Source organism: Diplotaxodon limnothrissa, linkage group LG18 (genome assembly GCF_057381915.1).
Source record: "Diplotaxodon limnothrissa isolate DT_005_m linkage group LG18, D_limnothrissa_male_GT1.1, whole genome shotgun sequence".
Taxonomy (NCBI): Eukaryota; Metazoa; Chordata; class Actinopteri; order Cichliformes; family Cichlidae; genus Diplotaxodon; species Diplotaxodon limnothrissa.
This window is the reverse complement of record NC_140613.1, coordinates 25126341-25266474: the sequence shown is the minus strand read 5'-3', so window position 1 is coordinate 25266474 and position 140134 is coordinate 25126341. Positions and strand designations below refer to the sequence as shown.

The window sequence follows — 140134 nt, the reverse complement described above, 5'->3', positions numbered from 1 at the left end:
TGGGAAATTTGAGTATTAAAAAAATAACAAGACGGAACAGTCGACCAACGTAAAGTATTATTATGCACATTGTGCAAGAAGGAATTTTCTTTTCACTAAAGCACCTCCAGCTTAAAATATCACATTGACGCAAAGCATACGTTAGCCGGGGATGCTGCTAGGACTTTGGTTAACGCGTCACTCAGCTTGCTACAAACCACTCACAGAGCATCGGGGACTCAGTAAGTCTACCTCGGAAATATTGACTGACACAATTGCCAAGTGGATTGCAAGAAACTGCATGAATGATGCATTGAATGATATTTAATCGTGATTAATCAAAATGAATCCACAGTAACCCTGTGATGAATCTGATTAAACATTTGTTTGACAGCACTAATACATATTATATATTAGTGTAAACTAACCTATTAGTATATAGTTTTTTTGTTTTTGTTTTTAAAAGTTGTATTCCACAGGCGAGAACCTGTGCTACAGTTTTCTTTTATTGGTTTGGCGCAGTTTTCACAAGCAAATGGTACATTTTCAAAACTCTTAGTACTTATATCACAACAGATCATCAAAAGTGCTCCTTTTTCAAACATTTCAGCATATTTTCAATTGTGTCAGTACAATACACATAATGACAAAATATCCTTTTCACTACACAAAATAAGTGTTTCATCTAAATAAATGTTTCGTTCACAGTTACTGCCTTTCAAAATGTTATCACTATAAAATTTTTGATTTGCATCTCTTATTATTCAGTTTAATACATTTGTCTGTCATTTAATTCAACTGATCTTAATGTTTAATCAATGAATCATTCATTATGTCCATGGATTTTCAACTTGACTGATTGTTGTCTGGTCATTTGTAAGTTACACATAAGTTACACATTGCTGCAAGAGCTTTCAATCTAGAAACACTATAATTGCTAATTGTTTCCCCTTGATGATCACAATTAGTTACCATATAAGTAGAACTGTGTTTGAGACTTTGCACTGTTCAAATATGGAGCAGGATAGACTCGTAGGGAGAGGAAACCTTCATCGAAGAGGTGGTGATGCTCCTCGACAGAGAGGTGGTCTTCAGAGAAATGTAGGCAGAAGACAACGCACCATCATCTCTAATGAAGTCCGGGCCATCATTGTTGACCATGTGGTTAACAGAGGCTTTACCATGGCTGAGGCTGCCAGGTTGGTACAGCCTAATTTACAAAGGTCAACTGTCAGCTCTATCATCAGAACTTTTCACCAAGAAAACCGATATGTCTGCTATAGCAACTTCACTTCTAAAATATAGTACTCTATTGTATAGATGAACAACATGTAATTGTCAGTTTACAGTAATGTAATTTGTAATACTTCAATATTCACAGTATATGATTGTCCTCAGAATTAACAGGAGACAACCTGGTGGTGGTCGCCCACGTGTTTTGACTGACCAACAGGAGTTGGCTGTGGTGGAAATGGTCAGGGCAAGGAATGACATGCGGCTAAAAAAACTAACTAAATTATCATTTTAGAGGGTGATGGAGCTGGACGCTGCTGTGAATCATCACAAGTATATTTTTGTTGATGCGGCCGGTTTCAATCTGGCAAAAACTAGACGCAGAGGACGTAACCTTATTGGACAAAGGGCTACCATCCAAGTCCCTGGACAACGTGGGGGAAACATCTCTATGTGTGCAGCTATATCTGAAGATGGTGTGGTAGGCTGTAGACCAGTTCTAGGGTCATACAACACTGAACACCTGATAGTTTTTTTTTTTAAATGAACTGGAGCAGGCCTGTCAGGGAGAAGACATCGTCTATGTTGTTGTGTGGGGTGGGACAATGTCAGCTTCCACCATGCACAGCTGGTTCAGGAATGGTTTCAAACACATCCTCGCTTCATGACCCTCTATCTTCCACCTTAATCCCCTTTCCTCAACCCAATTGAGGAATTCTTCTCTACATGGAGGTGGAAGGTGTATGATCGCCATCCCCATGAGCATGTCTCCCTTCTTCAAGCCATGTGTGAAGCTTGTGGTGATATAACTGCTGAGCAATGTCAAGCCTGGATTCGTCATGCCAGGAGATTTTTCCCACAGTGCCTGAACAACGAAGACATCCACTGTGATGTTGATGAAACTTTATGGCCCAATGTTAATGACCGGCTTGATTAATTGTGTAAAAGTGATTAAAAATAAATAAAAATATATTTTGCTTATGTAAATTACTTGGTTTTTTTCTCCCTTTTTCGTGTGTGTATAATTTTTTTTTTATGTCTGAACATAAGTGTAAAATTTTCTGTGTGAAGTTTTACAGTTCAGTTACACTCATTCATCACCAAGGACAATTTGAAACGCTTACCTTGTATTATTTGCTCCTGAATGAAATGATTGGTAAAAGTACTAAGTTGAAAAAAGATCTTACTGTTTTGTTTGGGTGATTAAAGCAAATGTTCTCAAAATATATCACAATGATCATATGTTCTGAAACAATGATTAAGTGGAATGAAAATATGTGCAAATACAATGAAATCATGACATCAGATTTGAAAGAATGACTAGTGGTGTTACAAATGTGATCAAATGTGAGTTTTGTACTGAGAGATTTGAAAATGCACACTTTAGTTATGAAAATAGTACCAACCAATTAAAAAAAACTGTAAAAGATTGAAGAAAACTATACAAATTCTCTTTGAATTTAAGCATACATTCTTTGTGTTTATTCTCCATTTACTTCATTAGTGCATGAATTTTAGTTACAAGTTTAAATATAAAGTTGAAGAAAATGTAATTGTGGCCAGGCTATTGATCAAGTAATTGCGATTAATTACAGAAAATTGTGGGATTAGTTTTTTTTAATTGGTTTGGTCTGTGAGAGCCAGAGATTTTCCTTGTTTGAGGTGACCAAATACTTATTTTCCACCCTAATTTACGAATAAATTCTTTACAAATCCTACCATGTGAATTCATGGATTTTTTTTTCCACATTCTGTCTCTCACAGTTGAAGTGTACCTCTGGTGCAAATTACTGACCTCTGTCAACATTTTAAGTGGGGGAACTTGCACAATCGGTGGCTGACTAAATACTTTTTTGCCCCACTGTATATATATATATATATATATATATATGTTTATATATATATATATATGTATGTATGTATGTATGTATGTATGTATGTATGTATATGTGTATGTATATATACACATATACACACACACACACACGAAAAAGGGAGAAAAAAAACAAGTCATTTACATAAGCACAATATATTTATTTTATTTTTATCACTTTTATACAATTAATCAAGCCGGTCATTAACATTGGGCCATAAGTTTTCATCAACATCCCAGTGGATGTCTTCATTGTTCAGGCACTGTGGGAAAAATCTCCTGGCAAGACGAATCCAGGCTTGACATTGCTCAGCAGTTATATCACCACAAGCTTCACACATGGCTTGAAGAAGTGTGTGTAGTGAAAAGGATATTTTGTCATTATGTGTATTGTACTAACACAATTGAAAATATGCTGAAATGTTTGAAAAAGGAGCACTTTTGATGATCTGTTGTGATATAAGTACTAAGAGTTTTGAAAATGTACCAATTGCTTGTGAAAACTGCGCCAAACCAATAAAAAAAACTCTAGTTACATTTTTTTAATCTATTCACAGCAATAGTTTATTTATACAACATGTCTGAGAAATATGGACCAGAGCCAGAGTTACTCAGCGCAATGTTTACTGTGTCCTGACTTCTTAGTTCTTTGGGGGAAATTCCCAACAATTATTAACTCGTCCAGCAGAACACGGCTCTTTACTCTGCCTTCACATCGTGCTTTCATTGCTGCAAAATGTGTCTCAGGACTCTTGGATTTGTCCTCGTTTTGTTTCCTGGATTACTTCAAGGTAAGAAGATTCAATTCTGTTATAGTTTGTAAATGTGAGACTTATGTGGGATTTTTAAAAACATTTTTTATTGTTTCAGCACAGGGTTGTGATTCTCCCAGACTGGTTCATGGTAACTTTCTCCCCAGACAAGAGACTTACTCTGACAGAACCACGATCACTTATTCCTGTGATAACGGATATAAACCTGTAGTGGAGGGTTGGTGGGCAACCAGTACCTGTGAACGTGGGAAATGGTCTCATGAACCACAATGTATAGGTAGGTCAGTCCTGGGAATGGTGAATGTGCTTTAAAGCTTCAATATAAATTCTGTTCTTAAAAAATGTAATTAGTTTAGATTTGCTAATAAATAGACTCATCTGAGAAAAAGAACAATGAAATCTGATTGTTTCAGTAAATAAATATAAAAAGCAATAAAATCCAATAGCAGGATGGTGAAGTTTAATTTAATGTTTTTGTGCCAAGTGCAAAAAAATTTATTTATAGTAGTTTTAAAGAATTACAAATCAGGAATTTCAGTCTCCCACAAGGAAAAATAAAAAAATATCTTACAGTAATTCCTTGAAATAACTATTCACAAAGTGTTGATGGTGACTCTGGTCTGTTTTTCCTCAGATGAAAGCAGCTGCCTTCCACCAACTATTCCCAATGGAAAGTACCGGCTGGTATACGGCTGGTATGTGGATGGAAGTATACTAATGATAACATGCGATGGAGGATTTGAGCACCAAAACCAGTTCACCACCATTACCTGTGGAAATGGAAAATGGTCCTCTGCACCAGTCTGTGAGAGTAAGTCTGCTACATGTTTGACTCCAGTTAGCTGTTCAACACTTTTTTTTCTGCTTCTATTCATGACTTTTTATTTTTACAGGAAGTATGAGTGCATGCAGTGCACCTCCTAAAATCCCCCATGCAGTCATCATTAATCAGAGGTACCAGGAAGTGTTTGCAGCAGGTTCAGAAGTGCAGTATGAGTGTGAAGACGGATACACTGCACACACCAAGAAATCTGTTTGTATACAGAGAAACTGGACACCAGTGCCAACATGCAGTAAGCTGACTGTTTAATGAGATCTGCATTTATGTATTTACTTTTTCTTATTTGGCAATAATCCACAGTAAGTTTAAAAACAACTAATCACATGACACTTGAAGGAATATAGAACATAATCCAGGAAGTAAATGCACCAGTGCATGAATATGATTGGTGGAAATCATCAAGTGTTCAGAAAAATAATAAACATTTGAACTCTGTAGTCTGCAGATGCAGAATGTGTCATGTTTACATCCTGTTCTGCTGCTAATAATCAAAGTTTTAAAAAGTAAATATATAAATATAATCCTAAAACATTAAAAAAACAATAATTTCATTGAAAATTATCATAATTTTTTGAAAGACTGAAAGAGAAAACGTTGACATATTCTGAGTTTTTTAAATTAATGAAAACTTCTCAAAGCTATGACCTGGTTAGGGGCTCTGGTGGCTCTTAGATGGTGTTTTCCTTGTGGCTGCGTACAGAGGAGATGGGGGATGGTCTGTGCTGGCGGACGTTGGTTACTGGCCTGGTAGCCTGGCTGCCCCTGGGTGGGTTCGGGACAGGCGTGGAGGCTTGGGGGTCTGGGTGTGCTCCACCCCCGGGACTGGGGCTCTAGCTGGGCCTTGGGGGCTCGGGTCCTGGTAGTTGTGTTGCTGGGGTTGTGGGTGGGTGGGTGCATGGGGGTTATGCCCCGGTGAGGGGTCTGGGATGCGGGGCCTCCCTGCTACTGCAGATAAGGAGGTGGTCTGCTTGCCTCCACCCCAGAGAGAAGGGTTACATCTCCTGGGTATGGTTTGCCCCTCTGGGGGCAGGGGTACCCGGACCTGGGATATATAGAGTATGTTTGGGGAGTGTGAATGTGTGTACAGTGTCTATTTGTGTCTGTCTCCACGTCGGGTGAGTGCCGAGTATTTGTTTGTGTATATGGGGGTGGGAATGCACGTTTGTGTCTGCGTGCGCCTGTTCATCTGTGTCTATATGTCAGCTTGGGTCTTAGACTCCACCTCTCTGGGAACATCTCAGGCTCTCCGAGGTATGGAGGCCTATCTCCCCTCACCACACTCCCTACCAGTGGCTGATGCCCTCAGACGTTGGTGTGTTGGTGGTTCTTGGTGTCTGGCGCTGGGAGCACATGTATGTACCAACTCACTCCTGGTGGCCGATTGGCGGGGCCTGGCACCTGTGACCCAGCTGGGCCTGAGGCTCGGTCCTCTCTGGCACAGCTGGCTGCCAGCAGAGCCCGCGTGCACATCACTGCAAGCCCCTCTGGCCTCTGCTCCGTGGCTGCTGGGTGACCTGTCGTTTGGGGCTCTCCTCAGCTCTTCCCAGGAGGGTGGCGCGGTTGCCCCCGTGGTGGTCCTCCTTGGGTCCTCGTACTCTGGGGCCTGGATCTCCTCCATACCTGCTTCATGCCCTGGGGGACGGGGCTGTGGCTCCCCACACTCTCTAGCAGATCATTACATGGAGAAACCTTTTGAATACAAATTCAAATTCAAATTTTATTTGTCACACACACACACAACCATACACAGTATGACATGGGGGTGAAATGCTTGTAGCTGTACAATGCCCGACCATTAAATGACAGAAGAAAGTTTTACAATATTTACAATTTACAGTTTACTACAAAATTTACAAATTAACTTAGGAATTTACAGTAAAGAATGTGCAAATAGCAGAAGAGATTATAAAGATTATAAATTATAGGAATTATAGGATTATAGGAAATGTGTGGTGGTGCGTGTGGTGACGTGTGTGAGAGTCCAGTCTTATAGTGACGTGTGTGGGAGAGTCCAGTCCTACACCTGGTTCAGGGCCCGAATAGCCTGGGGGAAGAAGCTCCTCCTCATTCTCTCTGTTTTGGCCTTAAGGGAGCGGAAGCGCTTCCCAGACCTCAACAGTGAGAAGAGTCCATTGTTGGGATGGGAGAGGTCCATCATAATCTTCCTAGCTTTGGACTTGCACCGCTTGGTGTAGATGGACAGCAGGTCAGGGAGCTCTGATTGAATGATGCGTTCTGCCGAGCGCACCACCCTTTGCAGATCTCGTCTGTCCTGCTTGGTGCTGTTCCCAAACCAGGTGCAGATGTTTGCCGTCAGGACGCTCTCGATGGTGCAGGAGTAGAAGTTCTTGAGCACCTTCAGTGGCAGATGGAAGTCTCTAAGTCTTCTGAGGAAGAAGAGACGCTGACGGGCTTTCTTAACCAGGGTGTTGATGTGGCAGGACCATGACAGGTCCTGAGTGATGTGGACACCCAGGTATCGGAAACTGTCCACTCTCTCCACTGGCGTGCCACTGATGATGAGGGGTTTGTAATTCCTCGCCTGCTTTGTAGTGAAGTCCACGATCAGCTCCTAAGTCTTGCTGATGTTTAGGAGGAGGTTATTCTCCTGGCACCAGGTCTCCAGGTTCCTAATCTCCTCCAGGTAGGCCGTCTCGATGTTGTCGGAGACCAGGCCCACAACAGCAGTGTCGTCAGCAAACTTGACAATGGAGGTGGTGTCGGATGTGGCTACACAGTCATAAGTGTACAGTGAGTACAGCAGGGGGCTTAAAACACAGCCCTGAGGCACTCCAGTGCTGAGTGAGATGGAGGGGGAGACTTGTTTTCCCACCCTCACTGATTGGGGTCTGTCTGTGAGGAAGTTGAGGATCCACTGACACAGTGATGAGCTGAGTCCTAGATCCGTCAACTTGGTGAAAAGTTTAGAGGGAATTATTGTGTTGAATGCTGAACTGTAGTCCACGAACAGCATCCTAACATAATTCCCTCTGCCAGTGTCCAGGTGACTCAGGGATGTGTGGAGCAGGTGAGATATGGCATCGTCTGTGGAACGATTAGTCCGGTAAGCAAACTGAAGTGAGTCGATGGTGGCAGGAAGTGAAGAAGTGATGTGATCTCTCTACAAGCGTGCTGATCCACACAGGTGTGCACACAGGTGTACACACGGGTGTTCACAAACACAAACTACACCTTTCTTGGCTGCTACCTCAAAGCACATTGTGCACTGTCGATCTTGCGTACTGCACAATAACATGTAATATTTAGTATCTACTGTTAGCTAGTTTATTGTGATGGTGTTGTATTTATTATGTTGCTCTGTTTTGTTTGTTGTCTCTTCTGTTTTTTGTTTTTTATCTCCATACAGGTGATCCAGGTGTTTTGTTTGGTTTTTCTTTTTTTCTTCTTCCCCCCTTTCTCACCATCTCTTCTCTCCTCTATTTTTCTTTCTCTCTCTCTCTCTTTCTTTCATTCTCTCTCCCTGTCCTATCCCCCAGTCATGTCTGTCCCGTCTGTAACAACCGAAAATCAAATCAAATAAATACATAATTATAATAAAGGTCAGTCAAATGGACCAATATGGCAAAGCCATGACGATCCACTTGGTAAAGTAAATCCGCTTGGCATCTTTCTTGGCCTTCAGACAACAATTCTGATAGTTAATGATCCAAATGGGACAGGCAAAAAAAAAGAAAGAAAGCAAAATAACTGTTTTGTATCTTTCAGGATCTTCAAATGAGGGAGACACACGTCTTCGTTATACAACAAGTAAATAAGTACATTATTTTCTCCTTGAATTTATTGATGCTGACAAATCAGAATGTTAAGTGCATTACCTCAGCGACAGTTTGGTATGTTTTCAGAAATATTCCTGCGTTTTCATTTCAGTTCAAAATTGCGGAAACTTCCCTGTTATTGAAAATGCTGTTGCTCAGCAAACTTCACAATACCATTTGACATACTGTTGGGGGAAAACTCTGTAAAAGACCCAGGAGAAATAAAGACACAATGAGACAAGATCACTTTTTATGCTTTAACGTGCACACGGGTAAGCTGTTCAGAACAACTCACCCCGTGTACAGAGGCTGGGCACTTTTTATAGGAAAGACAGTGAGAACAGGATAAGAAAATACAAAACAGATAAAATAAACAACTCCATATGTGGCGCTAGTCTCGTCAGCAGAGAGCTGGGAGAAAGCTGTGAGAGATAAAACAATCTAAAACAATATGTCCCAAAACAGTATGTCTTTGCTGAGAAAGTCTAAAAAGATCATTCTAAACTAATCTAACCATAGACAAAAGGGCATGCTTGCACATTTAAAAGAAGGTAAAGAAACATAGAATCATTTTTCCTGTAACATTCCCTCCTGTTTTAACTTATTTTAAATGTATATAACAATTGTCTGTGAAGGTTATTTATTAAGTATCTTAAGCAATTTTTTAATTTTCAAAATGTCAGCATAGCAGAAATGGAAATCATTTGGTTTAAAGAATAAAACAAAATAAAATAATAAAAAGAACAAAGAAAATCATAGTAATAAACAAGAGAAAATAAGAAAACTAAACTACAAAAATAAAGGATAAAAACCTTGTATTTTAAAACGAAAACTACAAAAAATAAAAGGATGAAAACTAAAATGAAAACTTTGTATTTAAAAATGATGAAAACCTAATATTTAAAATGAAAACTTTATATGTAAAATGATGAAAACTTCATATTTAAGATGAAAACTTCAAAAAAAATAAAAGGATGAAAACTTCATATTTAAAATGAAAACTTCAAAAAAAATAAAAGGATGAAAACCTTATATTTTAAAACCTGCATAACCTACTAATGTGTTAATCATATCATGATCACTTGACAAGTCATTTTTAAACACCACGTCATTCATTAGCAGTTATTACAAGTTCTCCTCTAACAGAATTGCAACGGGATGCTGGTCTTCTTGAGGTACGGCAACATAAGCAGTCATTGTAGTTGTTATCATCTTTGAAATCATTGCTCTTAGACATGGCGGTGTAGCTGCTCCAGATGTGTGGTCAGTGACATATTTCTGCAGAATGGTCAAATTCTGCAAAGCTTCATAAATGTCTCCGCTTACAAACTCCTCCTTGTGATGCTGTTAGCAGGTCTAGTGTCAGTCTGTTCTGCAACACCATCGTTCTGATGGCCTTCTGTTCTCCTGCTAAAGCCGGTCCCAGGGTCTTTGTCAAAGTTGATGCGTCGTAGCAGAGCATATCGGTTGATCTCCACATGATCCCGCACCTCGGCAGCTCCAATGCCGGGGATCAAGCTCTGTAAGAATTTCACTCCTCCTCAGATGCGAAACTCTGGTTCCTTTACTGCTTGGTGCCGTCCGTGCACATCCTGTCTGGTACTGAGTCTTTGTTTGTAGCGGCATCCGGTAGATAGGTGAGTAGGCAGCTCCCCCACTGCCCGCGATCGATTGTTCATCACACATACTGGCAGTTGCGCTGCGTTCAGTCTGTTTAGTAGAATTACATCAGGCAGTGGGTCTGAGACTTGGGGCCAGGTCAGTAGGTAGGTCTGTCCGGAACAGTTCACATTTGTGGGTGATGATGACCTCCAGGTTGCTTTTGCTGGGATGCTGTAGTTGGCCTTGGACCAAAGAGTACCGTAGCCTGGATGTGTTGCCAGGCCCAACAGACACCAACTGTGATCTTCAGGTATGCTGTAGTGTTCATAAACTGCCACCAAAAGTTAGTGGCGTAGCCATGGGGAAACTCGGTGTACTGTCCTTTGTCATACAGTGTCTGCCTTTTCTTCATATTGCGTGACTTGTTGTCCCTCACGGAAGCAAAGATGAGGAGCCCGGCCATGGTCAGGGCCGCTGCAGTTATTAAGAGCCACCACCTCATGACGACGGGACACACCCTCCTGTCGCGAATAGACCCCCCGGCCAGGAAAGCTGACCCCTCCACCGGGCGAGATCACAACAAGTGGGCAAGCCTGCTGTCAGCTGTGTTTAGATGGCTTCACTTACTCGCCTGCAGTGACTCTGATGGATCCAGGATGGTCGTTCCGCAATTTTGCAAGCGGTCGGTGTAGTGAGGAGGACTTGGTATGGCCCCTCCCACCTGGGTGTGCTCCAGTTTTTCCTTTGGAGCACCTTGATCAGAACCCAGTCACCGGGCTTTAGTCTGCAAGACACTGGAGAAACATCATCAGGTTGTTGATTATGTACAATGATCTCTTTGTTTTCCAATAGCTTAGACATCCATTCTCCTAATGTGTTTTCTCTGATTGCTTTGTCTATTGGTTGACTGGTGATTGGCAGTGGGAACGGCCTGCCATGAATGATTTCAAATGGAGTTAGTTTATGGGAGCCTTGTGTTAAGCGCATCCACATTTTCACTAAACCCAAACATTCAGGCCACGGCCTTCCTGTTTCTGCCATGCATTTCCTGAGCCTTTGTTTTATAGTGCCGTTAGTTCTCTCTACAAGGCCTGCGCTCTGAGGGTGATAAGCACAGTGGTGTTTTATGCTGAAACCGAGTGCTTCAGAGACCTTAGTGATGACATCATTTACAAAATGAGTGCCGTTGTCTGATCTTATCAAAGCTGGGATGCCATATGTGGGTATGAAGTGATTGCACAGGCACTTTGCTATTGAAATTGCATCTGCCTTTTTCACTGGATAGATTTCCGGCCATTTTGAGAACACGTCTATTACCACTAGGGCGTATTTTTACCCTTGGCATTCGCTTAGCTCAATAAAATCCATATGAATTGTGTGAAAAGGATAAGGTGGAGTGGGAAAACGGCCTCTTTTTGGTCGCAGATTACCTTGAGCATTATATTTTTGACACGTCATGCACGTTCTGACAAATTGTTTTGCTGAAGATTCAAAATTTATAGTGTAGAAATGAGAGTTGACAATACAGGTCATTCCCCCCCGATGACAAATGCGTACAGCCATGAGTCACTAATGCCGCCATTTTGTGGAGGAATTTTTGGCAACACTGGCTTGCCATAACACATCATTAAGTCGTTTGTCAGAACTGCACCGTGTTTTAGCCATTTTGCCTGCTCTGCTGTGCTTGCTGCTTTTTGTTCATTTTGCAACACATCCAGTGGAATCTGATGTGTGTTTACTGCCATCAATGCGATGTTTGCCGTTTGTGCCGCCTGTTTTGCTGCTCTGTCAGCAAAATTGTTGCCTGTAGTAATGAAAGAGTCAGTAGGCGTTGTAAGAGGTTGGCATGGTGAACCGGTTTTCCAGTTGGTGTAATCATTCCTCTGTTATGCCAAATTTTTTGCAAAATGATGCACAGCAGAGAAAACATACTGGCTGTCTGTATGTATGTTTATTAGTTTGTCTTTGTGTATTTAGCTTTCGCGTATCACAGCTATCAGCTCAGCGCTCTGTGCAGAACATGAAGAAGAAAATGGTTTTGCTTCTATTATTTTACTATCTGTGGTTACTGCGTAACCTACACAATTTCGGCCTGTGCTGTAAGGTCAAATGCTAATACCAGAAAAGAATGGCATGACTGCTATCTTAAGTTTTGTCAGAGCGTCTCTACCTAGCAAAGTTACTGGACACGACGGGTCATATGCATTTAATAAAGCACCTGCGGCCACTTGCTGTATGTACTAGTTCTAAAGGGGCAGTTAATTGTTGTACAGTTGTGTGGCCTGAAGCTGACTTTACAACTAATTTGTCCTTTGAAAACTGTCAGTTTAAGTGGCTGCCTCAAAACTGTTTTGCATTATTTCTCTGTGGCCTACTCCTACAATCTCGTGGGAAGTGACCTTCCTCTCCACGGTTCTAGCAGGCGTTGTCTCTATGTTATCTGCTGTTGCTGCGTGGCTGTCTGCAGCCTTGGTGTTTGTGACTTTGCTCGCCTCTCTGTTCCTGATAGCCACCTGCGAATTAGTGTTTTAGTCTGTTGTCAACACGTCAGCCTTATTTCTAAGTTACAGAATGCTTCTTCTCCTTTTTTTTTTTTTTTTTTTTTGGTTTGGGAGAATAGATGCAACTCTACATTTTCACTTAAGGCATTTTTAGATAATTTCTAGTTCTTCAAACAATTCATGGATCTCACACATTTCAAACTTTCAAGTTAGGGTTGTTTCCCATTTATACAAATATATATATATTTAACTTTGCATTCCTCACAGCTCATAGCTCACAGCTCTAAACCTAGGCATTTTTCAATCATATGCCTAATCACTATGTGTCATTGTGACTCTCAAGTATTGTCACAAGTTTGTTTAAATTCGTTTCCAAAACCAACAAAATAATCAAACAAAAACAAAAAACATAAACGTGTCAGGACACAAAAGAAAAAGAAAAAAAAAATGCTGCCATCCGAACAAGGCAGAAGTCTGCATATGTTGGCTTTTAATAGCATGCAGCTTGTAATATGGTAGACTAATGTGCCTGTGTTAATTCAGCTCCATATTATTGTGTGAAGTTGCACTGGGTTGGGAGTGGTTTTGTGTGTGTCACATTTTTGGTGAGCCAATGGCTGGAATGAGGTTGGACTAATTAGAGGCAGGTGTACTTGATTGCACTGATACACTGGTCTACTTATAGCCCACACTACAACCACTGCTGTTTTGTTTTGTCTCTCTGTGCAGGTATGTAATGTGATGAAATCAGATATGTTTGGGATGGATGGGTTTTGCGCTATGAATTTTATATTAAGTGTGTCGTTTTGTAGTGATGGGCAGATGAAGCCCCATGAAGCACTGAAGCTTTTCATCCAATTGGTTCACCCCAACGCGAAGCTTCATGAAGCTTCATTTGCTCTAGCAGGACACCTACTGGACGTAAAAATAATAGCTGGCATGAATTTGAAGAGTGTGGCATTTTGCACACAGCCTGTAAATGTCAACAACAAAAGGAGTGTGTAAAACATGTATATTGTAGTGATGGCAGTATACTGTGTATATTTATAGTGGCAGTATGGGAAATGATTATTTGGAAATGCTTGAAATGGAAATGATCATTTACTGTGAGGTGAGGTGTGGTTGGGGTGTGGACAGTAGTTGTGCTTTTGTAACGTTGAGGTATGGACAGCTACACACTGAGGCTTTGAGCCTCAGTCCTGCCTGTTCACATTTTATTCTGTAAAAACTAAATTTTCACTGCTTTTATGACCTTTTTAGTGGGGAGAACATAGCTAGGATTTAATGATTTAACAAATCTTTTGAATCCTTTGTCCTCCACAATGCTAAATAGCTGGGAGTCCTCAATCACCATGCTGACCAGGTCTTCATCTATTTGAGATTGTTCTCCTGAGGAAAGACAATAAAGATAAAGCACAAATATAAATATCACACACGTAACTTATAACAGTTGTATAATATTGTTATATCATTTAGTAACATTACTGCATCCTATATTATCATTGCATTTGATGGCTCACCTGGTCTTGCTCCACAATCGGTGTCCCCCTTATTCTCATGCAAAGCTCTGTAGTGCCTAAGCATGGATGAGGTGTTGTTGTTGTCATATCCCAGCTCCCTGGCACATAGCAAACACTTCACCTTGTACAAAAGTCAAGACAGCTCAACATAAATTGTATTGCACCATCAGTATCATGAAAATACATCTTCTGTAGAAATTTACATACCTTGTTGGGAGGAATAAGATCAAAATGTTCCCACACAGGGGAGGACATCCTCCTCTTCTTAGCTGGCTCCATTCTCTCCTGACTTTCCTCACTCTCATAAACCTCCAAACGGTCTCCAAACTCTCACTAACCGCAACTCTCCATCAAACACCCACATTTTTGAATGAAGTCTGAGGGGTTTATATCGCTGTCATATCTCGCGGCAAAGTTCGAACCACTTCATGAACCAGTCACGTGGTACAGCCGGGCAGCGAGGCTTCGGACGTCATCATTTTCAGCTCCTCCCATAAATGAAGCAAGCCTCGATACGCGCTTCGCGGAAACGCCCCCTCCATTACTCGACACACGCTCCGAAGCCTCGATACAGAACGTCCCATCACTATCGTTTTGTCTCTCTGTGCAGTCCAGGGCCTATTATATGCCACAGCCTAAAGGCAGCTGGGTTGCAGAGGCTTGAGTGACCACTGACTATATGCTTGCAGGGTGGTGGGTCTCCAAGGACAACTTCTAACCCTGTTAAAGGCAACATGTGGAGTGCAACTTGGCCGTGTGTCATAGCTGTCTCTGGCCTTGGGACCAGTGTTGGTCAAGTTACTTGAAAAAAGTAATCAGTAATTAATTACTGATTACTCCCCCCAAAAAGTAATCCCGTTACTTTACTGATTACTTATTTTCAAAAGTAATTAATTACTTAGTTACTTAGTTACTTAGTTACTTTTTAAAAACACGATTTACAACCTGAAGAGGTGATAAAGTGATAGATCTTTCAGCCCAATTCTACTTTTTCTACATAATCCATCATACAAAATGTAATCAAATGGAAAAGTCTCTTTTTTTTAACTTGTTTTATCAGTTTTAATCTTTTAACTTTATGCATCAAGCAAAACATTTAATTATATGCAACATTCTCTGACTTGAATAAATTAGTTTAACATTTAAACCTATTTTCTACACATTCCAGCACATAAAATAAAATATTTTTTGTGTTTTCACTCACTCTTTCAAACAGATGCAAGTAAAACACAGCAGAAAATAAATAAAGTCAAAGACTCAGCGGTCCTTTTGCTCTATTTTCACCTGTAAAGCAGGAGCAGGGTAGGCGGAGGGTTACCCTGGTGTAGGTGTGCTGCGGTCAGTTGAAGAATCCGCGCGAGTGTCTCTGTGAGTTTCCCATCACGTCGTAGCTACTCGGTGCTTGCTCGGAAGTTTAGGGGTTTTTTTCGCTGTAAAAAGTTTTCTTCCCACGCACGATGGACGCTAATGTTTTTGTCACTTTTTATGGAATCAAACTCAAAGTAAGGTCAGTACTTCCACGCTTTAAACGCTGCACGCTCATACTCTCTCCCGCACTCGATATATTATCCATTGTTGATCTGCACACAGCTGCTGTCACCAACGTCGCACTTGCTTACGTCACTGTCATGAGACATTCTCGCAAAAAAAATCACGGTTTTAGTAACGCAGTAACGCAGCGTTCCTACGGGAAAGTAACGGTAATCTAATTACCGATTTTGCAATAGTAATCCCTTACTTTACTCGTTACTTGAAAAAAGTAATCAGATTACAGTAACGCGTTACAAGTAACGCGTTACTGCCCATCTCTGCTTGGGACTGTGTGTTTTTATACAATTCTTAAGTGGGACACTGGACTGTTTTATCTTTTATCTCTTGATATATTTTTCGTCAATAAATTATCTTTTAGAATTTTATTGACTGACATCTTTTTGCCCACGACTGAGACGGTTGGTCAGACCTAGAGTCTTTCTTTGGGTGTGTTACAGCAGCTTCTGCTCTAAAAGAAACAAATAAATAAAAAGAAAAGAAAATGTGTAACATGCTCATCAGCTTAGCAGTGTCTACATATTTAATTCAGCTTCTCAATCCTGTAGTTTTAGCTGTTGTCTACAGGGTTTTGCTTATTGGTTGTTATTATAGGTGTGCTCTATATCTCAGCAATGTGTCATTCTAGAATGATAAGTTTCAAGCTGGTCAAGTGCCTCTATGCACTTCATTAGTTTAGTTATTCTCCGTATTGTCTTCATCTCACATGTCATTACACTGAGTTTCAGCAAACCTTAAGCTTGATGCAGACTACTGCTTAACAATTATCCACCTCACATCATAACCGATTAAGGTGCCTCTTCATATTAATATTACGTCATTGTTAATATTATCCTCTTTGTCTTATATAACAGCAATAGCATATTATAATATTTTATTAGTGTGTACCATTATACTACTCCTGAGCCAATTTGTTAGTTAGGATCATCTTATTCAGCAAACAGATAATTTAGAATTCATCCAATCTGCGGTCACATTTGTTCTCTCTGTTGCATGGCGGACCAGGCAGTTCTATTATAATATATTATTTATATTTCATTTTGTATCCATCAAGGGCTTCAGATGACCTGCAGAATCATCCTTTTCCCAAGGTGGAGACAGTTACTTTTTCACACACTGTCCTTGGCTGAACAGTGACACAGCCTTAATATACTTTATTTATTTTATTAAAATATTTTCGTGTGAATTATTTGCTTTATATTCATTTTATACATGCTAGGCATGGTCATCATGCCAACTGTGTTTCATTGTTAATATCACTTTACAGGTTGTTATCCTTGCTATTATTAATTTCAAATACTCTAAAGATAATTTCTACTGTAACTTTCCCTTTGTTCATCTTTATTTCGTACTTTTTATATTTATATCTACTCAGTGGGGTCTGTTTTCAACCCTTTTAAACTACTTCAAACTACTTTGATCTCTAGTTTTCACTTAATAAGGGATTATTATGTTCTTCCTGATATGGGTGTTGCTGCAGATGCGGCTGCAGGAATGAGTGATGGTTTACTAAAAGGATTGTGGGCACTGCACAGTGTCTCGTCTTCTGGTTTTACTAAACTGGCAGTTGGATTCTGTTCTTCTGACTGTTTATATTTTGTTTTCTTAAATCTCTCAGTTTACAGACACTGTTTTTGTCCGGCGTCTGGACTTTTCTTTTCTCACCACTGCTCGTCAGCAGGAGTGAGTTTTAATTTCACTTGCTTGATTACCCATCTTATTTATGTATTTACTTATTTTTGTTTAAGTAATATATACACAATACAGCTGCTATCACCTTCGCTGGTATTAGAGACGAGAGTGGTTGCTCACACGCCCTTCGACTTTCGGACTAGTTCCGAAAGCGGTGTGAACTTTACGAGACGGAACTCGACCGTTCTCTCAACTCACCAGCACGTCAGTGAACAGCAGTAAAAGAAAAACACAGGAGCAGCTCAGTCTCTTATTGGACCGTGAAAATTCAGCTTGCTCCATTAATTAAAACAATACACACACACACATTCACATTCACAGCTTCGACGCGCGCGCGACCGGAACCCTTAAAATAAGGGGAGCTCCCAGAGCTACTTACTCCCTAGACCCAGTCTAGACCCAGCTGGGGGAGCTACCCAGAGCTCCAAAGCTACGAGTCGACGAGCTCCCAGAGCTACCAGCCGACGAGCTACGCTACGAGTCGACGAGCTCCCAGAGCTCCCAGTCGACGAGCCACTTCCGCTATTTTAAATTCCCTGAATTCAAAACGCGCTTTTACGCAAGATTGTGTCAGTGTGTCTGTATCTACCTGGTCAGTGTCGCCGGGTCTGGTCCACCTCGATCGGGTCCCACCACCGTGGGTCACTTTCTAAGACGTTGGCCAAGACCTGAATTTAAACGCTCTTGGACTTTTATCACACACCTGGTGTGTGGGCTGTCGACAGGCGAACAACGTGGACTGGTCACGGAGATGGGACACGATGGAGGTGCTCCGGCTCCGAAGGACCAAGAAATGTTGGGGGAAAACTCTGTAAAAGACCCAGGAGAAATAAAGACACAATGAGACAAGATCACTTTTTATGCTTTAACGTGCACACGGGTAAGCTGTTCAGAACAACTCACCCCGTGTACAGAGGCTGGGCACTTTTTATAGGAAAGACAGTGAGAACAGGATAAGAAAATACAAAACCGATAAAATAAACAACTCCATATGTGGCGCTAGTCTCGTCAGCAGAGAGCTGGGAGAAAGCTGTGAGAGATAAAACAATCTAAAACAATATGTCCCAAAACAGTATGTCTTTGCTGAGAAAGTCTAAAAAGATCATTCTAAACTAATCTAACCATAGACAAAAGGGCATGCTTGCACATTTAAAAGAAGGTAAAGAAACATAGAATCATTTTTCCTGTAACACATACCGATGCCAACGTTTGTACAGATTAGTGGGTCCAGAAAGAGTGAAGTGTATCAGCAGTGGCATGTGGTCAGACTTACCTGAGTGCAGAGGTATAAACACATCAATGATAATCATTTTTAAGGATCTCTTAAAGCGTTGGGGAGAAATTTTAATTTAATGGTTGTTTCTTGTGTCCAGCTAACTTCTGTGCTGTCAACACCGATGACAATCCTGCATACATATCTGTGGGAACTGTGCACATAGAAAATGGTAAGGAAGAGAGAGTGGAGTGTGTGAAACCACACAGCTGGTCGTTTGAACATTATTCTAAGGTTCGATGCATCAATGGAAGAGTGGAGGCAACTGAATGTAAGTATTACTGTAAACTCTCTATGTTTGAACGTGTCAGTCAGAAAAGTTTTCAGTGCTGTGTTGCCTACATGTTAACACGTTTTTATTACCTATAAGAAAGAAAACTTTTTAATAAATAAAACAACTGAACATGAATCGTTTTAATAACAACTACATTTTAAAAGATCTGAGCACTTAATGTCTCTGTGTGTCGTCATATCCAACCAAGCTTTTACAACTTTAAACTCCTTTAAACACACAGAAAAAAACTGCAGCAACTCTGCTGATTCACTGATTCGTTGTTTCTACCTTAATTTGTTGTCACCAGAAGTACTGCACAGGCACCTGTCACACCTTGTAGTGTATGCTGCTGCCCTGACAGCTTCCCTAATGCCTGTGATGTGGAAATTATTAAAATGACTAACACATATTTTTTCCTATCTGCTTTTAAACCTGAAATTATCCCTGGCATTTCCACTTGGCAATTTCTAGTGGAATCACAATAGATCTTATAGACTCTATTAATATGTATCTCTTTAATCAGAATCAGAAATACTTTATTAATCCTGAAGGAAATTATGGGTTACAGCAGGCAGCGTGCTGGTTGGCATGCGCACTCACAAAGGAACCCTCCGACCAAACATACTTACACAACATCACATTGGGGAGATAGGTCAGAGCGGTAGGCTGATAAGAAAAATAACGAAAATACACAACATGAAGTAAGAGGAGGACATAAAAGCTCCACCCAGACTGAGCTCCTGAGGGGAGAACAGTTTGAGAACAGAAAAAAACACCTCAGCACAAAAGCACATGAATTGTAATACACCATAGAAGCACATGGCAAGCAACAGGGGTGGGTAAGGGGTGAGAGTAAGCCAGTGTAGACAGCGCATCAGGTCCTGCAGCATGCGCTGGGCCCAGACCCGCCGTCTGACCTCGGCCTTGGAGATAAGCATCCGAAGTCGTTTGGAATACAAGATGCGGGACACGGGATGGGGACGAAGAGTCTAAACAGAGTCTGTTATCAGAGAGAGTGTTTTTGATGTTCAGCTCCAGCTGTGAGGCCACAGCTGGCACCGATATGGTAGACGCATGAAATGATGGTGGTTTCCTTTAGTGCAAACAACTGCATGTCCGTCACTGGTCTCTCAATCTCCCGTTGGAGAGCCGTGAGCTTCTCAGAGATGTTATCAATTTTGCGCTCAAAGAGCATACTCTAAGTGCCCACAACAGCATCAAGCTTCTCTTGATCTTATCCATGCTGCGTTTGATGAGCACATTTTGAGAAGTCACAACTTGTGCCACGGTTTCAATCACAGCGGGCAGCCTTGTGGGGTTTTGATCAGCCATTTCCGCTTTCTTCAATTTCCGATAAGCTAGGGCCAAGCCAGCTCCGATCAGCAAGAACCCCGTTATCATGCTTCCGAAAAGGTAGATGTCTTCAATGTCCTCAATCGACAGTCCCGCCAGGCACACGACCCTCTAGTTCCTCCACCCATCCATCGTGTATCCGGCGGGGAACGTCCCTCCAGGACACTCGGGCCCACCCGAGCCCAGGCTTCTCATTGAAAGGAGAGTGTGAATTGCATTTATGGACCAGTTGATCAAATCTATAATTCCTCTTTAAGGTTTTAACATATGCAGAAAGGCTTTAAACAGAGTTTACTGTGTGATCACCTTTAATGAGGCTGATAAATATGTTGTTTACTTTGTGCCTCATGTAAACACAGGGGACTATTTAGTAAACAACCATATCCACTTCTATAGAAACTTCTGCCTCATGCAGTGATTTAAACAGTATCCCAGTAAAGTCGATTAAACAAAATATTAAACCTGATAAAAACTGTCAGCAGCTTGTAGACATGTAGAAAACTGAACACACCTCATCTGCAAATGTTAAGTAACTGAAGTGTTCACACTGAGCTTCTGCATCACTGTTTACAGGTTGTAACAGGGCACAGCATGCAGTGGTGAGTGTTCCTCTTTAAAAGAAATGCTGTTATTGCTCTGATCTGTCATTTAAAGATGCTTAAATGCAGAATCACAACTTGATTTTTTTACACTCGTAATTTATTCATAAAACATATTTTCTTCTAACCAGAGGTGCAAAGCACAGCTGTAGCTGAGGATTTCCTCACCACCCTGGAGCTTTTAGAGGAGACGCCTGACATATGATCACATCATCATTTTCATCTTTGAGAGTGTGAGAGAAAATGGTTTGTGTGCTCATATATGAAACAAAAACACAGCTGAACTGAATAAAGTCTCCTCCTCATAAAGACTCCTGCTGCTCTTTACTGTTCTTGTTTTTAGTGTTTATATCTGAAGAGCATCAATTTAAAATCAATCAGTTCTCGTTATAGGAAGCTATAGGAAACAGTAAAGAAATGAGAAGAAGTAATCCTTCTTCTTCTTTTCTTTACTGTTTAAAAACACAATTATTTCCCAAATATCAAAACAAGTGTATTATTAAGATTATTGCACATTTCATTACACTCATATGCAGTGAATCTTTTTCAACATTCACCTACGGTAATGTTATAAAAACCACGCTGTTGCCTTCCTGTTAACACACACCTGAATGCTCTAGACCTGCAAAAAGCCAAAACCTCTGCTTTGATAGATGTACTTCACAGAACCACATAGTGCTCTGAAGACTCTTTTTTTCACATGACTGTACAGCATTGAAAACACAAAAACATTGCATATGTACAGGTTTTAGTGCGGTTTATGCTCCCACCCAGAATAGGTCTTTTTCTGGGAAGGTAAATGGTAAATGGCCTGTATTTGTATAGCGCTTTTTAAATATGCAAGGAAGGCCTTGCATATTTCAACAGGACAACACTAAACTGCATCCTGCACCATCTTTACAGCATCACTTTGTAGTGCAGGAGTCTGGGTGCTGAATTTGCCTGCAGTTTAACTGAAGGGAAATATTTGAGACAAAACCAAAGACAAAGACGCAACACAGCTAGAATCTTATATCAGACAAATCTCCCAGAGGTTCCAGCTGCTGGTCTCCTCGGGTTCCCAGATGTTTACGGACATCCGAGGAACTGAAGGAGGTCAGGGGTATATTTGCACCAACCAGGTGATTTCCAAAGAGATATTAACTGAAAACTTATCTTTAAAAAGACTTGTCTGTTGGTGAGTCTTCATCTGTAAAAGAAATGCAGTGTATGCCTAATTATTGCCCTCAAATAAAGAGTCATTATATGTTATTCATTGTACACTTGTTTTACTTTATTTAACAAGCTTGAAATTTGTTCATGAAACATCTCAACTTAAAACCAGATGTGTAACTAAAGCTAAACAACAAAGGTTATTCACACCTACAGCTGTTCAAGCTCACAAGTGGCTGAAAGCTCTCCCTTTCACCTACATTACTCTAAATCATAAAACTACATCAAGTTTTTAAAAAGAAATCATTGTGCTTGTTTTTGACAAATTGCACACATGTATACTGCAGTCACAGTTTAGAATTCCTCTAACCACCAGCGATTATTATTTTTATTAGAAGTTTATTGTGTATTTGGTGAACCAGCATTAATTATTAGAAGTTAGAACCGGCAAACTGTTTGTACTAAAAATAATTACATGATTTGTCTATCAAAAATCTCATCATTCATTTTAAAATGAATCCGTTAAAAATGACAGTGACCGTGCTAATAAAAACTCTGATATGAAACGGTAAACACTTCAGTAACAGCAAAAAATCCTGCCTAGACTTGGACTTGCTAAAGTAATGTTTAAAAATGTTTCATTATTACCAGAATGTCTTTTTTTAAGTTTAAATTAAATTTACAGGTTTTTAATCTTAAACATGTCACACAAATCCATCAAAATCTGGTTGGATTTATTTTTTTTGTCCTAAGTTTAGATGGCACGTGAGTCTGACTGCGAGTCACCGCCATGTTAAAATACAAACACACTGCAGAGGTGACTACGTCTTTGGTTCTCCCTACATGATTTCTGTGCCAAGTTTGTTGCGCTTTGCCTTTAAGCTCCAGTTTTTTGCCAAGGAGCGTCAGTGGGCATGATCAGAGGTGGCCAAGTTCTGCACAGAGGAAGATGAATCGAGTCCAAGCAGCGTTCCCAGGTAGGACTGCTCTCGGTGGTCCAGCATCTGATCCGACCTCACGGGGTGGACGATGTTGCCCGGTTGAGGTGTGAGGGTGTACTTCTCTAAGAAGGCCATGTCCGTAGCCTGGTAGCCAGAGTTTTGCTGCTGTCCTTGAGTCTGCAAGCTAATGACTGTGTGAGTCTGTGAGGAGTGAGGTGGAGGCCTGTGAATGGTCAAGTCGCCCTGCGCTCCTCCAGCCATCTGGATGGGAACTAAAGTGACGGGAACGCACACGTTTGTAGGAGCGGGGCTGGTTTGGTGGCTCGACTTGGGCTCGGCATGGTACGTCTTTGAGCTTTCCTCAAAAGTAACCGACACTATTTTTTCTTCACCGATCGAGCTGAGGGGCTGCTCGGCAAAGCGCGTGCTGTGCACGTGGTCGACGTGGTACTTGAGCTTGTCTTTTCTTTTAAAAGTGGCGCTGCAGTGGGGACAGTTAAAGGGACGGACGTCTGAGTGAATCACCATGTGCTTCGTCAAAGTCTTCTTGATCCGAAATGTCTGATGGCACTCGGGACATCTGTGCGGTTTCTCACCTGTTACACATAACACAGAAAGACAGACATTCACGTCTACGGCACCTTTAATTTAATAATAATCATCTTCTGTCCTGATGGACCCTGCATCAGAACACTGACTGTCAGGCTTTCAAGACCCCCCGACTGTTTGTAGAGGCGTCTTTTGTTATCACTTCTCCAAACCCAAAAAGTCTTTATTTCATGGTTCTTCTAAATGTTGTCTACTCGACACAGCTCATACAAATGAAACTGTTAAACAACAAATGCACAGCTGTCAGCAACAGTTAGTGGTCTTGTTATAGTTTCTGCATCCAGGAGTCTGCTCAGATCTGTTTGTGTCAAAGTGACTTAAGTTTTATCATGAGACGGTGAGCGCGGAGCTTACAGACACATCCACGGGGCTTAAAGTGAGATTCAAAGAAGTATAACAAGAATGACTACTCATCCAGATATCTGTGTCTGCATCCAAAACAGAATATAATCTCCAGTTGAAGCTGCTCATGTTTAAAGGATTCAGTTTATAAAAAAAAAAAAGAATAAAACAAGCCTAAAAACACTCATTAAAGATCCACTTCTTTTCTGTTCTCATACAGGAAGTATTTTCATGCAAATGTAGACTTTCCACTAACTCATTTGCTTCCTTACCTGAGTGAGTCCTAAAGTGCATTTCTAGACTTGACTTTCCTTTAAATTCTTTCTTGCAGACCTCACACTGATGCACAGCAGTTTTATACCTGAGAGGAAAAAAAATCTGTCATTAACACATAAAGGGAACGTTTACCAAACCTCCAGGCTACTCTGTAAAGGAGATGCAGAGAGAAGCAAGTGACAACAACAACACCACTGCACTAGAGAACCAGCCCGTGGTTTGTATAACATACTTCTGCCAGACTTTCTCTCCCAGATGAACACTTCTGTAGTGGACTGTCAGGTGATCATGGCGTCTGAAGCACTTGCCACACTCCTCACACTGGTGTGCTTTCTCACCTGTAATAGAAATGGGTACAGTTAAAATACTGTTTTAAGTGTTTTACGCTGTACCATGTGACTCTGTGCGGAGAAAAAGCCACAAAAGTAACAAGTAAAACTAGAGAATAGCACTGCCGTCCCTTCCATGCTCACCAGAGTGTATTTTCTGATGTTTGGTCAGGTGATCGTGGCGTATGAAGGTTTTCCCACAAACATCACACTCATATCGCTTGTCATCATGGTGGACTCTGAGATGAAGCCTGTCCAAGGAACAGTTTTCTCATTAAAGACAAGTCTACTATGAAGTTATGTTCATAAGGTCATAAGATACCTTTATTAGTCCCACAAGTGGGAAATTTCATAGTAGAAAGTTTGAAACTTTTGTGATCACCAACACCAAACGGCGTCTCCAAATCTCACAGGACCCACCTGTAGGAGCTGCCGTGACGGAAACTTTGGCCACAAATACTACAGAGGTGAGGTTTCTCTCCACTGTGGATCCTCAAATGCTCCTTTAGGGTTGTCCTGTGATGTGGAAACTCAAATATGATCATCTATGACTATTTTTTTAAATAAATAATCATTGCCGTATAACATAGTGCACTCCCACATAAAAACGGGCCATGTGGGAAATGTAACAGGCACAGACAGGTGTACCTTTCTCTTACTGATTTCCCACAAACCAAGCAGGTCCACTTTCTTTTGCCTCCATGTGTGCACTCGATGTGCCTCTTCCTGTTGCCGGTGTCATTAAACTGACGACCACAGATCTCACAGGGGAAAGGACCTGAAAATGAGGCAGGACGAAATCGAGTAGATCAATTGCTACTTCAATATGGGTTACAAAAGTACACCCTGGCACATTCAGATAACCATTCACTCTCACATGAACAAATACAGTCAATTTAGAATCACTAACTTAACCTAAACTAACCCGTCTGCATGTCTTTGGACTATGAGACGAAGTTGAAGCACCTGGAGAAAAACGTTAAAGGTTTGGATTTAATATAGTCTGAAAACATGAAAAACAAAAACTTTATCTCCTGAATATTCTCTATTTAAATACTTATCTGAGATTCAAAAATACGTTTAAATATATAAGTGAAAAAAATAGTTCTCACCTAAGTGGAACTTCTCTTGGTGTTTCAGCCTGGCAAACCTGGATTTAAAGTATTCATCACAGAAGGAGCATTTAAAAGGCCGGTCTTGGCTGTGCAGGATCATGTGCTCCTCCAGATGAGGTTTGCGAGTGAAGGTCTTGAAACAGATCTGATACAGAGAGTTCAAAGGTTACAGGTAGGATTAATTCATCATTACAGCCCATATAAAAGTCATGGGTGTAAACACTGGTTATTTCACAGATATACTAATATAAAGAGTTTCTTTAAATATTGACACAGGAAAACATTGATCAATGAGCTTAATCCATTATTATAACTTTACCACAAGACCACAAACTATCCAGTTTAGCCTACAGCTGCCATCCTGTATAAACTCTGAGCAATAAATTATTATCATTTAGTCTCTTATAAAAGACATTTCACAATAAGTTGTGTAACATGTAAATTTCCATTTTAACAAATGTTACTTGCTGAACAGTCCTTGTCTTTGAAAATAATCTGTCACCTTCCTCTCCTCTCCTTCTTACATCTTTCTCCATTTCTCAGATTAAAACGATCACACACTAACTTTTTTCTCTTCAAACACAACAACTGTTGGAGCAGCAAACAAGAGAGACTGTGTGGCAAACGGCACAGACACTTTGTGTTTGGTGACACCTGTTGAGCTGTCTGAAAAGCTGCATTTGAAATGACATGCCACATAAAAAAATGTATGAATTAAAAAACAAATCATCTTTGTTGATCCTCACTCCTCCTCCGTAGGCCTAGCAGAAGGCTTGAAAATAAGTACTGTAACTTTATTGACATTTGCATGCATGAATGCATGACAGAGACGAGAAAGGAAAACGTGTTCAAAGAGTTTGCAAGTGGGTTGTGCGTTCTGGTCTGATCAGTATCTTACCACATCAGCTGCAGACTGCAGAATGAAAAATTAACTCATTTGATAAAGGGAGGGAGAACCTTCAGTTTTCAGGCCCCTCTTCTGTGGAACCAGCTTCCAGTTTGGACTCGGGAGACAGACACGATCTCTACTTTTAAGATTAGGCTTAAAACTTTCCTTTCTGCTAAAGCATATAGTTAGGGCTGGACCAGGTGACCCTGAATCCTCCCTTAGTTATTCTGCAATAGGTGTAGGCTGCCGGGGATTCCCATGATGCAGCTGCTTCTTCAGCCACCTTTCTCACTTACTATGCGTTAACAGACCTCTCTCCACTGAATCATACTTGTTATTAACCTCTGTCTCTCTTCCACAGCATGTCTTTATCTTGTCTTCCTTCTCTCACCCCAACCAGTCGCAGCAGATGGCCCCGCCCCTCTCTGAGCCTGGTTCTGCCGGAGGTTTCTTCCTGTTAAAAGGGAGTTTTTCCTCCCCGCTGTCGCCAAAGTGCTTGCTCATAGGGGGTCATATGATTGTTGGGTTTTTCTCAGTATGTATTATTGTAGGTTCTTGCACCTTGAGGCGACTGTTGTTGTGATTTGGTGCTGTATCAAATAAATTGAATTGAACTAATATTATTGTTGATTCCACAGACTATCAGTTAAAAAGATAAAGTTCTTAAAAAGTATTTAATTTGATAATAACTGATTGTTTGATTGACTGAGTCTTGGAAATATATTATAAAAAATGGATGTGGGCTCATCAGGAGAAATACATTTGCTAACATCACTGTCAATAACATAAATATTTCTTCAAAACTGAAACCAGTCCTCACAGCACATTTCCAGCTTTCACTCTTCCTCTTCCTTTTGGTAAGAAACTCTTGGATGTGGTCTGGATGAAACCTGACAGGAAAGAGAAGATACTTCATTACACAGCGCAACAGCACAGCAGCAGCTCAGCTGATGTTGGTGTTGTGTGATGTTTGTGCTGCACAAATGACTTAACTATAATATCCGACCTGCACTGGCTCCCTATTAAATTTCGTATTGATTTTAAAATCTTATTGCTCACTTTTAAAATCATAAGTAACACCGCGCCCAGCTATCTTACGGATCTCCTCAGCTTTTATATCCCTGGGAGAGCGCTTAGATCAGCAGGCCAAATGCTCCTGGTGCGACCTAGATCTCGGCTCAAGACCAGAGGTGACCGCGCATTCGCCACTGTCGCACTCTACCTCTGGAATAACCTCCCCCTAGCTATTCGGGCGTCTGATTCAATTCAATCTTTTAAATCTCGATTAAAAACTTATTTGTTTAGTCTTGCTTTCCCCGCCTCCTAGAGCCCACATTTTTAGTGTACTGGAACTTATCTTTATCACTTTGTTAATGTTTATAATGTTTTAACCTTCAGCATTGTGTGCAGACTTCACTGGTGCCTACTATGCCTGGTGTATTATTGGTTAGTTATGTCACCCGCCTGTTAGTATATTTTATTTGTATTTTGTATTTTCATATTTGTATTTATTATTGCTCTTAACTCATTCTGTGAAGCACTTTGGCATACCTGTGGTTTTTTAAATGTGCTATATAAATCAAATTGTATTGTATTGTATAATATCTTAACTAGAATTTAAGTAGAGCCAGAGTTTTACAAATATGAGCGCTATAGTGCTGGTGACACTGCTTCAATCATTTTAATTATATATTAAATCCAATAACACGGAAACTGAACATGTAAAATGATAGACTGCCAATCTCAGACTCTTCACCACGAGGCTGATCTTTCTGGATTTATTTTTAACTATTAGTGTATATGAATTATCATTCACTGCACTGCACACACCATATACACTGTATGTACATGGATGCAGTGTTATAGCTTCTCTTTTTTGTAAAAAGCAAAGCCTAAATACCTCACACACATGTATGCTGATATCTTGAGCTGGTAATGATTTGCAACCAGAGCGACAGGGAGTGGTCCAAACATACTATACTTGCACATTTACATCCATTTTCTTACCCTGGCATCAATCATCCCATGAACATTATGTGAATTTATTACAATACCAAAGTAAAATGGCCATCTCTCACCTCCTGACGTGCTTGGCCAGGGTTTTCTTGCTGGCATGGAGTTTGTTGCAGAAGGGACATTTGTGCTCCTTTTTCTGGAACGGGACGTCGCTGGCGTGCTTCTTCTTGTGTACAGTCAGGTTAGACTTGGTGGAGTAACGCTGCAGACAGATGTCACACTGGAAAGGTTTCTCGCCTGTGTGCACTCGAGTGTGGCTCTCATATTTCCCTGGAAATATGATTTATACTGTATTAGGAACACATCTGGGTCATAAGATAAACACACACTACAGACGTACCTCTACAAGAAAAAAACCCTTTACACTTACAATACAAACACAGCAATGCCTTTTAGAGGCACTCTCTAAAGACACTTTAGAGGCCACAAAAAAATCTATTTATAAACAATGGCCATGTAAGTTTGGATTTTTTTTCCTTTAATAATAAGCACCTTCATTTAGAAACTCTTGTATTTACTTGTGTTATCTTTGTCTAATATTTACATTTGTTTAATGATCTGAAACATTTAAGTGTGACAAACATACCAAAAAACAGGAAATCAGTAAGGGGTTAAATCAGTTGAATAGTCTTCCACACTAGTTGTGTTATCACAAATCCTGCTTTCCTTGGTTAAACAGAATCTAATATTAAACACTTGCTGAACATTACAAACTTACTGTATTCTAAATATTATGAAACAGAAGGAACCATGGCCAGGAGATGAGACTCGTATGAAAATGTAGACAAAAAAAGAAGACCCTTCGTATGACATAACTTGTTTTACTGTCTAACAGGTTAACCGTGTTAATGGTGTATATATATATTTTTTTACCCATGAAATTATGGGGGGTGAAATGCTGCAATAAAATTTAAAAAGTGCAAACTACAACTCAACTCTATTAACTTTTAGGGTTACAAAGCGCTGATAAATAAACAAAGTTTTACAAAATCAATTTTGACTGATCTTCTATGGAATGACCCTCAAATCTTAGGCTGTGGTAATTCATGATGAGCATTTATAGCTATTATATGTGTGTGCCGACCAAACACTGAATGACATTACAAAAAATAATTATCTCTGGTCTTATCTGTTAACCATGTAAGATAAGAATAACACTAATAATCTAGATCTTATTCCGTGGTTCCCACCTGCACGGTCAAACGTCTTTTCACATTTGGGGCACTTGAGGATCTTCTTGCTGGAGTTCTGTATGATGACTGGAGCCAGACCTTCAGGATACACTGGACTCTGGTTAGAGCTTCCTGCTGCTGCTCCAACATGCATCTCCACCCTGTCAGCAGCCTGCTGCTCTGTCCTCTGTAGATCTGAATTCTGCAGATCTGCACGGCTCTCTGCCTCATCAGCTGTCTCAGCAATAATAGCGGCATTTGCGTCTCCTCTCTCTTCCTCCTCCTCTTCCATATCCATTACATCGTCACCCTGAACTGGTTTAGATGCCTTATTCACATCCAGCTTGGCTGTCACATTCACTTCCCCTTTTCCTTCCAGTCTGTTTTTGTTGTGCTGCCTTGATGATGCAGTGCTTTGTTTTTCCTTGGGAGCACTGCTACTGTACTCACCATCATTTCTTTTATACTTAGTAGGTGTTCTCCTCCTACGAGCTGATCTCCGTGTGGTAGCACTTCCCTGACCTGTCGTCTTTTCTTCCTCATTTGAGGCCTCCTGATGTACATCAGTGTGTACACTCTCAGCCAATTGACCCTGATTGGAGTTATCATGACCGAACAGGTTTCCTTGAACATCAGCTGGACTGTTGATCTCTGTATCAGCTCCTGGCGAGTTATTGGAGGTAGTTTCCACTTTATGAGAAGCTATTGTCTCAACCTGGGTTTGTATTACACTTACAGGTTGTACTTCACCGTCTTTACATAACAGCTTTAATATATCCATCATGTCCAGGAATCGGGCCGCTTCAGTTAGAGCTGGGAGTGCTGTCTCTGCAACAACACACTCAGCGGTGTACAAGAAGCTGAGCAGGTGCTGGAAAACAGAGTCCTCCACGTGCTCCAGAGTCACATGAGTTTTAGCAGAAGGATTCTTGGACAGCTCAGCATGGAAATAGCTGCTCCCATGGGCCAAAACCACCTTGTGAGCACTGTAGGTCTTCCCACCTACAGACACAAACACATCGCAGAACTTCTGCCGGCTCCGGTCCTCATTCAAGAAATTGAGGAGGTTGTTACTGTGCTGTGACATGATCAGATGTCTCATTTGTGGGGCTGACTCCTGTAACGTTTCAGAGTTTGTTGGGATGTTGGATGGAGGTACACCGTCACCACTGGCACTGGCCTGCCTGCCACGTCTGGGACGGAGCATAGTGCTAGGCTTTTTCGTCATTAATGTGTCTGCAGGTCTACAAGGAATCCCTCCTGGAGAGAAGAGGAATGTCATCAGAGCTGGGACTGAACATGTATAGCTGCTGACTACTTGGTTTTTTATTCAGATTTCACAGGAGCACGTTAGTCAAGAGGTTCCACAAATGGTTTGGTATGTAAGTGCAACACAGTGCAGCAAAGCTGACTGTAAAAGGAGACTGTAGTCATACATATGCATAACCACACATAAAAAGATGCTAAGAGATTTCTCGTGCTAATGCGAAACACAAAACTGCTATTCGTTATAAACAATGCATTCAACACAATAAAGGCCTCAGTGGCCTTAAATGTGAAATTAAGCTAACTTAACTCTGCTGCTAATCTAAATTGTTAACTGCCAGGACAGGGGCATTTACATATTCGCTCCCCACCTCAAGGACCCCTAACATTGTGTTATCGGAGTGACGGGCGGGCCCCCCTCCGAGGAGAGTGTTGACAAACGACCTCTGATGTTACCCTGCAAACTATCATTTCATACGCACTCGTATTTTAACCAAACGTCTTACCTAAGAGTTGCGGGACACGTTTACAAGGGACCGCGTACCCCCAGCTTGAATAAGAAATGTGAGAAATAAACGAAGGAATAATAATTTCCTGGATATTTGTAACGCCCCACCAGACACCGAAACAAGCCGTTTGCTCATTGGCTGCTTCAGCTTTTGTTCTCTAACGGTCCATTTTTATCCGCGTAAACACAAGCAGCAGAGAAATAAACCTCAACAATTACGACAGTTCATGCCCGTGTTACTTCATTTTCTATATAATACATGAAAAGTCAAAGACGAAATAAACAAAGGCTGGGGTGTTTTTTGTCGATTATCATCGTGAGCTCATAACACGACGGCATCATGGGTAATGTAGTCCAACAGCTAATGGCATATTGGCTTTCTTTTTTTTCTACTTTCCAACTACATTTATCTGACAGCTAACATTTAAGATTTTTTTTAAACCGTTGACAACATATAAATGCAGTATTTTGTTTTTAAAAATGTAAAAATTCCCAGCCAATTGCAACAAAAATATAATATAAAGTAATATTGGAGGAATCGTGGTGAGATGGTCGGCACTGTTGACCCACAGCAAGAAGGCCCCTGGATGTGAATCCACGATTAGGCTGTGGCCCCTCCAGGTGGAAGAAGTTACAGAGTCACCCACCTCCTGCAGGGCAATTTGGTTGTACTGTATATTTAAATTTGAAGTACATTGTTAGCACTGTACTTCTGAATTCACTAAAGTGAATGCATGGCAATACGGAGTATTTTGGTAATATTTTCAGTGAATGAGTTTAAGGGTTCAAAACCCTCATCATAGGGTGGAGTCCTAGGTTTATCAGCCTGAGCCAGACCAATGGTAAAATAAGCAACACAAACAGAGCATCAAGCCCATTAGTTGTACCAGAGACCAAAGTGAATGCTCTTAGAGTTAAATGAATTGTGGTTACGTCAGAGGCATTTAAATGACAAAGATGCTTCCCAGATTAGAAACACTGGCCTCAGTTTGCCTCATTCAAAGACTGGAGCCTTGATCCAACCCACTGCAGCCAAACTGCACTCAACCATGTTTCAGGACATGTGCATAAAAGTGAATGGAAGGACTGCTTACCTCTACATAAACTTAATTCTCAAACTGAATTTCAGTTGTGCCCAAACTCTGGCACCTCTGGCATCGCCATCCCTTACATAAGAGGACATTAGAGTTCTGTCCAGGGAACATGCTTGAAGTTGTTCAGATTAGCCTCTTGGGTGCACCCCTCCCTTCCCCAACACGTTTAACGTGTAAGACATTGTAAGTGCATTAGCTTAATCCCTCCTATCTGGCGTGCAGCGATCCATGCATTTCAGTGAACGCACACAAACAGTGGCCCTCAGGCAGTGAAGATGGAGGTGCACATGCAAGTATTTTCACCTGTGTTTGATCCAAAATAACAAACCTGCCAAATATTGAACAGTTTGTAGGATTGTAAGGGACAATGTTGAGATTCAGCGTGTATTTGTGCATGCTGTGGTTGCTTTTTGCAGGTAAATATAACTTGTGTGTTGTTGTCACAGGTCAATATTAGAGTCATTAGTATGTTTTTCTGCTCTCGTTCTCACCTCGTCATTGGCATATTTGAAGTGAAGTGAAGTGTACTGAAGTTTGTACAGCTGATTTTTTTTTTTATGTTTAAAATTAATTCATTTGTGTAGACGCCTTACGTGCCTCTCTGTTTACACAAATATATGTATAAAAAGTTATAATGAACTATAATCTGTTCTCTAGACACCGTCTCCAGCGAGGACATCAGTGGATGTGAACAGCAGCCATGCCAAAACGGTGGTGTATGTGAGAGCCACAATGGAGGATTCAGATGCCTTTGCGCCTCTCAGAGCCAAAACGGGCAGCTGTATGGTGGACAGAATTGCACAGTTGCACTTACAGGCTGTAATGAGAACCAGTGTGAGAATGGAGGAGTGTGTTCTCCCTTATTTGTGAACGATCACCACAGTTACACATGCATCTGCCCTGCTGGCTTCACGAGCCCTAAATGCCAGACTCCTACTGTTTTCTCATTTGAGTCCAGAGGCTATGTGTACATACAGACGCCGCTCCTAGACCAAGAAGCTCCTCTTAACGTCACCTTCAGCTTCAGGACGGAACAACTGGTTGGCACCCTCTTACAACGCAGGGTGGACGATCTGCTCTTCAGCATCGAGCTGATGCACGGGCATCTCTGCCTCCTCAGCCTGAGAGGCCAAGGCTCCAGCACATTGGTTCAAGAGCTTCCAGGATATTTGTCTGACAGCAAGTGGCACACAGTGGAAGCATCTCTGGGTGGCGTGGTCAATCTCATCAGGCTGCTATGCACTGAAGGAAGCTGCACCAGAGAGTCCAATGCTGAAGTCCAGCTGCTTGAACAGGCCTCCTCTCTCCCTGAGCCCGAAGCAGTTCGTCACAGCCTCTTCATTGGAGCAATCAGTGGGAACTGGACACTGGGCAGGGCAGTGGAGGAAGCAGACTACCCTCCTGCTTTTCTGGGCTGCTTCAGAGATGTGTTTGTAGACTCACGGCTGTTATTGCCGGTTATAGCGCCAGAAGGTTCACACATCCAGGCGAACATCACTGTGGGGTGCAGCGACAAAGACAAGTGTGACGACAGCCCGTGTCAGAACCGAGGCCGCTGTGTTAGCCAAGGCTGGAGGGGTTACCTTTGTGAGTGCCACAGGCCATATGAGGGAAACAACTGTGCAGAGGGTAAGACTTACATATACATTAACATCATTGCAAGCTGTGTAAATTTTTTAATTAGATTCTCAAATAAACTCAAATTGCTTGTTAGTTCCCAGTTTTTCTTCCTATTTGCTCCGCCATCCACAAAAACCTTGTCTGTCCCCGCCTACTGTTCAGGGCTTCTCCTGTGTTTGTTTCCTTACCTGCAACATCAAATACTGCATAAAGTCATGGCATTAAAAAGCTCTGCATCCAGTGTTTTGTTGACCTGTCTCTCCATCCCAGCCTCCTCCCTACATAGTCTTTTTATTTCTTTAGGTACAGAACCTCAAAAAACTAATTTTCTTTCCCACAATGAAACACAGCAATGGAGGTCCTCTTTAACAAATGGCTGTTTCAGTCTGAGGTTATAACTTTTAAAAAATATGTAGGTTTTGTGAGCAAAAGCCTTTTTTGGCCTTGTGCAACTTTTGGTTTAATAGATGTGGTGCGATTTCCATTGAACCACACCCATTAGCGCTAACCTGATCTCTGTTAGGTAACATTTCTGAATCCTGAATAACATTTAATTTAGCTGATGACAAATTATTGGAGATACCCTTTAAATATAGGTGCACTGGTTCAAGTTCAAGCTCAGCCTGAGTCATCTTGCTGCTCAAGTGTCAGTGGTGAGCTGTGAAGAGAAGCACCCTGCAGGATAAAATTAGTCGGCAGACGTTAAAGGAGCTTACGGAGCTGGTAGAAATAGCAGACTGTCAAGTCAAACAGCCATGCTTTTAGAACATACACCTGCATCGAGGATTAAAACAACGTGGTGTTCAGTAATTGACCGGGAATGCCTTCAGTTTGCCAGATCAGGGAGTCTTATGGACTTGTGTCTTCTTTGGTTGCCAAACTGAGGAGCTCCTCCTTGTAATGACCTGCGAGCCTTCTTCATTGTAAAAACCTTTTACTGAAACAATAACTCGTTTAGTTCCCATAACACTGACAACTGTACAATAATCATGGCATTCTTTTGCTTAAAAATGAGATTAGAGACTATTTGGTGTTAGATAAGACGATACATCTTTTTATCACTTACATAAAGACTGGAGATGCTGCACATTTTTGATTTTACTGGGATTGTACATGTAAGACTTTACTGCTCCTGTTAAGTAAATTATGAATTTCTCTCTTTCTCGTGCTTATACAGAGTACATCACAGCCAGGTTTGGAAACAAAGACCTCGAGAGCTATGCTGTGTTCTCATTGGATGATGACCCAGGTGATACTGTGATCATATCCATGTTCATCCGCACCAGACAGTCCAGTGGTCTGCTCCTTATCATGACTAACACCACAAGCCAGTACCTCCGCCTGTGGTTGGAAGCGGGTATGATCAAAGTTCAGGTCAACAACTTTGAGACCCTGGTCGGTCGGGCTGTGATCAATGACGGCCATTTCCACCTGGTGACTCTGAAACTGGAAGGAGTGGTAGCCACCTTGTTCCAGTCAGCCCAAAGCCAGGGCTTTATACCCATCAGGCTCATCCAGGTCCATCCTGGGGATATGGTTTATGTCGGGGGGCTACCAGACTCAAGGGCATCGGCTTCTTTTGGCGGGTACTTCAAGGGATGCATCCAGGATCTGAGGATTAACAACAAAAGACTGCAGTTCTATCCAATATCAACTCCGGTAGAATCGTACAACCTGGAACAACTCATCAGCGTTGCAGAAGGATGCAGCAGCGACAACGCCTGTGCTGTGAGTTATGGCAGTGCTGCCATATCGATAACGCTGTTGTGCATGAGCTGCTACCCCTTGCGACCCTGGTGTCTGCACTAACACTGAAAGAGTGCTTTATAATTAATTGATACTGTCTTCTCTGCATTAGGTGAACCCCTGTCTTAACGGGGGAGTGTGTTACTCCATGTGGGATGATTTCATTTGCAACTGCCCCCCCAACACTGCAGGGCGGCGCTGTGAGGAGGTGAAATGGTGCGAGCTGTCTCCCTGCCCAGCTGCTGCAATGTGTCAGCCCCTCTCTCAGGGTTTTGAATGTAAGTAACCTGATAACAGGTTCCAGTCATGCATAATGCATGTCCTGAAAGTACATCATCAGGGAGGAATAAAGACTCTTTAAGAATTCATTTCCCATTCATGGCACATGCAAGCATTTGGAAGAATTTACAAGTAATGTGCAAGCGAACTGACATCCACTGAAGACATCATCAGCACTGCACGTCCCTTTAGGGGACTCAATGGTGCACACACAGTTTTAATTACAGCACTGTTGATTACAGCAGGGAACACAGTAGAGGCAGGGATCCTGCATGGGATTCCTCTAAGGCGTGGTAATCCCTGGTCAGATTAACTCTGCTGCCACATGGCTGTGGTAGTTTATGATGACATGTCTTCCTGGAGCAGTCACATGTTCACAGAGGGGAGGGGAAAAACAGTAGCTTTTTAAACAGTTTTTGAGCTAATTTGCTGTTTAAATAAAAACAAACGGTAAGGACAGTGGGGTTATTTCACACTGGATGTTTTTGGAATTATGTTTTCGTTGAAGTTATTAAGGCTCAGTCAGAATAAAGTGGAATCATCTCCTTCTGTACGCCAGTACAAATCAGTTTCCGCTGAGGCAGAGTTGGTATGTTTGTATTTGCTATGCTGCCAGGCTACTGTCAAGTGTGGTTGAACTTACAGAGTCCTGAAAAAAGACATTAGCTTAATTAAACTCTAACCTTGTGACTACACTAGGAACTTCCCGCTCACAGGGTGCACTTTGTAAAAGCAGACCAGACTGTTTTTTTATTAAACATGAGCAGTATGCAGTTCTTAAAGAAACTGGTTTAACGCTTTATAATACAGCGTGCAACTCAGCATGTAATTCCCCTGTAATTTAATGGAATGTCAGTGGTTTTTTTATTTGATATTACAATGTAATTATAATAACCTACACATTCATAAAGGTAGGAATACTAGAATAATGCTTTTAGAGGACGCAAATAAATAATTGTTGTAAATAAATTGAATAAGTCTGTAAGTAATTTTTAGTAATTAGTAAGTAACTTTACATAGTGCCACAATTCTGGGTATTTTACAGGAAAGGGGATAAGTCATACTCTAAGTAATTGCTGCTCTAAGTGCAGCATAATTTCTTGGTAATTTGACAGTAAAACCAATAACATGTCCCAATCTTACATTGTAAGTAGACTGTAGTTTTAAGGGTATTTTATGGAGTGGATTAGCCTTGACTAACCTCAAGGTACTTTACGGGGTTTGAGACACTCCTTTTGAGAGATGTGAACAGTGATTTTGAAAGAAAGAAAATTAAATTCACATAGGCCTGCAAATTTAGATGGCATTTATTTTTTGTTTTAGCATTTGTAAGGGAGAAAAGTTCTTCTCACATCTATATTGGATAACTGAAAAGGAAAAAGGACAATCGAGTAATACAAAATCTACTGTGTACATGTGTTAAAAATAAAGGAAATTGGGAAAAGATTAATTTGCTCTATAATATGGCCCACGCCCCAAAATGTAGAGCATATTTACAATGGGTTGTGTCAAACTTTCAGCCACAGGGAGGACTAAGAGCAATGTGGTATTAGGTTACTCTTCAAGACCTGAAAACATGAGTCTTTAATGTTCAGGGGGGACTGTAGTCTGTATGGGTGTGATGCTTTGAGACTGCAACAAGTAAGCTGCTCCTCCCTGTCTCTGCTACAGGCTTGTCTAATGTGACATTTCGGCTTGGAAGCAGCATTCCACAGTACCGGAGCAATGGAAAGATTAAGCGCATCCTGACCAGTGTCTCCCTCAGCTTCCGCTCAAGACGGCTTGCTGCCACATTACTGCATGCACACAAGGACTCAAACTACCTGACGGTCTCTCTCCTGAACTCTCATGTGGTCATGGATCTCCAGGTTGGGGGTGACAAGGACAACGTGTCTATTCAAAGCCAGACTCAGTTCAGTGATGGAAAGTGGCACACTGTGAAGCTCAGCTTGGAAACCCAGGCATCGACCTCCAGTTGGATCATGGTCGTGGATGGAGGAAAGGAGGCCATTAGCATGCCCAAAACAGCTGTGGGTGACCTGGAGTTTCTCAGCAAGGAAGCGGACATCTTCCTGGGTGGTCTAAGCCTGAATGCTGGAGTGGATCTGTCTGGCTGTCTGGGTCCTGTCGAGATTGGGGGGCTTCTTCTCCCTTTCCACCCCGATACAGAGCTGAACCTGCCCAGACCTCAGGAGGAGCAGTTTTTGAGGATAAACAGCAATGCTCCCCTGCTGTACGGCTGCTGGGGAGCCAGTGTTTGCACACCTAACCCTTGCAGGAACGAGGGTGTCTGCGAGGACCTGTTTGACCTGCATCAGTGCACGTGTTCCTCCGAGTGGACGGGCCACCTGTGTCAAGACTCGACAGACCCCTGCATCTCCGGGCCCTGTCTCTACGGCAACTGTGTCAGCCTACCTGGAGGGTATAAGTGTGCGTGTGAGCAGGGGTACAGCGGCGAGCAATGTGAGGTAGAAGTCGATATGTGTGAAAAAAGCAATTGCAGCCACGGCGCCACGTGCCTCAAAGGCTTCCAGACGTACTCCTGTCTATGCCCTCAAAATATGACCGGCCAGTACTGCGAGTGAGTTCCTCAAGAGTTGATTTCAATGTCACCAGAGATAGCAATGTCACCAGTTGTGCTGATTTGCAAACTTCTCTATTACAGCGAGAAACTCCCTGAAATCCCATGGTACATCGAGACCAATCCGTAAGTGCTATTACATCAAATTCAACACACTTCACTTAACCAAGTAAACAACAAATCAACCATTTCTGAATTAAACAGTGTTTACTTTCTCTCTTCTGATGTTTGCCCAGACTTCCTCGGTTGCCCGTGTCTACATGCACGGGTACACGGTGGAACTACAGCTGCTTTAATGGAGGAAGCTGCTCCGAGGCTGATGATGCTTGTTACTGCCTGCCTGGCTTCGCGGGACAATGGTATGACATGCATAATGATAGTTAATTTGCACGCAACTTGTGATTTTAAAAGTCCATTTCAGTGCAGCTACTGCCCCCAGGTGGCCAAAAACAGAACTTTTTTAAATTTTCCTTTCAGGTGTGAGAAGGACGTGGATGAATGTGCCTCTGACCCCTGTATGAACGGAGGTTTCTGTGTCAACTATGTGAACAGTTTTGAGTGCGTGTGCGACATGAATTACTCGGGGATTCACTGCCAAATAGACGTCAGCGACTTCTACTTGTACCTCTTCCTGGGCCTGTGGCAGAACCTCTTCCAGCTCGTGTCCTACCTCGTGATTCGTCTCGACGACGAGCCAGAAATTGAGTGGGGGTTCCAGATCAACGATTAGACCCTCTTTATGATGAATAAAATCAGACCTAGCTCGATGTGAAGGGTTAATCAGTCACAACAGCACATCTACTGGAGGAGATCTGCAACATCTTTGGGCTGTATGAATCAGTTTTATCTCTTCCTGTGGGAACATACACGTCCACAGACATTGCGAGCAAATATATCTACCTACATAGTCTCCGTGGTAAGGGGAAACTGTTCTCCTTTGTGGCCTCTTGTGATTTAGGTTGATAAACCAGGTGTATCTGCATTAATCTACATAATACCTGCAGTATTTAAGTGGTCCGTGTTGCAGATACACAGCTCTTGGTTTCAGTGTGCACTCGTAAACATGAGACTTTTATGAATGTTTGAATTTTTTATGAAGACAATTTTTTTTAAATCTCAGCTTTACAACGAGCTGCTAACGAGGAACAGTGGCTGTTGATATACGTTATGTATTCGTGTAATGTATTGACAGGGTCAGCAATTTGGTTATGTTGAACAATACATACTCCATCGTGTTTTTGACAGTGTGTGAATCTGGTTCTAATACTGAAAACTACACTTTAGAGAGCTCTTTGTGTGCCTTAAATATCCACTTTTTGATCTGTGCGACAGCTTTTCTCTCACTGGGTTTTGTAACTGTTCCTCGCATAGTTATAATCAAGTGGATGAAACTGAAATTACAATATATGTATCTAAGACGTATTTACAAATATTTATGTAACGTAATATAAAATAAGTTGTCCTGCATACAGTATCTGATCTTGAAAGGGAACCCATTATGCTTTTCCTTCATTTCTCAAACATAGCATCTACAATTGTAGATGCTCATGTTAAACATGGATAGAGACTGAACTGGTGAGGTCAGCAAATGCAAACGTGAGTTCAACACTCACTTTTATGCATTTTTTTTTTCTACTTTTGGCACTGTGTGATGTGATATGCCTAATATGACTATCAGGCACACCTGAGGGGCTGCAAAAGGTCCAATATGTGATTAAAAAAAAAAGGATCATACTGAAATATGAATCATGCAAACCTACTCTGAGTCACAGGAAAAAAACATGTAGATGGAAATGAGCATTAAAGGTCTCTTTTAGGAGAAACAAATATAAATAAATGTGAAATGTTTGGAAAATGACAGTTTTTATTTAAATCCTTTGTATACATATTGCTCATCTGAAACAGGCACATTCAAGAAAACACTACTTCAATTCACTCATCTGGTGATAACAGGTCAAATCTGATGCTAACAATGGTGCCAATAAGATTCACAGAAACATAGTAGCTGCCAAACGGACACAGGACAGGACAGACTCCGTATGGCTCCAGGTAAGTCCACTCGTCTTCTCCTCTCAAAGACATGCTTGATTAAATACTGATCATATGCAGTAGTTACCAAAATGGATGAAAATGTGACCTGACGAGTGAATTATATTTCGCAGCAGGGATCGTATTTTCACATTATATACATAATGTAAGGCCGCTGTGGAGCTGCTACCACAATCACACCCTACACGATGTTGTCTGTGAAGGTTCTCAGTCATCCTTGGACCAGGTCATCGTAGTCCAAGGAGCTTGGAAAGAAAAGCATCTGGACTTCTTTAAGTTGCTTATTATGTTATTTTTATACCAAAACACATCCATCCAACAAGTTAATGACTCATCAGTCCTGTTCATGGAGCTTACAGTCGCAGAGCTCTTTGTAGATCCTCTTTCGTATCTTTGGTATGTCTTTTTGTGAGAAGTGGAGGGGTCTTGTCAGAGCAAGGCATCTAGAATACTGTAAAAGAGCAATATCATGTAGTGAGCAAGCAACAGAAACAAATCTGAAACGATCATGCACGCGAACAAAGTCGCACATACCTCCAGAACAAAAACTCCGCAGTCGTTCTCGTTGGTCTGCTGCGGGACTTTCTGCGAGGAGCAGCAGGGGGAGACAGCACATCGTGTCAGTGAGAGCGAGCGTTCAAACAGGTAACAGTTTAAACCAGGACGACGTACCTCATCGAACGCCACCGTCCAACCGCTTTCAAAAGCAGTTTGCTTCTTTTCTTTTGCTTCGGTCATCAAGTATTTCAGGATGTTCTGTTGAGAGGAAAACGTTTAGATAGAAAAAGTATTTTGTCAAAGTAACTGCGTGTACGTGAAGTGTGTAATTACCCTTCCAACTTTCTGGAGCCCGTTCCCTTGAGAGTCATAAAGGCAGATTTTCTTTTGGACGATGTCGGCAGTCACCAAACACCAGTGAACCTCCAGATGGATAGGCACCAAAAGAAGTCTCTTAGAAAACAAATCCACCTGGACGAGACACACGAGATCACAGCCACCCATCCCACCCACTCTTTAGTTCTTTAGAGACTTTTTTCATACTTTTCATTGCATAGAAATAAAAGTTATGTTAGTTCTTTTTGCTTCTGGGAGAAACATGGCAATAGAAAGCTGCATGACTAACAAGGGTATCACATCATTTCCATCTAAGAGCTCACCTGCTTCGTCCATCGCTTAACACCATCGTATCCTTTGGTCATCAGCTGCCGGTGGAAGAAACTGTTGAGAAAATGGACCTAAAAGCGAAGACAAACAGAAATCATCAGTTTATAACAATTAAAAATACGTAGATTTAAAAGTTCTAGGATCAAACATCGCTTTCAAGTAATAGGATAAATATTGGAACGATATCTACAGTATTGTCTCATATTGGGGTACCAGTACTCCTAGGGGTAGTCCACAGCACTACATGGGCTACTAGCAAGGAACCTGGGGCCTACTGCACCAGCATAAGGTCTAACTGTAGGTCTGTGGATTTCATCTCCATATCTAACAGCACTCAACGCAGCACTGGCTAACAAGCTGAGCCATGTTTGACGCTCAGAGGCTATTCGTCACCAGAGCATCACTGACCGACTGCCTAACCAATCATCCTGGCTGATGCTGCAGAGAGTATCACGTTTGGATGATATCTTCAGACTCAGGTCTGCTACACAAGTTCAGTGAATCTGCTCTCATGTGTGAAAAGCGACGGGTGCCAGTGGTCGACTTGCCCGTTCTGGTGATCTGTGGCACCGAAAGTCAGTCGAGCTGCACGAAGATCATCTGTGAGCTCCAACTAAAGGACATTAGGTTCTCATGCCACCCTCATAGAGAGCAGCTGGAAGTCATTTTGTGGGGCTCCTGCTTTTTTCTGCTCCTCCTTGTACAGAGGAGCAGAAACTGTTCCTGAAACTGGCTTGATTCCCTCTCCAGCTCTCCTCCTCCTCCATGCCTGCCCGCCCGGCAGGATGACAGCAATACTCTGTCAGCCTTTTACAGCGGAGGGGTAAAAAGCATTTTAAACAGTCTGGAGTAAATAAACTGACCTCGTTAAATAATATAGAAATACATACAGCCTTATAGTCCCTTTAATGAATAAGTCCGGTAGGTGAAATCTTTCCTCGCTTAGCGTTCCGATGCAAGAAAAATTCCAGCATTTTTAGAGCTTCATTTAGAGCTTTGTTTAATTACCTTCTGATGGGATGAATCCATGATCAGTTCCCCGTACATGTTCATAACCTTCAACAGAAACAACAAATGCGTACACACACCCGTTACATTGATCTTAAACATTCACACTCCAGTGAATCCAGTAAAGCATGGCGTGTTTGGTGTTATAGATGATGCTAACCTGGTCGTTGAGCCAGTTCTGATCTGCCAGCGTCAACAAATCGTCCAGAGTCAACGTGTGTTTCTTGTAGACCACCTGAAAAGACGGGACGGGCTTCTGGAGGATCGCAGCTCGGTATCTGGTAACCTCAGAGAGGACTGTGTTTTTCCTGAACAGACACAAACGGGCAACGCTCAGAAAGCTCCCACTTACTCTTTACCACAACAACAGAATTCTGATTTACCTGTCACTTAAACCAGTGTAAAACTTCCCCTTGAGATGCCTCAAGACGTCGTTCTTACGTAATGGGATTAAGCTTCCATATTTCATGTAGAAGTCATCAAGAAACTCTGGAGAAACACAGAAACTCTTAACAAACGGCCCAGAGAAGAAAGTTGCACCAAATGTTAACGATGCACATACCGTGGATGTCCTTCGTCAGTGCGTTCAGGCTGACATCAGTGTGAGGGGATACTGTTTTTTTACTACTGATGGTCTCATCAGTATCTGTGACTGTACTCTGGTCCTGGCCTGGAGTACCAGCAGTCTGTGCTGATGGGCTGCCGACCTCGAGTCTTTGTGCAGGAGTTGTTCCTGGTACCCTGCTCTGTGTGACGTCTTCACATGTGTAACTGTCTGCATTTAATGAAGATTGGATACTATGACAGTGTCTTAAAGGCTCTCTAATTTCACCAATGTGTACCAAAGTTTCTCCTGTAATGGTTTCACCATCAGTACCTGCAGCAGCATCTGTGTTCACATCCTGGTTCTGTCTTTTAAGGGGATCCTCTGAACCTCCAGTATCACATCCAAGAGCTGACACAAGGACTGATGTTTTTGCTGCATTCAGCGCGTGGTACGCTTTCCTTTTATTTTTTTGTGTCTTTAAACTGAGGCCAGGGCCCGAGCCAAAGCGTTTTTTAGCTCTAAATATCCCAAAGTGGCACTTCTCTCTCCACTTCCTCCACATCCAAAGCTGTAGTTTACAGTACAAGCGCCTCTTGGCTCGCCTGGACATGTGAGAGACCCCATTGATTAAAGAAATGGATCCCTTCCTCCTCTTCAAGTATTTCGCTTTGCTCCGCTGGCTCTGTGCTCGGTGCATTTGGCAGAGAGTGAAGAACGCTTTCCGGAGAGCCAAGTGTGAGCGAGGCGGCTCAAATGTAGCAGCATTTAGCAACAAACCAACACACGGAGCTACATGGTTTCCGGGCCATGATCCAGCCGCTGTTAGATGAGACAATTTCACCTTGAAGTGGAAAGGTGAAATAACATGAGGTCTGAAGAATTCACAATTTGACACGATCCTCACAGCTTACTTAGGGGTCCCTGTCCTGGCTTTGGTTTCACAGTCTGACCATCTGCTGCGACACAGAACAAAAGTTTGATTACACATGAGCCTCACTTTGATGAAAAAGGATTTCATAAATAGATCTGATCCTACGGTGAACCGATCAGTGGCTGAACGCTGGTAAATTCTTCTCAGGTAGAGAAGAATTTTAGTAGCAGGCTGCTACTAACAATGTGCATATGGACTAATTACTTACTGCTTCTTTTACAAAGGCAAATGATCTGAACAGGTCTTCCATCACAGTTGTTGCTTTTGCACTTGCATCAGCTCTTTATACTGAGAAGGAGGCCTTTTTCAGAAGTTGTCAGAGGTCTGAGAGTTACAGACCTGCCTGCAGGTGCGCGTGTGCAGCACATGTCCCCACATAGAAAGACACACATTTTTATTTTTACAAGCAATATTATTTTGTTACCTCCAGGCTGTCGGAGCGGGTACAGGTCGCTGTTTTGCCCGCCTTGAATTGCTTTCTTCCAGACACGTGTTTCCAATCACAGACCCTTGCTAAAAAAAAAAAAAAAAAAGCCGGCGATGTTTAAAGACACCCAACAATTGCCTGCAACAAACGAGGAGCTAGCCACACACTCACGTAGCCTCGCAGTTTCCCCCTCGTTTGGCTCAATGAAACCTCGAAGCGGAGAAAGCTCTTCGCGGACACGTCCTGTCTGTGTGTGCGTTCACATAAATCAGAGCGTTTTTTATTCAGAACACGGCGTTTGGAGCTAAAACTCTTTAGCTTACTTAGCATTCAGGTTAGCCGATGCAAGATTGGATCACGCAGACGGACGCAACGTGAGCGACGTCTTACTGTGATTGGTTGTTAGACTTCGGCTTCATCCAATCCGTTGACCGTTAACAGTCACATGTAGTCACGTGCCCCTCTCATCCTGACCAATCAAAACACGATCTTCTTCTTTAGACGTCCGTTTAGTTACATTAAAGTGTGTCACTGCCCCCTGCAGGCCCTCTCTGTGCGTTCAGGGATTTTATTTTATAGAAATTTTATAGAAACAAGTGTTACAACAAATCTTGATAACCCGGGTAAATATACCGTATCTTCAACTTCAACTTATACATCCCTTTACTTTGCAAAATAAGACCACAATAAGTTCTTCTTTCTAGTTTCCATTACTCTCAACACTCTTACCCCTTATGCTTTTTCATCCATCATCCATTTCTGTTTTGTCTTTAAAGTTGATCTTGCAATATCATTAAAACACCAGTCAAAGAAATCATGTCTCATTAATAAATACAAAGCTACAGAAACATCAGAATAAAAAATGTCTTGTTTGCCTTCCAACCTTCTGCAGTCATTGACTATTAAACAATTCCAGAATCCACAAAACTAAACATGAAAATGATAAGCCAAACAAAAACATTATGGACTTCCCTGCAGTCTCTGCACGTAGCAGAGGCTGCAGGAAGTCTTTTAAAAATGAAGTCTCTGCCACAAGATTTCAATTTTAAAAGCAGTTGGGAAAAATCTAAACTATTTTCAGGAGAAGCCAAACAAACTTGGGAGGTTGTTCTTGTGGCAGGCTGCTACTAACAATGTAGCCTAAAGATACAGTTTAAAGGGCTCATTCAAAGCTAAATCTAAAGAAATGGCCGTGGCTCGAGACGTTTGCATGGTACTGTAACATATCTGTGATTTAATGCTGAATGGAAGTGACCGTGTGTTTTTACTAAAGTTATTAAACCTCAAAGCTTTGTGAAGTATTCTAGAGGGAATGGAAAGACTCTGCGGCGGTCCTCAGTCTGCACTTTATTGCTCATTTGAGAAAACATTTGAAATCTTCTCATCAGTATCTCTGTTTGCGGCCTGCTGCTGACCTTGAGTGACACTGGTGTAATAAGCAGATGGTCGCTGTCCCCCCCAAAACCTGGCAAACATCCTGTTTTTTTTCTTTTTTTTAGTATCATTGAGCAAGTCCGCAGATCCCTGCTGACAGTGGGGCCCAGCTCTGTAGATGACCAGCGTGACCTCTGTTGAGGGAGACAGCTGGTTACACAATACGAGTGAACCCAAAGATCTTCTCACATGTAATATTTGATATATATTCACGGCAGACATAGAGACAGGTGTCAGTATATGTTGCAGGAGTGTGACACTAAAACTGATTTGAACTAAAGGCTGCTCGTCCCACGCTAGACTTTGTGAGTTTCCATTTGCTTTGGCAGTTATCCTTTAAAAAAAAAAAAAAAAAAGAGCAGCACCATGTGACGCAAGAGTCAGGAGGGATGAACATGGTGTTTAACTTGGCTCTGTTTTCATGTTTAAAGTACAGGGTATATAAGCAGCGACCTGCACCAGCTCTGCCTCTCATCTTTACCAGCATCTGCTCGTCTGTGATACCTTATTTTTGTTGCATTTCACACAGAAATGAATCTCCTGAGCTTCACTGTGGTGCTGGGACTGTTGGTGGGGACATGGGCTCAACCCATCGTGCGAAGGCCTCTGTGCGACTCCCCCGAGGCGGAGGAGGCTGCTCTGGTGGCGCAGGATTACCTCAACGCCCAGCACCATCATGGCTACAAGTATGTACTGAACCAGATCGACGACATCAAGGTCTACGCGAAGGTAAGTCAGCAGGTGGAGGTGCTGTTTAGTTACATACAGAAATGTGTGAACACAGTAGAAAAGAATAACGTTTACTGGGCAGAGAAGAAGGATAAACACTAAGTGTAGCAGTCCATACTGCATCATGTTATAGACAGTTTTGTTTATGGTGCCCCTCTCTTTCTAACTTTTTAGGACATTTTCAGACTAAATCAAAAGCAGCTATGTGCTCTATTTTTGCTAATAGGAGCTCTTATATGTTCACCTGCATCTGGAATAATATATACAGCAGAATTTAGTCAATTACCATCTTATGCACTACATTTTTTAAAAGTAATGTAACAATTGTGCAGTGATTTGTATATATTTTTGCTTTTTTAGCCAGACGGAGATGAATACGACATGGAAGTTGACCTGCTGGAGACAGACTGTCACGTGTTGGACCCGCTGCCTCTTGCCAACTGCACAGTCAGGCCCAAAGTACAGACGGTGAGACGCAGAAGCTCTCAGGCTTCGACTCCTGTAATTCAGTCGATATTAGTTCTGATCAACCTACTTTGATTCTTCGTTCTCTTCCAGGCGGTAGAAGGAGACTGTGATGTGGTGCTGAAGAAGGTTGGCGGTGTTCTGAAGGTCATTGCATTCAAGTGCAAATCAGAGGGTAAAGATCACAGATGCTGCTCTCATCCAAATGATTACAAAGAACAAACCACAGCAGTGTCCATACATACTGCATGTGTCAATAACCTGTATGTGACTTTCCTGCTCGACTTGTAGTATCCACAGAGGATTTGTGTTTGGGCTGTCCCAGCCTCCTTCCCCTCAATAACTCCGATGCGCTGGACTTTGTTCATGCCTCTCTGACAACCTTCAACAACATGACTGTGAACACGACACATGTTCTTCTCGAGGTTGGAAGGTTGTCATCACAGGTCAGACAGTCAGGATACTTTTTACCAGATGTAACACAGCTGCATGCTTTAACCTGCAGCTGTCAGTTCATCAGTGCTGTTTAATACTCTCAGGTTGTGTCTGGTGGGCCCATCTTCATAACAGAATATGTGGTTGTTGAGGGAAACTGCACCGAGGATCCCTGCGTGCCTCTCAACGATGCCATGGCTGTGAGTACACAGTAGTAAAAGCACTCAGTTTGTTTTCAGGCCTGTTCAGCTGATCTGAGATGGAGAAATGTTCAATCAGGTCACCAGATGTTGAAAATGAACAAAACTGAGAGCTGTGCCTCTCTCTCCAGGCTCGTGGGATTTGTACAGCCAAAGGTACAATCGCCCAGCACAGTGTGGACTGCAAGATGTTCTCCACTCTGGTAAAATACTGCATCTGACTTCTAATATGTTCTGATTCATGAAGACAAAACAACATTCACCATCTAACGTTCACACAGAAAACATTAAGAACTGTTTTTCTCTCACTGATGTCATTTTTTTAGATTCCCATTGTAGATGCCAACAGCACTGCAGCTGCAGACCCCGTCCTACCACCAGTGGTTCATGTGCACACACACGGCCTGTCACACAAGCACGGCCACAGCCACCACAAACTGACGGCTCTCCACAACCCCCATCAAAACGTCCTGTTATCTGCAGAGTCAGCAGAATCAGATGAAGTTGTACCTGTCGTCCCTGCTGCTGCTGCTCCAGCTGCAGATCCAGCTCCAGCTGCAGATCCAGCTCCAGCTGCAGACCCTGCTCTCGCTGCAGATCCTGCCCTTGCTGCAGATTCTGACTCAGCTGGAGAATCTTTATTGAAGGAAAGCTCACCTAACTTGAAGAAGAGAGATGTATCTGCTGCAGCTGCTGCCGTGGTTGATGCTCCTGCTGTTCAAACAGGACCAGTTACTCTCGTGCCAGTCTGCCCAGGAAGAGTCAGGTTCTTCTAAGTGTCCAAGTCTCACAGACTCTATACTTGCTTTCATTTGTAGCAGAGCACCTTTGATACATTAGCCATTTCCAGTAGATGTAACAAAACACCAACCAATGAGAAATAATTCATTGTTTTAAACTGTCAAATCAGACAAGCTTCTCTGTCAAATTGTCTGTAAAGATGTTGAATAAATCTCAAGTGAATTTACAGGGTTAATGAGGACACACTGATCATTTGTACTGTAGTTCTTGCCGTCATTCTGCAAAGTCCTCTAGAACGATTTCAAAAGTCCACAGTGCTGTTTGCCTGTTGTGTTGACTCATGCCAACGACCCTCCTGTGAACCGGCTGACATTTCTGATACAGCCATGAACAACAGCAGCTTTTCCTCTGCACATCCATGCTCACCACAACTCAACATTTCAGAAATGAATGAAAACACCAGGATACTCATACATCCAAGTATGAAAGAGTTCACACTTCATAATCATAAGAGGCTATTTAAAGATTTCAATGTGAAAATGTTGATAAGATATTTTATCCCATCGACCTGAGTTTCTCAGGTTACAGACAGACAAACATACAGGTCAATGCTGGTGAATATGGGCAAAGTCTATTAGTGAATTTACAAGAATGGATCAATATTCAGAAAGCTGCAGTTCATGGTAAAGGACAAATTAGGTAGACAGCCTCAAAAATGCTGTGAACCCTCTGAGTCTAAAAAGCGATATGATGCCCCCACGGGCTAAACTGATAAGAGAAGCAGCCAAATAAAGAAAAAGTTGTCCTTGGTTACCCACACACGAAGAGATAAGATGATTTTTATACCCAGCTGCTCTAACACCCACTTTCCAGATGTTTTAGACAGTTGTTTTGAACCCATAAACATCAAATTCTCAGCTTAAAAAAAATTAAAGCACAATTTTGGTTACTGAGCCCGTAATGAGGCATTCACAAGAGTCCAAACAGTAAGGTTGTGATGTTGGTCAGTATCCTCCGGACCCTCATTTAGTTTCCTTTAATTTATATGGAAAACCTGGAAGTTGTGGGGCAGCCACCTTGAAAGGTTTGAAGCTTGATGAGGATCAAGTGAAATAGTGGGTTTATACTCACTTTTGCTCAGTGTTATTGTTTGCCCTCTATTTCCAGAGTGTACAACCCATCCTGAACAGAAATATACATGTTTTTTCCTCTTAAAGGCAGAGAATCAAACAGATATGCACACCGTATCGTTTCCTATAGACAGGTTGAATAATGAGCAGAGATGACCACACCTTCAGGATGTCCGACTGTACTGAAAGCACATCTGTTTGAGGCCAGAGTTCATGGCTCCCAGCTACCGCTCACTGTAAACTTCAACCTATTAAACAGTAACTTTCCACTTAATAGAATTTACTGGATTCTTAGAGTCACCCTTTTCCAAATCAAAAATCATTTAGATGTCAAAGGAAGCTTTCATACTGAAAACACATGCACTGCTCCTCAATTTCCACAGCTAATGATATAACAGCTCGTTAGACTGAATATATTCACTTTTCTTTATTGTTTATACTGAGCACTGCTGTTAACAGAGGACGATTCATTTTAATCACTGCAACATTTAAATGTTTGTAACAAATTGTGGCTCAGGCCATTGTACAAGTCTACATGAATTAAATGAGTAAATTAATTAGCTTTAAATGATGAACTGGGACAGAGTACACAGACAAGTGACACAAAACTGAAACAAACGTGTCCGATCATGAGAAAAACTTCCCTCATGAATCCTGTAACAGAAAATATGACTGAACAGAAGGTTTTGCTTCTGTCCTGCAGATGTCTTCCTGCGACACCGCTGAGGCTGGCCTTAAGACTTTTATTGCACATGTTGTGACATAAAAAAAAGAGGGACACGAGTCCTTTAATGGGAGTAAGATGTAAGGTGACATGCACAGCATAAGAGCCTAACATAACTTAGTCTTTGTAAAAGTCATGCAGAGTTTGAAAAAGGAGTTGCAGCAGAATCCAGGTAATGTTTATGTACTTAGTGCTGGTCTTAAACATGAAACAGGACTTTTTTTTTTAAATGGGGAGACGAGGGAAATTAAATTTAGCTTTAATTTTGGAGACGGGAGGTCCACTTTGCTTTTATGAGTATATACAGCAGAATTTAGTCAATTACCATCTTATGCACTACATTTTTTAAAAGTAATGTAACAATTGTGCAGTGATTTGTATATATTTTTGCTTTTTTAGCCAGACGGAGATGAATACGACATGGAAGTTGACCTGCTGGAGACAGACTGTCACGTGTTGGACCCGCTGCCTCTTGCCAACTGCACAGTCAGGCCCAAAGTACAGACGGTGAGACGCAGAAGCTCTCAGGCTTCGACTCCTGTAATTCAGTCGATATTAGTTCTGATCAACCTACTTTGATTCTTCGTTCTCTTCCAGGCGGTAGAAGGAGACTGTGATGTGGTGCTGAAGAAGGTTGGCGGTGTTCTGAAGGTCATTGCATTCAAGTGCAAATCAGAGGGTAAAGATCACAGATGCTGCTCTCATCCAAATGATTACAAAGAACAAACCACAGCAGTGTCCATACATACTGCATGTGTCAATAACCTGTATGTGACTTTCCTGCTCGACTTGTAGTATCCACAGAGGATTTGTGTTTGGGCTGTCCCAGCCTCCTTCCCCTCAATAACACCGATGCGCTGGACTTTGTTCATGCCTCTCTGACAACCTTCAACAACATGACTGTGAACACGACACATGTTCTTCTCGAGGTTGGAAGGTTGTCATCACAGGTCAGACAGTCAGGATACTTTTTACCAGATGTAACACAGCTGCATGCTTTAACCTGCAGCTGTCAGTTCATCAGTGCTGTTTAATACTCTCAGGTTGTGTCTGGTGGGCCCATCTTCATAACAGAATATGTGGTTGTTGAGGGAAACTGCACCGAGGATCCCTGCGTGCCTCTCAACGATGCCATGGCTGTGAGTACACAGTAGTAAAAGCACTCAGTTTGTTTTCAGGCCTGTTCAGCTGATCTGAGATGGAGAAATGTTCAATCAGGTCACCAGATGTTGAAAATGAACAAAACTGAGAGCTGTGCCTCTCTCTCCAGGCTCGTGGGATTTGTACAGCCAAAGGTACAATTGCCCAGCACAGTGTGGACTGCAAGATGTTCTCCACTCTGGTAAAATACTGCATCTGACTTCTAATATGTTCTGATTCATGAAGACAAAACAACATTCACCATCTAACGTTCACACAGAAAACATTAAGAACTGTTTTTCTCTCACTGATGTCATTTTTTTAGATTCCCATTGTAGATGCCAACAGCACTGCAGCTGCAGACCCCGTCCTACCACCAGTGGTTCATGTGCACACACACGGCCTGTCACACAAGCACGGCCACAGCCACCACAAACTGACTGCTCTCCACAACCCCCATCAAAACGTCCTGTTATCTGCAGAGTCAGCTGAAGTTGTACCTGTCGTCCCTGCTGCTGCTGCTCCAGCTGCAGATTATGATTCAGCTGGAGAATCTTTGACGAGTAAGGAGCCTCCTCTTTTCTTCAGGAAGAGAGATGTATCTGCTGCCATCATGGTTGATGCTCCTGCTGTTCAAACAGGACCAGTTTCTCTCGTGCCAGTCTGCCCAGGAAGAGTCAGATTCTTCTAAGTGTTCAAGTCCCACAGACTCTATACTTGCTTTCATTTGTAGCAGAGCACCTTTGATATGTGAGCCATGTCCAGTAGTGGCAGTAGGAATAATTTGCTTTAAACTGTCAAATCAGACAATCATCTGTGTAAAACTGAATGTAATGCTGATCATTAAATCTTCAGTAAATGTGTTTATAAATCAGAACAATCGACTATGTCAGTACATTTACAGGCCTAGTGAGCACACTTATATGTACCATGATGCATTCAGTCATCCCTGCAAAGTCTTTCAGAACAAGTGCAGAAGTTTACAGTGCATTCAATCCTGCTGTGAACCCGCTGACACTTCTCATACAGTCATGGAAGAAGAACACACACACACACACACACACACACACACACACGCACACACACGCTTTTTAAAGATTTCATTACACAGTATATTTTACTGACAAACATTGCGTGCTAAAACAAATGAGAGCAGTGCAACACTTGATTTTCAAGTTCACCACACAAGCACTCATCCACCCACCCCCAGGCAACTGTTTATGAATGGGCAAATTCCATTTATTGCATTTACAAGAACGGATCAATGCATATCATGCTAAAGCACAAACAAGCTGGACAAACAGGTTCAAAAAAGGCTGTGTACCTTCCAAGTGTAAGAAGCGGATATTATGGCCCCACTGGGTAAACTGATAGCAAAAGCAGCCAAACAGAGGTCGTCCGTCACGACCTACATCACAGCAGATATGAATTCTATGCCCTTCTGCCCAACACACACTCCAGAAAAAAAAAAGTTCAAAGCACACGTTTTGGGTAGTTGCACCATTTATTCACATTGCTAGAAATTGCTGCTTTCATGCTTCCAACTTCAATGCTTCTTCTGAAGGAGTTCAAGAGACATTCGTACAAGTCCAAACAACAAGGGTAAGGAGTTCAACACCTGCCTCAGCTACACACTACCACCAGCTTAGTGATCAGCTTCTCAGCCCCATCCTTGAAACATCTTTTGAGCATTATGGGGTGGAAACCTGTTGCTGGAGCCTAAAGGAGTCGAGAAGTCTTTAAAGGATTCGTGGAATTTTAGCTTTAACTGTGCTGCACCTAAAGGTGGCTTGTAGAGGGGAAATATAAGTGGAGGGCCATCCGTAGTAGGAGAAAGGAATGGCAGACCGGAATTGTTAATGTCATCATTATCCTCATTTTCATTATCATAATCATCACCATGGTTAGCATTACCAGGCGAGGGAGTGGGAATACCTTCCTCAAGCCACTTGGAGAGTTGTTCATTTCCCTGCAGGGGCTTAAAATTCAGTGGAGTCTTAAGTTTACCATTCTGCTTTTTTGCAAGATTTTGGGTCATAAAATTTAAATCAACAGTCGGATCTCTGTAAAGCTCAGAGGAATCCACGAAGCTGTTGGGCTCCCTGCCTGGTGGTTCACGCTGTAGCAGCACATAATTCCCAGAATAGAAATTTAGAGTCTGCTCATGTTTGGAGTTTGAGTCACTTATGAATGGTTTTAAATTGTTCGGGAACACAGAGTTGTTATAAGTGGATACAGGAGCGTGCTGAAGCCTATCGAAAGGAACCATAAAATTATCAAGTTCCTCTCCAGGTGATTTATTGTGTTGCTGCTGTGAATTTGGGTTGTTAGACATAAAATTAGGCCACGTTGGACGGTTCAAGTTCCCAGTCAATAGTTGACCGTTTACCTGCACTGGGGACTTAATGTTATTCAGCTGATATTGCCCTGCTGGGTCATAACCTGAAGGCAGAGGTTCTGAGGATTGGCTGTGTAGATACGGCCAGTGGGCATGCAGTGAATTAGGTGCGGGGTTCACGCGGTTCAGTGGTTCATGATTTGTAGTCCAACTTGGATCATTTCCTCGTGGTGTAGTAGGGTTGCCATCTGGTGGCTGTAAATATAATTGCTCCACATTTTGATCTGGAAAGGGGTGCAGTGAGAGGGGCACAGAGGTGTAAGATGAGGCAGATTGTGCTGCTTCAGTCGGCTGTTGAGGAAGTCTTGCAGAACCCACGCCAAACTCAAAATATGAAGCTGTAGGTGGAAATGAAAGATCTGGAAACAAGTGAGGCACATCTGCACAACTGCCAACTCTAGCTGGAGTAATATGGAGAAGCTGATAAAAAGTCATTTGTGTACAGCAGTTAGACAAGGAGCACACAGGTTGCATATATGCAGAGCTGAGCTGAGGATCTTGCGGGGCTGTATAACTATTGATAGTTAGTGGAATTGCAGATTCAGGATGTTTTTGGTCACTGGGTTTAGCAGCACCCTGTGGCTGCAAATAGGTAGCAGAGGGTAATGTCACAGGCTGTAGCAGCTGGAGCTGCTGTGGGTAATAGAGCTGGTTAAGTAGGTGATGCATCTGACCCTGTGGATATCTGAGAAGAGGTGGTGTGCTTTGGACTGGATTTTCCTCATTTGTTCCAGCTGGTGTCTCAGATATTTGACAAAGTTTGTACACTTGTCCCAAAAGACTTTCAGCTGCTGATGCCAAAGCAGCATTTGGATTTCTGGCAGGCTGATTTTCAGGGCACAAGTACATTTGCTGGTGTACCTGACGCTGAGGGGCTTCAGGCTGTGGTGGCTGAGGAACAGTGGACGGGTTTGTAGCAGGCTGTGCTTTGGGCTTTGGTTGGGGGTAGAAGTGATAGAGGTGGGAAAGTTGGTTCTGTGCTTTGGGTTCTGCTTCCTCTGGTTTTTCAGGTAATTTGTGATATGGTGGATGATCTTCAGATGCTGAAGGCTGTGAGTAAAAAGAAAATGAATATGGGGGTTTTTTGTCTTGACTCTCGGGTTGGCTTGCAGGAGGTTCCTGAAGGAGACTAGGCCGTGGGTTGATTGGGCTGGGAAGCAAATGTTCTTCAAACTGACCTGCTGGTGGTTTAGTTATTAGTGACAGTGTAGGGGCAGGTGGCTGAGAATAAAAAGGGGGAAAATGTTGCCATCTTTTCCCTGCATCAGTTTGGACAACTGGAGATGAAGCAGGTCTAGGATTCACTGCGGGCGCAGCAGGTGTATTGACCAGACTTGCAGAGTAAAAGAAAGTGGGGTGGAAAGGACGATCCGTATCTTCTGGCCACTGATTCAGCATATCTGAGTTCTGAGGAAGAACCGCTTGATGAGGATCATGAGGAAAAGTCGACGCATACACACCTTTGCTCGGCGTTTCATTTTGCCAATCGGGATCCTTTGCTGGGTTTTCTGTGAATTCAGGCTGAGCTGGTAATTGTGACGGACAGGAAATTGTTGTTTCTCCATCTCCAGCAACTTCCAGAGTATACAACCCATCCTGAACAGAAATACAAGTTATCTTTCTTCCTAAGAAAGGGAGAAAAATCAAAACAAACATGCACAACATACCTTTTTCTCTAGGCAGGGCGCATAATGAGCAGAGATGACCACACCTTCAGGATGTTCGACTGTGCTGAAGCCACATCTGTTTGAGGCCACGGTTAGTGGCTCCCATTTACCGTTCACTGCAAAATAAATGGCAGGCAGGAACTCACCTTAGGTTTCCTACTCCTAAAGTCATCTTTTGGCAAACTAAGCTATCATTTAGAAAATATAGAAAGCCACATAGAAAGCTAAAAAGTTTAGACAAAAAACAAAACACACACACTGGAGTTTGGACCATCAGTTAACCTTAAGAGAATCTAAAATACATGAAAATTAAGTGGTTGTCATAGTCACACAGGGTTTGGAAAAAGTATTTGTAGGCCAGTTTAGCCAACATGTCATGTCTTTAGTGCTGGTTTAAAAACAAAAACAGAGACATGATGAGGACCAAAAACTCACACTTAACTTTAATATTGGAGACGGGCAGGGTCCACTCCGTTTTTACGAGCATGTCCGCAGTATTGCAGGTGACCATCGGAGGATTCAGTGACAGCGAGCCCATGAAAGGGCACGACATCCTCACTGGTATGCCCCACCAAAGCAGTGGGAGAACATAAGTGTCCTCCTGAAAGCAGCAAGGAAGCTATTATACATAAGCACGTGGTTAAAATGTGCAGTGCCTTCAGATCACAGTGACCCACCTGGAGAGCGACGAAGCAACCATCATAGGGTGCGACTAGGACCAGATCTCGTGGTGTCGAGCTGATGGTGTAACCGCAGCTCGAAGGTAACTTGGACAGGGGCAAAGGAGACAAATGGCTTCCTGGGGGAGACGTTCAGCAGGAGGAGGGTGTAAAAAGCATTACATGGAACTACTACGCAGACCTTAACATAACTACTTACCCCTGTCCACGAAAAGCAGAGATCCAGGGGTAGAAGCAGCATCATGAACCTGAAGCGTCATGGAGTCTAGCGTACATTCAACCTTTGGTTCCATCTTAAGGAGTCGTTCCATTGCCTCCAGGTCGAGACCACCATATTGTCCATCTGGTTGTTTAGCTTCCTCCCAGGCTTTCAAAAGTAGGGTTTGAAATTAGTTTTAGAAGGTATGCAGTCGTTTACTAGAGGCCCTAAAACACTATGAACACAAAATCCTTTACAAGCATAAGAGACCAAATGTTGGATTTATTACTTTTAAAAGCCATGGCTCACTTTCAATTTTAACTTTACGTACCCACGTCTGCCTGGTAATCTGTTTCAACATCCCTGGTGTTGTTTGTGGTCTTGTTTCTGTTGGGTTTAGGACTTCGCAGCAGCTTTTGCCCAATTGAAAGTTTTCCATGATGCTGATGACCTTTAGCTCCACTTTGACTAAGCGTTGAGTTTCCACCTAGTTCATCCAGGGCTTTAAGCCTCGTCAGTGTTGCGCATTGACAAAGTGAAGCAGAAAACAAAAAGAGCCCAAAATACAGTGAGCCATTAACACCCCTGCTCTCTCTACACGCCATTGGAACAGAGGAAAAAGCACTGCCCCAGGACTGTACCACAAAAACTGATCAGTCCTCTTAGCATGTAGTGCTAAACCTGGTCTTAATTTTGACTAATCAAACACCTAACCACAGCAGCTGGTGCCAATGGCGCAGTTAAGAGCAGGAGGTAGTCTGTGGCTCTGACAAGACAACAAGATTTACAACAAGTTACCCTGCTGCCATTTTTCTAACAGAACTTTTTTGCTGCTCAGTTTTCCTTCGGCTGAATGATGCTATACAGATTATATTTTATGGTAATATAATTCTTCTACAGCTTGTTTAGTGGCCAATTTTCAGACTTTTTGTTGCTTCATTTTGTGTGAAACATCTTTGAAACTTTTTTAAAAGAAAAATTGAATAAAATCTCAAATCAAAACTCCACTGCAATAATAAATCACATATGGATTGTGTTGCTGTCCGTGTCTCCTTTATTCTGGTCAAAGTGTGGGTAGTGTGGGTTTGGTGGGCAAGCAGCAGCTGTACTAAACTCAATACTAAGCAGTCAAACACTGTTTAGAACCACAAATTTTACTGAAATCTAGCGCTCGTCCCGAGTTTCCAAATTTGAGTCCCACTCTGAGGAAATGTGCCTGATATGGTGCATATCTAAAATCTAGTGTGTTTCTTTAGTGTAGCAAAAACACATGCAGCTAGTCTTTATACAAGACAATGATGTCGTGAGACTTTTTTTTTTTGCCAGTGAGAAAATGAGTAAAGACATGACTGATTTTGTCTCAGAGATTTAGAGCTGTGTAGCCAGTTTATCCTTCCTGTCTAGCATGTTTTCTTTCCTTTGGTTTGATTAGGAACTGGTCTGAAAGTAAGACAGATTATCACCCAAATCCCATTTAGATCAACACTTTATTTTATTGTTTTAACCTTAAAAGTTTGTCCTTAGCTACTGAAAATACCAAAGCAGCCCGAGCAGATCAAAGCGATTTCCCTTTGATGGCAGCCTGCAATTTATTAAAACTCCGTAATTCCTACAGATTTTAGTCATTAAACACTTCAGCAAGTTTATTTCTGGGATTTGGCAAGACTCGAGTGCATTCTCCTATTAAAGAGTGGAATGTGATAATTCACACATTAAGTGTAGCAGTAGCGTTCTCCTGTTTGATCATAAGATCTAGGTCAGTGTTTTCCCAATCAGAGTATGTACTGTTGCTAATTCAGTGTATCATTAGCACAATAAATTCAAACTGCCCCAGTTACAGCTATAATCACTAAAACTCCTGATTTACTCCATTAAACAAAGATTGAAGTGATGAGGCAACAGACTGGACATACTGGCTTTCCCTCTGGTTGGAATAATGTTTATTTGATCTGTCTGTAAACAAGACGTCTCATCGATGCATGGCATTTGAAACAGCAGATTTTGTGGCAGAAGGAAACTTCCCACTCAAAGAAAAGTGGACAAAATATTCCAAACTTTTTTCCCCCCAGTCGTTTAATTCTGTACATATTCCACAAAGTCTGGAGATTACTGATGCCAAAATATCCCTTAGGAAAAGTGCCATTAAAAGTTACTTCTTGCTGGGGCAGCAGTTTAAAAATCCAACTTGTGGTAGCAACAGATCATCAGATATTGATTTTTTTTTTTTTTATGGCACAGAATACAGTTATTCTCAGAAAAAAAAAAAATTCACAAGACAACTTACAAATGTTCTTATTCCAACCAACACCATTTTCAATATGTTTAGTGTACACAGCATCTTTTTTTTTTCTTTTAAATATACTTCTACGTACCGTACTATGACAATTTGTGAATACACCTTTGATGACTAAAGCACAAGGCAAATAATCCCAAGGCGCTGGAGCCCAGCAGCCTCAGTTTACAGTCAAAATGCATTCATACTGTAGTACAATGACATTTCAGTTTCATCGGTTAATGAACAAGAAGTTAGCGACAAATCAATTAGTGATGAGAAGTTTAAGTAGTGTTGAAGTCTAAAGAAGCAGTTACATGTTTTACAGTCATCTCAAGTAGTCGTCTTAATGATTTACAGTCAACAGGTGATGCCAACAATCATCCATCAGAATAAGCTGAAGGAGCTCTGATAACCCTTTTATATTGACAATTGGTCCAAAGGGAGGGAGACTTGTGGGGGAGAGGGGTGTGTATGCATGTAGTGATTTTACAGCAAAATTTACAGATAGCAGGAGATGACAGACGTCTCAGCTGGCACAGAGGTGGAATGTCTGCAGAGACTCCCGAAATATAGTGAAGTGAGACGACGACCTCAGTAATGGGTGACCTTACACAACAGCCCAACACCACATCGTTAACTTTTAAGACCACATTCAGGTACAACAGCAAAGAAAAGCATGTGATGGAGGGTTGAAGAAGTTGTGCGGCGAGGGCGGCGAATCGGTACACACATACAGGACTTTAGAGGAAGTTTGTCATTTCTTTAATGGAAGCAGATGAGAAGATGGTTTTGGCTGGAATACGGCGCTAGGACAGAGGAGGGAGCCGGGCTGGGATCCAAGTGTTACAGAGAGTATGCATGCAACTTTTAAATGCCAACATGCTGATTTAAAAAAAAAAAAAAAAAACACAGCATCTTTTAGTAATGCTCAAAAGAAGGGGAAAGAAAATGCGTAATTATGCACCTTCACCACCATCACATGTGTACTTCCTGTTCAAATACTAGCCACTTGCTGCAGTGAATGTTATAGAAGGCGAGTCCAAATTTGTTGAATGCTTTTATTACACTTTGCGATCATATTTGATGCACACTTGTGGTTAACATTTCAATGAACATGCCATTACTGTAGTGTCAGAAACATCAGAAGTACAATGTTTAAGTGGGGAACATTAAAAAAAAAATAAAAATAAATAAAGAGGGTGGTGTTGGGAGGGTTAAGCAAACAAAAGGTTGTGTATAAAAGTAGACTGGATAGGAAGTAACACTGTATGCCACCTAATCCTGGAAGTAGTGTCAACACAATACGGTGAGTGGTAGTGAGCTGCTAAGGTGACGAACGGGTGGAGAGGTTGCTTAATATCCAGACTTCCTCAGGTACTCAGCCATTGCATGTGCTTTCTTGTTAAGATTTCCACCATGGACCGCCTCCTTTCCCATGACTATAACCAATACTGGAGCACACAAGGAAAAAAAGAGAAATGAACAGAATTGAAGAGTCTCCCTCCCCCTACAGGATGGATGGGGGAGGGGGGAACAAAGGTGACACAGCATCTTACCACTCTTCATTGCTATTAAAAGTTTCCAAGACATTTGACTGCTTTCAGGAGAAATCTTAACAGCAATATTTCTTTTCTCTTCTTTATGTCCCTCAAATTTTAGCTAAGTGAGCTTGAAATCATTAAAACCCTGAATCCCTCAAGTATTTTGCCATTGAGTAAGCCTTCTTATTCAATCCGCCTCCATGGACCCCTTCTTTGCCCATTACAAGAACCAAAACTGGAAAAGAGAAGAGATAGAAAAGAGACAGTTAAGAAAAAGAGGTAAGAGAAAAGCAGTAAGAGTGTTTTCCCACACACAGGTTCTACTTGGGCGGGCCGCTCAGGTATATTAACAGCTACCTAAATGTGCCTGATAAATGTTTTTGTTCAATTTTATTTTCCTCATTGAGTCCGACGTCATCTCTGATCAAGTTAACACTAGAAAAATTTCTGCACTCTTATTTTGAAAGGTCAGTTGCTGATAACCAGCAAGCACTGACCATTTCTCTTCGCACGTTTTCTCTGCTGCAGCTTTCACCTGCTGCTCAGTGGATGTGCTTTTGAAGATCCACTGTGAGCTGGAGGTTCACACCTGCCAGAACCTGCAGCAGGTGGAGAACTGGTTTATGTGGCGCTACACCGAGCTCACTGAGGCTGCAGGGAATAATAAGGGCTACCAGCTACAGTCTAAAAACTATGGAGTCATAGTTCAACTGCAGTATGAGACTCACTGAAGATACAGCTGATGACATTGCTTAAAAAAAAAGCAAAAAAGCAAAAACCCTTGGGTCAAAGTGCAGACCCAAGTTGCATAGAAAATGCTTATAATTTATTATTTAAGACAGCTCCTCCCACTTTTACACACACACTTATCTCCCGCCACAAGTGGAGCACAAGTATGTGGGAAACACTATTAGAAATGTGACATCTAAGGATATTCAACTGAAGTGCAGTTTTATTATTAGCATTATTCATGTTGCTACTTGACACAATACAGCTTCTACACATGTCCTGTGTCACTGAACCATTGATTCAAATCTGCCAAATTCATTAACCATAATTTCTAGTTCTGTTAAAGACAAAACAGTTACGGATGAGTGAGCAGTTTCCTGCACAGCCCTCGTCTTCAGTGCACTTTTAAATATTGGTGTGTTTTGCACTGACAAACTGCAGGAAGACCAGTGCACTTGATTAGACCCATTTTCTCAGCTTCTGCTGACCTCTGCGTTTACCAACAAACCAGATGTGATTCGCCCAAGAGATTTAGGACAGAATCGCTCCTTTTTTGAGGGTCCTGGCTCTTTCTGCTAAAGAAAGATAATACCAAAAAAGAAAGACACTAATCAAGGTGCACTGTACCTTCCATACAGTTAAGACTGTAGCACCTCCATGCATGTGCTGTTGAATCAAATGTGTGCATTATTTCTTTGACTCTTCAAGTGAGGAACAACATACAGAGAAGTAGAATAACAGGTGGAAATAGCTCATGCTTAGGGAAAGAAGAAAAAAAACCCAAAAAGAACAATACAACTTATAGCTGAGGACAAAACAGTAAATGAAAACAGAATCTGGTTTTCATTGCAACCAGTGTTTCTCACCTTAGCACCAGGTTACAGTCATTTTTAAACAAATCATTTTCAAGTGAGAACTGATTTAAAAGTATTTAAATGTTTTGGATGTGTGCAATTAGCGCGTGCGCACGCGCGCGCGCGCACGCACAGGCAAATTGAAAGAAGCGGGGATATCGTGGCTTATAAAGCTGTACTAATCTTGTAATAAATGCAAACACTAGAGTAACCGTAACTTGAGTCAAAGATACTAAAACCATGTGTTTGAGGCCTACAAAAGATTTAAATCATCAAAATAACACAATTTTCTGCCAACACAAAACTTGTTTCTTCACTAATGTTAAACTATTTCAGTAGTTTTGGCCATCCTGTATCATTTGACCTTTATAGAACAAATGACTAATTAAGAATATAAACTATTAGTGAAATACTGGGAAAAATATAACTTTGTGCATCCTGTAGATCTTATTCTGGCTCAGGTGTGGATTACAACCATAGCAATGAGATAAGGAAGTGATGTCATGCTGCAAGAGAATGAGCCTGACAAATCTAATTTAAGACATTGCTCATACCCATGTGTTTATGGGAAACAGTAGTGTCTTAGCCTAAGTATGCATTCTGATAGCTGCAAAAAGCTAACCCATAATACGCCTTTACCTTTGCCGGCTCTTCCCACAGAGATATTGTATGTAGGTTCTCCTCCTTGGCTCTTTGTCCTGATGTCCATTGTCCAGTCGCCCTCATCCTGGAGGCTGTCTCTGAGGACTGAACACTTCTTTGAGCCCAGAGTGAGACCGCTGGTGTAAAAGGTCTCCCTGTCCTTACCGATAAGGACGTCTATTTCCTGAGACTGAGGAGAGAGAGAGAGGGGCAAACAAAAAAAGAGACACACAAAGCAACAGGATTGAGGCGATATTAGTCACATGCCCAAGAAGTAGATGTGGTTCCAGTGACATGGCAAGCATAATCCCATTTCAAATAACACAGTATTATTAGGTAGATCAACTTTAATGCATGACTTTTATGCACACATGAATTCCGCACAATAATTGAGGGCTATTTTAAAAGAATTGCACATGTCTTGACTTTTGGGGATTCATTTCCATCCTTGTAAACACTGTTTTATAATTCTTTTGTGAGAATTGGGTGATTTTTTTTTGCAAAGACATATTCCAATTCTGTTCTGGGTGTCAGACAAAATGATAGAGGCCTCAATTATCTAATATTTTAGAAAGGCACAGAGAAAAACAAAAGGTATATTATTAATAGTAGCATTCTGGCACCGGTCACGTGTGACAAAACAGCGGCATTAGGAATTACAGACTAGCATCAAGGGAAAGGACCGCGTTGAAACCCATTCTCTGAATCCTAACACGCCCTGTCCCCAAACCAGGCGATAATATGATCGGGATCCTCTGCCTGCAGGGACTAGCGGAAGTAAAGCGGCGTCTATGCACCGGTCTACCGCTCAAGCAATCCCAATGAATGAACTGAAAACGCTCATTCCCTATTAAAAGACGAGCATTTATAATTGCACTCGTTTCTTGCTCGCACTGATAACACTGCGGATTTACCCCAGGCTGAACCAAACACCACACATTAGCTTTTAAAAGCACCCGGAGCCGGTAAAGCAGCAGCTTAAAGTTAGCTAATCAAAGCAAGCGTGCACACAAAAGCATGCACGCTCCCTTCAATCAGACACAGTCTACTCGCTGGTCTTAAATTAGCTAAGTGTTGTTTTACCCGGGTTCCCTCACCCCTTTATTTTGATTATTACAAGACAGCACGCCATAATCATCTATTTGTGTGTGAAAGCCATTATACGAGAAGCCTTCTCTGAACCACATGAGGTCTAATCCCAACGTTTCCTTAGCTAGAAAAAGCCGACACAGGCCACTGGTGAGCTAGCCAGCTAGCCCATAAGCTAGCTCGGCACCGTTAGCTCGTTAGTCGCTCAGATCCTGCGAGGTAACGGTTTCTGCGCTCCTCTGGCTGGTGAACGTCTGCGTGACAGATAACATTACTGCCAAACGAAACCACACTCTCACACCCCCAAACGAGCTCGTTTTGACTTCTTACCGTGATATTGTTGAATGTACCACCGGCATGTGCTGCCCAAACATATTTGGCGTCCATATAACCAACAATGGCGCTATCCTGACAGCTGCCATCGGCCATCAGGTTTTCCACGTAGCTTTGCCAAGACATTTTCAAGAAACTGATGATATAAATATATTTAATTTAAAAAACTACACCTATTTTTTAGTGTTGTCGCCAAATAAGAGGCAAGACAGAATGAAAGAAAGCCCGCAGACTAATTTAGAGTCTCCAATCTAACCCACACTTCGACGTTGAGCAACGCGAAGGCTGGGGCAGCAAAGAAAGCCAGGGCAGTGAGGCAGCGGCTGGGTGTAGTCCGTATCAGATCACTCCGCACAATGAGCTCCCTGGCGCTTTTATGGCAGCAGGCGGCGGAATAAAGAGGGACTTATCAGCTCAGCCAACAGTCAAGTCTGAGGGACTGCCGGGGTGGAGATTTACTGATTCTTCCATTAACTTCAAGTGTTTTCATGTTGTATGGATGACATGACAAAGAGCGTCAGACCAGACACCGTGTGGGCTTTTACCCGCAGTACACAAAAACAACACGCACTGAGATGCACGTGTCTGATGGATTTCGCGATTATTTTCTCACCTAACGATCCTTCATATTATTGCTACTTAAAATCTGCATTCACCGGCCACTTTGTTAGGTACACCTGTTCATCTGCAAGTAATTGCAAGTATCTTATCAGCCAATCACATAGCAGCAACTCAATGCATTGTAAATATGGTCGAGACGACATGCTGAAATTCAAACCGAGCATCAGAATGATGAAGAAAGGTGATTTAAGTGACTTTGAACGTGGCGTGGTTGTTTGTCTCTGTATTTCAGGAAAAAAATATCGGGGTTTGGGTTAGGGTGAAAATGCCTTGTTGATTTCAAAGGTCGGAGGATAATGGCTAGACTGCTTTGAGGTGATAGAAAGGGAATAATAACCCAAAAAGGCCATTCATTATGTTCATTATTCATAATTCATTATATTCTGAACACACAACACTTTGACCTTGAAGCAGATGGGCTACAGCAGCAGCCAAAGGGTGCCACTTCTGTCAGCTAAGAACAGGAAACTGAGGCTCCAGTCAACAAGATACTGGAAAATGTTTCCTGGTGAGTCTCAGTTTCTGCTCCAACATTCTGATGTAGGGTTAAAAAAAAAAACAAAAAACAAGAAAGCATGGCTCCATCCTGCATCATATCAATGGTTCAGACTAGTAGTGGTGGTGTAATGGTGAGGGGGATGTTTTCTAGGCACACTTTAGGTCCCTTAGTACCAACTGTGCCTCGTTTAAACACCACAGCCTGCCTGTTGTTGAATGTGTCCATCCTTTTTTGACTACAGTGCATTCATCTTCTGGTTGCTTCCAAGAAAGATCATCTCAAATTGCTTACTTGAACATACTAAGTTCACTGTACTCAAATAATCCCCACATCACCAGATCTTAGTCAAATCAAGCACCTTTGGATGTGCTCATGAACGTGCAGCCAACAAATCTGCAGTAACTGTGTGATGTTGTCATGTCAATATGGGCCAAAATCTCTCAGGAATGTTTTAAACACCCTATTGAATCCAAGGGATGAAGAATTAAGGCAGATCGGAAGGCAAAAAGGAAGTCCAACCTGGTACTAGCAAGTGATGACTACTGAGAGATATAAACCAGTCTCCCCTAAGAAATCTGATTATCTGAGATAAGCAACCCGTATATTTATTATCTGTGTTCTGCTTGGGGTCCTGGAGACAAACTCAGAAGCCCAAGACTGCTTAACATTATCTTATCAGCTTGGAACTTTTCATGACATCATTTTAGATTCTTTTATGTGATTAATATAAAAAATGTGCTTAGACTCTAGCTAACACAAATATATGGAAAATTAGAATTATGTTTGGGAATTACAGTGGAACGCCTTTTGCTCATACTTATATACATTACCACATCTATTTGATCAAATATGCTGTCCCAGTTGGACAAATCATTGCACTCGCTTTAAAAAGGTTCAGGATTATGAGATTAGTACTGTTTTTACTTACACTGTTTGAAGCATAGCTTTGTTTGTCTCAGACTAAAAAAAAGACAATTTCTGCATTTAAAATATGCTTTTTCTTTAAAAACAAAAGTCATCATTCTTGACTACTTAAACATTAGATGATGCTCATACTGCCTTTTTTGCCTTGTCATCCTAACAGCAGCATGAATGTCACATTAACAAGTATTTAACCTTACATCCTTTTCACTGCGTCTAAATGTTTTTAAACAAGATCAACAAAACAAATAAATGTGATTATTCTACAGTCCATTGTAAAAGTGATGACCAGTAGTTCACTATGTCCATTTCAGACACCCCATCCTCCCCCTTCTTATCAAAATCAGGCCCAGATCGTTCCACTTGGTATATAAGTCACTGTGTTGGAGACAGTGCAAGCTAAACCTAATCTTTTCTATTTTGGACCCAGTTAAACAGTTTTAATCACAGACATGTACACTGTTTGAAACTGCAGGGGTTTTTTTTTTTTTATCACACCACTGTTATTATTATAGCGGACCTAAAACAACCATTACTTGATATAAGCTAAATGAAACGGTGAAGGGTTCAAGGTTCACCCAAAATCACCAAAAAAGGAAAGGGAAGGACCTCTTTGAATTCAAAACTCATTCTTGGCCACCGGGGGCAGTGTTCTCTATGATTTGGGAAGCCTCGTGGTCTGTGAGAAAAAACATGTTTCGCTGGTTTCAGAGCACGTCTTTTTCCTTTCGGTGCTTTTGAGAGATATCCTGTAAAGTTCCTGTAAAATTGAAACAGGAAGCATTCTGGTTAATTCTTAATTAGATAGTTTCTATTTTTTTTTATTTGCTCATATATGTTACAAGTATGCATATTTTGTCGTATTGCTCCATAACACATTTAAACAGAATACTGGGTGGATTTAGTTTGTTATTGCAGCTGATCATCAAATAAGGCATTTTATACCTCATGCTACCTGATATAATAGCCCAGTAACAGCTAATTAAGGCAAGGTGTAACTAAAAAAAAAAGAAAGAAATAAACTTTACAGTGATAAGAAAAGAGTATTTTGCTCTGAGGGGCAGGCGGTAGCAAACAAGCAAGAGTGTTTGGGAGTGTTTTATCAAGACATCCATCTATTGTGATTTATATAAATCTGACTAATCGCATAATCAGCTAGACTGATAATGAGGAAATTATGAGCTAATTACGTTTCACAGTTTTCCAAAGTCCAAAGTAATCGGTCAAATAGATCCGTTGTCTGAATAGTGACAAATAGAATATAAAAGGTTAAATAGTCATTAGAGTAGCACTACCCCGACAACAATTTCAGGGTAGTGCTACTCTAATGAGTAGTCTAAAAACAAATGTCTAAAACATTTCTTTTTACTCTTTCTGTGCGTGCAGTTGTGAACGTATTTGTTTTTGTTTTTTTCCGAAGGCCCGTGAAGGCATCATTAGGATGGATTCTCAAAAGCCTGGTACGTAAACGTCTTTTGCGCTCACTACCTACCCACGATGCAGCGCGGTCGCACACAACATAGCCATCTTGTCAGGAGTGACTGAGTGAGGGAGGCAACTGTAGACGCTGTTTAGAATATCATTTGGGGGTTTTTTATTAACGCGTCATATTTAAGAGCCCCTTTCTCCCTCAACCGTAGTCAGCGACGGAGTGAGTGTCGACAACGAATGACTTTGAGCTGGTGAAGCGAGAGGCTACGCAGCGCCGCTTTCAGAAGGATGTCTCACATACTTGTTCCGACGTAGGGGGAGTGTGCAGCAGCCAGTTGGCTTGAATTGTTAGCTAGCTCAGTGAGTGGAGGGCTACGGGCCCTCCTCAGCTTAAAGTAGCCCCTACAGCTGGGCAGCCCACTCTGCGACAACGGCCGCTCGACAACTGGACAACCGGGACATTAGCGGGCCGAAAGCCGCGGATCGGTCACCGCACGGGCTGTTGGTAATCGTGTCTGAAGCCCTGCTGCTGGACAAGACGACACGAAGTGTGGCATTGCGTTATGAGCTCTTGAAACGCAACAGGAGTCCGAGAGAGGAAGAGGATGGCGCAGATACATCTTGATTACAGTTAGGTAGGCTAAAAAGAAAACTAGCTCCAGGTCTGCTGCTTATTATGCTCTAAGCTTTTAAAAGCTGCAGCCAGCTCGCCCCTTTTTGACTGAGGATAAACATAGCCATACGGGACTTGGATTCAGGCTGTCAATATGTCGAAAATGCCGGCCAAGAAAAAGAGCTGCTTTCAGATCACAAGTGTGACTCAGGCCCAGGTGGCGGCTGTAGGTGCCGCCGACGACACGGAGAGTCTGGACGATCCAGACGAGTCACGGACTGAGGACGTGTCGTCGGAAATCTACGACATGCCACGGGCTGATTATGAGCCTGCGTGTGACATAAGTTCATCCGAAGAAGCTCTGAATAATGTTGTGGAGCCAGAGGCGGTCGGAGTGATGCCACCATCAAGCGTACCTCATGCCAGTCAGCTGTCAGCGCTGTCAAGCAACCCCTCTGGGGATTTCAGAAAAGTGGGAGTGTCTGGTTCGAGTCAAGGTGGTCAGCAAGCACCGGGGATTGGCGCTGGGGCTGGTTTACCCCTTATCACTCAGGCTGGGCCAGTGCAGCAGCAGCAGCCTGCTTCTGCAGCCAGCGCTGGGCCAGCGAGTGCGTCAGTGAACACATCCCAACCTGCTGCAGTGCCCAGTTCAGCTCCACCTCCTGCCACCTCCACGGTGAGTTGCTCCTCGCGGTTCAGGGTCATTAAACTTGATCATGGTACTGGAGAACCGTTTCGGCGAGGCAGGTGGACGTGCACGGAGTTTTATGAGAAGGACTCTGAGAGCTCTGTTGTTGGTCGGACTGTGGATAGCATGAGACATGCCAACACAGCACTGGACCCTGCTGCAGACAGAGACAGTGGGCTCGGGCTTACAGGAGGATCTGCCGCAACCTCAACAACGCCCTCGAGTCATGGCTTGGGCTCCATGGCGGACTCTTCTCTCTCTTCTAGTCGTGTGCACTCGGTGGAGGCGCAGCCACCGCAGCAGCAAATCCACCATCAAAACTACAGCGCCCGCCAACAAGGTGTGAGTGGGTCGGTCACGCACAGTTCTTTCTCCAGGCCTACGGCTGTTCCGGCTCAGCCAGCAGTGGCAGGTCTGCAGCCTCTTGTTCCACAGAACCTGCTGCCTGTCGAGCAAAACGGCCCACCTCAATCCGGTGTCCTCATACAGAAGTCTCCCATCATGCCTCTCTCTGTCCAACCAAGTCCTTACCCTCCTCAGCAGCAGCAGCAGCAGCAACAACAGCTTCCTGTGGGCCAGCACCTGGCCGGCCAATCACCTGGACTGATGCAGAACCAGGCAGAGTACTATCAGCAGCACCACTCTGCACCCCTGCCACCAGGGCTTGCCTCAGGCCAGCCCCACCCAGTGTCCAGCCAGGGACAAGGACCCACTTCGGTGATGCCTACAGCCTCTGGAGGGGCATCTGCGCCAAGTCAGGCTGTAGATGTTCTTGGAGCAGCAGTAGGAGGAGTACTTCTACCTGCTGGACAGCCAGCTCCAACTGTCTTGCAGCAGCAGACTGTAGGGATGGGAGCTGCTGGAGGCCCCGTATTGGTTGGTGGATCTGCTCTGAAGCAGCAGACTGTGAATCTTTATGCCACCGCTGGACAGCCTCAACCCCACGGCCACCCTCCATCCTCTGGTGTACAAAACGTGCCTGCCATTGCAGTGAGTTCCAGTGTGCCCCCCACTGTGCCCACTGTTGTGCCCATTGCCTCCAGTGCAGCAAAGCCAAATGTGACAACCCCGAGTTTGCCTCCAGGTCAGATAGCCCACAGCAACACTGCAGGGGCTTTGGGGCCACAGGGCCTCCCAGTGACTGCATTTGGTCAGGTGGAAGCTGGTGGTGGGAGGAAGTCAGATGGAATCATCAACATACAGTCTCCAGTTGTCTCTGTGAAGGAACCAGCTAAGCCCTTCATGCCTGAGAGCCTGCAGCTCACCACTCCGACTGTCAACAGCATATTTGCAATCCACATACCTGTCGACGGGGAGGAGGACAGGTAATATATTTCCAAGTCTTTATATTAATATCCCTATCCCTGTTAAGCTTCACATCATCACTGCTGATCCTCTCTAAAACTACCCGTAATGAACACCGCTCAAAAAATCACAATGACCATGCAAGGACTAAACATGCTTAATTTAGTCCACAGCAGGGGAGAAGTTTGTCACACGTTTAGCCATTTGCAGAAAGATGAAAAGCCGTAACAAACAGCAGCACTGTGTGCTTGTTAATACGGACAGGGTTTTCCCCGTAGTTTCAGGGAGGTATTGAGGAAGGGGAGTATGACGAGGAAGAGAGTAGTGGCACACAGGAAGGAAATATGTTTGCTGTTTTAATATTGGGGCCTAAAGCAGTCAGTGGAGTGTAGCACACTTCCCCAGCACAAGAAACAACTTGTTAAATACACATGGCTCCTGTATCACAGTGACTCTGTGACTCCTTGTGTGTAAGGGTGTGTGTGTACGTGTGAGTCGCCAGCTTTTACTCCAGCTATCACCCTCTAGGACAGTGTGTGAGGTGATGGCCTTGGCTGCAAACCTCACAGATGTTTTGCTGGTTGCTACTATGTGTAAGGTTAGTTCAGTGTTCAGTTAGCCAGGCTAACTGAGGCTGCACTGCACATGTACAGCAGATTTTATTAAGTCAGGTCCTGTTTTAGAAAATCCGTTCTGATACAAACATAATGAAGAGTATTTTATTTTTTAAATGTATTTTGGGGGGGCATTGCTACAGTTAGCCCCACCAGGTACTGCTCACTAAAAATGTTTAGAGAAGTTTTGGGCATTTACATTGTTAAATTTGTGATGTGGTGTCACATAAGGAGTCTCTTTGTAAGCAAATTTCATCTACAAAAGATATCACAATTGCGCATGATTTGATTTGTGAACTAAAAAATAGGAGTATGTGAAGTTTGCATCTCTTCCAGAAATGATCTTTCTCTCAGTAGTAGATGGCACACATGAGCGGAAATGATTTAAAGCCTGAAATCTCTCAGTGGTTTCCATTTACAGTCTTAGAGATGTACCAGAATGTAGACCAGACAGGATACGCAGCCTGCAGAGCACTGGCACTACTTTCTTTCTTCCTCTCGAGCTGTATGTTGAAGTGTCAGTTTGTAATGTGCACTTCAAGGAAGTTTAAAGTGCTTCGATGACTTCTGTCATTTCTGTGACTGGCTTTTATTTTGTTTTATTTTTTAAAAATCCTTTATTTGTTTACATTTTGGCACTTATAAATCATTTTTGAATTATTTATGGATGTTATTTCTAAATGGACATCGGAGATTATCTTACTAGATACTGATGAGTCTGTGTCACACAATAACATAAATACATTTGCACAGATATCACTCATGACATCGAGAACAATTTATTTTCTTGATGCAAATGATTGCAATTGGACTCAAAAAGCCTTCCAAACACTTTAGCTGCCACTATGAGAAATACATGTCAGCTTTTGACTCATATAAGCATGTCCAACCAGCAAGCCAAATCATACAACTTAAGCTTTGTTTTATCAGTTTCACGCAGTATCTCTGCAGTATGTGTCCATCCTGAAAGTCTTTCGCACCATGAGAGGGAGATGAGCTTCGCAGGTTTATATTCAGCTCTTCACTTGATCTGTTTAAGTTGTAATGACCACAAGCCAGTTATTTTGAGTGCACTTTTTTAATATCAGGTGACATTTCAAAGGTTATTAATGTCTGTGATAATGTCACTCCGGGCGCTAGATTTTTGGAGCACCTATAGTTTGCTTGTGAGAAGACCGAGCTCCCGGGGTGATAAGAGCGGGGGTCTCTTACGACAGCCAAGCACTATCAGACACTGAGCAGTAGTTTTTCCACTGTGCCCCTGTTTTGCCGATAAGAGACCTCACAAAGGGGCGTGTCAACCAACTGTGCGTTGTCACGCAATGGCCCCTTTCTTTTGCAATGCAAGTTTAGGCTAAATTACCCTGTTCTGTTTAGAGCCTTTGGACAGGAGCAAACATACATGTTTCATAGTAAGGGTTCACACTCATCTGTAAGTCATTCAAAACACCGGCTAGCGTACTGCTCTCTGTTGGTGTGGTCAGCATGCTGTCTGCCCCTCTGACTGACAGAAGAGGCATCACAGTTGCTCACGTACAGATGAAGTGTTGAATGACATTCCTTTACTGCAGCAACTGAGTTAAGCACAGAAGAGGAGGAAGAAGTTGCGTACTGAAACCTGCTGTGCCTCTCTTTAGTAGGCATTTTAGCTATGCCTGGCACACCTCCCTCCCGTAGCTTTAAAAAAAAAAAAAACAACATGTTTCCATTCTTAATTTCTACATTTCTACTGCACTGTTTGTTTCTCTCCATACTCATGTGTCAAACAACAAGAAAATTCATGCTCATTAAACTTTCTCTTTTTTTCTGTAGACACAAATTAGGCTTTTTATTGCCAAATAAACAGACTGTAGCATAAGTGTGAAAAAAGTGAGACCTTTCCCGACTCTCTTGGTTGACTCACCCCGTGGAGTGCCTGCTGTATGAGGTATTTTGGACAGATTTTTGCACAAAACTCACTCCCTAGTGCCTATCCTCAGTGCTTTCTCTTCCTCTCCCAGCAGTAACAGTGAGCAGCGCTAGCTAATGGTAGCTCAGAAATGATAAGGCCACTATGGAATAAGTCATTCATTTCAACAAAAGGCAGGGTGTAACTGTCCAGTTACAGTGCCAATTCACATCAATCGCTTCTGCAATGCACTTTATTTAGTAAGATCCTACAATATTACAAAAACCCAACAATCAGACGACCCCCTGTTAGCACTTGCCGAAAGTGGGAAGTAGGGCTGTGCGATATGAACAAAATCTCATATCCCGATATAAGAATTCTATCGTCCTGATAACGATATAAATCACTAAAATGTAACATTTTCTGTAAATTCTGTGAATCTCGGGCAGCTCGACTTGCGGGAAGTGTTTCCAGCTGCGCGTCATGTAGCTGGAGTCGAGTGTTTTAACCGATGCATGAAACTCGACATTTTTAGACATAAGTTGTAACGGCCAACGTTTTCTTTGTGAGTATTTGTTACACGGCGTGCTGCGGGGAAAAGCCTGTTCTAACGTTTGAGTCTAAGGTTTGTTTTTTAGCACCTGACGGCTCTTTTTTTTTTTTTTTACTTCTCATCTGTAAATAATCTGCTCTTTCACGTGATTCAGTTTATTTTGAAAAGTCTCAACAGGATCTTGTGCTTTATTGTGAAAGGTTTATGTGGAACATAAACAAGCGGACACGCGATGGCGTTACCGTCGTTGTTGCTAACCACAACGCATAAAAACAGGCGCTTGTCCTTCAATAGTGTGGTTATATAAAATATAAGAGAAAGAGAGAACTTTAAGAAATTAATATAGCCACTACAGTGAGCATCAAAACGATGAAAAAATATTGCCGTAAACAGTTTATTTTGCGACACCACGAAACAAACGATAGTGTAAAATGAAACGATAGACGTTTTTATATCGTCATCCGATATATATCGTTATATCGAACAGCCCTAGTGGGAAGGAAAATTTCCCTTTGAAACAGGAAGAAATCTCTGGCGAAACCAGGCTCGAGCAGGGGAAGCCATCCAGCCCAACCAGTTGAGGGTTAGGGGAAAGAAGAGCAAAACAAGACTAAGACATTCACAAGGTGGTTTTCAGTATAGTAACGTATACTTCTTTGTGACTAATGTCACACTGGGGATTGACAGCAACTATTCACCAACTGGTCATGGAGTACACACGTTCGTTTAGGTACAGGTGGTTACCAGGGGGCACTGATTGACCTCTAGGTCAGCATGACTGGGGCTTAGCAGTCAGTTTCACTGTGACTATAATCGGGGACTACACGTCTTTCCTGACCTGTAGTTACCACTGATTGTTGATCGGTTTGATTGGGGCCTTAGCCATCTTAATATATCCATTTGTACTAGATATGTGTAACATGTATACAAAAGTTCAGGGTCTTTTGTATGTATGATTTTTATGCATGCAGTTCATTAAAGGTTTTATTAGTAATGGCAGCTTTCTTTCTTATGCTGAGTGTTAATATCAAGTGTCTTAATAACACCTCCCAATAAAACATGCATTACATAGTATTTATTGCATCTTTTAAAGGGTTATAGACTTCATAGTGCAGAAACTGGAAAGACTCTTACATTTGTCCATAGCTTCCTTCCCCCATTTAGTTTTGCTCACAAGTAATTAAAATAAAACAATGGCTATATATACTCGAGACTGAAGATGCTGTTCTCATTTTTAGAATATGGTTTTCTCAGCTTAATGTTTCCCAGATGGCTTCAACAACCGAAGGCATAAAACAACATTTCTGGATTGCCATAATGTCTTTGCCGTACTCACAGAGGGGGGGATGGCTGCTATTTTGCAAACTCATCATAAATGTATTGCAACTGAAGTCTGTATGTAATTGAGCCTCATGCTGGGGGGGCATGGTTTATTGTCCTCACATAACGGGAGCTTATGTAAGATCAGACTCCTTAGGAGGTAGGAGAGAGGAGGGGAGTCCAGGTTTGCGATATAGTTACTGCCACAGTGAATTGAGAGACTGTGCTCGTGTGGGTGGATAAGAGGTGTGTCTTTAAGGGGATGGCTGGACTCCATGAGCGCTTGCGTATGTGTGCACAAGTATCCATGCTGGGGGTGGACGTGGATAAGAACTGCTTATTCATTTTTAGTCATAGTGGAAGTGGTAGCTCTGTGTGTGAGAGTGAGTGTGACACAGAGACAGCATGTACCACAGGGTCTTTCCCTCCCATCGCTGACCTCTCCTCTAACTGCTGTATCCTGTTTTCAGTCACAGTCGCTCACACTGCTCTCCACCTTCTATTCATTTAATATTCCTTAGCTGACTCCCTGCTTCCACACTGGGGCTCCCTGGTCATATCATATGACATTTGGTGGGTACATTTTATCCACAGTGCTTCACTGAGGTACAAGTCAACACTTAAAAAAAAAAGTGGCTTTGATTGGAATGAAAGTTTTTAATCTGCCTTTCGGCTGTAATACCCTTTGAGCTGCACAGCAGCGAGCAGTAGATCTACAAGTATCTTTATTTGCATTTAACAGCAATGTAATACTCTCTTTTTCTGGCTGTAAATATTGAAATGGAGCCTCAACTTTAGGTGTGTGTTTCTGTGTGCACTAGTCAAGTTGTTCTTCCTCTATGACCCCAGCCTAATCTCAGCCTTTGAGTTATTTTTATAAAAGAAGGGTGTATTGTTCTAGTTTGACCGGCACTATTAGTCAGTATGTCTGTAGGCTTTGCTGCAGTCATCCACCCCTCCACCCCAGGTGTAGAGGCTCAGAATCCATGTTGACAGGTTGTGTTTTTGTTTCTTTTTTTCTTTGAGACCAGTGGGATTATCTGAAATAATGCAACGGTCTTCTTATGTCAGTCTCACCGGTGTAGAAAGAAGGCTAGCATGTGACTCGGGCGTGCAAAATGTCAGTTTTATGTGTGCAGCCATTAGAGAAGCAGGCATGTACGGATTAAAAAGAACTGATAAGATTGGAGGGGTTGTGTATTTTGGACTCAGTTTTTAATTTGCATCCCACCTGAAGCTCTTCATTTTTCTCACAAGCAGAACAGCTTCACCAAGTTGGTCCGGTGTTTAACTGGGGATGTGCTGTACTGTGTTATAGATAAGCTTAGCTCACAGTGTTCTTTTTATCTTGCTTGTGGAAAGCAAAACATTAACAAGTGACACAATAATTGAAAAAGTCTTTAAGCAGTTTTGTTCTTTGGTCAATTAAATACCAGCTTCTTTTAGCCCAAGTCTTTTAATCTACACATATATCTATTCACTGCTGCTGTCAGTTATTTTCCACTACATACAATTTAGTTTTCATGTTTTCCTGTGCCTGCATGGGCTTCCTCTGGGTGCTCTGTCTCTCGGCTGTGGAAGGAAACCATACTTGTTGGGTTAATTGGTGATTCTAAAGTGTGTGTAAGCTTGTCTCTCTCTATGATTGGCAACCTGTCCAGGCTGTACCCCGCCTCTCAAACCCAAGCTGAATAAGTGGTTCAGAAACTGGATACATGAACTGTACAATCCACTTTAAGATCTACGCATGTGGGATATGTTTAGATACTCCTAAGGCTCCATCTAATACCAGGAACTAGACTCTGGAACTAAAAGTTGTTTTATTTTTTAATGTGCTATTTCCTCGCATCTCTAAAAGTAGCTTGATAAAAGCAGATTTAAAAGTGTTCGGTTACTCTTGGGGAGTGCCCTAAAAGGAGCGACAAGATCAAAAAAATGCAACTACCTAGTTTTGCTATGCTAAACATGAGGTTATAAATTAGTTTGAACGCTAAAATCCAGGTTTCCAGTCTCCTCTGGTAGCTCTGCTGTAATCGTGCAGTTGCTCTGGGTCCTTCTTGCTCTCCATCTCCCTTGACTACAACCTAAAACCTGCTGAAAGAAATCTCACGAGGCCACTGAAATCTAAATAGTTTTGACCTACTTGTGCTGTGTGGCAGATATATGGATTTTGCTGAAAACCTGATTCCTCATGTGCACCAACAATGAGAGCTTTCAACAGCCCCTTATAGCCTCTCCCTCTTCTTTGTGCACAACTTGCCTCCAGATTACTCTACCTGTCCAGTTAGTACCAACACTACCAGTTTGTTAGTGATCCCTCAGCCCCCTTTTTATAAACTCAAACACTCTCTATCCATCCAATGGCCATGTTTTTGATGGAGGGTAGAAAGTGGATGATTTGCACTGCAAACAGAAGAGCAAACTTCCCCACCTTTGTAAAACTCTGTAGCTCATTTGGCCCCGGTTTGAAGTTTCGGTGCTTCTGCTGTGAGGGGGACCTTGAGTGAACCATGCCGCCTCTGCAACACCTTGACTGGAGAGGAAAATATCTAGGTTGACACCTTTTTGTAGTCTTCGTGTTTCCCTCTCACACTTTTGCTCTTTGATATTTTCTCCTCCTGCACTTCTGCATGCTCTCGCTCTCCAACTCAAGCTTCCTACCCCGCTCCCCCTTTGCTTCATCACTTAAGGCTGTTGTGGGTTTTTCACATGCTCAGCTACTTAGCAAGGTTATTAAGACCTAAACCTGCAAACCACTGGTTTGCAGAAACAAGGGGGGGGAGATAAAATAAAAATAAAGAATGCACGTGTCATGCCCCAGCTTAATGTGTGACATCAACCAGCAAAAATGCATCCAGGAGTTATTTTCAGATTATTTTCTGCTGCCTGGTCATACATTAGCTTTAGGGTCGTCTCGAGCAAAGCCTGAGCATGTGCAACCTTCTTTTTTTCAATCAGGTAACCTTGTGGGATCTCAGAGAGTGGTTAAAAAAGAGAGGGGGGGGGGTGGTATTTTCATTGTGTGTGCACATCTGTTGGGTTATGTGTTCCCTCCTTTTGTATGACACACACATATACACACACACACTCTGGATTTTGGGGTTTATGGAGGAGGCCGCATGTTCTCAGCTGCTGAACACGGTGACTGTCTGGTTTACAAAGAGCAGCTTTCATAAAGGGATATTGACATGTTGCCTTTTAGACTGACAAAGACAGCCTTTGAGAGTCGAGAGTTTGCTACTTGAAGACAGAGAATGATGACTCTTCTGGTTCTTACCTCATTCATCAAGAGGCTACCCAACTCCAAGTCATCTGACCTTGTTGATTTCAGTCGATATAGGACTTGTGCAGAGCTTTAGCCTTGAAAAACTGAGGTTTTCCTGTGGAGGCGTGCCTGGCACACGTGTGTGGGTGTGTGTGTACAGAGATTTGCAGGCCACAAAGTAATATTAAGCAGAGCCAGAGCTAGTGAGAGTGTTAAGTCATGAGGTAATGTGACAAAGGCAGTTTGTGCCAGAAATTTCTAGGAAAAGAGCCTTGGCTGCTATAATATCCACACACATGCTGTAAATCTACACTTTACTGTGCGTGTGTGTGCACGTGCAGTCAGTGCGCATTTGTGTTAGTGTGAATGTGAGAAAGAAGCAGTCTTAAAATGCACACTGAGAGTGAATGAAGTATATCTGTGTGTCTGTGTGTTGGGATTGGGGGGGGGGGGTACGGGGATTTCCTTTGCCTTCCCCTCATGCATGTGTTGTTAGAACACAGTGTACTTGTAGCTAGTTACCAGGAATATGGGGGGTAGAGTGAAATTGAATAATGTGATTGTATTTGACTCAAATTAACCAGGAATTGATCAGGAAAAAGATCCAGCTTCATCCTCATCAATACCAATATTTGATCATGTAAAAAAAAAATCAATATTCTGTCATATCAGCCGATTATTTATTTATTTATTTATTTATTTATTTATTTATTTAAAGACACAAACTGTTAACAGGTTCTTCTAAAAATTGCCCACCTCTGCTCAGTTACAGTCGTTTTTGTGGCATTTCAAACACGTCTTGACATGAGGAAATTTGTAGAGTGCCCCCTGGTGGGCTGTCTGTGCAGTATCCATACGCCTGGCATGATTGAAGGGTGTTTCTCGCATCTCTTTTTTTGCTTTTTAAATGTTCATTTATTGGCCATTGTAAATGCAGATACAGATAACATCAGCCCAGCAATAAAGCAGTTGTGCTCGTGTATTTGTGTGTCTATAAAATTTGTTGTTGTTTTTTTGTTTTTTTCTAAGGTTCTTAAAAACATTTTTTAAAGGTCTTCCCACCAGCAGAATTTGAAAACTGCTTTCTAGTGTCATTAGGCATAAATACCACTCTGTTCACTGGGAATCCCTGCCATTCTTGGAAGATGCTCACCATTCCCGTCACATCTACTCTCCTACGGCTGCATTGCTAAAGATAAATTGGCCAAACGTTTGGTGTCTGTCAATATCCTCCATTTGGAAAGATACTGGCCTGTTAGCAACTGCAAGGACATTTATCAGTGTCAGTTGCAGATTGTGTCACGTTAATTTTACACTGGATATATGTTCAAAGATAATGTGAGAAGAAGCTAAGCAACTAACAGATATTTATTTAAATTAACATTTTAGCATTTTGCACTTCCCTTATTTCTGATCTGCAGCGTAGCAAGTAGTCATGTGTTTCTTCTGTTTTTGTTTGTCAGTGGTAGTTGGCAGAAAACATTTGAGTGCATTCTGGCAATAGAAACTGCATTGTCAGGTTTTTATTGGCTCAGAATCGTCTCCAGGAGATGATTATGTAAGCAAGGATAGTCTGCTTAATGTGGTCTGTTACCTTGTTACTCAAAAATCGGTTTTATTTAGTTATTTTAGGGTTTTTTGAGAAATACAGATGTCTGTTCTGCTTGCGTAAATGAAGCCCCGATTTAAAAAAGGCTATTTAAAAATGCTAATTTTCCTAATTATTCCAAAACCTTTGTTATATATCATCAAGGAAAAGCATATATATTTTTGAACTAGAAGTAGTTGCGCAAGTCATTTGAGTTTAAAATATATGAAATATTCTTACCATCCCTCGTCTGCACATGCACAATTCTGCAGTGACGTTCAAATATCCAAGACAAATGATATTTACTTGTGTGTGTGTGTGTGTGAGTACAAGTTGAGGGTGAAATCAGGGAGTACAACTGAGTGATCAGCATGTTGACGGTTAAAAGCTGGAGGGAGGTCCTTAATGTGTTTGAAACTGTCCCCACCTTTGAACATAACTTCCTGTGTTTAATTGAAGACCTCAGACCTTTGCTTTACTCTCTTTGAATCTTCCCATTAAGACTAACGGTGTGTTCACACCGAACGCGATGGACGCGAATAAAACGCCCCAAACGCCCCTAATTTGACGCGTGTACATTCGCGTCTCAACGCGTGTCCAAGAAAAATCCATCGCGCGTCAAAATATGATATTTTGACGCGCGTGAACCGGAAATGTGGGAGGAATGTGGGAGGGAGTTGTGCCAGACCGGTATCTTTGCAAGATGGCAGCTATCGAGCTAGCGCTTGAAGAGAGAGTCTCCCTTCTCTATGTACTGTGGAGAGCAGAGCAGCAGCGTAAAAGACGTCCTCGCCGTACCTGGGTCCATCAGGTCCTCCAGAGGCATGAGCAGTTTGGTGAGTTTCACCACTTGCTCCAGGAGCTGCGCCTGGATGACGGCCGATTCCAGCGCTATCACCGTCATTCACTCGGCCAGTTTGAGGACCTGCTTTCCCTCGTCGGTCCCAGCATCGCCCGCCTAGACACCAACTACAGGCGCTCAATCCCACCTGCAGAGCGCCTGTCCGTCTGCCTGAGGTTAGTAAAACTATTTAATACGGTAGTCCTTTATTGATATCTGTGCTAATATGCTAATCCATCCAGTTATACACTGCTAACATGGATGTGCTATGCTAACAGTGAATGCTGTCGGTGTTTACTGAAAGCAAACTGTGGTACAGAGACGACTCTTTATAATATTTCTAGTGATACTCAGAAGGTCTCATCAAGTCCCGATTTAATTCGATTTATGCTGTTATCAGTGTTTGCGATGATAGCATGGCTGTGGTGTCACATCAATGTATGCGCTCGGTGTTTGCTGATATCAAACTGTAGCATTAGGACCACTGAGTTAACCTTGTAGTGATACTCACTCCTTTTTATTTAGACCTGGTTTAATTCTGGGATAGTTGAATATTTGTATATAATCCCTGCAGCTGTCAGACTATAACAGGGGTCACCAGCCTTTATTAAAACAGAGTTAGATAAAACTGAACAGTTTGGTTCATCTTTAGTTACATGGTTCTATCTTGATAAGCTGTCTTATCACAGATTAATTTTTCAAAAATATTAATGATTTAAGCAAGGAAAGGGCTACATGTCAACACACAACTCTTTATTTCTATTAATGTCTTACTTCATTCCTACCTGATTGACATGTTTAGGAATTATGAGTGATTGGCTCACTGTAGTTGTGAAAGTTGCTACCAATCAAATTATGATATGTTAAAGTTAAAATAAAACACAACTGTTTTAGATATTATCTAATATACATTTTGTAATTATCCTTATAATTACAAAATGTTTTATGTAAGATTTAAGTTTTGTGATTTATATCTGACATCACAAAAGTATTTTGGAATTTGAATAATGTATTTTGTAACTGCAGTACACATAATACTGATTTTGAACAATTTTGTCCAGGTTCCTTGTCACCGGGGACTCCTTCAGGACCATCGCGTTCAGTTTCAGAGTCGGTGTGTCCACGGTGAGCCAGATCACCCCCCAGGCAGCGACGTCCATCTGGGACTGTCTAGTGGACGACTTCATGGCTGTGCCTTCACCTGGAGACTGGCGGTCCATCACAGAGGGATTCCAGGAGCGCTGGAACTTTCCTCTCTGCTGTGCAGCTCTGGATGGGAAGCACATCCAGACAAAGGCACCCCATATATCATATAGGAGACACACACATTGATATACACTAAATATTCATTTCATTTCTTTTTTGTGGTGCCCAAATTGATGCACCTGCTTGATTTTGTTTAAACAATTATTGCACACTTTCTGTAAATCCAGTAAACTTCTTTTCACTTCTCAAATATCACTGTGTGTGTCTCCTGTATGATATTTAACTGACATTTTTTATTGTAACAACCAACGATTTATACAGGAAAATAATGTCTATTAACAAGGTTGCCCAAACTTCTGCATCCCACTGTATCAGTATATTTTGTCATTAGTATAATATGAAATAAATTCTACATGTGTCAAGTTGTGTGCCAACATTTGCTGTGTAGTAGAACTGAGACATTAGTCATTATAAACATTTATTTGAAATAATATTAAAAGTCTTAAACAGAAAAACATTAAACATAAATATATAAAATATAAGAATTTACAGAGAGACAGGAATAAAAAGGACCAGCTGCTCTCCAGAGCAGGAACAAGGCTGAGGAGGAAATGCTCCATTGGAGACTGGTGTGGCCTCTTCAGGGACTCCAGGATGGCCAGCTCCACCGCCGATGGACCGTCCTGGGACCCGTCCCTCATCTGCCTCGGAGCCGTCCTCCTCTGTGGGCCTGTAAAACAGCACAAAACACAAAGAAATGAGAAGGCTGCTACTAGATTTTAATTTCAACATTGAAAAAAAACAAAAAAACAATAACAGGATATAATCAGATTGGTTGTAGATATTTAGTAAAGGTGATCACAAGGGAATCCCACCGACTAAAAAGGTATCAGTGCTTGCTGTACATATCTGTGGGTGCAGCAGCAGGAGCTCAGGGACTGGGGATGCTCTGCTGCAGAATCAGTTGGTTCTATCAATACAGTATTAAATGTTAACAGGTTCGATATAATAATCGTAGAGTAGACAGTGGTCCCTCATTTATTGCAGGGGTTCTCAGAATAACTAGCCCCTGGTCACAGTTCTCACAATTGATTCTCAAAGTGCAAACCTTTGTAGATTGCAAAACGTAAAAGTATTATTATGCCGCGGTTTGTCTTCATCTGCCCACCACTTTCGTGCGCCTTTTTCCCTCACGGTGCAGGTGTCTATTTCCGAATGAGGCTCATAGTTATGGGTGTTTTTGTGCTGTTTTTTCTATTGGACGCGATGGTTATCAAAACCAAACGTGATAAATTTGGCAAGCCAGGAGATTTGTCAATCAGGCTGCAGAATGCAATGCTGTACTGTGCAATAAAAAATCAGCGAAAAAGCAAAGCAGTGACGGATGAACAGCGGGACCACTGTGTGCTGTTTATTAATAAACAATAAAATATATTCCTAAATGACAACATGCATAAAAGCAGAACGGTATTTGTACGTCAGTGGGAAAATAGCGGTGGCTTGCTAGCTTTTGTGCGGCTTCCCGGGTCAGTGAAAACTTTCAAAAGAGAAATGAATGAACTTACCAGGTTGCCCGATCTCTTCACATATCTTCCTCCAAGCTCGGTCCTTTTTATTCCTGTCTCGGTACTGAAAGCAGCTGGTGTTGTACAGCTCCGAGTTGTTTGCTACCGCATTGATTAGCCTTCCCCTCCATTGAAGTATGAAAGGCTTTGGCTGGATCTGCCCCTTTGACCTAGGTAACAGCCACGTCACCAGGCTCCTGATTGGTTGTCGCGGCGCGATTTGACGCTGGAGTTCAGATTTTTCCAACTCGAGCGGTAGACGCGAAACGCGCGTATGCACAAAATGCAACACAAAAACTCACGCGCGTGGTTTTATTCGCGAGTCAAACGCGCCAGACGCGCTACACTGACGCGCGTTTCACGCGTTTTGGCGTTTTCGCGACGCAAATCTGCTTCCGAATTTTCGCGGGACCCGCAATCGCGCGTCATCGCGCCTTTCCATTGACTTTACATGTAAACCTGACGCTCTATTCGCGTCCATCGCGTTCGGTGTGAACACACCGTAAGAGCCTTAACTCTAGTCATGTTTACTGCTAGAGAGTTTTGAAGATGTGTGAGAAAGCATTTGTAGGAGTCAAACTTGAGTCTGTTTTCACTGTCGCAGCTCTTCACTCTGTCTCTGTCTCTTCTCTCTTCCCTGAATGCGGTTGACACAGGAATCCCTCCAAGGCTTTCTACCAGGCCTTCCAGTCTGGCAGCAGATTAAGAGACTCAAAGGCGCACATTGATAGGTACAGTACTGGATTGGTCCGGGCAGGCCTGCAAGAGTGTAACATTGTGTGTGCAGTGTTCAGTAGCAGCGAGCTTTGCTTTTTCCACGTGCATGGATTGAGTTTGGAAACGAAGCCTGGCTGTAAGCGCAGGATTAGCCAGTAGATTTCTCAACCGGCATCTCTTCGCTCTGTTATTTATTTATTTTTCCCACTGCTTCTCACTAGCAAATTAACGCAGTCTCTTTTTAAGATGTCATATATTGTGTGTGTGTGTCACTTAAACGTTGAAATTTTTCAGTCGGCCACTATTAATCCAACAGCTGACTGTGTTTCGTAGTGCAAACTCTAGGATAGTCTGGTAGTGTACACAGTTGTTGATCACAGGAATGGAGATGTCCACACTGTAGCCTTCTTCTGTAATGCTAAAGAGCAATATTGTGCTCTCAAACATCAAATACATCTAACAGCGCTTGACACTTCTAAATGTCATTCTGGTTTAAGTATTGTGAAGTGACAACAAAGAACATGAAACAACTCGATCAGAGCAGTTCTGCAGACTGATAGGACTTTTAAGCTGATGTTCATGGTTTAAACATGCATACAGTTCCGTGTAAAGCAGTAAACTGGTCTGGTGGCTCAGAGATGACTCGAAGTTCAGCGAAGTTTATTTTATTTTATTTTTTTTTAATTCTTAGAAAGTGCCTCAAACTATGAAAACAATCCAATGAAAATACTTTAAACTTGTTGTTTCAGCTTTAAAGTGGCTAAAAGAGGCGTGAAGAGTGTGTGCATGCTCTCTGCAACACTGGAGTTAAATATGAACCTGAGTAAAGCCAGGTTTCTAGTGCGCTCTTTCTGCACTCTTTCCTGCCAAATGGTTTTTATTCACGGTTACATTTTAAATTCATCATGAAATGATTCATTTCCTACATGACAGCGAGGTAAGTAGATGGCGTAGCGAGACAATCGGAGGGGCGAACATTTTTCTGATGCCATTTACAAAAATGAAAAGAGAAGCACATGAAACCATATCTCAGTGACAGGAAATGAAACTGTTTTAGAGAAATATACAGCTGACACACAACCAGCCGCTGAGGAACTACTCGCTCACACACATGTACGCACACACACACTTTCATGCACGTGCATATACAGTAATGTCAGCCCTTTTGGCGCCTTAGCTGCTTTGATTTAAATTTGAAAAGATAGATCAGCGTTGTGGTGGTGTTATCCAGAGTGTGATGCTGCGTGGCGTGCACGTGATTTCTACTCTTGGCTGAAGGCAGCAGCAGTGTAAGATGGCACAAATGTTTCGCCCCATGCATTCTTTTTTTTTTTTTTTTTTTTTTTTTTTTTCTTTCTTCTTTTGGAGCGCCGTTGTTGTGGGTACATTGTCCCATCAAGGACTGCTTTTGTTTCCTTGGATGCAAAGATAACCAAAGTTTTGTTTGATAGATTTGGGCGATGGCCGTTTGACACGTGATCCGACTCTTTTATACGGTTGGTTTGGGATGATGTGTGAGGCGACCAGATGAAGGCGGAGAAAGTGAAAAATTAATATCCTGAAGGTCTTTTTTTTTTTTTTTTTTTTTTCTTCTTCACCCGTGTGTTGGAAATGATGTTCCAGATGACACCCATCCGCTGGAATAAGACCACATGGGCTGCTATATCATAGCATCATTCCTGCATTTCTTTTTGTATAGAAGTGAAACCATCCGTTTCATGTTTGTTTACAGAGAACTGTGCCTCATCTATACTTCCCTAACATATGCAACCCTACCATAACTCTGCTTTGTACTTTAAAGGGCCGTTTACATATGAAGCACTCAGGCCAAAGACAGTCAGCAACATAATTTAGGAGGGTTCAGAGTAAACTTCTTAACTTCTTGGCAAGTGATTGACGTGACTACCAATGACCGCGATTGACATATGAGGGGGTGGTAGAGGGTTACCCAGCCAACCAGAGCCTTTTGTCAGCTACTGACCAGTCGTAAGGGCGATGGTGGAAATGCTTCCTGTGTGGAGGCCTGTTTAACCTGAAAAACCTCCTCAAAGTAGATCTACATCAGTTGTATAGGAAATTCACCCATTTGATCATCTCCATGGGTCACATGTTCCCAACAGAAGAACGCATGTAGGGTCGCCTCTGTCTCCTGCCAGGTTTTTCATTTTGTTTACTTTTTTCTTTAATATATTTTTATATTTCCAGAAGAATCTGTTTTAGAAGAGCTTAAAGGCATGGCACCTATTGACCCCTGTCAGACCTGTGGGTGTATTATACAGATATTAGGGTAAACACACTGATACATTTGACAATATCAGCCTTGTTGAGTTATCAGCAAATAGAACGACATTTACAGATAAAGAGAGCAACAAAAACTTGATGTCTTAAAAAGGAAAACGTCTCGTCAGCTGTCAATTTTTTTTTTTTTTTTTTTTTTTTTTTTTTTTTTTTTTTTAAATATCAGACCTGGTTCAGAATATTTACAGTTCCTGGTATCATTATCCATGCATGCTGCCAAAATCGATCAACACATTTAAAAATGTCGTTAACCACCAAGTCAAATAAAGCCCGTCAGCTTTCTTGGGTAATAAATATATACTGCTGCTTCATAATTACACCAAAGCCACGCTCGAGTTTTGAGGCTTGCTGTTTGGTTATAATTATAGCACTTCCTCATTTTGTTCTCTGTGGCGGACTGCCTTCCTACAGACACAGCTGTCTAATGTAACTGTGGAAGTTCACAGGTCTGTGATAAAAATGAAAGTAAATATTTGTGTGGTTGCAGTACCAAGCTGCTTAGAAAGAGAACACAGATTTCCCCCTTTAAATTGGGGGCGTCTTGGGGGCATGACACGAGAATATTGTCCCGTGCACCTGTTGTCCTTGGGCACATGATCAGCCTCGCCTTCACCTCCCAAGCTCTAAACTTGTATCATCATGTCTCTTTTTTTTTCTTTTTTTTTTTGCTAATGTTGCTGAAGGAAACTTAGTGGTCTTAAATATGGCAGCAGTTCTTTCAGGGAGAAGGAATGACAACTATTTGATGTGCAGATGACTTATGCATGCCCGCCACTCCACTTGCCCTGGTACTAGTGTAAACCTCTCTAGCGCTAATGGACTTTTTATTGGCATTCCTGTTTTACAGCTAGCACTGTAAGGGAAGCTGCAAACTTCTGCCGGGAGCTTATAAACTTCAGTCCTGTTGGTGTAGAAGGTGAAGTTTATAGGAGCGATCGGTTGTATAATCAGCGGCAGAGTAAGTTCAGACCCTCATCTGAGCCCAGCCTTTAGGCCTCCGGGATTTGACCCCACATACATCAGCGGTCGTACAGTGCTCGCTTTGTAATGCTGTCAAAACGGAGGAGGCGGCTCCGCCGAGCATTTAATGTGATTTGGTTCAAAGTCAGGCACTCAGACTAGTTCTTGGCTTTCACAGGAGCTCTAGAGACTTAAACAAGATCATGTGTATCAGCAGAGCTCGTACCAGTGCTCCAAAACACTACTGATGGTGCAGTTCCCAAAAACCAAAAATCCCCTCCCTCCCTCAGTGCCAGTTGTTCTTGGAAGTTTTACTTCGAATACCAGATGGTCTCCTAATATGGTTTTGACTTGTTGTGAGTGTTTTGTTTTTTTTTGTTTAGTTTTTATACATGCCTGCTTCAGTCTGTATGTCCAGTCATAGTCGAGAGGAGCTGCCCAAACCATCATGACTTAATAGAATCATATTTACCCACTTGTTCTGACAGACTCTTAATAAAGGTTGATTGTATTATTGTTTTCCAGTCTCCATAGTTACAGTTTGCTGGCTTGTCACATGTTTCCCCTGACAGTGCACATGGGGTTTTTTAGAGTTTTCCCGGCCGTTTTATTCTCTGATTTGATTACAATAGTCTCAACCCAGCTCTCTGAAACCAGCTGGAGGAAACCCCAGGAGAAAATGCTTCATACCCCCCTGCTTTAATTACAATGAGGTCATTTAAAGGCACTACAGAGGAGTATCACATTTAACCTTGGATGACAGTAGAGCTGAAACCAGGCTGGAAGTTAATCTGCAGCAGTTTTGATAGAATTTGCACAATATGGCTCCCTCCATTAACAATTGTTCTGCCATGTGAGTTGTCACATGAGGGTTGGACCCAGGTTTCCACCCTAACTGTAGATTTATCCAGAAAATATGGAAATTTACTGTATCCTGTATAATCCACAAAGCGTCTGGCCTTAGCTGTGAACATCTGTCATCGTTTTCCTGTCTCATCCCCGTCACATTTACAGTTTTTTCACATCAGTTTTATCAACTTGACTTGCTTTTCTTTTAAGAGATTATATCGGCTCTTCTTATTTTGTCTTTGGCTGGTCCAATTGAAATCCTGCCGTTCGTCTTTCTCAAAAGTAGAACTTCATGCGTGGGTATAAGCAAACTTTGGGCTCTAACAGATTCAAACAAGCCTGTATTTATACATGTGCAGCTGCAGAGTGTGATCCTGTTATTAGCAGAGCATGTTTTTGTTTGCTGTACTATCTGAAAACCACTGGTGAAGCAACAAGGGTGTAACCCAGCGAGTCCATTAAGGCTCAGTATTTTATAGACTGAGAGATTCCTCTAGGCACAGGCCTATTGAAAACTCCTGTTAGGGAGGAAAGCTATAGGAGGTCCTGAGTGCGGCACCACGTCTAAATTAAAGACACGTTTGGTACTGGGTGAAGCTGATGTTATTTTCCTTGTTTAAAGTGTTTTGCTTGTATAAGCACTCATGGTGGGGGTCACATAATGTCTGAGGGAACGACATAAAGAGACGTTAATGAGCGAGTGCTGAATTTTATTTCGTGAAGTGATGGGCATGATCTGCGCCTCTAGCCATGATTGCACCATGTGCATCTTGTTCATAACATCTGCATTTTTTTTATTTATTTTTTTCCCCCGTCATTGTGTGACATGCTGGCTTGGAAGTGGTGTTTGACATTATCATATCTGGCAGTGACCAGAGGTAGGAGTGGAGGACAGGGGTGTGAGTGACGGTGTTTCCCAGCAGCAGGAGTATGGGGAACATTCCTTCCACAGTACAGCCTGCTGATAAAGATCATCCGAGTCTTTCTGCCGGCCTCTCACACCCACACTAGTTACATGTAGAGGAACAGAACAACAGTAGGAGTCTACATGTATTTGAAGGCACCTTAGTACCGCGTGGTGGCAATGATTTTTTTCATAGCTTTTTGTTGCAGGTGTAAATCTGCATCTTATTACAGCTGAACTGATCCTTTTGTTTGTTTATGAGATCAGGAATCTTACTAAGACACTAAGTGATAATTAAAAATGAAAACACTGCTATAATAAGATTTTTCACCAAAGTACAGAGTTAGAAGATATGCAGCTGGACAGCTAAGCTCATCATGTCCCCCTGGTGGAGAAAGTATGTAATAACATCTTACTGATTTCTTAAAGTGCTAATTTCTACTTTCTGTATTTATATTGTTTGACTCAGCTAGAGCAGGTTTGCATGTTTTAGTTTCACCATTTTCAGCTCCTCTTAAGGATGAGGCCAACTTTGATTGGTTCCCTCCCACAAACAGCCAGACCTGTTTATGCCTCTGACATGGCACAAAGCTCACCTCATTATTAGAAACTTTAAACATCATTAACTGAATATATAAGAAATAGAAATAAATTCCTTATTTGGTTACTTATTCTTATCACTGATCACCGGGATAACTTCAGTGATAGTAATGTCTGTAAATCAATCCACAGTTAAATAATTCAGCGATATTTCGAATGTTCTCAATAAACCAGTATATATGTTTACTCCCATGAGCAAGATGGAAGATATTAAACAAAGTTAATGGAACAAATGTGGATGGGGGAGCTGAATCCCAGAGGAAAACTGGGTTATTGTGCAGCTGTTGCACATATTCTGCAGACACAGCATATGCCTGCTTATAGCTGCCTCTGTAACATTTGGATGTAACAGTGGGGGATAATTGGTTTGATCAGCAAGTATAGCTTGCAGTGGATCAAAATTATATTTTAAAGCACGTTCCACCTCGGCCATTTAACTTGCACTTGTAGCCCTGCCGAGCACAGTCGCTGCACTTATCAGTCACTATGAAGCCATCAGAGCCAGAAATAATTTCAGACATGTGTCCCCACCTCCTTCAGCTCTTCGCACTTCTCCTCCCATCGGCTCGTGTTTCATTATTCTAAATGCGGTCACAGTTGCCCAGCTAAACCGCCTCCGGTAGGCACCGATGACCTTCTGTGCGCTGCTACCGGTGGAGCTCCAGCAGCGCCATGCCGTGCACGTTTTCCTACAAACCACCGGGCTGCCCTGGGGACCCGACCCGGCTCGCGAGCTGCGATCCGCTGCCCTCCTACCGCACACGCCGCACGTAAGAGCGCCGCTCCTCCTCCCCGCGTGGTTGTAGCTGTGTCTTCACGTTGTAATGGATTTACAGGAGTCAGACCAAATGGCGCTTAATCATAGCTACACATTGATGTGAATCTGGGTGCATGAATATTTGTTTCCAGCGGTGGGGTTAGCTGGCAGCTGCCTTTGGAGATTTATCCGCACGGTCCAGTCATCATGGCTGTTAAACAAACGGATGCATCATTCAAACAAACTTGAGCCTGTTGCCGGGGCCCGGTCTCGTGTCATTTCTCCTGTAGGTGGCCAGGCGTAGATGTGAGAGTGGTGACTGGTGCTTTTGTGTGATCTGACCTAGATGCCTGAGGCGCCTTGTTTGACTGGTCGACCACCAATGTGTCATCTGGTTTCGCTTTTTATCTGGGGTTCTGCTTTATTTCAAGTTGGATTAGTATTTTTGTCCATTTCAATAGAAGTCAGTATTTTCCATGTTTCCGATGTGTTTGGGAACACAAAAGCAGGAAGAAGTCAAATATAGAAAGTAATCATGATGCGATTGTTTGTGTAACTGTACTTTATCTGTCTTTTCTTTTTTTGCAGTGCCTCTGGAACCAATGTTGTTGCCATTGATAATAAAATTGAACAGGCTATGGTGAGTATTCATTTTACCACTAATCATATATGCGTCTCTTTTAAATGAAAAGCTTAGGAATGAGTTCAATGTAGAGAGTGTATACATGTAATAAGACAATGGCTCCTACCACTGGTTAGTTCCCACTTCATGTTTCCCTCTGCTCTCCTTCAGGACCTGGTGAAAAGCCATCTGATGTATGCAGTGCGCGAAGAGGTGGAGGTCTTAAAGGAGCAGATCAAGGAGCTGTACGAGAGGAACTCTGTGTTGGAGAGGGAGAACGCCGTGCTGAAATCTCTGGCCAACAGCGAGCAGCTATCTCAGCTGTCCACCCAGTCGACCAGCAGCTCGGGCGCCGCGGCTTCCCAACCAGGACTCAGCCAGCCTCAGCAGCAAGCCCAGCCGCCGCTTCAAGTTCAGCCTCCATCGCAGTCGCACCCCCAGCTTCAGCACCACCCCCAACCCCAGCAGCTCCAGACTCAGCCGCAGCTCGATCCCAGCCAACAACTGCAACCCAACGTCACCTCTGCTTGAAAGCGCATCAAAAACCAACAAAAGAAAAGCAGAACAGCATCTTCTCTACAACTTATTACAATTAGTGTATGTGAACTTCTTAGCCACCAGCTTGACCACAAAGAGTACAGTGCTTCTGTGCGAGTGTGAGTGTGTGTGTGTGTGTGTGTGTGTCCGAGTGAGGAAGCAAGACTGTGAATTGGTGTTAGAATGTGTGCGTGTATGCATCTGTACTGTGGGCCTTTCCAGTGTTAATGCAATCATCAAGAGTGCAACAGACGGACTGAGACAAAGTGTTCAGAGTAGAGTTGGGGAAGGTTGAGGGTTTTTTGTTTTGTCTTTTTGGTTCTTTTGTTTTTTCCATTTTGGCTGTATTCCCAGATTGGTTAACAGCTGGGCTTGTAGAGAGGATGTCTTTTCTTGGACCGGGCCCGAGCCAAACCAACCTGTGACCTGACCCGAAACCAGTAGTTGTTGTTGTGGAAAGCGAGGGGTTTGCCGGACAGACGGGGAGTGATTGTCAAAAAGAGAGCGATTATTTTTTTTAAGTGAGATAATTGAAGGGGAGGGGTATTTTTAGCCTTGCCGTTTCATGTTGTAAAGAAAAAACTGGGAGTGTTTTGGTTTTTTTTGTTTTTTTTTTTGTTTTTTGTTTTTGTTTGTTTTTTTTATTTGTTTTTTTTATTTGTCTCCTCCTCCTACTCCTTCTTCCTCGGAGCGCCACGCCGCTGCCGTTACTAAGTCCAACTCTTGCATCACTCTTTTGAGTTCTACTGTTAAGTGTTTTTATTTATTACAGGGCTGCTATTTTTCATAAATGAACAATTTAAACAACAAAACCTATTTAACAGGAGCCCAACGACTTGTTTCCTCTCTTGCTTTTTTTCCCCAGTGTTTGAACAGATTGGCCACACATCCCAGACAACAGCTTTATATATTTGTGAAATGCCGACAAACAGAGAAAAATTCTGACAAATGTTTAACACTAACCCAGATTTTTAAGGCTGCAACTGCCAGTTCGTAGCTCAGTCCAGATCCAGTTTGAGTGTATATTTTTGTATAGCATGATGGACTTTTACCCACCGATATCAAATCTTAAGGCCTCCGGTGAAAATTTGATAGGCAAAGGTGAATTAGTATTGCCACGTCCCCTCACTCACATTTTAGTTCTCCATTGGTTTTCCTGAAACGGGGTAGGTGGGTGGGGGCACGGGCACGGTGGCAGTAGTGAAAACATGTACTTTGTAACCAAAGATCCAAAGCTGTGTAAATGTATTTTGAAATGCACACACACCTTTTTCTTTTCTTTTTTTTTTCCTTTTTTCCCTTGGTTCTCATTTGTTACTTCCTCCTTCACAGAATATTTTTGTTGCTGTTCAGCATGTTCTGCATGATCTGTAATCTTCAAACCACTTTCTTACCTCATTTTTATTCAGCACTCTTATTGTAAGATAGTCTGTGAACAGTGTAAATGGGGACGTGGGGGGGGTGGGGGGGTGGGGGGGTAATGATGCGCAACAGCGAGCGGAGTAAAATAACCTAGTGTTACCGACACTAGTCACAGCAAAATGAAGTGAGCCATGTTTTGTTCGTTTAAATGGTGTTTGAATTTCATATGCCAATAGTTTTGTTACATTGCAAAATTTTAATGTATTTAAATAAAAGCAATATTCAGATTCCAAACGTGTCTCACCTTTTTGTTCAAAAGTTTAGTGTTTCTGTGTTTGTATGAATAAACAATCTTTTGAATGTGTCCCCAAGTGCAGTCACAAAAACCATCAAGCGCTACGATGAAACTGGCTCACACTAGGACCTACCAGGAGAGGAAGACCAAGAATCACCTCTGCTGCTGAGGATGCATTCATCTGGGTCACCAGCCTCACAAATCGCAAGTTAACAGCACAGATTAGAGCCCAGATAAATGCCACACAGAGTTCTAGTAGCAGACACATCTGTACAGCAGCTGTTCAGCAGAGACTGAGTGAATCAGGCCTTTATTCAATTCAATTTTATTTATATAGCACCAAATCACAACAGTTGCCTCAAGGCGCTTTCTATTTTACAGTAGATCGTACAATAATAGATTCAGAAAAAACCCAACAATCATATGACCCCCTATGAGCAAGCACTTTGGCGACAGTGGGAAGGAAAAACTCCCTTGATCGTGGCTCAAGAGTTTGGAGTTTGCCTTGCAATCGGAAGGTTGCCGGTTCGAGCCCCGGCTTGGACAGTCTCGGTCGTTGTGTCCTTGGGCAAGACACTTCACCCGTTGCCTACTGGTGGTGGTCAGAGGGCCCGGTGGCGCCAGTGTCCGGCAGCCTCGCCTCTGTCAGTGCGCCCCAGGGTGGCTGTGGCTACAATGTAGCTTGCCATCACCAGTGTGTGAATGTGTGTGTGAATGGGTGGATGACTGGATATGTAAAGCGCTTTGGGGTCCTTAGGGACTAGTAAAGCGCTATATAAATACAGGCCATTTACCATTTACCATTTTAACAGGAAGAAACCTCCGGCAGAACCAGGCTCAGGGAGGGGCGGGGCCATCTGCTGCGACCGGTTGGGATGAGAGAAGGAAGACAGGATAAAAGACATGCTGTGGAAGAGAGACAGAGATTAATAACAGATATGATTCAATGCAGAGAGGTCTGTTAACACATCATGAGTTATAAAGGTGACTGGAAAGGAAAAACTCAATGCATCATGGGAATCCCCCTGCAGCCTACGTCTATTGCAGCATAACTAAGGGAGGATTCAGGGTCACCTGGTCCAGCTCTAACTATATGCTTTAGCAAAAAGGAAAGTTTTAAGCCTAATCTTAAAAGTAGAGATAGTGTCTGTCTCCAGAAGCCAAAACAGGAGAAATCTGCTCTCTTTCTAGTCCATGTCAGCACTCTTGCTGCAGCATTTTGGATTAGCTGAAGAATTTTCAGTGAGTTTTTAGGACATCCTGATAATAATGAATTACAGTCGTCCAGCCTGGAAGTAATAAATGCGTGAACTAGTTTTTCAGCGTCACTCTTAGACAGGATATTTCTAACTTTAGAGATGTTGCGCAAATGGAAGAAAGCAGTCTTACATATTTGTTTAATATGTGCATTGAAGGACATATCCTGGTCAAAAATGACTCCAAGGTTCCTCACAGTGTTACTGGGGGCCAAGGTAATGCCACCCAGAGTAAGAATCTGGTTGGATACCATATTTCTAAGATTTTCAGGGCCGAGTAAAAACAAATGGTCAAAGAGCTGCTGAGAAACCACTACTAAGGAAAAGGAACAAGCAGAAGAGATTTGTTTGGGCCGAGAAACACAAGGAATGGTCACTGGACCAGTGGAAATCTGTGCTTTGGAAATTAGTCCAAATTTAAAATCTTTGGTTCCACCCACCATGTCATTGTGCAATGTAGAAAAGGTGAATAGATATTCTCTACATGCACGGTTCCCATCGTGAAGCATGGAGGAGGTGGTGTGATGGTGCTTTGCTGTTGGGGGATTTCTTCAAAATTAAAGAGAATGATGTTCTTTTTGGGGCTTTTAAAAAGATTTTGTAATGTGGTAAATGTTGCAAAAGTGTATTATCCCGGTTGGTTATAGTTTTTTCAAACCAAACTGCTAAAAAAAAAAATCCTTGAAAATTAACACAAATATTAAACTAGAATTATTATAGTAAAAAGTCCATTACCAATGTTTTTCAAGTCCTTTCAGTGGGCGTGCATGTTCACCAAAGAAATAAAAACAAAGCAAAAACCTGTCACATGCACAACTTGACAAAATACCTTAACCCAAAGTTAGAATGTGAGTGGTAAAGGTCTGAGGTGTTTTCTTCCCACTCATCCACCAACTGGACACGGCAGATGGCTGCAGCTTCACGAGCCTGGTTCTGCCGGAGGTTTCCTTTCTGGTAAAAGTGAATTCTTCCTTCCTTCCTGTCAACATGTACTTACTCACCTGGTTGTTAGGGTTTCTGCTGCTATTGTACCATCTTGAAGTATTTGCAGTATACAAATAAAATTGGGAACTACACTGTAATAGTTCCCAAACCTGTCCAAATGTGAGCAGGTTCACTAATGACCTCCACCAGCATCATGTTGGCGAAAGAGTTAAATAAATCAGGACTTTAACTCATATATGTCATATGATGGTCCTTATGCATTTAAGCAACGGCTTCAACTTCACTGGTCAGTTGTAGATATGAGTTAGATATGAGTAGTTATGGCAACAACAGCTACAATTTCTGAAGCAAGAACACCAACACAATGATATCAGGGAGTCTTGTCGGGCATTAGTGTGCTACCCACCAATCAGAAGCTGTAATAGTCTTTAAAGAGAAACCCATTTATTTAAAGAAACATTACAAAACAACTCTCAAAAATGTCAAAAAAGGTGAAGAGAACATACGTGCCATTCTAGCAAATGCATAGAGGTCCATTCTGAAAAGAAATACTCTGAAGCCAACTTTGATTAGTGTCAAATGTCCCAAGACCAAATGGGGGGGGGGGGGGGGCTCAGTCATTTCCAGTACAGAACGTCCACAACACAAACAGCTGAGGACAATGATATGAACAATGATTGGGGGCTTCTTTTACAACAAACTCTTTCATACTCAAGTCCTCACAGTTGTGCACATCATCCTTGTTTGTCCTGTGGCTTTTTGCCTTCCCTCCAATTAGCAGAGCGAGGCATTGGGGTCTGCACTGTCCGCTCCATCAGAGAGGTGGGGTTCGCCGTGTGAGTCTGAGCAGGACAGAGGAGCGTTTGAGTATCATCTGTGTCTTCCTTCCGGTCAGCTAACCAACAGTGACGAATCTGCTGCCTTTACTGCTCTGAGCTGTGGCAGAGCGTCGGTCTTTTAGGATGCGGAATCGCTCGTTCAGAGTCATCGACGTTTGCTGTGGGGAGAAAGGTCCGAGGTTACAACACTGGAATGAAAACTGTCCTATATCTGTGGATTAGACGACACTCAAGCACACTCTCACCGGTTTTCCAACACTGTTGATGTCAAACTGCAGAGGCACTCCTTTTGGTATCTTCTTCTCCACAGTTTCCATCTTCACGGGGGCAACACTGGCAGCAGGGGGATGCAGGGTCCAAGCTGTTGGGGGCCTAAGTACAAGGCACAAAGACAGTCAGACAAAAGGAAGAACTACCTTCTGTCGACAGGAGGACATCCTTCAGCAAGGGGAAAGACACAAACAAATAGTGCAAACTAGATACTACAGGAGAGTGGGTGACATTTAATAATGGCATAGAGACATATAGGAAGAGAAAAGAGGTGGAGTTGAGGAGAAAAGCTCAGTGCATCATGGAAAGTCGCCCAGAGGCACCTGATCCAGCCCTATAGGCTTTACCAAAAAGGCAAGTTTAAACTTAAAGTACTGTCTGGCTCCTAAATCCAAACTGGGAGCTGGTTCCACAGCAGAGGTGATAGCTGAAGGCTCTGCCTCCTATTCTACTTTTGGAAACCATGAGCAAGCCTAAAGGGAAGGATTTGAAACTCAGTCATGGATTAAACCAGAGCCAATAGAGCGAAGCTATTCCCCATTAATACTCTTGCTGCAGCGTTTTGGATCGTCTGAAGTTCTTCCACAGCAAGCGAAAACCCTCATTTCATTCACAGCGAGGTCTAAAATCAGTGTGTACTGCAGAGATCCTGCTGAGTACTCACTCAGGCTGTGTCCTGGCTGTGGGGTTGTCTATTGAAACAGTCAGGATTCCACTGCTGGCTGTCGATGTGCGCCACCTGTTGGACAAATGGAAAAGGTGCCTCGTGTTACACAAACAGACACAGACCCCAAAAACGGACAACAACGGTGCCCTTTCCCTTCTAAATGATTCACATCCTCAGTGCGAGTTCCTCTTCCTCACATATGAACATACAACGCAGGTTGTCAGAAGTATACTCACTGCCGTGTTCTGACTGGAGGTGTGCGGGGAGTTGGCTTCTGCACTTGGGCTTGTACCTGTTAAAACACATGAAGCACAAGCAGAATGAGAAGAGTCCACATGGCCACGAAGACCAGCTTCACTGCTGGTTTGATTTAGACAACAAACACACTACGTAACCTCTCAGATACCTTGAGTCCCCTGCGAAAAAGAAACGTGGCCTGTCGTGCTTCCCTCTGAGTCTGCTGGACAGGCGGCAGCGGTCTGGCATTAACAGAGCACAAATAAAATAAAAAAATCTAGCTGTGTAAACTATGTAGGTGAATCAAAGCTGAATAACATCGGTCTCTCCTCCTCTAGAGCTGAAATCATAATGAGTGATAAAAAGCAAACATTCTCACCGTCGCCGCAGTTGAAAAGGCCTCCTGACTGACGGGGCGTTTGGGCCTCTCTGTTGATCTGGCTGCCTGTACAGCCGCCTCTGTACCTCTGGCTTCCTGTACTGGGTTTCAGTGCGCTGAAAGAAGGGCCTTGTTTTCTGTCTTGTTTTCTGAAAAAAGACGTGAACGGCATGAACTTTCAAGTACAGCAGACTTACTCAAAGGAGGAATTATTTACAGCGAGACACTAGTTGTTAGTAAGCGATTCTGTGTAACATCAGGTGGAAAAAGTTCGCTAAAATATGGGACTGCTTTTTCACTTCAGAAGATGATACTATCCTGAAAATAGTTTTTTATTAAGGGGAAAAGCTATCCAAACCTTCCTGCCCTTGTGTGAAAAAGTAATGGGCTTTCAGGGACCAAAATATCATGTGGAAGGTTTTAGTCTAAAAAACTAACACAGTATTTCATTAAGAACATCATACTAACAGTCAAACATGGCGGTGGTAGTGTGACCGTCTCGGACTGCTTTGCTACTTTAGTGCATGGATGACTTAATGCAACTGATGGAACCAGGAATTCTGCTTTCAATTAGGTCAGGGGTGGGCAACTCTAGGCCTCAAATGCCTGTATCCTGCAGGTTTTAGATATCACCCTGGGTCATCATACCCAAATCAAATGATTAGTTCATCACCAGGCCTCTGTAGAACTGCAAGACATGTTGAGGAGGTAATTTAGCCATTTAAATTAGCTGTGTTAAATCAAGGACACGTCTAAAACCTACAGGACACTGGTCCTCGAGGCCTGGAGCTGCCTACCCCTGACTTAGGTTCTGCAGCAGGACAGTGATCGGAAAGATACCAGAAAGTTCCACCTCTGAATGGCTCGAAAAATCATTCTCAGTGTACTGGCATCCTCAAATCTGGACTGAAATCAGACTGAGAAGCTCTGGCACGACCTTAAATGGGCTGTTCTGGCTCAAAGACCCTCCAATGTGGTTAAATATAAAAAAACGTAAAAACCTACAAAGAGCCACAGCGATGTGAAAGACTCATTACCAGTGATCACAAACATTTGATTGTAGATTTTGCTTCCAATGGTGGCACAACCAGTTATTAGGTTTAAGGGCCAATTACTTTTTCCACACACGAGCCAGTTAGTTTTTTTTCCCTTAACAAATAATCATCATTTTAAAGCTGCATTTTGTATTCACTCAGGTTATCTGTCTAATATTAAAATGTGTTTGATTATCTAATTTAAGTGTAACAAAAATGGGGAGGGGGGGGGGATCAGGAAGGGTGCCAATACTTTGTCTGTGCATGTCAAATGAGGTGTTTATTTGTTGAATTTCACTATGAAAGAGATCAGATTTGGATGTATTTTTTCACCAGGATTTTGGTAATTAATTGTGACTCAAAAAGAATATTTCTTTCTCCATTTGATCTTAATATACGTGCTCTGTTTGTAAACTTTCTGTTTGACAAAAGCATAATATAAGAAAGATTGTTAACTTTAACCTTCCATATTTTCATTATCGGGAACCAAATTATATCCTTGATTCATGTCTGCACTCCCAGAGCTCCAACATAAAGTGTCTGGTCTCACACATGGGGACACTTTGTGAAAAGTAGGCAGTTTCCTTCACATTTAGGTTTTTGGCCCACACTGGGGACCACACAGCATCCTGATTTCATGGAGGTTGTGGTAGAAAGTAGTAGTACTTAGCAGAAATTTAATTTTGCATGTGTACATATTGTAAAGCGATGCTAACGCAGGAACTTCTCTGACTTTTGTATACCTTAAAACAGGCAAAATGATTTCTACCAATCGATGCAGCGATCATGTGAAATAACTAAAATGAACTAAAACATTTCTGAACTTTCAAAGTGTGCTACCTCCTGAGCACGATATCCCTCTTGAGAAACACTCTGGAACAGCATTTAAACAGGTCAAACAACCACAGGGGACACGGCTAACGAAGAAAGTTTGACGTTCCTGGACAACATGCAAGAGATGCTGATGTCTGTTGCCAGGCGACAAGATTGGGAAAAATAGCTACCTCTGGTTGTGATGAAAGTGGGCCTACTGGTACATTCAACAAGCTATACTGACTTTAGGAAAACATAATAAATGGAACCAAATTTTAAGAGATTTATATATTTTTGTCCACTTTAGAAGTACTTTGAATATGATTTACAACTAATACTAGCAGGACTTAAGTTGATGAGTTATTCCAACATTGCTTTATGAAGGTGTAGCGTCATTTTCCAGCATGGCTCCATTAAAGCTGTATGTGTTCCAGGTCTGGTTTCTCAGTGTTTTGCCCCCTAATAAGGCCTCAAAAGCTGGAGTGATTCCCACGCTTTAATAAAACCACAATACGGTCTGCGCTTGCCAGTTAAGATGGCAGGGCAGTATTATGGACTATAGCTCATGTCTCCTCCAGTGCAGTCCTCCAGTACCTGGTTGAATGCTGATCTGTTCAGTGTGCCGGCTCGCTTCAGCAGAGCCGCTGGTCTCCTGGCCGCCAGTCCCGTGATGACCCCCTGACCCCGTCTCCGAGCCACTATTGGTGGGACCTTTCTGTTTCTCAATTTGGGACCTCCTCCTCGGGGAATGCCACCTCCTGGTAAGTATTGGAATAGCGACATTAGATAAACACACTTGTTTCAACTGGGGTGAAAAAGAGAAGCATACCTATGAAGCTAATAATAACTGAGAAAACGTAAGCGAACACACCTCTCTGGGCTGGTCCTGCAGTCCTCTGTGAAACTCCCTTTCCTTGGATTAAGCGGCCTTTCTTCTTCACTGGTCGGAGGTTCACATTGGCCTGTCTCCTTAACTGTTGCTCTTTTTTGTTCAGCCGAATAATGTCATCTGTTAAAATCATCACACGAGCAGTGATCAACATCTGCGAGCCCTCTGACAAGTGCTGCCTGTCTAGCCTAGCTAGCTACTGGCGACCTCCCAGTAGTTAGGTGCTAGTAATATTAGCTTGCAATCTATTTTAGTAACGTTGCTCATAGCTGTGTGAGGGCCTTACCCAAGGACATGTCGACTTTATCCGGTATAGGTGTCCTTTTCCCTCGGTCTGCTGTGAAATCCCCCATGCTCATACTTCAAACCACAGCGAACAACCCAAGTGGACACAGAAATGTAGTTAGCAGCCGTGCTAGCTATCCGCTCCTTTCCTGTATACGCTAGAACAGACACAAACCGCCTCTGCCGCGCATGCCCCGTGAAGACGTGACAGACATGCACTGTGGGAAGTGTATTTCAATTCAATGAAAACACAGCGTTACAAAACCCGGACCAGCGCGCTCATGTAAGTGGTTGTGTAAGAGAAAACGCCGCGGGTTTCAGACGCCTGGCTGCTGCTGTCACGACGGCTACTCAGTCTGTTGTTTATTCGTTTAATTTCACGTTTTGTTGTCCACTCGAGCGGAGCCTGCATCAGTTGAAGCTTCCCACCCTGTATGCTGCACTGTGTTTGGAGGAGGTATGTGTCCGTAGAAGGAATCACTATAAACACGTTTAATTGAGCTTCCCCGTTGACTCAGTTCTTGTAGTTTGCAGTGTCGCTTTGTTCATAGAAAGTTTTCCAGTCTGTAACTGTTTTGCTCACATCTGCAAAAACTCTGAATTTTGAGTTTCGCTGTTTCTATTCGATTTCCTGCAGCACATCACCTTTTTCTGCACCAGGGCGCTTCTTAAAGCTTCTTCCTCACCATCATCAGAGGCCCAGCAGCCCCGCACTCTTCTTCCTGACCAGTTTCTTCAGCTGCCAGCCCACCATGTCAGGCACGAAACGCAAGGCATCTTCTGCAACGGCTGGAAAGGATCACCGTGCCAAGCAGCAGAAGCTGGCTCCCGTCAAGCAGGAGAAGAAGGAGAAAGTTGGGGGCTGGCTGCAAAGTCTTGTGCAGCTGCAGAGATCAGAAAAGAAAGACGTGAAGTTCAACAAAAAGCGCCTGCGTTTTCTATCTGATACTGAAAAGATAAAGCAGGGCTCTGAGGGTGTCCTCTACTGGATGTTAAGAGATCAGAGAGTACAAGGTGACCCATCAAAGCAGAGCCAGCAGTGCAGCAATGGCGCAGCCTCTGTTTGCTTTGCATTTTCTCACTGTCTCTTCTCATGACGTATGTGCGCATTCCCTCTGTGTGTTTAGATAACTGGGCACTGATCCATGCCCAGCGGCTCGCTGTGAAGGAGAACCTCCCTCTGCATGTCTGTTTCTGTTTGGTAGTGCCCAAATCAGAGCTGTCTACTCTGAGACATTACAGCTTCATGCTGAAGGGGCTGGAAGAAGTTGCAAAGGTACAAACATCAAAATGAACATATAGTGAATATAATACTATTCTTTTAAAGTAAATACTGCACGGGGGGGGGAGCTCTCTGAGTGCTTCTTGTTTTACATGTGTAATTTAAAATGCATTGTTTTATAAACAGAGCTTAATAAAAGGATCTTTGTGATAGAAACTTGTATCTGTTGTTATATGAGAAATATTTCGTATATTAGTTGTGCAGTACTACACCAGACCAGAGGAATCGCTCTTGTTTGAGTCTAGTTGTAGTTGCAGGTACATCATCAGTGAACCAGCCTCACTCTTGCTCTTCTGCCCATATAACAGGAATGTGAACAGTTAAACGTCCAGTTCCACTTGCTGCACGGCGCTCCGGAGAAAGTTCTCCCCGGCTTTGTGTCCGACCACAGCTTTGGGGCCGTGGTGACAGACTTCTCTCCTATCAGAGAGCCGCTGCAGTGGTTGGAGGACGTCAAAAAGAAACTTTCCAAAGACATTCCCTTCATACAGGTATGAAAAAAAACCCTCACTTTCTGAAATCCAATTTGCAGGAGGTGTGTGCTGATAGGATGCTCTGTATCCTGCTTATTGTCTGTCCCCAGGCTGTTTTCTCTCTTTATTTGTTCCCCTGATTCCAAAGTAATAGGTATGAAAACTGATGCAGCAGACCTCATTCTCATTTCATGCGTATTGACTTTGTTTTTCCTGTCATTATTTCTTGAACACTCTATTTTCCTTTTATAGGTTGATGCCCACAATATTGTTCCCTGCTGGGTAGCTTCACCTAAACAGGAGTACTCCGCTCGGACGATCAGAGGAAAAATTACCAATCTGTTACCAGAGTTCCTCACTGATTTTCCCCTGGTAGACGCACACCCACACACTGCTACGAGAACCGCCAAAGTAAGCGCTCGAGAAACAGTGAAGTGAATAAATGTTGAATGTACTGAGAATAAAAGCGGCGTATATAATTTATAGTGAGTTCAAAGACTTTTGGATCAGTTGGTAAACAATTACAATTTATCTTCTAGAGGTCATGAAATTATTCATTGCTTTGGGGTTGTTGTTCTAAAATCAATTGCGAGGCAAGTAAGCTGTCAGGGAGGCTCATCGACCGGGAGCCTGGAAGTCGAGCTGCTGCCAGAAAGCACACACTTTTACCCTTCAACTCTATCCTCACTTCCACACATTATTTATTGATGACTCGGTATAAACTGGAATTTTTTTTAACTGTCCAAAAGTTAAAGCTCTCTTTCCCCTTGTAGTAGTTATTAAAGCTGCAGGGGTATGTGCTTTTGCTCCAGGGTTGAGATTGATATGCTACACACAGTTTGACTCCCCCCCCCCCCCCCCCCCCCCCCCCCACTTGATATTTTTCTAGCTGGATAAAAAAAAAAAAAAAGAAGAATTTTCTCCTTTGCTTTTGAAGTTGTCAGATCTCTGTAGCACCACTGTATATGTTTAAACTCATCCCTCTCAGCTGCGACTGATCTTTTCTCCTTTCTCGCTTCTTTACCTCACAGGGAGTAGACTGGGACAAAACCCTAGCCTCCCTGGATGTTGACAGAAATGTAAAAGAGCCAGAATGGGCCAAGCCGGGCACCAAAGCAGGGATGGACATGCTGGAGTCCTTCATTGATGTACGACTTAAACTGTTTGGCAGCCAACGCAACGACCCAAACGCTCCCGCCCTGAGCCAGCTTTCCCCCTGGCTCCGCTTTGGTCAGTATTCTGTGTAAAACTCTGAATTTAAAAAAAGAGTTTTCTTAAGGACATGACTCTCTAATATTATTCATATGCTCTAGTTGATTAGTCCTGCCAATTCTGCTTTTGTCCTGCACTTGTCCAGTTTCTTCAAAATGTCTTAAGGACACACTGCACAAGATATGACTAGTTTGGAGCTAAAAGCTTTTTAGGAATCATGTTGCTGGTGCAAAAATACTTTTTTTTTTTTTTTATGCCTGTCAAACAATGACAGAATTGGCATATTTTTTGTAGATTTAACAAAATAAATGGGAACAAATGTGTTTTCTGACAGGCTGCTAGTTGCAAAGTGCCTAAAGATACAATTTAAAGTTGGTTCCTTACTAAGTTGTCTGTTATGCGCAGACCAAACACTGGTTCATCCCTTGAGTTAGGAGGCTTTTTTATTCTTGAGTGAGTCACAGTCAGTGTTAAGTGGCTTAACAAAGCAGTCCTCAGGACTAAAAACGAGTAAGATAAAAAGAAAAGAGAAACTTTGAAAGAACTTCAGAAAACTTAGAGAACTTTTGCACAGGACCACTTTAAAAATAACAAGAAAGTCTGGCTACTTGGAAGCAAAATATGAATACATGACAGGTGGCTTAAGACTTTAGTGCAGTACATCTGGAGAAGAATCCTTAATAGCATCTTGGTGTTCTGTTCAGTCTGTTCATCGCGCAATAACTGCTGTAATCCTCTTCAAGAAAAACTTGACTGCCTTCTTTGTAGATCTCCTTGAGACTTTTGATAATGTGGGTGAGTTCAGAGTGTTGCTTTTATAGATGGTTTAAAATTATGTCCCTAAATGATAAAAGTGTCCTACACACTTCCCATATGACCTCCCCCTTGAGTTCATTGCTTAAGACAGCAGTTATACTCACAACTTTTATTGGTCCGGTTATCTCGGACATCCAGAAGGCATCAGCACGCCTGTGTTTTGAATATTAATGCCTTTCCTTCACGGCTCCGCAGACACTGAACATCTTTACAAGTTCAAAGAGAGCAACCGTGGCACCACATCACAGAACAGTTTAGCTCTGAAAGATTGCCGCACGTTCTCTGAACCGGGAAAGACATTTTAATTGCTTCTCCTCTCCATATCTGCCTTTTTGTCTTCCTGGTCCTTTTAGGCCAGATTTCGGCCCAGCGTGTGGCTTGGCAGGTTCAGCGCAACGGGAAGAATGCAAGTCAGTCCGTACCGGCCTTCATCGAAGAGCTGGTGGTGCGTCGAGAGCTGACTGACAACTTCTGTTTCCACAACAAGAAATACGACAGCGTGGAGGGTCAGTGGAGACCTCATTAAAATTGCATCCTGTCGATTGCTGTGATGTCAGTCGGATGGATCGCAAGCAAATTTAGTTGAATAGAAGTTATTCAGCTTCACAAGTGTTTTTGTTTAAATATATTTGTGTCTGCGTCTCATAGGTGCGTATGAGTGGGCTCAGAAGACCTTAAAAGACCATGCCAAAGACGAGAGGCCGTATCTCTACACGCGTGAGCAGCTGGAGAAAGCAAAGACTCATGACAAGCTGTGGAACGCAGCTCAGGTACAACGTTCAGTCTAAAATGAAATGTTTGAACACATTCGGTCCATGTTGTGCTTTTTCTAACTGCTGCATCACCACCATTAGTACCAGATGGTTACAGAGGGGAAGATGCATGGTTTCTTGAGGATGTACTGGGCCAAAAAGATCCTGGAGTGGACTTCTTCCCCAGAGGAGGCGCTCTCCATCGCTCTGTACCTAAACGATCGCTACGAGCTGGATGGTCAAGACCCTAACGGCTTTGTCGGTAAGAACGGATTTATTTTGACTTATTTGATCAAATATGCATTCGTTTTCTCCCACACTCTCACACACTCTGCTGCATTTTGGTCTCGTAGGTTGTATGTGGTCTATTTGCGGCATCCATGACCAGGGCTGGGCGGAGAGAGCCGTATTCGGGAAGATCCGCTACATGAACTACAAAGGCTGCCTTCGGAAGTTTAACGTGGCTCAGTTTGAGAGAAAGTACTGTCCTAAAAGTCTTTGAAGCACGATATGTTTGGAAGGATGCGTTAAAAGCGCTCGACAGCGTGGATCTCTTACACCTTGGCCTCAGGGACATTTTTTTCTTGTTACAGCCTTTCTGTTTTTTGTTCTGTTCTTCACAGCTTGTTTTGTTCAAAACATTCGCTCTATTCTTGCTTGCGTCGACACTTTTACTAAATATTCAGACGTGTTCATGCATAATAAAACTGTAGGCTGTTTGTGGCATTTTAAAGTGAGCTTTAGAGAAAGCACTTTGGGCTTTGTTTTTATGGTGCTTTTATATTAACAATCACATTACTACCGTCGTTCGGTTTTTAATACAAGTTTGAAGTCATTTTCTGTCCACTTGTATCATTTCCAACTCTCTCACTGTTATTTCTTTAAACTTGAAATAAAGCGTGTTTCTTTAACAGACTGAACTGCTCTTTACTCAAAAGCATACTCCCACCCACAGTGACTGAGACGTAATTTAATTTGAATCCAACTCTTTCACCATTTAGCCAAGGTTTTCAGTAATGCTGCCTACAGCTATGTTTGATGAGAGGCTTTCCCCATAATCTAATCAAACCGGTCAATATGTGTTTTGTTTTTGGTTTTTTTTGTAAACACATCTAGCATAAACTGTCAGCAAACAGATGGAAAAATAATGCTCTAGACTAGAGAACCTCACATGATCCAAAGTGAATCTAAATGAAAAGTGTTAATATTCTCATGTTTGCAGCCACTGGGTTTCATCACAGCCCTAAATGTGCTTTTATTGAGCTCAGATGTAATTAAACAGAACCAAAACCCATTCTATCCAGCCTAATTAACTGCACTCCTCAGTAGTGGATAAAAACAGCCCACATAGGTAATGACGTGCTTAACACCAAGTCACAAATTGGCATATGAAAGCTCGTCCTTGCGATGGCCTCTTTTGTTGTGCTCAGTTCATTTCAGGGGAGAGAGATACTTCACCTGTTTTTCCTCATTTAATTAAAATGAGCTCAGAGAAGTAGACTTTTACAGGTTACAGTCATAAAGGATATACTCTCACTGCTAAACTTTATAAGGCATGCCTATTCTGCTGCTTGCTTGTAGTGCAAACATCCAATCAGCCAATCGCATGGCAGTAACTCAACACGTTTAAGTATGTAGACATGGTTAAGATGACCTGCTGAGCATCAGATTGGGAAAAAAATGGTGATTTAAAAGAGGCACAGTCGTTGGCGTCAGCAGTTTTACTCGGGGATATGATGAAACAGGTTTCCATTATGGATACGCAGCTGACAAATCTGCAGCAAATGTGTGATGCTGTCATGTCGACATGAAGCAGAATCTCAGAGGAATGTTTCCCGTGTCTTGCTGAATCCATGGCGCAAACAATTATGGAAGTTCGGAAGGTAAAAGGGGGTCCAATCAGATACTAGCAAAGTGTACCTAATGAAGTGGCTAGTGATAGTGTGGTTATATGACAGCGAGTAGGGCTGTGAGTCACGTTAACAGCTGCAGAGATGGGAGTTATTTTCCTAGAGTAAATGGCTTGATTGATCTAAACAATTTCATTGGTATCTAATTATCTCCTGAATGACTGACCTTGTCTAAACTTCTGGCAGGATTATCACTGCTGATATTTGATATATAAATATGCTGCTGACTATCACAGAATTATAAGGAAACATTTTCAAAACATTTAACCACACACATTTTTTGTGCTAGTGCTGCTCTAGTGACCTTCAGTAGCGTTTTTACATGATCGCCTCAAAAAAAGGCTAACGAGGCTGACAAGCCCTTTTAGCCTCATAATAAGATTAACAGACAGCCCACATGGACACCTCAGCATGGATTCTCCAAGTCTCTACTGATCTCCACTGAAGCTCTAAATCTAAAACCTTCTCTAGGTGTTCATTTGAGCGAGGTCATACGTCATCACATAAAGATCGGATAGCAAATGTGCCCTCTTGATGATCACCAGGTGGGTCAATCCCTGGTCTAGCCAACTAGTCAACCCGGTGAATTGTTGCTGATAAGCCTCAGCCTTAAAAAACTGCATTGCTATCCAAAGAGATCCTAGCATGATTACAAGTATTAATACACAGTGATGGGCGAATAGTGTTGGTCATTTGGACAGATGGAGTGTTTGCAAATGGCTCAGTCAGTCACGGTTGTTCGACTGATAGAAGCCTGCTGGAAAGTCTTTGCAACTGGATTAAGTACCTTAAACCTGACAGCTATCTTGCTTCATTCTACTGCTTAGTAAATGCAAATCCTCCTTGAGCTGACCCCGGCGCTGGCGTACTAAGGTGTCGCTTCATTGTGCTCTGGCCTCTCCTCAACACATCAGGTCAATGACACTTGGAGTAACGTTTTTCTCAACTGTTATTAATGTAAGAGAGACCTTTGAGTTTGAGACAGCCCATCTGTGTCAGTCCCCATTCTCACAATATACTTAACCTCATCTCATTATGAAGCACTTCACATCATCCTCTTGGCAGGAAATCATATCTCCACTTCCATATCCTTCTTGTCTCTGATACTGCTCTGCGCCTTGACATTATCTCCTGTCCTAGTACATTTCCAATTATCACTTTGCTATTAAAAGAGGACTGAGTGGCACTGTAGCCTTTAAGTTTCCATCTCTCCTCATCTTCTACTGTAATAGAAGTGGCCTTTAAGTTTACCGTTGTTGCAGAGCCAATTAGATTTCTAAGCTCAAACTCGTAACTCACTACCGTTTGTTATTTTGGGAGCTCTTGTCGTGTCAGGATGATGGATATAAATTACCTTTTCAAAGTTCCGTGTCTGTTGAGTTTGATCGGATGATTAGTGTCCCTCACCAGTCTTCCTTCCCAGAACTCCCACTGAGCATCGCATGAACTTTCTATTGTTTCCAATTCTTGGGCCTCGTGACTTTCATCGTGAGGATGATTCCATATTTCTGTGAGTGAAAATGAAACACATTGAATTTCTAATTTCTGTGATCTGTCCTTTAATGTCTTAATTTAAAAAAAATCTTTCAAAGGTAAATGATGTTGCCTGCCTCGAAGTGTCACATTAAAGTCCCACAGGAGTCAATCATTACCCCGGTCTTCAGTGTCTGTAATTATTTGGGCGACGCTGTGATGTACCCTTTTTTTAATGGGCCAATTTGCATAGCCAGTGCGTAAACGCTGCATTTTGTTATGTTGATGGAAGCTGTGGGTAGAGGGCCCTTCATCTGTGCTGGTGTGGCACACTGATAACGCTGTTTCATTCCAAAGCGATTTGTCAGTATTGAACAGATGGCTCATCTTTGTCTGCTTTCACATCCTGCTTCATCTAATCATTCATTAATTCTTTGTTCCATATTATTGACCCGGTGACATCATCTTTCCTCCTAGCTTCTACCCCTCATCATCATCTTCTCCATGTATACAAATGAGTTTTTTCCTCCGCGCTGTGCGTCACCTAAAGTTGAGATGAGACATCCTGTCGGAAGGTTCTCGTGGCTTTCGGCACGCCTCGTTATTGTTCACCCCGACACTTTTACTGCGATGTATACACAGAAGACCTTTGCCTCCCGGGGCCGGTTGCACTATAGGAATCCAAAGAAGACAAGACTCGGTGTGATCTTTTCTTTCTGAGTGGGCCTGCTGACACATCTTACAAGCAGCACTGATATTCAAAATCAGGTCTGTTTTAATGGTGCACACCATAAAAAGATATTGTAAACATGTCATATGTACACATTGTGCATCAAAAAGTAATTAAAGCAATAGGTAAACAATAGCACCGCTTACCAGCAAAGCAGAAAATGAATGGGACTGAGCAATAACCATATGTCAAATTATGCTGCAGTGAAAACTTAAGCAATATGTAGAGTTACTAGTCATGTACATTGTATACAAGTCCATAATATACGTATCAATATATGTGGAACCTCTGTGGCAACTGCTACATAATATCAATGATTCTTTAGTATTTTCAGAATATAATGTAAATACTTGTGTCATGATTAGCGTCCGTAGTGGTTATAAATATCAAACCGTTTCATGTACACTTCGTTGGCTTTCATTCACAGACAAATGTATTCAGTGTTACTGCTGCTAGGAGTGTGTTAATGGGCTGTAGAGCAGCATGTAGGCAAGCCTGGAAATATTATTCATTGCATTACACAGTATGTATGTAATAAATACATTCACATCCATTTCCAATAGAAAACGTTTACTTTTGATGCATTTGATGGGATGCCAATGCATAAAAATGCTGCTGCATCATCTATGTGGCAGTGCAGTAACCTCAGTGTGCGGTCTTGTTGGTCTTCACTCTGAATGTAATTTCAGTCATTGTTCTTTTTACACTCTGGGACTTGTTGATAAAAATGATTATAGAGTAAAAGCATGCAGGAGGGAAATATGCTTGTTTTCTCTTAAGGTGAGGCGCCTCAGGAACCACCTTTTAGCTCATCCGGCTGAAGGACCGTCTATTTCTGTCCATCCACAGTTCACAAGACCTGCTGCTCCCCCTACAGTATTTGTCAGATTTTAGTGTAATATTTGTAGTTTTTTGGGCAATAGCCTGTGAATTGTGTTCATTGTGAGTCATATCAGCTGCTAAGACACAGATTCTGGTTGTGTTCGAGATCTATATGAATGCAGGAACATCGTTTTCCATAATGTTAGTGGTGCTTGGTGCAGAACTCTTGTTTATTCAGTTTTTCCTTTACTTCCTTTGTCTCCTAAAGGCTCAAAAGGCTCCAGAAGTCATTTTGTTACTTTGGGATGTTTTTTCACGCAGGGTGCTGCGTTGAGTCATCTGGAAGCTCCTCGAGTGTTCTCTCCAGCTGTTAGAGTAGCAGGTAATGTGGCTAAACATTTCTCTGAACCTGGTGGACATGAGGTTGTAGAGGATGGGGTTGACGGCGGAGCTCAGGTAGAAGAGAACTCCAGAGATGACGTGGACATGCTCGAAGATCCTGCGGTGCTGCTCGTATGATATGTTGATGTAGCTCCACATCAAGCGATCGATGTGGAAGGGAGCCCAACACAGGCCAAAGACAACCACCAGCACACCTAGAGCAGATGGAACAATGGATGTGATTCATGGGGCACATAAATTTTGTTTTGGGACACCAGTAAAGTCTTTAATGGCAGATGACTAGTTAAACAAAATATTGTAAATAATCTTAAAATAATGAATTTAAACACAAACATTTCAGAAATGTTGACTATGGGGTCTTGATTTTTGTAGGGTTAGGGTTGTTGCCAATTTAATTTAGAATAAAAATATAGTAAAATAACACCTACATAGCATTTTGGTTACTTGCACATTTCGTTTGCTCAGCCTCTGATTGTGGGAGCTGGAGATACTTTCAGAACCGAAGCCACAGTTAGTATCCACCGTGGTCAGCACCCTCTCCCTGCGCAGCCTCAAGCCAATGAGCAGGTAGAGAACGCTAATGATCAGCATGGGGAGCAGGAAGAAGACCAGCGTGGAGATCAGGATGATTAAGTTGTACATCCAGATGGGTTTGACCAGATCTGAGGATATATATAAGATAGGATAGCAAGAGAAACAGAATAAATCTGAGCAGTGCAAATAAAAATGTCTAACGCAGACTTTAACCTGGCAGCTGTCTTCAAGGTTTCTCATGTGACATCACGTACACAGTACTTGTTGCTAGAGAAAAATATTTGTTTCCCGACTAGTTGGAAGTGTTTCCTGGAGGTTGCTTGCTCTGGCTGGGTGAAATCCAGACAAAGACGGTGCTGCATCAAAGACCTCTGAGAGATTGCTTTGATTTCTATCAGATTCTAACTGCTGCCTGTAGTTTTTCATGTTTCTTTGCAGACGCTTGTTAACCGCTACTCAAGCTGGAGTAAAACTTGAAAAACTGAGACACAAACATGAAAATGGAGTAGGTTCACCTTTAGATTAAAGGTTGAGCCTCAGCACTGCAGTCAACATGCTTCAAAATGCATCATTTTTACTTTGAAGGCAAATGGTCTTCATTTTCAGTTTGTGCCACCGTTTTTGCAGATTACCTACACCTTAGAGAGTAGCTGGCCAGTGCATCACTTCCATGCAAACTTTGGGTGATCACAGCAATAAGACAGCGACCGAAGCAATCGTGAGGAGGGTTTTGTGAACTGTTCGAAGAAGATGTATTTTCCCCTAGTGATGGAGACTGGGCTTTAGCAGGCATTTTCCTAGCAACCTCCAGCAACTAGTGGGGGAGTACTCAATTTTCTTTCACTACCGGTGGTTGGCACAGTCACAACCTGGTCTCTAAGCCCGTGTGACTGGGTCCTATATCATTTTCTCCATTGTCACTATGGCTATCACATCCAAAATGGCCAACAAGTTCATGTCATATGATTAGCAGTCTGTAAAATGCTATTAGCATAAAGTAATGGTTGCTCGTGGACATGTCTGAACCTGTCCTACCTTCGTTTTGCTCTAGGCCAAATTATTTCAAGTAGAAAGAAGACGTCTAAAGCAAATTCTCTTCTATCTGTCTGTTGTATATTCAAAACGGCAACTTCATACAATGCTTCAGCTTGATTCCCCGAATATTATCCAGAGCTCATGCTTGAAAATGATTATAGATCACAATTCCAGGTATACCATTACTTTTAACTGTTAATTTGCTAGCTGGGACCACATCCTCATTTAGGTTTGACAGTGTTTCTAGAAGATAATAGCAGATGGTCTGAGCATAAATTGAAGGTGCGGTTTGGGAAAGGCCTCAGAGGGGACTGACGGCGGCTCCTGGGTCAGGCAGATCCCCATGTTTTAATGAGAAGTGAATTAATTGAAAAAGGGAGGGAGGATGGGACATGAAAACAAGAATGAATAGCTTGTAGTGCTCAGGAGGTCAGATGTATGGAGGTGTGGTCCTGCTCCTTAAATTCAGGTAAATTATTTCCAATACGCAGTCAGGTTTCTGGGTTTTGTTTTGTTTTTTTACCCAAACTATAACCATGAAAATGTCTGGTAACAGTCTGTTAGAAAAACCACTACTTTGTTCCAGACTGAAATATTGCAAGAGCTATAACGTAGATTGCCTCTTGCAATATTAAAGCTACTTTCAGCTGCTCTCTTAGCCATAAAGGGTCATAACAGCAGGTTGTTCTCCATATTTGATTTAGCAGTTATATGCCAGATACCCTTCCTGACACAACCCCCTAGGGATTTGTGGTCTCATAATCTGGCAAGCCAGGTTAATACTGCTGCTACCAAAGTGTAGTATCACGTACTGTATTCAGTGTACTGGGACGAACTTTACAGTAGTGATCCCAGACAAGATTTACTGATATTGCTCAGGACTTGAGTAAAGTGTTTCAACAGTGATTAAATGATTAATCACTGTTACAGATGGCATCCAGTTATCTATGTGCAGCTCAGGAAGGTTCGCTTTTTCTATCGAGCACCATCACCAAGCCCAACACTTTGGTTTATGAATGAAAACCATTGGTTTTTGACATCTTACTGTACTGAGTGGTAAAGAGTAACCCTTATACCTGCTTTAAATCAGCAGGTGAACACGCTTACATTACCAGAGAGCTTCTAGCATATCTGCAGACCACATAAAGTAAAACTAAAATATAAATTCTGTACATACGGCAGATAGCAGATCGGGGAAACTGTCGACCAAACTGTGGCGGCAGCACTTCGATCCCATGCAGACTGGTGTTTGGCAAAGCGCACAGCATGGACAGCCCCCACAACATGAGGATGACCCTCTTAACGTGAGCACGTGTGGTCAAATGCTTGACTTTGAGGGGGTGCACCACCGCCACGTAGCGCTCCACGCTGAGTGCAGTGACATTGAGGATGGAAGCAAAGCAGACAGTTTCAAATAGGAAGGTTTTAAAATAGCATCCCCCTTCTCCGAGCAGGAAGGGGTAGTTCTGCCACATCTCGTAGATCTCTAACGGCATCCCCAGAAGCAGCACCAGCAGGTCGGACGCAGCCAGGCTCAGCAAGTAGTAATTGGTTGGCGTTTGCATCACCCTGTAGCGTAAAATGACCGCACAGGTCAGGGAATTGCCCAGGACACCCACGATGAAGATGGTGAGGTAAGTGACACAGACAGGGAGAAACATGGGGGATTTTGATTCCCCCAGATTTTTGGATAGGTACTTGTCCTCAGTCAAGCAAAGCTTTTCTTCCAGATCTTCTTGAGTGGCGTTCGTCAACACCCAGGAGATATTCATTCCACACACCACAGCAGAATCGGGGCATCCTAAGTCACTGAGTTCTCTGTCACCAGTTAAAATGGCTGCAAGAGAGTTGAAGGTGCAGTTAGGTATCGGCATCGTGGTGACTGGACAGCAGGTTCCTCAACTAATATAAACCTGATGGAAAAAGAAAAAGGAGACAGTGTGAATTTTAAAGGATTCCTTAAACACTCATGCGTCAGAAAAGGGTGAAGGCTCTTTAAGCTGCAGCCTTATTCACAACGTGGTTCGACAAAGCAGATGGATCTGCATATTTGATTTGACATATTGTTACACCAGATGCCCTTCCTGACACAACCCTCCCAGAGATTTGTAGCTCCTTCTGTTCTAAAAGGATCTTTTATATGTTAGGTGAGCGCAGTATCCGCTACACTATGGAGCCAGTCAGGAATCTGTAAAAGTAGAAAGTAGGAAGTTTGATATTTAACATCTGATGGGATCAACTAGTGTTGTGATTTTAAAAAAATCTGAATTAAAAATGCAAACAGTTCATAATTAACGGTTGTTGAAGTGAAATAATACATTCATCTATGAGGCAGGGAAATGATACTGAAGATGCTGCTCCTTTGTATCTTGAGAACTATAGGATCCTGCTGTTTGAAGCTTGGCAATTAGCTTTATATATAAGACGTAGCCCCCATGATATCATGTATCAGTCAGTGCGCTGCAGTTTTGGCCAAGAACTACATGTCATCAGCTAATATTAGCTGCGTTCATAGTGTGGCACATTAGTAACAGATGTAAATAGAATAATAGCAGAAATTCCCTCACTGAAGTTGGAGTGCAGACTTTCTTTAACTATCTCTTCGACAGCACAACTGCACTGTGAATCCTTTTATCTGTCAGCGACTTCAATTAACTGAGGTGACACCAAGCAGACAGCTAGATGATAGCTGCCTGTCGCTCACTCACGCATAATCACATGTAATTTTAGACTTCAGTATAATTAAGACATCTAATTTAAAAACAATCCCCCCAAAGTAGTCTCATGGCATTACAGGTTGGCTTCAGCCCAGGCAGCTGTTGCTGGAGAATAAATGTAGGCATACCTTGTCCTTGGCTACTGTAATGTCCAACCTTGACATGATAAAATTTCAAGCCTCTGATTTAAAAAAGAAGAAGAAGCTTAGGTTCAAGTACAAAAGAAAGAAGTAAGCTCAGTGACTTTTTAATATTAATATAACTTTGATTGGATGTTTGCATCCTATGTGTTTTGTATCTCTACATAAAGAAAAGACAGTTGTTGGCTTTCATCTATAGCAACTAGCAGCAGCCCAATCAGTTCACTGAATCCCTGATATGATAAGAATGTTCAGCACATGCTTTCTAATTATCTTTAATATGTTTAATATCCTCTCTGGTCCTCTCGACAAAAATTGATTTTACGATTAACAGCACTGTCACAATATTGCCCTGTTAGAAATTTATGTTCAGCAGAATACAGACGCCAGGGAGGCTGTTTAGATGTGTTTAGGCTGTGTTTGGATTCCCCCACGGGGATTTCTATATCGTTGTAACAGGCAGCGGAGTTGTTAAGATAACTTCAAATGAGGTACAAACAAAAAGGACAAACACTCACCTGCAGTTTGTGGTCTTTATACTCTTCTTATCTACAGGATTCGCAAGAGCTGAAGAAATGAGGGAAGATGGGTGATTGTCATGTTTCTCTGCATCCTGGACTTTTTTCTGACACTTTATCTTGACCGCCTTGGTGCCTTAGTGCGTCACAACTGGCTCGGCTTCCCGTATTTGATGGCTGGTGTTCAGCCCGCCTCTCGCTCTCTCTCTCTCTGTCTCTCTCTCTCTCTCTCCATCTCTCTTTATCCCTGGAGTATCTTCTCGCGTCCATCCATCACTACATGCTTTATCTTTCTCCTCCAATTCAACTTGTTTTCATCTTTTCTTCTCATCTTACTCTCGACACCGTGATACACACTTTCATGAACCTAGCCTGCACAGACACTACCTGCCTTGTGATCCTGCATTATATTGCTTTCACAGATATTGCACCGGTGAGAAAATTAAAGGTGAGATTGCTTTGACCCTAAAGCCTGCGAGCTGAGTACAGGTATGTGTGGTGTATGTGTGTGTGTGGGTGTGCTCCCGTTTCCACTCATTTCAAATCAAAGATAAAACAAACACTCTTTTTCATTAGTAGAATCGGCAGCAACTGGCGAGGTGCACATCTGGAAACAAGAAAAAAAGGCTGTAAAAATATGAAATTTTGGGTTTTTCCATCAGAAAAGACGAAAAAGCTTTTGTTTTGATTTGTGCAACAGCTTTTTCTTAAATACTTTTTGCAATTTTGAAAAAAAAAACCCCAAAAAATGTTAAAGAACCTACAGTCTGCAGAAGGCAAATGTGAATGTCTTGGATGTACCTCGGTGATCGATAATTGTGACGTGCGTGTTGGCATGACTGCTTTGCCGTTGATGTTCATGTCCCTCACACGATGAATCATAACTACTTTGCTAATCTCTAATCTTTTTTCCCATCAGTGTATTAAGATTTAAACTGATCCAGAATGTTGGTTTTTGCTATATTTTAGCTGTAAGATGTTCCCACAGTTGTGTCCATTTGCATAGTTATTTGTCTATGCAAATGTGTTCGTCCAAAAACCCACATAGTTTGACTGTGCATTGGTCAAATGATGATTGATTGATGAGTGGGCCGGAGCAAGGAATGGAGCAACAGTGGAGTTCACCAGGAACACGAGAAACAGGGGCTGCACTGGACACGTTTTATTGTTTCAACTTTTTGTAGTTTATCATTTCACTCTGGGTGGTGGACCACCTAAAACACAAGCAAGAGTGGCCCACCTTCCAGTTGTACCTCATACCTTTGGCACTGCCTCCATCTGGCAACAGGCGCTCTCTGCAGGAAGATGAGCAGTCTGCAGCACCCCACGGTCTACCAACGCATTGCCAATGTTCAGCCCATTAGGACTCCGAAATGCTTCTGCTGTGCTTCTAAAACAGACACGTTGTAACTGTTTGCTGTCACCAGGGGTCAGTGTCACAAACAACCCATCTGTGGGTTACTCTTGTTTGTGGTGGTGTTGATCCAACATATTAACCACATGCCAGGGTGAATCAAAGACACACTTGCTTAATATTAGCACTTTAGCGCTATGCAGCTGTTAGCATTTAGCTTGAAATAACCTACTAGTGTCACTAACAATATTGGGTGTAACTATTTACCATGCAGTGACACACAAGGATTTTTATAGAAAGTGAAGAAGTCAACCTATCTCTTTAGAAAGACACGTAGGACCAGATTAAAACTTGCTACCCTCCAGTCAGTCTCCTGTCCAGTCCTGTGAAACATTACTGCTTTCAAATCACAGCTACTAATAAAAAAAAATGGCAACAGCTGACTGAAGAAATTTGCTTGAATAACAATCAGCCAAGTAAGCAGGAGATAGGAAAGAAATGACAGAAACGCCTACAACTACAACAACGTCTTGCTCTTTGCAAGCATCTGCACAGACAGCATGCTAATGCTAAGCAGGCAAAGAACCCAGAGTGATGATAAAGCTGATTGAATGCAGACCCCAACCAAACAGCCAGAACCTGAATTTCAACAGGTAACAAACGGATGAGCAGTCAGACTGCATCCTCTGTTTCTACCTGTTCATATTTCTAAAGTAGAATCACTGTGACAGCAACGTTATAGTCTCTTTGTGCTGGTTTTCATCTTTGCTTTGTGTTGTCGGCTTTGTGTTCATACCCAAATACTAAGACAAATATCATATGTGTCCTCATTAGGATAGGGATTTGTGTTGGACTGTAATACGAATCACGTTGTCTTGGTAATTATGAGACAATGTGTTTCAGGTAAGTTTACAGAGAAATGCAAAAGTAATGTAACGAGTAGTATAACACCTTACTTTCTCCTGGATTATTGTACAAAAAGGCAAGAATGCGATGGTAAAGTGCAAACTCTGTTCGACTTGACTATCACCATTTGTACCAATGCAGCTTTGAATGTTTCTAAGCAAAGGCAACATAACAGCCCAACCAAGAGTGATGCACGAGCAGAGTGCATGATGATCTTAACCAAGAAGTAAAAGCTTGATTGTCAGCAGGTAAGAAAATCATGGATGACAAGTGAGGTTTTACTGTTATGAGATTTTTCCTTGAAGTTCTCTTCTACTATCTCTGCTGTTAGCTTTGCCTTAAAATGTATATACAAAAACAAAGCTCTGATATATATGACCTCCTAATTAAGACTGAATGAAACCACAATGAGGAACTTTAAGCAAATTGCCAGTGAGACGTTTTCTCCTTAGGGATTCAGACAAAAACACTGTTGTTATATAGCAACACAGCGATCTTGTAAGCAACCAGTCACATAATCAATTACAGGAGAAAAACCTTTAAAGGCAAACCACTCCACTTCTTTCGTCAAGTACAGTTAATCGCAAGATAAACAGTAGTAGTACAAAGTACTTGTTGGATGATATTGCATTGTATTGCAGCAGCCTCAACCACCCACTTTTGTGGTACCCCCCCCCCCCCCTCACTGGCTCTGTTCCAGGAAATGAGAGCTGTGATTTTTTTCTTGCTGTGCCGCTTTCAGCGTGAACGTGTCCTCTCTGAACTGAGTAATTAGCGAGTCGTAACGAGGGATAAAATCAAAAACCCTGCATCTCTTTCTGCTAGACCAGTAATAAGTACAGTGGTCTGTAATGTACTATTAACATGTAGTACGGCATGTTTTTAACATCAGACCTCGAGCTTAATCCAAGCACTGCTTAATCAGCACAGTCTCGTTACACCTTATTTCATCACTCACTGCTATAGTATGAAAAACAGGGTTGATGTATTTTAACGTGGGTCCTTGATTTTAAGTGGCTTGTGGGGGTTTTTGTGTTTTGTCTTCCTGCATTAGGCTGAGGATATGTGAGTCATCAAGTGTGTTCTTGTGCTGTATCGGGAAGTGAAGTACTCCAGTTCTAAAGGCTGAGATGAGTGCTTTTATTACTGCAAACCAAAAGCCTCATTAGCCAGAAATCCAGGATTTAAGACTATTTTTGCATTTGTGCAGAGAAGAGAAACTATTCCGTACGTGAGGATTGTCTAGCTAATGCAGCAGCTCACTGAGAAACATCCTACACAATACATTTACAGACTAGCAAGGACGGAGACAGATAAATCATCATCGATGCTTCTGTCAGAGAGCAGAAAATTTTGCCAGTTGAACACGATCGTATGACTGTGGCTTGCCCCCCTCCACTCCTCCTCGTAACCCTGCCTCCCTCTGCGATGGTGACTAATTCAATCATTGCTTTTAATCCTGATGCTGGAGTCCAACACTTTCACAGCAGGGAACCGATATGTCCCTGTTGGTGCCTCCTTTTAGCCAAGTGTTAATTTGGATTCTGTGACAGGGGGCCAGCAGCAAAATGTTTTAAATGAGAGTGGACTAAACTGTGACCACAAGAGTGAAAGTCATAATGAAAGCTGATGTGGTGAAGGATGGTTTCACAGACACTGAAAATCCCATTTTTCTGTTATATAGCCCCTGTCAGTGCATACAGATTTGGTCTTTCAGCTTGTCCCTGTTTTTCTTTGTTTTTGATATTCAAGGCTCAGTATTACTAGCCTCCATTGCTCAGTGAATAGCTAAATAGTGCTTTTATTTTGATCTACATGTGGGTACTTCCCTGTGGGGACTATAGACAGTTTAAAAGGCAGATGTAACTTTTGGGTCTGAAAAGTAAAGCTAAGAAGTGCCTTAAATTTACGTTTTTTTAAAGGCCCGGGGATGCAAACACTTTCATTCCAATAGGACTTACTTATGGGATGATGGCCTTCAGTCAACCCCTTTCTAATGAGTTTATTGCCTCAGACATCATTTATTCTATATGACTCCACTTTGTCCATTTTGAAAATGTTGGTCAGTCTAAGTGTCATTTTAGGGCAAGTAACCAGATTAAAAGTCAGACGGGACTAAAAATGCTTCATGTAAACATGCCAAACAGGACATTCGGACCCAATCACGCTCCTTTGGATCAAAAGTTCCTTCTGATAGGGACAAGTTGGTTATATCGATCGATAATCAGATTGGTTTGCATGGATACACTTCTGAAATGATCTCTACTGCACGTCTTTACGTTGACGTACTGTTTTTTGAAGCCATTTGAAAATGTATAACTGTAAGGTAACGTTTTCAGATATTTACATGGGCAAAAGTACAAAAGATACACTGAAAAAACATTAAAAATACATTAAAAGTCTGAATATAAAAATTAAAAGTACTCATATCATTTTTTAACTCACACTTTAAAATAAAACCAGCATTTTTTTTTTGTTACTGATGATAATAGAGCCCATCTGTTGCAGATCACGCTGCAGCTAATGATAATTTTCATTACAGTCTAATCTATTCTCAATTAACTGATTGCTTGGATTGTAAAACTTCAGAAAATGGTTTTAGATAACAAAGCGAGACCATTGCAGAGATACTTTGTCTAACAAGCAAGCCAAATCCCCAAATTGCACATCCAAAAAACTAAGGATAAAAGTCTTAAACACAAAAAAGAGAAAGAGATCATTTTGAATTCATGTGTAATCAATCAGTGAAGCACCTCAGCTTTAATTCTCTTTGACCTGCAATCTTAAGCTCTATAAACTCTGAATACATCTTGTGGACAAACTAGTACAGTCATATAAATAAAGGATTAAAAAGTTGCCAACAAGACTTCCCTTTGAAATGAAGTGGAGTAGAGGTGTAAACACAAAACGGTAAACACTCCAATCCTTTGCTAGGGTGCAGAAGTGAAACAGTTCGCTTACCTTTCATATCCTATATATGCATAAACAGAAACTTATTTATCCAAGCATTTTGTCAGGTACGAATGTTCAGAAGAACTCAAAATTAGACAGGGAGCAAGTCGAGTTCATATGTTTCAGCACTGAGAAAACCGTGCGGCTCAATTAGCTCGTGCTTCAGCACCACCGCCCACAGACAGCTGCAGTAAGGTGCAAAAGGTGAATTGTTGTCTTTCTTACAAGAGAAAAACACAAGCATAGAATAGACACAGAATTAAAACATTATAAGGACTATTTAGGCAGAGTGTAGGCAGTGACAGACGCAGCTATCAGTCTGAAGCAGAGTGCTAATGTAGCGTAGCTAAACAGCCCAACACTGTCTACTGAGAGTGGACCTCTTATGTTGCCAAGGTGCTGACGGTAAAAATACCCAGAGAAACTTTACAAGCTAATGGGTGCCATCATGGTGGCTACGTCATTGTTTAGACTGCCAAAGGTGAGAAGTTTGAAGATGGTTAAAAAAAAACAACACAATGAAACAAATTGACCGTCTCGCTAACATCGCTAAGAGGCTTTGGGCGTTAGCTGTGTGCTCTTTAGTGTTAATGCTGAGCTACTTTTGACTGCTCCCTTATTTCCCAAGAGGTGGCCACAGCAGAGGGACCTGCATATTTGTTTTGTCACATGTTTTTACGCCACATGCCATTCCTAACACAACTCTTCCATTTATCCAGTCTTGGGACTAGCACGGAAGTACGTTAGCTTGTGACCCTGTCAGGCTAGGTTTTTGGACCTTTTGTGAATGTGCTAGCCGTATCATGGATGCATCTTATCATGGTCAATGTTAAATGCTCAGCAGGATATTTAAGGAATAATCTTTGGTATATCAGCTAAGATCAGATTGGCTAAGTTCAAATCAACTCAGCTTTGCTAATGAGTTGACTCCAGCGCTACAATATTTTCCAACAGGCTGGGGCCTCTGAAAAGTAAACGAATAAATAAATAATATTTAATTACACAGTTCCCAGAAAGTGACAGTTGTAGGAAAATGCTTGGAAAAATACATGTTTTTTGTATTTAAAGCTGTTATAATTCTATTGTTAGAGGATTTCCAATGTGCATGCAGACACAGGAAGGCACTGATGAGGCTGTTAACAGCATTAGCCATCTGAGTCTTAAGCTTGTGGAAGACACAAACTCTATATGGGCCTGCTTTCTGTTGATTTTGGTTCAACCTTACCTGCTGCTTTTGATTAAACACAATCATTTTCAGTCTTTTTTATTTTTAAACTTTACCTCTTCTAATAGCAGATCTTATATACACTGTCCCAGCGCATCACAGTTTCAGCTCTAGTGGTTTATAGAAATTAGCATGTGAACATACCTGAATAAATATTTTTAAATTCTCTGATGACACTACTATCCCTCATGTGATAGCACGGCCAGTTCTACATCCCCCTCCTGTTATAAACTGTTGTAACGATAACCACCTCATTGTGAATGTGAAAAAAAGCGCAGCAAGTGTCTTAGTGCCCATAGTGACGGCATGTTTGCCTTGGAAGCCCATGCTGACAGTATGTGCCCCGGGCTAAAGTAGAGGTCTAACTTTTCTTGAGAAGCCTCACAGTGTATAACACTGAACAGAAATGGTTGCGTGTCTTCTGTCGGTCAGAGTGGGAGAGCCTAATCAGGTATGTGAAACATGCCTGGTATCATAACCTCTCAGCGCAGTTAAAATCTAGTTTTGCCCATCTCGTCCAGACCACCGTCAAGGTCATAGAGAAGCCGAAATACCAATCCTTTAGATCTACATTATATACCAGCAGTCTGGGCTCAGGGGAGCAGAGAACATCCTGGCTGATCCATCCCATATTCCCTATTAAGAGTGTGAACTTTTACCCTCTGCAAGAAAATGTAGACTAAACTAAAATTGTGCTTCAGGGTTTTTAAAAATGTATTTGTACCTTCTTATATCAACTTGTTAAACATTATAACCCTGTTAAATGGATCGTGTATTAGTGCAGCTAAAAGTCTTTTTTGTTTTAATTTGGATGATTATAGCTCATTAAAATCAGGAATGCATTATAATGCATCATTAGAAGATTTAATTTTGAGTTTAAGTAAATTACAATTCAAGCGATAAAAATCCATCTATCTCTTCGCCTAGTTCAGTACCTGCAACCACATTCATAAGACTGATGACTTGACAGTTTGTCCAGATGATTAATTATTATATATATAAACTCAAGGACAAGGATGGGAAGTGTCGAAGCATTAATGGAAATTTGACTGTAAGCGAAAAACAGTGTAGCAAAGGTGCACAAGCAACAGGGACGGCTGCAGTTTTAAGGAGACTGTCAACAGAAGTCGAAACAAGAACTCGGGAGAGCTTCACAAGGAGTGGACTGATGCTGGTGGCAAAAAAGTCCAGTCAACACTTCCACAGAGCAGATTTTAGAGCACTTGATGGTTCCATCTGCTCACAGGCTTCACGGAGATGCAGATTTCCTTTTCCAGCAGGACTTTAGAGGTCCCACAGTGCCAAGATGGCAACCATATGGTTTACTGACTGACGTATTACTGTGCTTAATTGGTCAGCCAACTCATCTGATGTGAGCTCCACGGAGAATCTATGGATCCATCCAAACCAAAAATACAGCCAAGCTGAAGGCTTCTGAATGCATGGATTACACTGGATCATGCTGCCTGATGTTGATTTAAGTTGCAATCTTCAACTTAATTTTTTTAAAATTTGATGTAGCTGAGTTTCTTCAGGGTTCAGGTTTTTTAGTCATCACATGCATATACAGGTATAACACACAGTGAAATGTAACAGTCATTGTAAAATGTAATATTGTATCACGAGGCATTGCCACAGCACCATCAGATCCCCTTGCATCGTATCACACCATCATTGTATGTAATAATATTGTAGCGTGTCCTTGTATCAGTCCCCACTGCTCACTGAACCTTTGTGCAGTAGGTGTGTGAAAGGATGGCCATGGCTCACGCCACGTTCTGATTTTAATGAAGCAGCCATATAAAATAAATCAATGTTTATACCTTAGCTGAACTCACAGAAGGCTGTATCTTCAGTCTCTCTGCATCCTTCTTGTATTTGGTAAAGCTGAGCAGAAGGGATTACCTCGTGGGGATTTATTCATGAGAGGCAGAGAACTGGATATATGACACTTTTTTCATTTTCTCTCTTTACCTTCTGCATCTCAGGTCCAGCCTTAGGTTCTAATCTGCATCACAGGCAGTGTTGCTTCAGAAAAACAAGAACAACAAAAAAACCCTCACAGCCTGTAGTAGGTTTTCCCGCTCACATTACATTCTGCCATGTAGTTTCCCCAGCTGTCACGCTGACAGGAACCTGCACCGTGTACCTGAAGAACAGCAAACATGCTGGAACAAACCCGATTTGTGATTCTGCCGCCGTTTGCATATCTCTGCTGTACAACGGCAGCGTGAAGTGTCGTACATAACGGTGTACACGGTGCAGTTGCTACTGCGAGGAACGTCAAGGCAAACCCTCGTGTGTGAGGCGACAGGGACGTGAAGGAGCCCGCGGTGGCTGATGGCAGCGCGCAGTGTGACATTTCCTCCGTGTCGCCGCGGTTTTGTTCGCAGCACCGAATTTAAATGGATATCAAGAGGATTTTTGTCAAGAGCATTTATTTCAACCTTAGGCAGCTTTTCCAAGGCTGTGCCAGTGGAGAGAGAAGAGAAAACAAAGTGAAGTAGTGTAGTGTCTCCAACTGACATGGTGGTTTAACCTGAATTTGAGTCATAACAACTGTGAACTCTGTACAAAAAATAAACTAAGTGAGCTCTTCTTGTGCACGTTCATTTTAATGCAGTTATGACAGAGCTGCAGTTGCACTGAAATCGCTACCTTGGAAATCAAGTCAAAGGGTTCATTTTCTTGTTAAAAAATGTCCTTTTCCATATTTAGCTGTATAGCACAGTAAATGCAGCTCCTTTTAAACAAATGTGAAAGTTAGGAGCACTCTGGGTGTTCTCTAATTGCATCTTTGCCGTGCATCTGCAACTGTGTGCGAGTTTAAGTACGTGTGTGTGGACTGTTCAATGAGCCGATGCATTAAAGAAAACAGCGGCGATGCTCTCTGTCTCTTAAATCCCAGCTGCGAGTTTGCACAGTCCCAGCAGCACACCTTCATCGCAGCGTCCACTGATGGAGACACGGTTGGAGAGGCGGCTGGAGCGTGCCCTGTTTCACACAGAGAGAAGTGGCTCCTCAGAGGCGCAGCTGCTGAGCAGAGCACGGAGAATAATGTGCACACAAAAAACAGGTTTGTGACTATTCTCAGGGCTTTGGGCTGTTTTGCACTGATTTAAATGGTTGTTCATATACAGCTGATTGTGAATGCCAGTGTACTGATAGCAAAGAGCTTAATCATGTCTTTTTTTTTCTTGTAAGACCCGATAGGACACACGGGGCTCTGGTTCCTACTTTTTAATTTTTTATGCTTTTCTTTGTTGCTTTGTTGCAATTCATTTAAACGTTGAAGGTAAAGATGAGAAGGAAGTTCAGAATTTTTGTCAACATTTTTGAAAAAGTTTTTTAACAACAGACGGGATTTTCAAAATTTCAAAATGACCAGGGTCAGTATTATTAGCCCCCTGAAAAACCATCCATTTTATTGAGCCATAGCACGAGCCACTGCTGTGCTTTTGCTTTGTAATGCTTGCAATTTCAAGTCAATTTCAAACTGTGGTTTATCTCCCAATTTACACACAGTATAAAACCTTTGGTGAGGATTTGAGCTTCACTTGAGAAAACATCACGACACATGCAAAAGACATCAATTTAAAGTTGAGAAAAAGAATTGTCGATGTTCACAAAGCAGGAAATGGATATTCAAAGTTATCACTGTGTTTCTAAGTGTCAAGAACTGGAGTGAGAAGTAGCATCGAGAAATTCAAAGAGCCAAACAGAACAGAACAAGCCCGGCAGAGGTAGGAAGTGAAAGATTTCAACGCCTCTGGAAAGAAAACTGGTGAGAGATGTGTCTGAAGACCCCAGAACAACTGCCAAGACACAAGTGCATGACTTAGCCAAGACAAACCAAGAGAAGACAATCACTGGGACCCACTTCTGGAGAAGAGGCAACTTCAAGCATCTTCATTTTGCACAACCTGGAGAATGAGTACACATACTCATGTGCTTTGAACAGATGAGATAAGACCGGAGCTTTTTGGCTGAAGAGATGCTGCTTATGTTTTAGTAAAGAACGGAGAGGCGTACAACCCGCAGGTGGAAGTTTTATGCTGTGGGGATTCTTCAGTGTGTCTGGATCTGGGATTTTCGTCAAAGTGGAGGGAATAAAGAAGAAGGGAAGATGTGTGGATACATTGAAAGAAAACCTCAAGCCATACTAAATGATGAACTTGGTCTGGGTCAACATCAGGAGGCCGAACAATTGTGTTCTCTTCTGTATTGTTGTGTTAAGCTAAAAAAAAAAAAAAAAAGCACATTAAGAGCAAGTTAATATCCGAGAGCTGAGGGACGCATAAAGGTTTGTAAATGCATCATCAGAAGAAGCTGAAAAATGGTTTACTGGTTTGAGTAATTATGATGTGCAGCAGTTTATGATTTCAGAGATCACTAAAGTCCCTGTTAGTCAGAGGTTGGACGTACAGTGCGTGGGGGGCTCAGGGCAGCGGTAGAGGATTTTTCTAACCAATAACAACAACGTGCAACAGAGTCATAAGCAACAACCACAATTCATTGCGCCTCACCTACAGTCAGTTATTACAGCTGATTCAATAAAGCTGGAGGATTCACGAGAGAGAGAATTAGTCAGAATTAGTGTGGTGTAACATCATACATTTCCCCCTAATGCACGTTGATAGCATCTTTAATTAAAGTCCCTTGCCTCCTGAACTTGTTTCAAACGCATCCAGTATTAAATGCAGGCTTTCTATTAAAATGTAGAACGCTCGAGTGAAACGGCACCACGAGCGCATTGTTATGGCTCTATTTTTCAAACTTTGGAAAGCTTCTCCAGAGCTACAGAAGATATCTGTTTTTAACAGGCCAACACTCCCTGCGAGGGGTAAATTGAACATCTTTCATGAACTCAGATTGGGAATTCTGCACAATCACTCAACGCTACCGGTTTCATAGCAAACATTACCATGTTGACCCAAAAGTATTATTTATAGACTGGTAGCTACATAAGACTAGGAGGGAAGTTCCAGGGAAGTGACGAAAGCTTTCCTCTTCGTGAGATTCTCCGGGTACTGGTTTTACTGGTTTCCCTTTTCACTTCTCTCAAAGCACAGCTCACATCTGCTTACATGACGAGAAGCACTTTGTAGTGTGTAAATGTTTCATAAAGAAGGCCGCCCGGCGATCGTGAGGCTCGCTGAAAAACAGCAACAACGCGAATGCTGCACGTCAGCCCAACAACAACAATAACAGGCATATTATAAATAATGCGTCCGCTTTCAAGCTGATGGGGCTGCTCGTCTGACAGTTAAATAAATTCGCTGCTGGCTCATTAAGCTGAGAGAAACCAGCGAAGAACACGTCGGAGGAAGAACACTGCGTGACAGTGAACAGGCCGATTCCAGGCTGACCTCACGTAACCCCGGCATCGCTCAGGATAAATGCTGGAGATAAATGACTCGGTGGGGCGAGACTGGTGGTGCGGTTCAGATATCTGTCTGCGTCAACAGCTCAGAACGGTGTAATCCATAATTATGTTTATCCCCTCTTCTGCAGAGGTTGTTAGACTTTATGTCATCGCTGCTGACTTAATGGAAAGGACAGCTGCAGCACTGCCTCCCCAAACTTGGGTGTAGGCTTTTTTTTAGGCTCAGCTGCAGTTTATATACAGTTTATAGTACATAGCAATGGTGCCAGCGATATCAGCACTGTCAAACACTCTAAGGACTGTAAAGGAATTCTTCAAAGGTCTGTCCAGGATCACTTATAAGAGAGAGACGACCGGGCCGTTTGTGGGCCTGCCCGCTCCCATCTGTGCTAGAGCGGCATCGTAAAAGCTCGGGATAAACAACAGCATGATAAACTATGTGCTGACATCATTACAAATAATCACAGTGTGGGGAACAGCCAAACACATTTCCCGTTGCCAACAGGAGAAAATTGGATAAGACAGAACTCTGGTTAATATGGTAAAATGCTACGGCTCGGGTAACTACAGGGTTAATCTACACTTTGCTCCATCATATTGCAAAAATCTTCTTTTTAGAAAAAGCTCGGCATTCTTCTGCAAACTTCTCGGATCAGGGTTCAGCAGTCTTCAAATCCAGCCATCATATAACATTACGGCTTGTTTTTGAAGCTTTATTTATTAAAGTAAAGTGAAACTCTTGAGATTAATATGTTTGCAAGAGTGTCACCACAGGTGGGAGACGATCCTTGCAAGCAGGAGGAGAACATGCAGATTCCATTTAGGACTTCTTATAAATATGGCTGCGCTTCCAGTTTCTATGGAGGAACTTTACTGACCAGACAGAGAGAAACAAACAGCAATGAAAAACAGTCAAACGAATTCAAATGCATGGGAGTGGGGTGAGGGGCTTTCACGGTGAAGTGAAGGTTTCTAAAGCTTCATTTAACACTGGAGCTTTTTGAGTATGTATCAGAACCACTGAAATGTGGCTCCTGGGGTGGGGTTTGCTACTCCATCTTTCAGAGACAGCCTCCACCCTCTGGTTTGAGTCTTTATAGAGAGATTAATACTGGAGCAGGATAATGAGTAAAGTAAATATTTCCATGAACTACTCGAGGACCAAAGAGGACCCAGGAGTGGAGACAGCCTGAGATTTTCCTCCAGAGTCTCGCGACCTCAGCGTGACTGAACATTTCTGGGGGCACTTTAAGGAAGAGGAAGACGAGCAGACTCTTTGAAACATTGTCCAATGAGATAATGTGGGTAATGAGGGTTGAATAAACTTGCAGAGTCCCTGCAGCTCGAGTGGAGCTGCCATTAAAGCAAATAAGGAGGCAAACACATACTAATATCTCCATAAATTCATGCACATTTTCCAGACACTCAAATTAAGCTGATATTTAGTGTTTGATTTGTGTCATTTTTAGGGATAATTGCATTAGTCTAAGTGTGCCAGATTTAGCCAAATGGATAATTTTCAACTGGTGTCACCTGGTCTGGTGTTTAATTAGATCTTAAAACATCAGAAAGAAAGAAAAGCAGGGGAAAGGCAAGCATATAGCCACTGGATAATAAAGTTTTGTGACTACATGCAAAGGAATGGTGAGAGTCACTGAATCTGTATATCTTTACTGAAGTATGTTCCAAAAGTGGCACGCTTTTATTGTGAAAGATCTTGAACCAAAGGATGCTTTCTTCCTCATTAAACAAATACAAGCGTCGCCTCTTTTTCTGCATGTTGATCTATCGCCAACATTTCTCTGAAACTCATTCTTTGCAATTAAAAGATTTTGCAGTAAAGGGGAAACAATCCAAAATCGAAGCATCTGCACAGGTGGCCTCCAGTTCCATTATTCCATTGTATAAATCATTTTGTGAAGACGTTTAGAAAAAATGCTGTTAGTCAGTAAGTACTCTGGCAGCACTGCTTTCTTAGCTGGACAGCAGAAATGTGGAGAGAGGACGGGAAACATGGTGAAGAGTGACATCTATAATCCCCGGCCAAGACATAATACAACAATCCTGCAGTTCCCGGTCAGCACCTCGACCCCACTGCACTCAGCTTCCCCTGAAGTTAAGTTCAACTTTTATTTTTTTTTATCGTGACTCTATACATCTTCTGCTTTCACGTCATTCTAGTGGAAAATTCTGCTTATTTTATGCGATTCGTATCTTCGTCCTGTAAAATGCCAGCCCAGTGCCGTGTTTGTGCACTTGTAGAAAGCTCACGCCTCTTTCTGTCTGTATAAATGTCTCCATTTCCAAAACTGAAACAGAAAACCCAATAAATTCAGCATCCTTCATATTAGCTGCAGGCCTGTGCTGCTGATCGTTTATGCATCGTTGCATGCGTAAAATCATATCTCTGTGACTGTTGATGAAAAAACAAACTAAACTGGAACCTTGGAAAGTCACAGTGTGACAATACTCAAAAAAATCAAGTGGGGCTTAGTATCCAAAGTTGTTATTTCATGGCAATTTTTCGACTGTGAAAAGGCTTAGCTCTGAAAGACCTGCTCAGAATAAACAGGGGTTTCTTTTTCTGTAATTGCACTTCAACTTTCGGGCACTAGGAGGCACTCACGTTCTGTGTGAATGGTCCCACCCTGAAGGCATAAGGCAGATACCTACTGGAGCATACAGCAGGTTGCATCATGATGTAATATTTTTCATGTATTCTCATGCCACATGGAATTACTGAGTCCCCAACCCAAACCTCAGTCTGTGTAGCAATGAGGTTTTCCTCCCTGCCTCTTGCTCCGTGACACCACCAGGCACGGGTGAGAAGGAGTGGAGGGGGTTGAAGGGAGGAGACGGTCACAAGTGCTCATCGTCATCACCACTACCTTTAAGTAAGACTGTTTTTTTGTGGGGGGGGGGGTTTCACTGTTACTGTTACAGTTGGAGCAGCATGCAGCCCCCCGAGGGTCTCAGCTATATGGCTCAAGCACGAGCTAAATTTGACTCCGGGCGCTCGGTTTGACTCACACACTCACAGGGCACGCAGCATCACCCTGACCTCATTATGAAAAGGTTTCTCAGAGCCTTCGACCCAAAATTGACTTTTCTGCTTTTTTTGCTTTTTTTTTGCTCCGAGCCTCATGAGGTCATGCTATGTGGGTCTTCAGGGGATAGGAGTGTCTGATGGACAGCTTCAACCATTAGAAGAGGAAGTTGGAGTATTATGTGGGAACAAACTATGTCGAAGTTTGAGAGAAAATGCAGAAAAAGACTCTTCAGTCAACAAAAAGTTTAGTTTTACAGTTTGAAATGATGAACGACATGAACAACATCTGGTATTAGATCAGGAAATGAATAAAAACAGTGCTGTAAAGACGTATCCTCTACAATTTAATGCTACTTGAGCATCAATTATAGTCTTCTATGCTTCCTTTTCAGTCAATCTCAGAGGGAGATGTTTCAATTTAATTTTCAAAAACAGGAAAAAATAGATTTCTTTTAAGTAGTAGGCTTTCAGCAGCAACGTGTTAGCAAACAGCTGCGTTTCACACTCCTGCAGTTACAGTACATCCCTGCAGTCATCCCTGCAATGTAAAACCATATTCAGTCACCTTTTGTCTCTGTTTTGGCCCTGCAACCGACTCCTGATGTCAACGGGCTTTTTCCTGAGCCAGTTGCCAACTGTGTCTGTCTTGGAGCTGGGAAGTCATCATGCAGTAGTTTGCAGTAGGAGGCTGAAACATGCAGGAAAGCATGCCAGAAAACCAAAACCAGTCACTAAAAGAACCTAAAATGCTCAGTTAGCTGCAGACTCTGTGAGACGTCTCCATGTTCTATATATATATGAAATATTCTGCACTTCAGTGTGTGTGTGCATCTAAATGCTTGTTAAGTCACTTTCGGTTGCTGTTCATTCAGGTAACGCAGAGGCGACTGAGCTGACTGCCCTGTGATTAAAATACTGAGCACAGTCCTGGAAAAAGTCTCAAGTAAACAAAACACATCCTGCTGTTGAAAGGTTCTCACTGTGTTACTGTGAGATCGTTCATCAGGAGACGGTTTTCAGCGTGAGTTTACACACAGTCACAGAAGATGAGGAAGCAGTTACACTTTCAGGTCCACTGCTCCCTGCTGTTTGTAGACCTGTGCCGATAATAAAAGTGTACAGGTGCTTAGGTAAGATCAAAGTGAAGGTCAGGTTGGAGGATGGGAATGGCTTGATCCGTTAGTACTGAGTAAGGGTGCCAGGAAAAACCAAGCTAAGGAGGCTATTTACTTCTTATTAAGAGCTTTTTAGCCTTTATTGAGGCAGAACAAGAGGAAAACACAGTAAATGGGCTTGGGTGCCCATTGGGTGCTGGGTTTAGTTACTCACTCAACCCAGCTCCCCATTAAGGGGCCCACTGCTGCATTCTTTTTAATTTGGATAGTCTCCTTTTTAACTTCCAATATGAGGTATCATTTATCTTTTACTATGTGGCCCACAATCACATAACACGGGAGACTGAGAAATCTCCAGCACTGCAGGTGCTGTGGTCCCATCACAAGATGCTTCTCCACTTCATTTGAAATCTTGTTTGTGTGCAATATTTAGCTTTCTGCTGTGTTCTTGATCTCGCCCAAACTCCCAAGGGAAATATCAGACTCATTACCTGCTAAATACTCCGCAGTTCACCAGCTAGTATCTATGTCTGGATGTGCGGCCAGCAGGTAATGAGCAGCTTCCCTAAATACAGCTAAACGGTGCAGTAAAAATGGATGATTTAGAAACGCACAGTAATAATGATTGAGTTGAGCCTTCTCCGTACGTTAATTGGTATGAGCAACACCTTTCATATTGTCTGTCAAGGATTTTGATTATCAGTCGTTGTGATATTTTATTAATTTTACCGGAAATATACATCAGTGCTCTCACAGTGACCAAAACAAACCCATGGGACTGATGATACTGGAAGTTTCTGGAGCATTTTGGGAGTCGACCTGTTCATCAGGTGTCCAGGATTTAGAGTAAGTAGTAGAGTTTTGCACTGGTTTCCTGCAGCAGTAAGCTGCTCAGCTCGTAGGTGATTTTCATGCTTGAGCAGAACCTGAAGAGTGGAGGATGCTGCCACCTGACTGAAATCAGTTTGCAGTCCACGACGGGTGATGAAATGCTGTTAAAGTGTGGCCCTTTAGCTGGAATGACTGCCAAGCCAGGCAGGTTTTCTTTTTTCCCCCCCTCCAAATGAGAAGTGTAAGAAGCAAAACTGTCTGACACCAATTACTCCACCTATGGGGGCGGAGGAGCTTGCAGGAGAGTGTGGCAGACAGCGCTTACCTGGACACTTGTCAGGGAAAATCATATATGACAAAGAGGCCAAACGCCCCGAGGTTTCCTAGATCCAGAACACTGGTGTTAATAATAGATGTAGAAAAAGCCTCCGAATGTCACATTTCTTAACTTCTGTCAACTCAGGGTTGTAGTATGACCGGAAAGTTAATTTTGCGATGAAAGGGCTCTCCTTAAGGCATTTGCATTTAGTGAGTAAACACAAAAATGGAGATTTAAAGGCCGCGAACTCACGCGGGGAACCGCCACTCTGAACAGATATCGCTGCAAATAGTGAAACCTGTTTCTCCAGCTGAAGCTATGGGGAGGGAAGAGGGGGCACAACAAAAAAAAACACCATTAAGAGCCAGCTCATGGTTAAAACTACAAATATGTTTACAAGACAGAGCAGTGATGGGAACAGCAGGCACGGCTGTCTTTCAGTCTCCTTCCTCTGTTATCTAATTTGTCTCAGTCCCGTTTGATCGTGTCCCTGCTCCATCTCAGCTGATGAAAAACAATTGTCTGTATTCATTTTCTGCCTCCGCTATTCCCCCCGTCCTCTCCTCTGCCTTCCTGTGGGAGCCCGGTTGGCTGCGCTCTAGGCTGCTGAGGGATGTGAACACAGAAAATTAGTGAGCACGCCAAAGCCAGTAATTGTTAAATTGCAGCAAATGGACCCCATGTGGACCAGACGAATAAACTCAGAAATCAACATAGCCTACCAGGACCCAGTTTATCTAAATTCCAATAGTATGCTCAGTAATGGAAAAACACTGTGGAAATGCCATTTCAAATAGACCCCAATGTAATCCCCCAGCCCACTGGGGTCCATTTAATCAATGCTACAGACATGAGCATAGAGGAGGAACAGTCTGCAAATGGAAGTGGAGTTCTGAGTCAGCTCACAGGAGATTAAAAAGTAGAGGTGGATGAATAATGGAGGAGGAGAATGGTGGGAAAATTGCCGAATGTGGCGAATCATCAATAACGCCTCCTGTGAATAATTTTGAAGGAAAAAGACTTCTGCTGAAAAACTGTCTGTACCCACTAAAATGAAATTGTTCTTAATTAGTTTTTGCTGTGTATTGCCTCACTCTCCGCGTGAGCACTCATTATTTCACAATTTCGGCGGCTTAGATTACCTGCGATCCTGAAATCTCCCACTGAAGTTGTAGTCATTTTGAACATCCTATAAAATAACTGACAGATTTCCACTCATTATCTCGGGAAGTTCGGGAGACGGAGGGAGTGCGGCGGGCGTTTGGCAGAGCCCCGTGCCCTAACCCGGAGCAGTGACAGCTCCGAGAGTTGATTCAGGAGCTGTTTTTGTGAGACAAACACGCCAAGCGCCCCAAACAGAACACCGATTCATAATCAATCAGTGGTGCACACAACCACACGCTGACAGCAGTTTGTGAAAAGCCCAGCAGTGCTCGTGCCCTTAAGCGCCAGCTAACAGCCAGATCCCTGTCTGAACATAATCATGTATCATTACTTCTCCAATCAATGAAGCAAAATGCCCCTCCTGCTCTGTTTCATGTCTTGTTTCAGCGGTGCTCTTGAGGCCTCTGAGCTCTTTATTTTGGTCTTGTTAGCAAACAAGCTCAGACAGACAATGACAGATATTCAAATATATGCAGAATTATGTGCGATCTCTTCGGGCGACGTCTTTTCCTGATTGTTTTCCCCCTCATTATCTGTCAGTGTCGTCTCCCAACATTTGTTGACAGATTATTTTCTGTTTTTTTCTCACATCAGCAGCCTTAAAGAAAATAGATTATCTACAGGTTTTTCGGTCCTGGGGAGAAAAAAAGTGACATTTGTGTGTTTACTCAGCGCCTTTGCAACAGTTCTGCTAATGTTTCCGCTGGGACCCGCAGACCCCAGTTGAGAAATGAAATAGAAATTGTATTTAGAGACATACTCTCTTGCCAAGAATGGGATGAGGAAAAATGGCGACCACAGCTGCCATAGCTACAGCTCTGTTAGCCTGTTAGCTTAGCTAAGTTTGAAAAAAACAAAACTAACAAAAAACAAGTTCTAGTATTACTTACCACGCAAAGCTACAACCTTTAGCTATTTAAGGACAAATGCTAAAAAAATATATGTTTTTATTATTATATTTAGTCTATTTATTGCTGGGTACTGTGACTTTCTGTTAAGCTAAGATTAAGCTAATGCTAACAGCTCTAAAACTATGCTCGTCCTTTAGGTTATACTTTCAGAAAGCTACAGTTATATACAGTTACAGTATGTAACAGTCTTGAGCTACTGAGCTTTTCTTTATATATAGTGGCCACACTTTCTTGTAAATGTGAAGTCTTGTCCTTTTACTTGTACCTTATTTGGTAAGCCACTTAAAACTGACCTATGAATCATTCAAGCATAAAAAGGCATCTACCTCAAGGGATGGATCAGTGTTTTGCCTACACATAATAGCAAACTGCAAAAAATGCCAAAGATAACACAGTTTGACAGGAATAAAACATTTATTTTTAAACCAACAGGGTGATTCCCAGGCAGGTATTAGTCTAAAACTTGGAATATCTCAGCATGATGTGCAGTGTTCTTAAAATTTTGAGGAAACAGTACAGGCCAAAGACAAAAGAAGATGTGTAAGCCCTACAAAAGTATCTATGGTGAACGGTATCTGAAAGTCCTTAACCCTTGGAGGGTCCTTAAAAAATACAGAAAATTCCAGCAAAGATGTGATACAGAACCTGAGAGATGGATCTGCTCCTTCACTTGATCCATCTACTGTTTGGAAATTGTCTCGGTGGAAAGGTGGCTGCCAACAAGCCATTCTTAAGGAAGGGAAGCAGAGGGGAAAGGTTGATGTATGCCAAATTACACAAGAACAGGAGTGAAAATCAGTGGAAACAGGTTTGATGGAGTAATTAATCCAAATTTAAAATGTATGGTTCAATTCATTTTCAGTATGTACGGAGGAAGTCAGAAGAGAGGTACAACAGTGAGTGTCTATAGCACGGTGGAACCGCAGTCATGGTTGGCGCTCCATTTCAGCCAGTGGTGTTGGAGATCTTGTCAAAATTGTTGAAATTATAAACACAGAAAAGTCAGATTTCGTTCCACCATACAATAACATCTGGAAAGAATCTAATTGACAAAGACTAATCCCAAACACACTGCCCATGCAGTGCGAGCATATTATTGGTAGCTATATTTATATGACAGTATTAGCACAACAGGGGCAAACTGGCTAAAAAGTCCACTCGTGACAACTATGCCCGCTCTTATGACACCGTTTAAGATGAAGGCCAGATTTAATGATTTGCTACAAGCTTAACTACACTTTAATGCTCAGCTGAGGTTTATTCTTTCCTAGTTGTAAAACAGTCTAAGCACATGGTCACTTTACTGGGCCTTCTGAAGATTACACACAATCTTCATCATTAGTTTCCATCAAGTGATTAAAAAAAAAGCATCTAGAGGGAAAAAATTATGTTTGATGACAGTTCTTTACATCTCTACAAACTCTTCAGATCAAGAGTATGAGACTAGATTAAAGCGTCCTTCAGCTACAGCCTAATGATGGCGATACCGTGGGCGTGGGTTGAGCATTTGGATCCAGGGGGCAGATTTAAGCACCGGACACATCATTTCCTGCATTTTGGTGATTTTTTTTAAATGCACCAGCTAACATCTTCATTTATTTAAATCTGACTGGCAAGAAGAAGGATAGGCAGCATTATCTGAAGATTCATTAGCATGCTGGCATCAAAAACTTACACATAACTCTGCTTTCAGAGCTCCTTCTTTTTTCCTGACTGATAACACAACACTCTGCCTGTGTGTGTGTGTGTGTGTGTGTGTGTGTGTGTGTGTGTGTGTGTGTGTGTGTGTGTGTGTGTGTGTGTGTGTGTGTGTGTCACCAGTGAAGTTCCAGTAGTTGTCTTGAAGTCAGACTTTAAATTCAGATTCCTTTTGGGATCAAAAAGAAGCCCTCCCTGCAGAAGCAGAAGAAGAAGAAGAAGAAAAAGAAGAAGAAGATGAAGAAAACAATTGCTCCTTGCTGGGTAATGTTCTTCTTCTCCCTCGTATTTGCCGCGTGTCTGCATTCCTTGAGCATCTGTTCTGTTATGGATCGAAAAGAATGTATTGGAAGGATCCCCAAGGTTAACTTACATAAACCATTTGTTCCCCACTGTTTGATGCTATTAATTATGCATCGTAAGTATGAATATAAATCTGAGTCGTTTTTATCATTTGCATTTTTTTATTCTCATGATAGAAGAAAAAAACACACAAAAAAGCTGGAAGATAAGCGTGCAAGACATCTCAAGAATTTGCCGCATTCATGTAAATTTTATTTGGAAGCCAAAGTAAAAAAAACAAACATCTACATGTGTCTGACATAAATCCCTGAGTGCACACGAAGCTCTGTGTGCACATGCCTGTTTTGTTACACACACACACACAGAGTGAGCCGAGCTGGACAGACTCCATAATTCACGAGTAGTTCACAGGAGACAGTCTGGCTTTGTGGAGATGTTCTGTCATCCCTTCTTGTCAACTTAACACTGCTGTCCCACAGAGCTCGTTTCCATCCCCTCCTCCTCCTCCTCCATCCTCGGCTCTTCATGTCTTCACTCCATGCTCTGTAAAATATATATTTTCTCCCCTGAGTCTGAGAGCTGATTTCTCATCTGCGAGGGGATAGGAATCCTCTCCAGAGCGGCAATTCTTTACTCCACCTGCAACAAGTGAAGCACGCACAATCCAAATCCAGCCAGCGACTCTAAAGACTTTGCCTGCCAGTTCATCATGTCAGAGTGGGGAGGGAGGGCGAGAGGTTGCTCTGAAACAACACCTGAAGGTATCACGCGGATGAACTTGGCACGACTCCACGAGCCTTTTTTTGCAAGTCAAAGACATACAACTAGAACCGCTGCAGATTAAAAGCAAAATGGGTTTGGCACACTCTGCAATCGCCATCAGTCTTATGCGGGCTTGTCAGGATATTTCAAAATAAGAGGAAGAATGAGCACCGCGATTATATTGGATTTTTCCTGCCCGTTAATGGGTTGAAATTCCTCCCCGCACTGTGTACTTTAAGATACCGTGGAGAATTCAAGGACTGTAGCAAAGCTGAATTCAAAAGCAGATTTGTAAATTTTCGTCCAAAACTCTCTCAGTCTCTTGGGAGCCTCTTAGAAAACACACACACACACACACCACAAACAAACAACAAGCAATCTGCAGCCGATGAAGGATGTCAAAAACAAGAAGAGAAATTAAAAAGAGAAGCAGCAGCAGTTAAATTCTGCACTGCCACATTTCATTATTTATATCCTCCTCTCATCATGACTCCAGTGATGCTGCCGGAAGCGACAGTGTCCTTTGTCGTCGTCATTGTCGTTTTCTTAGTTTGAATATAACTAGTTAAAAAAGGCTGTCTGTCACTGGTTTCTGTAGTGGAAGCTGACCCGAGCCTGCTGGGAACTGAACTGTAGTTAATTAGTACACAAAGCCTGAGGGACAAAGAAAGTTTAAGGGAGCTGAGGGCGGATTGGAAGTGGTGGGTGAGGATTTGGGATGGGGGAGTCTTAAGTGTGTGGCACAGAGGGACTTATTGGGGGGGGATGCTTTGTGTGTGTGGGTGTGTTCCTGTGTGGGGTACAGCAGGGGTGGGTGGAGGCGGAGGGATGAAGCAGAGGGAGCTGAGGCGCACAGACGGATGAATTGGCATCGTGAAGGGGAGCCTTGTCCCTAAGCTGAGAGCTTCTGCGAGCCAGCACACAGACACACACACACACACTCTCCCTGCTGGAGCCCGTCAAGAAACAAAAGGCCGGGTGGGTCTGGTGGGAAAGGACCTAAAAGGAGAGACTGCAAGACAGAGACTGCAAAAGGTCAAAGTATGGCATGAACTAATGAGGGCAGGCAGTTTGTCACGACGCCGCTTTGCTCTGGAGATGACACTTTGATGAGCGGTAAACTGTATCGTCTTTCTGAAAGCCTCACAGGGAAACAATTATATGTCCCAGCAGTATTTCCCAAGAGGCCTCAGTAACTCTCCCTGCACAGCCCCACTTTTATAGTAGGATTGATCAATTGATGCATTAGGTAAAGATGAACTGGGCTGATGGGACCAAGTAAAACTGTCTCATGCAGCTCAAATCACTTCTGGTTATTATTGCAGTGTATCAGCCTCAAAGGCTGCTCAATAACCCACGAGAGGCGCTCTCTATCCATTGTTATCAAAGCTCATATTGACGTCCTCCAACCAGTACGACCACAGTCCACTTAATGCCACAATTGATCGCCACTTAACGGCAATGAGCGGGGAGTCCGGGCTGGTATTACCTGCTGCCAGCGCGGACAAACACTTTGGGCCAGTGGCTGCTGGCAAACCAGCTTCCTCCTCCTCCTCCATCTCCTCCCACCTCCTCCCTCCAACCCGCCAGCTGCGTTAAACCACACGAAAACGTCCAGGTGAAAAACGGAAATGTGGATGTTTTGCCTTCAAAATAAAAGGCCCCATAGGTAAAACGCCAGTAAAGCAGGAGCTAACGCTGATCTAGCCTGTGCAGTGGTTAATTTAGCTGATGTAACTTATTAATGTTTATACCGAGAATAAAAATAATTAAACAACAACAACAAAAAAGCGGCCCCTTATTTACAAAAAGGATGTCCACAATACAGAAATGGATCAGCATATTTAATTTAACATAAATTTTACATTAGATACAACCCCTCCCACTTACCCAAGCATTACTGGGAGTACTGTGTCCACTGAGGTCGGGTTCATCCCTCCTTTCAGTCTTGAACCGGTGACAGTGATATATAAGGAAACTGTAATAAGTACTAGACCACGGAGGAATAGAAGTGGCTTAAATAAATAAAGTTTTGTGAACACAGGTTGTTGTAACTACATGATATAAAATAAACTACAAATTCAAGAATTTCTATTAGTAATAACACACTACATCACAGCTTTTGCTGCTTCTTTGACAATAATAACAAAAACAAAAATAATAATTTATTTTGTGCTATTCATTTATTATTTATTGTAGAGTGTAGTATTTTAATTATTTATCCTGCTGCTGCTGCTTTGGGATTAATAAGGTATCTATCTATCTATTTATCGATTCATCGATTTTTATGTCTATCCAGTTGTCTTTAAAGACATGCTCTTGTTTTGAAAGTGCCTACCAGAAGCTGAGGGTTCACGGAGTCTGCCTTGACGCCACCTCGAGCTCCCAGCCCCCCTCTGTGTGTGTGTCTGTGTGTGTGTCTGTGCCCCTGTGTTGCCATTCCGACGCACATCTCTCGCAGAGGAGCAACAGCCGCACGGAGTTGGTCAGAGCGGACTTCACAGATTCCTCTGCGGGCGGAGAGCGCTTCACACTCCGGGCTTCCACCCTCTTCTCCCGCGGGGGGCAGCAGCACAGAGATGCGCCCCTGGACCGAGGCTCCGTGTC

General features: G+C 42.3%; 12 protein-coding genes and 1 long non-coding RNA gene across 16 annotated transcripts; 6 read left to right on the top strand and 7 right to left on the bottom strand.

Moving 5' to 3' along the window:
- The first annotated feature begins 3775 nt into the window (after window positions 1-3775).
- On the top strand, window positions 3776-20855 carry LOC146613750 (complement factor H-related protein 1-like). The gene is made up of 7 exons (XM_085378574.1): window positions 3776-3876; window positions 3956-4135; window positions 4493-4669; window positions 4752-4918; window positions 18512-18623; window positions 18712-18882; window positions 20812-20855. The coding sequence occupies exons 1-7, from the start codon at window positions 3822-3824 to the stop codon at window positions 20853-20855; spliced, it is 906 nt and encodes a 301-aa protein (XP_085234700.1). The 5' UTR covers window positions 3776-3821.
- A 1845-nt stretch (window positions 20856-22700) lies between these two features.
- On the bottom strand, window positions 22701-31498 carry zbtb41 (zinc finger and BTB domain containing 41). The gene is made up of 11 exons (XM_085377700.1): window positions 31451-31498; window positions 29697-30938; window positions 28569-28776; window positions 27311-27380; window positions 25599-25746; window positions 25135-25264; window positions 24907-25002; window positions 24631-24737; window positions 24390-24495; window positions 24154-24242; window positions 22701-23526 (listed from the first exon to the last, which is right to left on the bottom strand). The coding sequence occupies exons 2-11, from the start codon at window positions 30904-30906 to the stop codon at window positions 22895-22897; spliced, it is 2796 nt and encodes a 931-aa protein (XP_085233826.1). The 5' UTR covers window positions 30907-30938; window positions 31451-31498; the 3' UTR covers window positions 22701-22894.
- Window positions 31499-32913: 1415 nt separating this feature from the next.
- LOC146613748 (protein crumbs homolog 1-like) lies at window positions 32914-39502 on the top strand. The gene is made up of 8 exons (XM_085378659.1): window positions 32914-32962; window positions 33204-34175; window positions 35344-35894; window positions 36025-36190; window positions 37863-38772; window positions 38857-38898; window positions 39009-39131; window positions 39250-39502. The coding sequence occupies exons 1-8, from the start codon at window positions 32914-32916 to the stop codon at window positions 39500-39502; spliced, it is 3066 nt and encodes a 1021-aa protein (XP_085234785.1).
- A 1653-nt stretch (window positions 39503-41155) lies between these two features.
- On the bottom strand, window positions 41156-44262 carry LOC146613747 (sentrin-specific protease 5-like). The gene is made up of 9 exons (XM_085378287.1): window positions 43556-44262; window positions 43377-43482; window positions 43154-43301; window positions 42994-43041; window positions 41979-42056; window positions 41653-41790; window positions 41494-41577; window positions 41356-41406; window positions 41156-41272 (listed from the first exon to the last, which is right to left on the bottom strand). The coding sequence occupies exons 1-9, from the start codon at window positions 44235-44237 to the stop codon at window positions 41156-41158; spliced, it is 1452 nt and encodes a 483-aa protein (XP_085234413.1). The 5' UTR covers window positions 44238-44262.
- Window positions 44263-44270: 8 nt separating this feature from the next.
- On the bottom strand, window positions 44271-45247 carry LOC146613746 (uncharacterized). The gene is made up of 3 exons (XR_014907060.1): window positions 45070-45247; window positions 44896-44984; window positions 44271-44496 (listed from the first exon to the last, which is right to left on the bottom strand). It is a non-coding gene; the product is annotated as an uncharacterized LOC146613746 (long non-coding RNA).
- Window positions 45248-46785: 1538 nt separating this feature from the next.
- Window positions 46786-49165, top strand: LOC146613745 (alpha-2-HS-glycoprotein-like). Its single transcript, XM_085377601.1, has 7 exons — window positions 46786-47061; window positions 47422-47529; window positions 47620-47701; window positions 47818-47972; window positions 48066-48161; window positions 48293-48364; window positions 48488-49165. Exons 1-7 carry the CDS (start codon window positions 46864-46866, stop codon window positions 48935-48937), a joined length of 1161 nt encoding a protein of 386 aa, XP_085233727.1. The 5' UTR covers window positions 46786-46863; the 3' UTR covers window positions 48938-49165.
- Window positions 49166-51136: 1971 nt separating this feature from the next.
- LOC146613744 (alpha-2-HS-glycoprotein-like) lies at window positions 51137-52602 on the top strand. The gene is made up of 6 exons (XM_085378084.1): window positions 51137-51263; window positions 51354-51435; window positions 51552-51706; window positions 51800-51895; window positions 52027-52098; window positions 52222-52602. Exons 1-6 carry the CDS (start codon window positions 51177-51179, stop codon window positions 52585-52587), a joined length of 858 nt encoding a protein of 285 aa, XP_085234210.1. The 5' UTR covers window positions 51137-51176; the 3' UTR covers window positions 52588-52602.
- A 954-nt stretch (window positions 52603-53556) lies between these two features.
- On the bottom strand, window positions 53557-57445 carry LOC146613743 (uncharacterized). The gene is made up of 6 exons (XM_085378998.1): window positions 57172-57445; window positions 56841-57008; window positions 56639-56760; window positions 56397-56562; window positions 55962-56077; window positions 53557-55890 (listed from the first exon to the last, which is right to left on the bottom strand). Exons 1-6 carry the CDS (start codon window positions 57443-57445, stop codon window positions 53557-53559), a joined length of 3180 nt encoding a protein of 1059 aa, XP_085235124.1.
- A 1249-nt stretch (window positions 57446-58694) lies between these two features.
- LOC146613742 (profilin-2-like) lies at window positions 58695-64593 on the bottom strand. Of its 2 annotated transcripts, none has more exons than XM_085377409.1 (3): window positions 64301-64593; window positions 62879-63071; window positions 58695-60566 (listed from the first exon to the last, which is right to left on the bottom strand). In XM_085377409.1, the coding sequence occupies exons 1-3, from the start codon at window positions 64427-64429 to the stop codon at window positions 60469-60471; spliced, it is 420 nt and encodes a 139-aa protein (XP_085233535.1). In that variant the 5' UTR covers window positions 64430-64593; the 3' UTR covers window positions 58695-60468. The 2 variants fall into 2 exon arrangements, with proteins under 2 accessions (XP_085233535.1, XP_085233534.1); XM_085377408.1 differs by having other exon boundaries at window positions 60499-60891.
- Window positions 64594-67863: 3270 nt separating this feature from the next.
- On the top strand, window positions 67864-92079 carry LOC146613741 (TSC22 domain family protein 2-like). Of its 2 annotated transcripts, XM_085376968.1 has the most exons (4): window positions 67864-70401; window positions 83878-83952; window positions 90895-90946; window positions 91100-92079. In XM_085376968.1, exons 1-4 carry the CDS (start codon window positions 68543-68545, stop codon window positions 91457-91459), a joined length of 2346 nt encoding a protein of 781 aa, XP_085233094.1. In that variant the 5' UTR covers window positions 67864-68542; the 3' UTR covers window positions 91460-92079. The 2 variants fall into 2 exon arrangements, with proteins under 2 accessions (XP_085233094.1, XP_085233095.1); XM_085376969.1 differs by lacking the exon at window positions 83878-83952.
- Window positions 92080-95770: 3691 nt separating this feature from the next.
- Window positions 95771-100962, bottom strand: LOC146613740 (UAP56-interacting factor-like). The gene is made up of 9 exons (XM_085377176.1): window positions 100738-100962; window positions 100434-100571; window positions 100157-100320; window positions 97716-97864; window positions 97506-97578; window positions 97336-97391; window positions 97097-97171; window positions 96408-96534; window positions 95771-96320 (listed from the first exon to the last, which is right to left on the bottom strand). The coding sequence occupies exons 1-9, from the start codon at window positions 100808-100810 to the stop codon at window positions 96219-96221; spliced, it is 957 nt and encodes a 318-aa protein (XP_085233302.1). The 5' UTR covers window positions 100811-100962; the 3' UTR covers window positions 95771-96218.
- Window positions 100512-105982, top strand: cpdp (CPD photolyase). Of its 2 annotated transcripts, none has more exons than XM_085377174.1 (10): window positions 100512-101193; window positions 101374-101750; window positions 101864-102012; window positions 102327-102509; window positions 102744-102902; window positions 103523-103721; window positions 104873-105025; window positions 105168-105289; window positions 105374-105533; window positions 105625-105982. In XM_085377174.1, exons 1-10 carry the CDS (start codon window positions 101171-101173, stop codon window positions 105771-105773), a joined length of 1674 nt encoding a protein of 557 aa, XP_085233300.1. In that variant the 5' UTR covers window positions 100512-101170; the 3' UTR covers window positions 105774-105982. The 2 variants fall into 2 exon arrangements, with proteins under 2 accessions (XP_085233300.1, XP_085233301.1); XM_085377175.1 differs by having other exon boundaries at window positions 101106-101193; window positions 101397-101750.
- Window positions 105983-110476: 4494 nt separating this feature from the next.
- Window positions 110477-114051, bottom strand: LOC146613738 (neuromedin-U receptor 1-like). The gene is made up of 3 exons (XM_085378065.1): window positions 113355-114051; window positions 111037-111270; window positions 110477-110802 (listed from the first exon to the last, which is right to left on the bottom strand). Exons 1-3 carry the CDS (start codon window positions 114049-114051, stop codon window positions 110477-110479), a joined length of 1257 nt encoding a protein of 418 aa, XP_085234191.1.
- Window positions 114052-140134: the final 26083 nt, after the last annotated feature.

Coding starts and splice junctions, on each gene's coding strand:
- LOC146613741 (XM_085376968.1), top strand. CDS start 68,543: ATGTCGAAAATGCCGGCCAAGAAAAAGAGCTGCTTTCAGATCACAAGT. Junction 70,402..83,877: donor GTCGACGGGGAGGAGGACAG/GTAATATATTTC, acceptor CGGTTGACACAG/GAATCCCTCCAAGGCTTTCT. Junction 90,947..91,099: donor ATAAAATTGAACAGGCTATG/GTGAGTATTCAT, acceptor GCTCTCCTTCAG/GACCTGGTGAAAAGCCATCT.
- LOC146613750 (XM_085378574.1), top strand. CDS start 3,822: ATGTGTCTCAGGACTCTTGGATTTGTCCTCGTTTTGTTTCCTGGATTA. Junction 18,624..18,711: donor AGACTTACCTGAGTGCAGAG/GTATAAACACAT, acceptor TCTTGTGTCCAG/CTAACTTCTGTGCTGTCAAC. Junction 18,883..20,811: donor AAGAGTGGAGGCAACTGAAT/GTAAGTATTACT, acceptor CACTGTTTACAG/GTTGTAACAGGGCACAGCAT.
- LOC146613743 (XM_085378998.1), bottom strand. CDS start 57,445: ATGGCGTGTAGAGAGAGCAGGGGTGTTAATGGCTCACTGTATTTTGGG. Junction 57,009..57,171: donor AGATTACCAGGCAGACGTGG/GTACGTAAAGTT, acceptor TACTTTTGAAAG/CCTGGGAGGAAGCTAAACAA. Junction 56,078..56,396: donor CTCCAATATTAAAGTTAAGT/GTGAGTTTTTGG, acceptor TTTATTTTGCAG/TGAACGGTAAATGGGAGCCA.
- zbtb41 (XM_085377700.1), bottom strand. CDS start 30,906: ATGACGAAAAAGCCTAGCACTATGCTCCGTCCCAGACGTGGCAGGCAG. Junction 28,777..29,696: donor AAAGACGTTTGACCGTGCAG/GTGGGAACCACG, acceptor TCATATTTCCAG/GGAAATATGAGAGCCACACT. Junction 25,003..25,134: donor GGGAAATCAGTAAGAGAAAG/GTACACCTGTCT, acceptor TCCACATCACAG/GACAACCCTAAAGGAGCATT.
- LOC146613742 (XM_085377409.1), bottom strand. CDS start 64,429: ATGTCTTGGCAAAGCTACGTGGAAAACCTGATGGCCGATGGCAGCTGT. Junction 63,072..64,300: donor GTACATTCAACAATATCACG/GTAAGAAGTCAA, acceptor CTCTCTCCTCAG/TCTCAGGAAATAGACGTCCT. Junction 60,567..62,878: donor TGTGGGAAGAGCCGGCAAAG/GTAAAGGCGTAT, acceptor TGTGTGCTCCAG/TATTGGTTATAGTCATGGGA.
- LOC146613738 (XM_085378065.1), bottom strand. CDS start 114,051: ATGCCGATACCTAACTGCACCTTCAACTCTCTTGCAGCCATTTTAACT. Junction 111,271..113,354: donor TCCCCGATCTGCTATCTGCC/GTATGTACAGAA, acceptor ATATATCCTCAG/ATCTGGTCAAACCCATCTGG. Junction 110,803..111,036: donor GCAAGTAACCAAAATGCTAT/GTAGGTGTTATT, acceptor CATCTGCTCTAG/GTGTGCTGGTGGTTGTCTTT.
- LOC146613744 (XM_085378084.1), top strand. CDS start 51,177: ATGGAAGTTGACCTGCTGGAGACAGACTGTCACGTGTTGGACCCGCTG. Junction 51,436..51,551: donor ATTCAAGTGCAAATCAGAGG/GTAAAGATCACA, acceptor CTCGACTTGTAG/TATCCACAGAGGATTTGTGT. Junction 52,099..52,221: donor GCAAGATGTTCTCCACTCTG/GTAAAATACTGC, acceptor TCATTTTTTTAG/ATTCCCATTGTAGATGCCAA.
- LOC146613745 (XM_085377601.1), top strand. CDS start 46,864: ATGAATCTCCTGAGCTTCACTGTGGTGCTGGGACTGTTGGTGGGGACA. Junction 47,530..47,619: donor TCAGGCCCAAAGTACAGACG/GTGAGACGCAGA, acceptor GTTCTCTTCCAG/GCGGTAGAAGGAGACTGTGA. Junction 47,702..47,817: donor ATTCAAGTGCAAATCAGAGG/GTAAAGATCACA, acceptor CTCGACTTGTAG/TATCCACAGAGGATTTGTGT.
- LOC146613747 (XM_085378287.1), bottom strand. CDS start 44,237: ATGCACCGAGCACAGAGCCAGCGGAGCAAAGCGAAATACTTGAAGAGG. Junction 41,578..41,652: donor GGCTCCAGAAAGTTGGAAGG/GTAATTACACAC, acceptor TCCTCTCAACAG/AACATCCTGAAATACTTGAT. Junction 41,273..41,355: donor GCGGAGTTTTTGTTCTGGAG/GTATGTGCGACT, acceptor GCTCTTTTACAG/TATTCTAGATGCCTTGCTCT.
- cpdp (XM_085377174.1), top strand. CDS start 101,171: ATGCTGCACTGTGTTTGGAGGAG. Junction 102,510..102,743: donor AAGACATTCCCTTCATACAG/GTATGAAAAAAA, acceptor TTCCTTTTATAG/GTTGATGCCCACAATATTGT. Junction 105,534..105,624: donor AGACCCTAACGGCTTTGTCG/GTAAGAACGGAT, acceptor TTGGTCTCGTAG/GTTGTATGTGGTCTATTTGC.
- LOC146613748 (XM_085378659.1), top strand. CDS start 32,914: ATGTTGAGATTCAGCGTGTATTTGTGCATGCTGTGGTTGCTTTTTGCA. Junction 34,176..35,343: donor GGGAAACAACTGTGCAGAGG/GTAAGACTTACA, acceptor GTGCTTATACAG/AGTACATCACAGCCAGGTTT. Junction 36,191..37,862: donor CCTCTCTCAGGGTTTTGAAT/GTAAGTAACCTG, acceptor TCTCTGCTACAG/GCTTGTCTAATGTGACATTT.
- LOC146613740 (XM_085377176.1), bottom strand. CDS start 100,810: ATGAGCATGGGGGATTTCACAGCAGACCGAGGGAAAAGGACACCTATA. Junction 100,572..100,737: donor TAAAGTCGACATGTCCTTGG/GTAAGGCCCTCA, acceptor TGATTTTAACAG/ATGACATTATTCGGCTGAAC. Junction 97,579..97,715: donor CCTTTTCAACTGCGGCGACG/GTGAGAATGTTT, acceptor TGTTAATGCCAG/ACCGCTGCCGCCTGTCCAGC.